Here is a 140,846-nt window from a genome sequence, read left to right on the forward strand (position 1 = left end):
CCCAAGGAACAAAGAGAATGCAGCTGCTGTATTGGTGCACCTTTGCAATGGAGATCAACAATACATAGCTCAGGCACAGGAGTTAGGTGTGATGGGTCCATTGTTGGAATTGGCTCAACATGGCACAGACAGAGGGAAAAGAAAGGCAGCACAATTGTTAGAGCGTATGAGCAGGTTCCTTGAGCAGCAACATGAGGATGAGGAATTTCAAACACAAACTGAACTATTGCCTTCTATTAATACTACTACTAACCTTGATAGCTGAGATATTTTATGTTAACTTTGGTTTCTTTCTGTTTTTTTTTCCCAATTGTTGAAAAGAAGCGACTGTTTGGAGGGAAAATGGTGGAAGATCACCTGGTCACTCCGTTAAGTTGTTCAATTTTTTTTGTGTGATATTATTTATACGAAAGGTGCAATGCAGAAGAAAGGAGAGGAATGGGGTTCTGACATGGAAAATGTATAATTGTAACATGATGTACTTTTGTAATCATCCTCAGATTTTAATGGAGAGATGTTCGTATTTTATATATTCCCATCAAAGCATGTGACTTGAAATTCCTCCATGTACTTGGTCTCAAATAGAATAGTGGAGACTACCAATAACATTATTAGCTGTTATGCAAGTGTAGGTACACACTTAAAACGCATCACGTTATCTTAGTACTCTATCTTTTAAGGATTCTCTCTCATTGAAAATGAAAAATCTACATCATTAATCAATGTATAAAGATGTGAATAAAGTTTCATCATGTTCATTTAAAACTTGGTATTCTTAGTTTCTTACCCGTATCTTTGGTAGTTGACACGTATTCTCATATTTTTGTGGAGTAAACAGAAGTAAAAAATCTCTTTGCCCTATGCTTTATCTTTTTTTTTTTCTTTTGTAAAGGTCCAATTTAATTTGGTTTGGTTAGAATTTAGTTACATGAAGTATATATATGTGTGTGTGGATTCCCTTATCATGCATCCCGCTTGGTGTGTAAAATGATGATGGATGGTGTGTGTATGTATGTATGTATGTGAAAAGATGCAAATGAAATTAAAGCAGTGTTCCTGGATTGCATGAATTTCTGAGCCTGGGCTCCTTCTTGTTTGAGAATAGAGACCCACCAGAGCACCGACATGTTTGCTACGTCCCAAGACTCTCTGCTCCTCTCCCTTCCTTTATTCCCCTCAGCATTGGTTCTTTCAAAAGTTATCTTCCTCCCCCTTGCTTTTCCTTTTTCTCTTTTTCTTACCCTCATCAATATTTACTTACTTTCATTAATAATAACTCTGCCACATTTCTGTATGTTTCATTAATATTGAGTAATCATACCTATAACATTAATTATTTTGACTAATGTTATAATTATATAACAAGCAGAAAAAGGTTACACTAATTAGTTTGCCAGGGAAGGAGGGATTTTTTGCATTAATTATGACATCGGAACAAGTTCTAGTTTGGTGAAGTATAAGAGATTGCATGATTTTGAGTGGGGATTTGGCGTCTTCTGAGAAAATGTCCCAAAATCCAACAAACATGCATGTACGTCCCATCTTATTGAATCAATCTAATTTGATAAAAAAGAATTGAATTGAATGACTTGGAATTAATATAAGGTTAGAGATAGAGGGTTGTGTCAGTTGTCAGGTCACATAGAACACTTTATATGACATTTCATTCGAAATCAAAATAATCTTGACTCTTGATCCTCACACAACACTCTCTTTCTGTTATGCCATTTCCATGGAGGAAGAAACTTAGTTTGTCGCCAAACAACATGCAATGCACTCATGTTAAACAAAACAAGACAAATTAAAATGAAAGGAAGCTAAGAAGCACAAGCAACAATAGATAAAGGAAAAAATGCACTCAAACCACAAACATTGCATGCAAGTCACAAGAGATGATGAGCAGCGGAAGAAGATGCAGCTGCAAGATCAGTCCATGAATAGTTCTCTGACAAACTATTACTTAATAGCCCTCCGTTTCCAGATTCCAATTTAACCCTAGATTCTCCAAACAGGAAAGGGAACGAAGAAGAAGTGGTAGTTGGATCAAAACCACTCAAGAAATTAGGAAACTGCTGCTGATGCTGATGCTGATGCAATCCTCCTCCATAGAGGGTCATGTTCTCAAGAGAAGCCATGAAACCTGGGTTAAAACCTGAAGGAAGTGATGATGTTGATGTTGACTGCTTTTCAGTGTTTCCTCCAGGGAGGCTACTGCTACTCCTCTTGGTCTTCTTGTTTCTCCGGAAACCACCACCAACGGGAACGTTCCTAAGAGCACCGCCTCTTGTCCAGTAACGCCTACACGTCTTGCAGAAGTGTCGCGGCTGAGACAGGCTGTAGTTGTTGAAGTAGCAGAACTTTGTGTTGCTTGATTCGCACCGAGGACACTTGAGTGCTCCCTCTGATCCCGATCTCGGAACCACCTGAGTTGAACTCTCATTGCCATTGCCATTTGCCTGCTGCTGCTGCTGCAGCAAGTTAAACAAAGAATAGGAATATTCAAGAAGATGATGCAATTAAGGCATATGAATAACTACTAATAAAAACCCTTACCTGGTGGTGCCAACTGGGAGGATCTAAATACACTGGGATTGAAGGGAAAACCATGGTGTATGTATGTTGATGAATTCCTTTTTCTTTTTCTTTTTCTTTTTATATAAAGTTTGATGGGTGAATGGAATATATATCACTAGTACTAGTATTATGTAGGGGAATGAATTGAATAGCAGCTGAGAGAAAAGGAAAAAGAGAGAGAGAGATGATGATGAAGCTCCCTTTCATCTCTTCTCTTTTTGTTTTATTGTATTTTTAGGGTTTTAATTGGAGCTACCCAGCCACTATATCTTAACTTATAACCTTCTTTTTAACTCCTCCTTCTCTAAATAATTCTTCATTAAACATTTATGCAGCCTTAACCATTAATACATATATATCATGATGCATGCCATCAAAAGCATATAAAAGTTATTTAACAAATCTAAAGTATGTCTAGTCATACATACAGCCTTTTTAAATTACACTGTCTTGCTATTAATCATGTGTATACATACTTCATACACAAATTGGCAAGTCTTTCAATTATTGAGACCTTGTTATTATCTTTAAAGCTTTGGACATACGAAGAGTGAAATCATTCATTCATTCATTCCCTTTTTTCTTAATTTGCTTCAATTATTTTTAAGGTTTGTGCACAGTGCACGAGTTTAAAAGAAAATCAAAGAAAGCATAAACATGGGAATATATATAATTGGTGCTGTTAGCTACATTTTCTGTCTCTTTATTTAAGAGTTAATGACTTTATTAGTTGCTAATGTAAGTATGTAAGCAGTGAATTAGTGGCTTAAAAGTTGTAGTCAGATCCTTTCTGGGCAGCACCAATACTTGTGACATCACTGCATAAAAATGTTAAGTTTATCCTGCTAGCTACTTTATCAATCACTATATCTTTTATGTAACTAGACAAAATCTTCCAGTACCCTCTAAACTTTAATACTTTATTAGTAATGAAAACTTCAATTTTATGAACACAAATTAATTAAAGTGTTTGTGTTGTCTATATATTATAATTTTGCTTCCTTTTTCGCTCTTGATTCCTTTTTGTCTATACATTATAATTTCCATCTATTTAACAATAATTTAAATATATATATATATATATATATATATATATATATATATATATATATATATATGTATGTATATCTGCGAATGGATTAACTACTTAAGTGGATTCTAGAGAGCATTAAAAAATAACCAATTTTTGATAATTAGGTTGCATGCATGTATGTATCTTTAAAGTAGAAACTCATGTGCATTCGTCTTCACGTGAAGTTGATAACTGAGAACTTGTTAGATGAAAATTTAGTCAAATTAGTCAAACCATCTAACGGCTTTCAACTATCAACTTCATGTGAAGTCGACTGCACTTGAGTTTCCACCATCTTTAAATTAACTGAAAAAAAGGATAGTTAGAAACTATAGGTTCAGCGTCATTATTTATGCTACTATATGACACTTGATTATTATTAATTAGTTTATGTATGTTCAAAAAAGTTTAGGGATGGAGAGGAAATAGTCCTAATAAGGAGTGAAGTTGAAGGATATATTATAGGTAGCTAGGTTAGGTTTAGCCCGGCCATTGTGCATGGGAATGGAGGGTGGTAGGGTCATGAAGGACTATGCATGATAGCATGAATGTTAATAAATATGATCCTCACACACACACACACATGCATCACCCAATCGACATTAATCATCAATCATTTTCTCATCAGATGCTCTCGGTCGGGAATTCAACACATACATATATATGTATATTCCTACTTAATATATTTACACACTATATACATATACATACTATACCAAGAATATAAATTGTCACGCTCAAAGCCTATTTTCTTACAATAAACTCATTTTCATTTGAAGGTGACGAAATAGGATTGACCTTATATAATTCGTATTAGTTTCATGGGAAAATAAAATCATATATATAATTCGCCACATTTCAAGTAAAATTATTTATTCGCTAAATATTTAATTCCATCGCTTATTATTAATTAGCTTAAACAGAATAATTTAAACGAAAATGCTTAATAACAAAAATTAGTCCAAAAAATTTTAATTTATATTATTTAACATTTATTAATTATTGCTATAATTAATAAATTGCTATGGACCGAATCCTCCATGTGCCTAGCTGGCTAGCTAGTTTAAATATGGCGTACGTATTATTTTGAATTTTAATGTTTGTACATACATATCATATATCCTATATATATATGTAAAGAATAAACGTTGGTTATGTTAAACGTGAAGTTGGTGGTGTTGATTGTAATAACTTTATTTATTTATAAGGGTTAAATTAAAGGAAGGCAGAGAATGAAGTTGGTGGTGTTGGAATCTAATTCCTTATCTGTTGTATACATGTTAGTGCTTTTTTGCTCATTTTCATGCGAAAAAGCTTACAAACACTTTCATTTTGCGAAACTATGGTTGGAAAGCCACCACCATTGCAGCCTTAACCACTGCCTTCACTTGTCCTCTCTGCCATTTCCACACAACACTATCTACTATACAATTCAATGAGGATTCAAGAGATTAGTGGTACAGGTAGCCATGCACGTGCATGAGAAATACATATCAAAAAAGAACATCATCACAAAATCGTGGGACCTAACTTTACCCATTGCCTTCTTACTCCTTAATTAATTAATTAATTAGCCTTTGTTTACTTCATTATTCTGTTAAGGGGCCGAGTTCGACTGTGGGAGCGTCAAACACCAAATAATGCTACTCTTCCAACAAAAAAAAAAGATATAGTAAAGTGATTTGTACACTTCTATTGAATAGTTTCAATTTTTCGAAGAAGAAATAATATATAATCATACTTAGTGTCGCTCAAAATTAATTATTTACAAATATGTATTTCGTATGGTAACATGTATTTTATATTAATAACTAATTTTAATGGTTAATTATAATATAAATAATATTTTTAAGAATTATAATATAATTCATATATACTTTAGTAATAATCAAGCCTTTACACTCCTACTTTTATCAACATGTATGTGCATTTATTTTATTAGCAAATAAAAAATATTGGTGATCACTCACATAAAATTCTTATAGTATAAAAACGAAAATTAAAAATTGTTAGATGATAATTTATTCATATAATAATTTTTAACTATTATTTTTATATAAAAAAAACTTCATATAAGTAATTACTTATAAAAACATTGCATCATATGATCAATGTTAACGAATATAATTAATTATATCGAAAGTAAAGTAGTCGGTTTTTTAAATTAAAAGTAAGTTTCTTTTAAAAGCAATCAATATTTTTTTCGTTTGAACTTTAATTTATTTGGTCCTTCCAAACATCGTAAGAAGGCAGTAGTAACTAGGTACGAGACCCATACCACAAATGTGTACCTAACTATATGACTAATAATATCATTATTTACAACGTAACACAGAGAATTGAAACGCGGCATATGTAATATATATGTATTATAGCATTTGGTTATTGGTTTGATTTGAAAACTCAACAGACAGAAGACACAATCCGAGACAGAGATTGGTTCTCTCTTATATAATTGCACATGCATCTGACCTTAATTAGATTCCGTTCCATCACTTTCTTTCTCATCATCAGATTCCTACAAATCCATAACACCATAACCCACTAACGCTCGCTCCATGTATCCTTCTCCTCCATTTTAATTCCTAACAATAATGTTAAAGCTGCTCATGATTTGCTCCAAGATTTTTGTTCTCGTACTTGTTTAGGGATATGTTAGAAAATTTTGAACTCTTATTCTTGTTTTTTTTTTTTTTTTTTTGTGATGATGAGCCAGTCGTGATTATTGCTTAAGAATATAAAAGTTTGTTTGAGTTGTGTAACCCTTTATCTTACCTTATACGATAAAGTAAAGGATAACAAAATGTCACAATAGTTTTAACAATAATATATATAGAAGGAAATAATAATACTAGAAGTTTGATAAAAAAATAAGAGCAATGCTAGGGGCCAGCAATATTTGTGATTGATAGCCATCAATTAGCCATCAATAGTGATTTGATGGTGTGAGATTGGTGTGAGATTTCATCCAATGGCTCACCTTTCTCCGCTGGTTACATGCTGGCCAAAATGCAATAAAATTGCTGGCCCCCTAGACTTTTCCAAAAAATAAAGCTCAAAGTCGTATAAAATGGAATTACAAAACGTGAAGCATTCATACACAATAACTAAATGTGTAGGCAAGATAAGAACAGAACATATAAACATATAATCTTGCATTAAAGTCCCAAAATACAAGGTAGTAGTTAATAAATAAACCAAGTGAAATATATATGATATACAAAAGAAACTAGACACAACCTGCGAAATTTAGATCGGCTAGTCAAAAAATACAACATAATTTTATAAAAGACTTACTTCGATCTCTCAAAATTTTAAACAAAAGCCGCTAAGGCAACAAAGTTATATTTATACAAAAGATGAGAGAATAACTACAACATAAATAAAACAGAAAATAAAATAATGTAAAGTCATTCTCTACTCTGTCACCAATCATGCAACTCACATAGGTGAGATTTGACCTACATCTGAAAAACAATAACAACCGGTTCTCAATATGGTAATCGGAGATTTTTAACATGGTAATAATGCCCAATATATAAGATATAAGGTTTCGGGATGCCAAAGGCAATACTTGATCTTCACATCGATACAGATATTCAAGTTTAACGAAATATAAAATGTAAGCCATAAATAGGGTATTCTAACTTAGAGGATTTTTAACTAACATAACACCATTGTTCCACAGCCTTCGCAAGCCTAACCTCCATGCAATCTCATCGCCACTGCCTACCGAGCCTCCTCAATTCCAGCAGCAAACACAGGTAATGCATACAAGTAAAGCACAAAATAGAAAGCAAGTAGAACAAATAGCAAGTAGGCATGTGATGTATTTAGGCACAACAAAAGTTGAGCAAAGCAAGCAAAGAGATAGAAGATGCACACGATAAATGCCTATCCTATTGGCTCGTGATATCACTTGTTGGTCCATAACTGCCAACTCTACACATCCTTTCGAATGTAGCCTTTCTGCCACATCAGGGATATAGTGCCCCGCACACTATCATCTAAAGATATAGTGCCTGACGCACTATCGCTCCGAGGATATAGTGCCTGGCGCACTTGCATGCTCATTCTAAGGATATAGTGCCTAGCGCACTCTTGCAGCAGAGAAGATTATGTGAGTGGGATACTACCCAGCCCTCACATCTCAACGTAAGCGGGATTAACCACGATTCTTATGCCGACGCCGCGACCTAAACAAGCGGGACTCACCACCGCCCTTGCTTGAGGCGCATAGCGACTCATCAATCTCAATACGTAAATATCATAAGATTCAGTCTCAGTGACTGCTGCTAATAGCACAAGTTCTTTGATACCCAGTTCATCAACCTCCAACAATCTTAAGCATTTATATCCAAGTTCCAAGTTCATCTCAACCATCGGCAATTTTCAAATTCTCAAGTTCGCATAACCAATATAGTACTCTACCAATTTATCCAACAAAACTAGTCCATCCACGGTACTTCAGAAACCTAAGTTTCTGTCATCTAAACCCTCTAGCAGAAAATCTAATCTTAAGTCTCCTAACTCTTTCTTATTAATCTCAAAGTCTAATTACTAGTTAGAAGTCTTAAACAGCGATTAAAGAAGTGTAGAAAGTTAGAGAACCGGTTGAAATTGAAAGAAAACTGGTTTTCAGCAAAATAGAGGTCTCGCGTACGCAAATTTTCTTTCCGCGTACGTAAGGGTGCAAAAATGGGTGGTCGCGTACGTGACACCTCCCCCGCGTACGTGAGAGTCCCAACTCAAAGAGAATCCCTGCGTCGCGTGATAAAATTTAGCATACGCATGCCTCAAAATACATGCTCGCGTACGCATGCTAGTGCCCGCGTACGCGAGAGCAATTGGCAGCAGCAAATGCTCGCGTCGCAAGCACAGGTCCACGTACGCATGCCTTATTAGACTTAGAAAATTTTTAAAGCTGCAGAATTTTAGATTTTTGCACCGAACTTCAAATGCGCATAACTTTTTTGTTTTAAAATATTTTCCATCTATTTTTTGAACATCTTAAAGCTCTTGGACCCAATTTTCATTTAAAACAAGTTTCATCCAAAATGAGGTTCGGACGCCAAGTTATACCTCGTCAAAGTTTACTAAAAATAAGGTTTTACAAAACTTTACAAGTTCTCTAGTTTGTCCAAAACTTCAAAACCACACCAACTTAAACATACTCAAAACAATCAAAAATCCATAATGAACACTTCTCAACCATTTTTCATTCATTTAGATACCAAAATCACTCAACCCTCATCATTTTCTTGGTTCTTATAAACAAAATTATCACAAAATACCGTCAATCATTAATTCAATCCATCCTAATACTCATTTCTCAATTCTATCATAATTAAAACTTACTTTCATCACCCAATACCCTCAACATTCAACAATCATATTCAATATCCATTATCACTATTACATTTATCATCAAACATTCATAATACCATCACAATTTCATCAACCATCATAATCATAAAAAAATCATCATGCATCATCAACAATTCAAACTTATCCTATGGTCCACTAACCTAAGGTTCACAAAACATTATATATTACGTAGAGAAAATTGAAACCATACCTTAGCCGATTTTCACACAACCCAAAATTTGAGTTCAAACAAGCTCCAAAAACCAACACCACTTCCAAAACTCACAAACTATCAAGTTATACACATATAATATACCAAAATGAATATATAGGATTCACAAGATACCAAACCACAAGGATTAAGAGCAAACTTTTCTTACCCACCACTATTGATTGGCACCTAAACAACCAAATCACAAAAATCTACTCAAAACCACAACCTATACTTTCAAAATTTACTTAGAACAGAGAAATGAAGTGGAAATTTTGAGTTATTATCTACAATGCCTAGCTAGAACTGACGGGCTCGACGAGAGTTTTGCGTGGCCATAAATAGCACGCAAATCAGAGCACCATAACTCAAATTACAAGTAAAAAAAGAAAATGATGAATAGTGTTCTTCTTCCCTCTTCTCTCAACTCACCTCAGCTGTGTGTTTGTGTTTAGGGCAAATGAATGAGCTGAAAGCTCACTAAAGAGGCTTATATATGTTAGCCTCGCGCTTAATTTAGGTTCGGTTCAACTCGTTTAGTATTTTTGGTCCGTTTGACTCACTTTGGGCCAAAACATTTAGAATTAGTACCCGGTTTTTAATTTTAAATATTTTTCTAAGTTTTTCTACTATTTTTGTTACTCTCATACAGTACTGGACAGACTTAAGCCAGTACTGTCGGCTAATTTATTGGTATGCGTTGTTACATAATTTTTTACAGAAAATTACATTTTACCACTCGAAAAAATTCACTGAATTCAAATTTCACTGTTAAATTTTTAAATTAAGACCTCTAGATTTTAAATCTATTACGAACGATTAATTTATCATTTTATATTATTTTAACAGTCGATTTTAAGCTACGATTTTTACAGGTTGTAGTTTAGTTTCTTTAAAAGATTTTGTGGAAAATAAGACATAGCAAAAAAGTTTATTATTTTTATTTTTTTATCATAAAATATTAAAATTAAAAAATATTGAAAATAAAACAAAAAAAAAGTAGAAAACATTTTCACAAATTCAATAGTGCAGTAATTTATTTTTTAATTTGGTGCCCATATAATATGATTATTATAGTTTTTTTTTTACTAAGGAAGGTTTTGTTTATTAATGTGTTTTATATGTTTAAACTTTAAACTAAATGTGGCTTGACGATTTTCTTTTCTATGGTAAACGGACATTGAACACAATAAGACAATGTTTTGTTAGACAATGTTAATAATTTCAAATTTTTGTTAGATATGAGAAATATATATATATTATCGATGGATTGTGATAATATTTTGATATTTAAAATTAAATATATATTTTTAAATGTTTTTAATTTTTTTATTTTATATAAAATATTTTAGATAATTTTTTGTATTGATAATTAATAATATATATTATTTTTAAATTTTTTTAAAATATGCCAACTATGAATAATGTTGAATATGTTGACTTATAAATATATTTTGGGAATTAATATTTAAAATGGTTCTTGAAAATTTGGGTACAGACTCAATTTGGTTCCTAAAATTTCAATTGACTCAATTACTAATAAGTGATTCACGTTAGTCCTTCTATTAATCTCTATTAACAGCACGCTTACCTGAAATGTTAAGTGACATGTGAACCCATTACATGGCCTGATAAAACTTTGCTGACATAGAAAAAAAATTTTTAGACTCAATTTAGTCTCTTATAATAAATATAAAATCCTAACAAGTGCCAAATTTTCAAATTGATATCGTTATTTGAGTGTTGGAGAAGATGACGAGGAGTACCAGCCAAGGTTCCGGAAGCTGCAACAGGTCTCATTCACATAGAAGTTTGAGAAGGAATCCAAATCGAGTTAGAGCTGAAAAAATTTCACACTGGTGTGGTTGTGGGATGCGTTCCGTTCTTCGTTGATCTAGAACAGAAGCAAATCCAGAGAGACTATTTTTTGGATGTCCAAACTACTATAATGTAAGTTCTTAAATTGCTTCTTTCTTGAATTTACATCTTCTTTTTCTAATACATGCATAATTTATTTTGTGGTTCTTGTTATGACAGACCTTTGAAAATAGATGGTGGGAACTTTTTGTGTGGACAAATGGCGAAGAAAAAGAAGACATGACTGGGAGACATGAAAATGAAAATAGCATTGAGAATTGGAAGATGAATGTGGGTTGGAGGATTAGTGCAATAGAAGCTGAAATTAGAATTTTAAAAGTATGGAATAGTATTTTGAGTTTTTCTCTTATTTTGTTTGTAGTTGTAATCATTGGCTATGACTTGGGTATAGGAAAGTGATGAATGAAATTGAATTTATATCACTACATAAATGTTTTTTTCAATACAAATCTGTTTTATAAATTGTAAGTTGTGACTAAACCTGCAAATTCAATGAGAATATTACAAATATGTACGATTCTGTAAATTGGAAGTTGTGACTAAACCTGTAAAAGTAAAATAGTAAGGATAAACAAGAGACTGATTAAGTATATTACAAATATGTAAATAACATTAATAAACAAACTTGTCATATATATACCAAATCTCTAAATCGCAAAATAAATTATAATAATAAACCTTGAATCTCATTTCATTGATCAACCATTGTCATGACAATGATTATTGTAACACATGATAAACCAAGAGTGATGTCTAGAGTATCATCATTACAGACACAAAACAAAAGGGCTATTTAAAAGGTTCCAAAACAAAGCCCTATATAAGACATGACAAAAGATATAAACAATCACTGACACAAACTTTAGCCACAAAACAACCTCAAAACACACAACTTCAAAAATTTATCAATTCATCTACAAAAGACAATATAATTTAATCTTTATTTCTTCTTTGGTGCTTTGAAGCTCGGAGTGGGGAGAAATTTCATAAATTCTGTCAACTTTGGTACTGTCCCAAAACTAGCTCCTTGCATTTGGTCCACAACTAGAGTTGCTCTTCTTTTATGCAGCAGTTTATCCAGCCTTGTGAGTGGAGGTGGAGGTAGAGGCACCTACATGTAATTGAAAGTATTTGATAGTTTAAGAATAAACACATGATATTTTCATAAATGTAATTAATTAATCTGTTATATAATGTTATCTGCTCTATAATTTCTAGCTGAAAATAGTGGGTTGAGTGATGTCAATCTTTGAAGCCTGTGGAGCATCCACAGTTTGTATACCAGCAGTTGCTGCAGCATCATTGGGTACATTTACGTTAACTCCATCTTGGAATTTGGATTTAGCTACAATAACTGCTGCTGCTGCAGCAAGAGCACATGCAATATCATCAGCTTTTCTATGAGCACAACTTCTTTTAGTGTGTCCTTTAACACCACAGTAGGTACAAGTGAATTCTTTATAGACCCTCTTTAACTTTGTTGCAGTTTTAGACTTCTTACTGCCTGAAAGTTCCTCATCATTATCCTTTCTCGTTTTCTTCTTAATGTTTTCTGGCCTTCGCCTAGTTTTAGGTGCTTGAGGCTTGTTGTATTCAGATTTTTTTCACAATTTCTCACCCGGTATTGGATTTAAAGAATGCATGTATGTAGCCTTATATGCTTCCATAGTCAACCAATGATAACAAAAGTCTTCAGAATTTCTTTTATCCTTGAAATTGCTACACATCCATCGACACACAACATGCCTATAGATTCAAATTTTGGTTTAATCAACTGTCATGTTAGTAGGCCAACCACGAATTTCAAACCTTTGGTAGCCATCGTCTCCACACTATATAGGTGTCCATTTATCTTCAGCAGCCGACTTTGTTGGATTGGAGGCAGCTTGCCAATATGGTAAGATCATTTCACTTTATTTTTGGCAATTGACCTCATTGCAAACATCTGAACCTGTTCTAGTAGTGTTATAATTGGATTTGCTCTGAACTCCTTGATTCTTGAGTTAAATACCTCACATATATTGTTACAAATGTTGTCCATCTTTGATCCATGACTGAAAAATGCTCTTGTCCATGACTCTTTAGGCTACTTGTCCAAGTATGCACATGCTTCTTCATTTCTCCTCTTTAGCCTAAGCATCTTCTGTTCAAATCTGTGGCGGGTAGTTTCCCTAGCACAGTCCCACAACATGCCTTTCAACTCCAACTCCTTCCATTATTTATTAAAATTTATCCATAAATACCATACACAAAATTTGTGGTGAGTCGTAGGCAGAAATTCCTTGACAGCTAGTATTAACCCTAAACCAAACAATAAGAACAATTTTACTTTCATGCTTCATATTAGCCATTGAAATCATTTTAATGAACTCAAACTGACCCTTGAAATAATTTTAGTGAACTATTTTTGAACTCCGCAAAAAAAAAATTCATGTTCTGTGTATTCCAAGTCTATAATAATGTGTGTAATTAGTAAAATGCCAACGGTAAAACTAAACATTCCAAATTCAAACAAGTTGAATTTGTACTCTTTAAATACTCTATCAGTGTATAATTATACTGGTAAGTGTCAGTACTCATAATTGATAATTAATTACTAGTCTGTTTATTTAAATATATCGGAAACAAATTATCTAATTAATTCAACTCTACTAAATGATTCAATATAAGTATGTTTGAACGATATATAAAAAATGTAAATGACATATATGCTTTCAAACAAGTATATAAAAAGTGGCAATATTGTATGTATAATAAAAAAAGAGTAGTACGAATTAGTGACAGATAAATATAACTCATTTATACAATAAAAATTGAAACAAGTTGAGTTTGTAAATAAATTGTATAATTTACTCCTTAAGTACTCTACTAGTGTATAATTGAAACAACTTAAATTTGTAAACAAGTTGTATAATTTACTCCTTAAGTACTTTACCAGTATATAATTGAAGAAATTATTATTAAAAGCTCAAGTCTAGAGTACTTTTTGCATGTCCGATATAAAGTTTCGTTTATCTTGTTCATAGTCACCAAGTTCTTCAAGAAGCAATTCTAAAAATCACATCCAGTTCTCCTTATTCTCGACATCTACAATCGCCCAAGCAATCGGATATATATGATTGTTGGCATCCTGCCCCACAGCTGAAAGTATTTGTCTCCCAAAATGCGTCTTTAAGAAAGCTCCATCTAAACCAATCAATGGTCGACATCCAACCTTGAACCCCTTTTTGCAACCATCCAGACAAATATACATTTTTTGAAATATTGGGTCGCCTTCAACCTGTGGAATCACTCCAATTTTGACGGTTGACCCTGGATTGCTCTTAAGTAATGTCCCACCATAGTCTCTAAGTCTCTACCATACTGTGCAGCTGCATCACCATACACCGCATTCCTTGCATCTGTTAAAGCTCTAGTCAATGAGGACTTGTTCAAATCTAGGTCACGTCTCCTCTTGAAATAAGTCGCTGCCTCACAATGCTTCAAGTTAGGGTATTTTCTCAACTTCTTGACTAAGTTCTGTTCAAACCACTTCCTATTTGCTGCTTTGTTTTTGTTCATCCTAGGACATACATGCTCATTATTAAACGTCTTTAACTTCCAGCATGTCTCTTCATGGTCCTTAGATCCATATGCAACCGATGGACATTTAACTTCTTCATTCTTTCACTTGCAAACTGTCCTCACCCTATAGCTTTTATTTCTTCTAAATTTTATTTGTCTCCCCTCTTGAATGGTGAAGTCCCTCACAACTTTCACAAATTCTTATTTTAGTGTTAAATTTCATTCTAACTTGGAGCATCAGCTGTCCAAACCAAGCACCTTGTAAGGATATTGGAAATATGTCATCACTTTCTTCGTCACTAAGTTCACCTTCAGAATCTGGGGGAGTTTTTAACTCATTCGATTGCCAAGAATCTTTTCCATCAGAGTCGTCATGCATTGGATCATAAGCATCATAATATGAACCATGGTTGTTCCCTAACACTTGTAACCAGTCCACCTCCTCATCAGAACTCTCTACTATAATTCCATCATCTTCCACTAATACTTTCTCTTTTCCCTTCTTCCAGGCAGACTCCAGTGCATTCTTGAACTTCAAATCCCTCTTTCTTGCTTCAGAAATTCCACCATCAATATCAGAGTCATTTGAGCTTTCAAATGGGTCAGGCCTATATAGGCTGTCTTTTACAGAATCATATGAGTCACTACTACTGCTGGTTTGGTCTCCATCATCCTGACTTTCTACTATTTTACTTGCTAATCTAACAGATGATTTGGTAATTGGTTTAGTCTTGACAAAATCAACTGAAGTAGGTTTGGGTTGGGGCTTGTTTGTAGGCTTAATGGTTGTGACTTTAGATGTTGAGGGTTTGTTCTTGAGTTTGGGTTTGGTTGCAGATTTAGATGATGTGTGATTTCTCTTGATAGTGTTGGATGTAGTGAGTTTGGGTTTGATGTTAGTGGTGGTGGATTTGGTTGAGGTGGGCTTGGGTTTAGATAAGTTGTGCTTGGCTGGTAGATTAGGTTGGGCCTGGGTTGGTGATTCGAGTTGGGCTTGGGCTGGTAGATCTCCTTGGACTTGGGCTTGGACTTTGGGTTTATCCTGGACTACTGGTTCTTCATTGGGCTTCGTAGCTGAGACATCATTTGGGCTTCCTATTGAATTTGGTGTGGTGATAGGTGCATCATTGTCTTCTTCATGAGCAATGGGGGTAAACTCTATTAACTCAGGTACTTCATCATCATGAAGTTGGGAAACTCCATGCTCAAAATATAAGTGGACTCTTCTTTTGTTCATTCTTGAAAGATAGCATATCTCTAACAATTCCTTGTCATGTGAAAGTTCTCTCAGTCCACTCTTTAAAAGTCTACCAGGAATAAGCCACCAACATTCAATAATGTCAGCATAACTCAGCTCCTTATAGTAATCCCTCAATGAAAATACATCCAATCTATCTTCATCTAGTCCAGTTAATTCATTCATATTGTCCCTTTCGTAAACTACACTGCCATCATTCTTTGTAACAAAGCTGCCTCCGTGATGATAGACACTGATTATTAAATCACCCATCTACAAATATAATTCAAACAATTAATAACTTAACTTCATCATCCAAGTCCCTTTATATCATGCATCGGTTGACTCTACATTAACATGTCAATCAAAATTTGTAATCAAAACAGAAAATAAAAATTCATATACAAAAGTGATCACTATAACAACAGCTATATATTTTTTTGCTATCTATATTTAATAGCTACGCATTATCACATTGACAAATATAATCTATTTACTCATTCATGAATTTTTTATTTTATATTTTCAAAAAAAAATATCATTACAGAAAACTTAACCAAGTTATGTGTTAAAAAAACATAGTTAACACTAATCACAGTAAAAGCTCAGCTATTGAAATTATCTATAAGGAGAAATTAGTACATAAAGAAGTGATAGATTTCACTAACTTGGATGTGCTTTTTTCTCTATAACATAATTAACATTAATCATAATCAGTCTTTTAAAAAAGAGAACCTTAAAAGAAGAGGATCAATAACTAAAACTATCTACTTTTACAATGCACCCAATCCATTTGAGCTTCAAATAGAACACAAATCAATGGCCTGTAAATCCCAACCAAGAGAAGACACAAAACATAACATTGAACCCAAACATAGAATGATTGTATTACTAACCTTTTTGGGAGAAACGGTGGTGCGCAGATTCTTCTCGTCTTAGCAAACGGAAACACGTGCGACGAGTTTTGCCGGTGACCTACACTAGTAGCGATATTGATCTTCCATAGTATGGTGCATGCGAGAGAATGGAGATTAAAAAGAAGAAGAGTTTTTCTGTTTGAGTGGTTTGATCATTGGTAATGAAGTGTTGTTTAATAAAGAGAGATTACGCGCCAATGAAGAAACAGCGTCGTTTAATAAGGCTAGGTGTCAGACCCACATGTCACTTAACGTTCCAAGTAAGCATTGTTGTCAAACTCGTGAGTTAACTCATAAACTCGTAAACGAGTTTAGGTAATGGAATCGAGTTAACTCGGACACAAACTCGTTTCTGAGTAGACTCGGATAGACTCAGGTAAACTCGCATAAACTCGGTCAAACTCGTGAGTTTACGGGCGAGTCAGCGTGTTTGCTTTGTTTGGCCTTTTTCGCCAAAACGGCGCCATTTTGGGCCCAAAAAATAAAAAATAAAAAAAAAGGAAGAAAGGGAGCAATGTATACACGTAACCCTAAACAGCTAAATCCCTTACTTTGCTTGCCGCACTCACTCAGTCACTCGCTTCTCCAAGCCCTCTTCGTGTTTTGTCCGTCCCTCGCTGTCGTCCATCCCTCGCCACTGTTCGTCGTTCCCCAAATAGCCCGTCACTGTCTCCCTCTCTACCGTTCTCTCACTCTCACTCTCACTCTCTCATTCTGCTCTCTATTGACCTGTTTTGCATCAAAGCTCGTGGACTCGTGGAGCTTCTGCTGTTGCCACGCTGCCGTCGTTCGTCGCGTCCTGCCGTCCTCTGCCGATTCGTCGCGTCCTCTGCCAAGTCATCGCGTACTCTGCCACCGTTCGTTCTTGTCTGCCTGCACAGCACATCAATGTTTGGTTCCTCAACTGAGCCTACTCCATTCAGTCATTCAAATTCACGTATGTTAAAAAAAAGTTACGGAATTGCTGCATGTTGTAGTTGTTACTTGTTAGTGTTAGTTTAGTCTATTCTTAATTGCTATTTTTTGTAATTTGTATTTGTTACTTGTTACTGAATCTGAATGTCTGAAACTCTGAAATCTCATATATGAATTTATCAACTTTGATAGTGGATAACTTTGCAACTGTTAGTAGATAATTATGTAATAACCAACTTTGCAACTGTTTAGTTTAGTGGATAACTTTGCAATCGAATATGAAACTCTGTAATTTAGTGGATAATTCTAAAATAATTTCTAAATATTTTCTAGAGATAGATAAATATAAGTGGATAACTTTGCTAAATCAATTATTTGGTTTGTTGATTTGTTTATTCAAGGACAAAAATACAAACATGTGAATGATGATGATTTTGTTGGCCATGTCGAACCTGAACTTGAAAGAAATGAGGTTTTTGATGAAGATGGTGAAGATGATGATGTTGATGCAATGGAAGATGAAGATATTGGAGAATTTCAGTTTTAGACTTTTAGTTTATTAGAACATTTAATTGTTGCTTTGTTGTTTTATTTTTTTTCGATTGTATTCTATGAGCTTTGATTGTGTGATTATGTGTTTTATGTTGAACTAGATACATATTTGTGAAGAATTTGAATGTGTGTTCTAGAGTACTTGTTATAATTGTAGTATTATGTTAATTTATTATGTGTTTTGATGTTGAAATTTTTAAGTTCGAATGCCTATATTTGACTATATATATTATACACGATATATATATTTTTTACAAAAAAAATTATAACAGGAACACTCATACGAATTTACGAGTCGAGTTTATGAGTCAAGTTTAGGTCAGCTCTACAAGTTTATCTAGACTCGCAAGTTTAACAACCTTGTAAGTAAGCATGTCGTTAATGAAAATTAACAGAAGGGCTAACATGAGTCACTTATTAAAAATTGGGAGTTCAAATTGAGTTCATTAGAATTTCAAAGGTCAAATTGAGTCTGCATCCAAATCTTAGGTACTAATTTGAGTATTAACGGTGGATTCTATGGTGTAGAAAGGAAATTATTTCTACATGTGTAGAAGGATAGGTGTCAATGTATTAGTAGTTTATGTTGATGGCTCTTGGATGGAGAAGAATTAATTAGAGTACACAATTGTTGATTCATTGGACCCACAAAAAAAAAGAGAGTGTGTGACATTATATATGTGTTATAGAGACAACTTATTAGGTTTTTTTATTTTAATAAATTAAATAAATATTTTATTTATTAAAATAAATAATTTAAAAAATTATTACCATGTAGACGAGATATATGTATTTATAAATATAAAAATATATTTTATAAAAATAATAAAAATATTAATAATTTAAATTAGACCAAACCCTTAAAAATAGAACATTTCAATTAATATGGAAGGTGGACGATCTTAACCGTACTACTTCCATCCACCGGCGTTTTTTATTAGAATTTACACTAAATCAATTCAAATAATAACAAGGCGGAATTCGAATCTCCAACACTTGCTTAAGCAAACTAGTGAGCTAACTACTAGACCAAGTTCATTAATTAGTTAGTTAAAACTGCCTATTTCTTCTATTATTTTGAAACTGCTTATCTTTCTTATTATTTGAAATTGCTTATCTTTCTTATTATTTGAAATATTCTATTTTTAAGAGTTTGATTTAATTTAAATTATTAATATTTTATTATTTTCAAAAATTATATTTATATTTACAAATACACATATCTCGTTTACAGTAAGGAGATATATGAAAATTAAAAAATACACATATCTCGATATGGATAAAATTATCTCGTTACAGTATAAATAAGATAAGAGATGCTGATGTATTTTCTAATAATTTTTAAAATTATTTATTTCAGAAAATAAAACATTTATTTAATTTATTAAAATAAAAATTTTCCACATATTATTTGATTTATTGTTAATAAATATGTGTATCACTAATCAAATTAGAATTAAGTCCATTAGATGAAAAAAAATTTGAAAAAAAAAATATTTTTGAATATTAACCAAAATATTTTTCATGGAATTTAAAAAAGAAAAGATCTGGAGACTACTTACTTTCACTCTTAAATTATTACTATTAAAAACGAAAGAATGTATAATTTAAGTAATAGGTAATTACTATTCATTTACCGTGGTTAACAAATTTAATTTGTTTTTATAATTATATGTCTTAAATATATTACTGATTATTTTTATATTTTAATATTTTACATGTTTTAATTTATAAATTGAATTGATAATTTACTATAATTAAAGATATCCCATTTTTTTAGAAGAAAATATTTAACTTTGAACAAAAGGCTAAATTAAAAAGATATAAAATGTTTTAGACAAAAATAAAATATTTTTTCAATTGTAATTGAATGAATCGAAAACATTAAGGACATTAAGGACATTAATGGAAGTAGTACGGTTAAGATTGTCCACCTTCCATATTAATTGAAATGTTCTATTTTTAAGAGTTTGGTCTAATTTAAATTATTAATATTTTATTATTTTTATAAAATATATTTTATATTTAAATACATATATCTCGTCTATATGATAATAATTTTTAAATTATTTATTTAATAAATAAAATATTTATTTAATTTATTAAAATAAAAAAACCTAATAAGTTGTCTCTATGACACAGATATAATGTCACACACACTCTTTTTTTTTGTGGGTCCAATGAATCAACAATTGTATACTCTAATTAATTCTTTCCTATCCAAGAACCATCAACATAAACTATTAATACATTGACATCTATTATTCTACACATGTAAAAACAATTTCCTTTCTACACCATAGAATCCACCTTAACTTATATTTTGGTGTGTATTAGTCTTTTCAAAAAACATGGATATGGGCCGGGGAACCTATTTAAGGAACTTGCAGCTAAAAGCCTAAAATTAACGTGGGTATGGGCCGGAATTTCTGTCCATTATATCCTCATGGGCCGTAGCCCAATGTATTTAATTATCTGTAGTCGCATTTCTCTAGTTACAATAAAACACTGTAAAGCCATTTGACCCATGACACACACACAAAAAAAAACACTTAAATAACCAGAAATTTTGTTATTAATTGTTATTTTATTTTTTTTACTTAGTACAAATGTATTATTCAACCCTTTCCAAAAGCAATCATATATAGCAGAGGATGAGAGATCTACAGTGACGTAATTGTCGAATTAGAAGACTAATAGTCTAGCTAATTAAGCAAACTTGGAAAGAAAAGAAAAAAGGAACAGAAAAGGATATCTCATCACTTCATTTTCCGAAAACAATAGGAGAGATCAGAGACAGCTGTTGGATTTTTGCCAAATGAATATGATACTATTTTTTATACTATATAGTTTGTTATTTTTCTACATTTAAATTCGTACGTGTATAATATAAGTACTATTAGTACACTTGTTACTATTGAAAACATGTCAGGTTTAACTTCATTTCCTACTCTATTTTGTTACATCCAAAAATAATAAATTCCATCAGATCAGATTAGGGTTCATGAAATTCATTTTTTTGGCCAGATATTGCAGGTTAATTTATTGTTTGAATGGAAAGTGGGAAACAGATACTGATACCACACCATAATCAAAGAACAGCATTTTTAATTGCAACCTTATAGCATGTTGGTCTATATGTTGCTCCTAATTCAAGCCATGATAATCAATAATCTCAACAATATAATAATTCTAAAATATAATAGCCTGAGGGGTAAGTAAGTAAATAAATTAAACGTGCTAAGCAACAAATAAATGTATCATCATCACCACAATAACATGTTAGTCAACATCATTTGTCAAACATCTTCAAGACCACAACTTCTTATGGAAAAAGAGAGGAGATATTATGGATAAATGTGATAATATAATTAGCAACTTATATATCAACATTATTTCTTTTAGTGGGGTAGATTATATTATATATGATTCAGGGAAGCCAAATTAGTGACTGATTAGAAACACGTAAGAATGCTAATAATTTAGTTAAAGTGGACCCGACAAATTGACTTGTAAATAGAAATGAGGACCACGAACTGAGTTTTATGGTGTGACTGATTTCACATGGATCGGAACAATAATAAATTGTGTTGAATATTCGATTTATTTATTTTTTCCAGCTGTTATTGAATGAACAATTCTTACTTCTGAATTGAGAGTGCCACATTGTTTCTTTCTAATTGAATTATTCAAATTGTGATCGTTAGGGTAGCACTTCACACTTTGCAAATAAAAAGAATTAAATTTCAAAGGTGGTGGAGCTGCTAACTTTAGGTCTAATCGCGTGACAACAACGACCTCACTTGTTGTTTAGGTAAAAGTTCATAGACACATTAATTTGTCACCTTGTGTTTGATTAAGACAACCTCATCTATTCAACAGAGTAAATCATATCTAAACATTATAATGTATATCCATCCATCCATTAATCAATATGAAATAATGTTGGTCTAATAGGTATTTATATGTTTTACTCTCTTAACTCATTTCATAAGAAAAAAAAAAGAAAAGAAAAAATGGCTCTACATTGTAGGTTAAAATAATAAGATATGAATCCCACCAAAATTTCATATAATAGCACAAAAAGCACCATAAACTGAATGTTGAAGCTTTCCACTGTTAAATTCAATGATATACTGTTCATTTAAGCTTTTCCACAATTTGCTCTCCAAAGTAGTGTAGTTTCACTGTCTTTAACTCTAAGGTGCGGTTTACAGAGGAAACAATCAGACATGCTCCGCTGACAAAAATAGTTAAAATTACAATGACAAATAATTTTTAAAATATTTTTAAATATAACAAAAATAACTAAATATTGTCAATATTTCTCAAAATATATTTTAAAAGATAGATATTGATGTAATTTTTTTTCAAGAATAATAATATAAAAATGACATTTTCATCTTTAAAATTTGCAAAGTGGATTTTGTTTTATAATTTTTTATAATTGGCAAAAAAAAAGTGATTTAGAGATTGAAATTTTGCTCTAATTTTTAGATCAAATACACAAGTAGTTTGTCAAATATAAAAAAGATTACCACTTATATAAAGAAAATTTTACACTAATTTTGCCACATTCTAAAAGTTTTTAGAACAATTTTGCCACATTTATATATATGTTTTACTTTCATTGTTGAAAATGATTGATAAAAAGGTAGAGAAGATAAAAATTGTTTTTCATACTATATAAAAAATATACACAAAAATAGTGCAAATGTAATTTTTCTTTATAGGTTACTTGTATGGAATTTTTCACTAAAGCAGCACTATCAACATTCCAATTCTTAATGCTGAGTTAGATAGTCAGATTCAACCTTACAAATTCCCATCACTTCATGTTAGATCTTCCTCAGACACATGTGACATGTTTGCACATTAACATTTAATTGATAGGTAATAACTATTAACTATGATGCCGATACATAAAACAAGAGGCACATACATACATACAGCTAGGCGCATATGAGCAGCATGATTATTATAGAAACAAATTAAAGCGATTACATTAGTACGGGACAAATTATTGGGGAAATTTCTAATAATAAAAAAAGAGAAAGAATCATTGAGATCCTTATATAAATTAAGAAGATTGTTGGTATAAGAAACAAGCATCATTCACATGAATGATTAAACTTGTTGAGGATACAGCAAAACATGAGCAATGGACAAAAACCACATTACCCCACATAAGTCCTTTGCTTCATAAGCAGCATCTTAACTACCGTTTTAAGAGCATGTCAGTTTGCATTCAATTTGTTGGCATTCCATGCCCTTCTTGCAGAATATATGCCCACCACACCAATCATTTCAAAGACCACACAATAAAATAGCTTAAATATATATATATATATATATATATATATATATATATATATATATATATATATATATATTTATGTTTAATCAATCTCATCTCAACGTGTAAGCTATACTTGACAAATTTGTCTCCCATTATTTTAATTATAAGAAAAGAAGTTATCCAATAAAAAACAAGAGATAAATTTATTTTAAAGATGTCAATGTAATAAAAATTTTTTGAAGGACGAAAATATGTTAGGGACCAATTTGGACATATAATGCATTTTATATTTTCTGGTTTCATATCTTTATTCATTCAAGGAATAGGTTGAGAAATTACTCAAAATAAAATAAAGGAAGCAAATGATTTATTTGTAAAGCATTAAAACTATTTAATTAACACAATAAGGAGGCAGGGTAATTAAAAAAATGTAACTAATGGAGCATGGATGATGGGGTTTGAAGGGGTATGAATGTTGAAGGAGAAGATGGCAATGGCAGAACCTGAGATGAACCTGTTACATGTTGAGAAGAAGAATCTTTGAGCCCAAAGAGTGTGTTTCTCCTACCTTCTTCAACGAGTCTTCTGTACAATTTCTCCTCTGCATCCCTCAGGAACTTGAACTTTGGAGGTGGCGAGGATCTAAACCTATTGAACTCTGATTCTTCTTCTGATGATGATGATTCAAAGAGAGGGTTGAATTCCAAAGAACACTTGAAGGGTGAAGAACAAGGTGTGTCAATAGCACACATAAGATCACTTAAGCTTCTTGATTTTCCATCTTCACATTCCAACTCCTCTTTGGTTTCCTCTTTGATTGTGAAGAGAAACCTTGGAGGACCTGCAAGATTGTGCAGCCTCATCAACTCTGATTCCACACTACCACCTTGGAATTCTTCTCCACCATTATTATTATTATTATTATTATCCAACTCTGGTTTCCCTGAAGTAGCATGCACGGTTCGTGGAACCTTCCAGCAAACCCAATAATGAAAGAGACCCTTTGACGGGTCACTATTATTATTACTCTTCTGACCCATCTCAATATCTGAGGAGGATGAAGATGGTGTTCTTGTATGGTTTCTCCACCACAAGAAATAGAAAAGCTGTGCAGCAAAAACAAGAAGGAGAAAAGCAAAGACAAGGCTCAAAACTGTACTTAACACACACAAAGACATGGCCCTTTTTCTAGCAAGGGAATTTCATCACATCACCTTCATCATAAGTACAAAGAAGCAAACTTTTCGGTGATGGTTGAAGGCTACGAGCTAGGAAGAAATTGGTACACAATAATCTATGCGGCTTTCCAAAGATATGATACTAATTTAGCTTAGTGCCACTCAATTCTTACCTTTGAAGCTCTCTATAGCTAGCTAAGCTAAGTTATCTCTAATAAAGCTACTAATTAATTAAGTAACAAGGAAGTAGTTGTGAGATATGAATGGAACTGACTCAACTGAGGGATTGAAGAAGACAGGGTGGTTTAGTTTAGTTTTGTTGTGTTGCTTGATTATTGTAAGGGTTAAGGAATATAGGTTTGGTTTATAAAAAAAAGGGGCCTTAGCTTCTATTGTTTTGTTTGGGTGAAAAATGTGGCTGATGAAACAGAACACCTCACATGCCATGGGCTGCTAAAACCGTGTGCCTTCGCTTGCCATTATCTCCCACTATTCCAAGGCAAGGGAATGAATTCTCTTATTTTTTTTTTTTATTTGTTTTGTAAAATATGATATTTTATTATACATTCTTTAAGCGTAATAAAAAAAATATAAAAAGATGTTGAACAATAAAAAATATTTTACAAAAAAATAAAAAAATTAAAAGAATCTATTTTTCCTAAAATAATCATACTTGTAGCATTACAATAATCATATTTCTAATACTTAATATTTCTAAGTTATTTGGATATAACAAATATAAGTACTTTTTATATAAAATTATAATTAAGGTCATGAATACAAAATAATTTTGCCCAACGAAGTTTTTTTTTTTAAATAAAAGGTAATTATTTTATTGTATATTTACTTATTGGTATAAAATAAAACAATTACATGATTTTAAAATGAAAACACTAGCTATTTTATCCTTTCAATAATAGTGGTTAGCGTTTTATAAACTTTTTAAATAGATATATTTATCCTTTAAAAAATATATAAATATAAATTTGTAATCTTAGGGTGTGTTGGATTAGTTTTGGAGTATTTAAAGCTCTTCTAGTTTTTTTTTGAAAGTTTCATTTTTTTTTGTTTGGTTTTTTTTTTCTTTAAACTAAACTTGATTAGTTTTTTTAGTTTTTTTAAAAGTTTCATTTTTTTGTTTGGCTATTTTTTTTTTTCTGAACTAAACTTAATTCTATTCTTCAACCACGTTTATCAAAAGCTACAATTTCTAGCTTTTGCATTCAACTTTTCACATTGTGCCCTTTATTATTTATCTAATGAATTTTGTTGTTTTTTTTATAAATACTCTTTCATGCATATTTTTTTATAAAACTCTTATTATTTTTATTTATATAAATTTTGTTACCGTTATTTTTAATTTTTTGTATGGAATATTTTTTTGTTTTGAATATGATTCTATTAATCCTATTAGAGTACTAAAGTTTAAAGAGTACTAAGAATACTAAAAAAATATTAAAATTTATTTAAATATCTAAAATAAAATTATAAAATAATATAAAATAATTATTTAAATTTATATCCTTTTCTGTAATTTTTTATTTTTCAAAGTAATTTTAAATAATGTAATCTAAACAATATTTAATTTATTTTAAATAAAAATTACCAAATATAAATCACATTATTATCAACTCATTTTTAATTAAAATTATTTTTGCAAAATTAATTTTATGCAAATATTTGTTTACAAACGGTCAAACTGCTTCTCAAAAAACGTTGTAGGTTTTTTATGCTTTTACACACTAGTTTTAAAAAATATAAGCAAACAACTAAAAAACACAAGATTTTTTTTTCTTGTAAAACAGTGCATTTTATCCTATAAGAATAGACAAACAAAACCATTAAAATGAGATAATCTATAATACAAGTATATATGCTAGAAAACTATTAATTAAGTATGATGGTGGTATCCAAAAAAGTAAGGTTTCTAATAATAAGTATGTGACAAAAACATATAGAAAAAGAATGACTTAACAAGAAGGGTTAGTTAGCAGAAGTAAAATGTGAAAGCATATATCCTAAGGTGTAAAAATTTAAAATTAAGATAAGTTTAATTCTGTGGCAAGGAAAAAGAACTTAATAAAGCTCATCCACAAGAGCATAACTTAATGGAATAAAATTCTGTTAGATAAAATAGGGTGAGGCGCTTTGGATCCACTCGTAACGATACGAAGCTTCTTAGATCGTATTCTTGCTGTTTGATTTCCGTGCGAAATATGACCAGGATAAATAAAAACAGAAAAATTCAATTGAAAAATATCATCATGAACAAGATTCAGTGCCAGAGAATCTTCTCATATATACTACATAACGTACATGCATGACCTGTTTATATTACATTTTCGCTTTCTGATATTTTACCTAAATAGTTGGCATGGCATAACATGAATAATAGATAAAAGAAAAAAAGCAATAACTAAGAAAGTCCAAGAGTTTCATAACGACCTATCCTATCCAATTTTGGAAGCAAAAAATCAGTTCCGAGAGTTAGAGCTTAGTATATAACAATGAGTCAAGGTTGGGCCCGGCCCGGAGAAGTGAAAAAGTCAATGAAGTTGTTATTTGCAAGTTCATGATTAGATTGCTGTCTTGCCCTGCCTGCTGCCAAAGTGCCAGTTGGGTGCTGCGGAAACAGATCCAATGTTCTTGGGCTGATGGGCCCAGGTGGGATCATCATTGGCACAACATCCTCAATCCTTGGGCTAATGGGCTGAGGTGGCATCATCATCACGGGCAATGCTTGATCAGTCCTTGGGCTTACCACCAAATTTGAGTGTTGATTTGGAAAGTGCCCAATTTCACTCTGTACCAACCCATATGCTGGGCTACGCACCACTGGAAGACTCGGTCAATGGAAGGTCAATAGTCAATAGCGAATATTAACATATATTTGATGAGTGCAGAAAGCATGCATATAATAATAGTAAGTGAAAATGAAAGAAGATGAGAGGAGAATGAAGGAACCAGTTGGAGAAAGCGGGGGAGAGATGGAATTGAGAAAGCGATTGAAATAAGGATGATGATGATGGTGTTGTTGAAGACGTAGTTGTTGTTGATGATGATCTTTTTGCCTCTGACGCTGCCTGGCTTTGTGATTCTGGAACCAGTAGAAGATGTTCTTCCCTTCAATGGGACCATAAACCTTGAGCCTCTCCATAATCTCCTTTATTTCTTTAGGGTTTGGAGTCCTCACTCCCTGGTTATAGATCTCCTCCAACATGCTTATCTGCTCTTTCGTTGGGTTCCATCGCGAACAACTTGACGACGACCCTGCGGCAACACTCTCCTCCATTAGTAGGCCGATCGAGTGCTTATTATGCTTTTTAAGAGAGTATTAATAGTTATTAGTAGTATGGGTTGGGTTTCATCAACTCTTGATCTTAATCATCCTTTATATTAATTAGTAGCATCTCATCTTAATTCAACTTCCAAAGCGACCCTGCCCCCTAACCTACTACTACTTTCATTACCCAACCGCATCTTTCCATGCTCTAACTCACCTTCAATTCATCTCTCTCTCTCTCTTTTTAATTTGTCATTCCCAACATTTTAAGCATGCTATTGCTGATCCTAATAATAATCGTTATCCACGACATACACCTTTTATATTATATATTTAATTAACACATACTCTGCTTATATATTAAGATTACTAATTACTAATTAATAAATAAGTGGCAAGTAATGAGAGATGTTTAGAAACCAAAAATAATTAAAGAAACAGCATAATCTTGCTCTCGTCTTGACTATTGATATCCTTTCTGATTCTCTCTCCACCGCCCGTTATTAGTCTTTCATAATCTCTCTCTCATTAATGATAAGCCGCCCGCACCATGCGAATAAGTGTCTCTCATACTCATCCATATGTTGCAATGTCTAGTTAGATTTATTTTCCTTTAATTTTATCAATTAATTAAGCTTCTTCAAAAACTTGCTCCAATCTCACGTTGAAGTGCTATTTTTTATTTTAAATTTATTATTATTATGCTCTTTTGAGTACGTTTAGAAGAATCCTAATTCTATTTGTATTAACCTAATAGTTAGGTTTTTTTACAATTTTATTCCTAATGAATAAAATTTTTTGTCTTTGAAAAAAAATTAAACATTCCATTTTATATTTTATAGAAGTGGATTCTCTTCCGTTAAAAAAAATTTAAATGCTGTTCAGTATATAATTTAATTCTTTATTTTTTTTATTTAATTTGGTCTCACTTAAAAAATTAAAAATAAAAAATCACATTTTATTTTTTCAAGTATTTTTTCTATTGAAGAATATTTATTTTCATATTTTACTTTATTTTAGCTGCATTATTGGGAATTTTTATATGATCTTAAAATGTTTTATTATTCATTTTTTTTAGAAGCATTATTATTATGATGATGATAAAGGCATGCGCAGTCTTGGTGGCTTAAAGAAGAGAGAGAAGAGCGCAGACATTGACAAATTGAGCAAAGGTCGATAAGCAGTGTGGCCGCCTCTAATTATCAGTGTCATCTCACCTCGTGAACAAGACACATAAAAATGGGTGGCAGATGGCACATTCCCCCTTGCCCTGTTTATTTCTTCCACGCAATTCGAGAACACAACGCAACATTAAGGATTTACTTTGCTACGTCATATTTCATATTTCCCCTCTTATTCTGCATTCTTCATTGTTTGGATCGCAAATTTGTTGAAATGTGTCAATCGCTACACGAATGCTACAAACATGCAGGATCTGGTTTTATGCGTTCTAGATTTGTTTATTGTTATTTGTAGAGATTTCATAACAAGTTAGCATATAAATAACCAGTAGTGTTAGCATATTTTGTAATTTATAATTATTAATAACTATTATTAATATTTTTAATAATATAAAATTATATTTAATAATATAAGATTACATATTTTTTAATAATTAAATAATGACTATAATTTAATAAAAATACTGATTTTTAAAATTTTTTTATAAATAAATTTTATTTTAGTCACATATAATTATTTTTTTCTAAAAATATACAAGAAGTTACAGTATAAAAAAATATTAAAATTATCAAAATTTATTATTCTTTATTGTTCTTCAGTAATCAATTAATTTTCTATGAGATTGGGACTTTACTTTCTCTTTTCTTCGCCCTATCATTTTCATTCTTAATTAATTTGAATTCAAAAATGGATTTGTATTAAATTTTGTTAAAATAAAAAAACAATACAGTAAAAAGAGTGACAATTTAATCACTTTTAAATCAAAATTATTATAAAGCTTACACCTATGTAAATTTAGTAATGATTAATTTTTTAATATATTTTTTGTAAATTCTCCTGATTCCATATATAACATTAAAATAATAGTTACAAACGAATAAATATATTGTCTAATGAGTTATAATTCAAATAATATGATTTTTTTTTTTACTCATCTGGAGATTCGAATCTCTTTATTAAAAAAAAGAATAAATATGTTAATATATGTATTTATAACATTAAAATAGCTAGGTAACAGGATGTGGTGGCATTGGATTGCCCTCCATGCATGGTTCTCAGCTTCAACTGAAACTATAAGAAGGTCACATGCAATTCAATTAGCTGAGGTGTTTTGATTGTGTTTACATATATACAACTTGGTTCATAGCTAGGTAAGAATAATCATAAATTAAAGAGACTTCAAATGTCACAAGCATGCATACCCGAATGAATAACCTGATGTATTTCAACAGTAGCGAAATGATTATTTAGAAAAGCTGCAAGTATGAGACATGTAAAGAGAATATAGAACGAGACTTCTTGTCTTCTCATTTTTGCTATGGTGAATTGTTGCAGTTTGTATGCAATTCATAGATTCTTATACATGGTAACACACACATACATAATCAATTAATGATTAAAAGGTTTGAAATTTTATATGAGAATGTTTGTTATACACTATATTATGCCTGTGGTATGCCTTTACATTATTATTATGATTTTGATAAGATGTTTATTCATCCTCATTAGGGATTGATTTCTAGTGTACCATCATTATTCTACTGTTATGATCGCTTCCATAATAACTTGAGCAAGTTATGGCTGTCAATTTTAAAGAACAAAATGTTTGTTATGCTTAATATTTTTAGTTTGATCTGTATTTATATTAACTTTGCTCTTTATTCAAATAGTTTTCTATTGGCAAAATTAATCGAAGTCTATGCTTTTTTGAATTCAATTATAGATATTATGCCAGTAATATCCTTATTCTTTTTTCTTTTAGCTTTTGTTTGGCAAGTTGTTATAAATTTTCGATGAAATAGTTAATTGGAATAAATATCCTAAAAAATTCGGAATTTATTAGTAACTATAAAAATTAGAACATTTCAAAAATTTAAAAATTTTTTGTCTAACTTTCTTTTGGTTATCAAACATTTTTCTTTACTAATATTGTTTTTATCTTTAGTGACATGTTGTTGGCATGCTTTAATTTATAATATGAAAAGATTTTAGCTAATGTGTGTCTTTATATTAAAAAGTCAAATGTGATAAGAATGAATATGAATACTTATTAATATTTGAGTGGCTTAGTTTCTCAAGAAAAAAAATACTTAAATTTTTAAATAAATTATATTAATAAAAATTAAAAATAAAAAATTTAATAAGACTATAAATAGCAAGTTAAGTCTCAGGATTCAGACTATACATATACAACAACAATATATATAAAAATATTCTTCTTTTTTATAAATTGTAATATATAATTAGTTAATATATATATATATATATATATATTGAATCATCTCTATTTTAGTAAGATAAATATTAATCGAACATTTTTTATTTATATTTTTTATTTATTTGTTTTACAACAAAATAGTTGATATAATTAATTAATTGATTTAGTTGTACATAATTGTAATTGAATCAAATCAATCACCCAAACACAAACGCAAATGTGATAATGATATGCCAAAGAAGATGTTACCTGGTATAGAGTAAAACTAACATAAGTTGTGGATATTGTCACTCCATAAAGTTTATACTTCTTAAAAATATTTTATTAAAGTAATTTTAATGATAATATTTAAAATTTATATTAGATATATTTACTCAATTAAAATTAAAATAACTTAATAAATATAATATATTAAAATTATTTTTGATAAAATTATTTTAACACTTTAAATGATTATATATATATATAAATATAATAAAAAATAAATATAGATATTCGTTAATGTATAAAATTATAGTATACAACCAAAAATGTATATTTTTTTTAAACATGTAAAAAATCCAGGAGATGGACCGATATAATATTTTTTATAGGCCCATAAATGGAGAATCCATTCAATCCACCAAAAGATAAATCGACACCGTCCATGGTCAAGATAGATCGAGGAGATGAACGGTTGAGAATGAATGAGGTGCGACCTGCGCCGCCGCAGTGGCTACCGGCTATTGAATTCTCATAGCTCAGATTCCAGATTCTGCTGCAGCCATGTTTTTGGCCTCGTAATCGCTTCCGATCAAATTTCAGGTTAACCTTTGAAGTTTGAAGCTTATCTCATCCTACTCCTCGCGTTGCTTATATATTCTTCTTATTATAGTTAATAGATTTCATACGAATTTAGCATCATTGTGGCTTTGGTTCCTGCATGAATCAAACCAAGTGTGTTTCTTCGTTGACTTGAGTCTACTGTGGTTGATTTTGTGAAATTCGTTATTTTCATCATCCTATTATACCTTTTGGTAGGTGCTATTCTTGTTTGAACATGTTTTCTAACTAATTGAAGTTGCAATGCTGCTTTACATATATGTCTCTTGGTTATCATTTTGATCTTCAAGTTCTTTATGTTTGGTTGCTTCCAGCAGCTGAAATAAGCTAATTTCTGTGCTTCTATAACAAGTTTATATTAGGCATTGGCAAGACATATTTCTAATTGTGAAGACAATTTTGTGATTAATGGAGTTGTATTTGAAAATATACTTTCAATTTCATGCTTGCCTACCAGAGAAGCTTGCTTAGCCATCAGATTCCATGGGAGACACGGTGGACTATTCTAATTCTAACATGACCAGGAACCCTAAACAAGGCAGTGTTGCAACTGGGGAAAAAACATATAGAAAATCACTGATTTTGTCTCGCCCTAAATCTGTTGTGCTGAGATATCATCAGCACCTTGTTTCACTGATTGATGGTGACTTTGGAACCAGTGCCGTCGGCCGCATCACAATTTTTGCGCTTAAAGTTGCTGCTTTAGAGATTGTAAGGAGGTTCTCCAAAAGCAAATGTCCATTTGTATGGAAAGGCCTTCAGGCACTCCAAATATTCTGTTATCCGCCTTTCCAATGGATTCAGAGATGGGCACCCTTTAAAGGTTTAGTGGAAAGTATGCAGGTTTGTTGTTCTAGATTTCTGAACTTTTTCATAAAAAAATGTATTTGATTACATTTTAATGGAGCAAACATATTATTCTCTATTCTGTCAGGTCCTATCAAGACCACTGCTAGCCCTTTCAATTGCAACAATTTTCTCTGACCAATCAGAATTAAGTGATGGAAAGTCAGATTGTGTTACTGATTCACATAGTGATTTAGTAAAATCCTCAGAATTATCTCCTGTGCAGGCTGATATGAATACAAGGTATATGAACGCTCTATATCTTCATTCACAGGTTTATCTATTTGTCTATTAACCCTTTGTGCTTTATTTTTTTGACGGGTACAAGTTTGTACTTAGGAAAAGAGAGAATGTATGGTTCTCTAATTTTATTTGCTAGGATAAGAATTTGAAGAACTTATCTCAAATAATCATTTATCTTCTCCTGTATGATGTATGTATATGTGAGGCATATTGAACCCAGAATTGTTGTGTTTTTATAACTACAGCTTCTTTGAATTAACATGTTGCTGTGTTCTTAGTCAAATGAAACTTGAACTTTATTTTACGGGTTTTTGTATCTTGATCATTTGGCTCTACTTGCAAGCTTTCTTACTTGTTCTTTTCATGCTTCTGCAGTCAGTGCTCGACAGATTCCAAAATTTTAGAATCTGAATATTGGTTGTCTCAACTCTTTCAAGAGCTTGAAAGTCAAGGGATTTGTTTGCCAGAAAGGTATTTTATGGTTATCTACATCTACAGAACAGAATCTTATTCACAACTATCATATTTCTTGGTGTCTCCGGTTGTTGCAGACCATGATTTTTGTAGTGTTTATGCAGAATCAATAATGATGAGCTCCGAAGATTTTATGCAGCTTCTAATAATGACTTTTCATGCTTCCTTACCTCAATCAAGAAGACCGTACGCTGGCGAGAGGCTTACAGAATTCTTACTGAAGAAGAGCTGGAAAAGTGGTCAAAAGTTGTGTTTTGGCATGGATATGATGTGATGCACAGACCTTGCCTCATTGTAAAGCTTGGGCTAGCTTGCAGTACACTGGCATCTGAAGATAGACCTCGATTTGCTCAGGCAGTGGGTATGTTTCTCATTCTGTACATGCTGTATTTTGAATAGTTGGGGCAGGATTCTCCCCTCCTTTCATTTCCATAACATGGGTAAACTCAGTTTTTTAGCTTATTAATTTTATGCCATTGTTTAATGGCATCCACTCTTTGTTATTTCAGTATCACATGTAGAACATGGAATCGTGCAGTTGGTTGATGCAGACAATCCCCAAATTACTGTCTTGGTGGACTGTGAAGGTTTATCTCCGTTGAAAATTCCCATGCAAATGATGAAATCTTGTTGTTCACTGCTGCAAGAGCACTTCCCAAATCGTCTTGGTTGTTTGTTTGTCATACGACTCCCAGAAGTTCTTAATTTTACTGCCCAGAGCTTTATCCAGGTAGGCTCTCCTGTCTCTTTCATCAGCCTAAATTGACTTAGAAAGTAGTAAGAGAAGCTGCATCAGGTTGATGGTCTTCAAATATATGGATCTTGAATGAATTGTTTAGATTAATTGCAATTTTACATTTTCATGTGAAACACCCATCTACATAATATCATATTTTCAGTTTCTTATCTGTTGAATTTAACACAGTATAGCATGTGAAACGGGGTGTTACTAATCAATTTTAATTTGTTCATTTCGTCAAAGAGTTTGGAGCCTACAACTCGGAAAAAGTTGAAAATGGAAGGGAAGATGTATCATAAGGTTCTTACTGATAATCTTCCAGCACTGCCATCATATCTCGGAGGCTGCTGCACTTGCTCAGAATGCTCTGAAATTGGCAATGGTAGAATGCTGCAACCTCATACAGCAGGGACCAGCAGGGGAGATAATGTGGGAGGTATTAGTGATAGTGACAATGAGGATTCAAGATTATTGCATTTGCATCGTTCCAATGAATCTGAAGATCATTCGTTTGGTAACTATGAGCAGTTGTTGAGAACCATTCTCATAGGTTTTCTCATATTTTGGGTTTTCATATCTCTTGGATTTGTTATGTATGATGCCGGTAGTCACCATTTGCTCTCATCATAATGCAAAGAGTGCTGGCCAAATCAGTTTCCTTTTGCTGGTTGTGTAAATCTTCTTAGTGTGTGGCATTGTCCAAACAGTTAACGATGTATAGTTATCGGTTGCAATATAGATATGGAATTACTTAGCAATTATCAAAGACTCATTAAGTCAGGAAAAAAAAATGCTTCTTCAGTTATTGTATTCTGTAGTCCTCTATATTTATGTTAGCAATAAGAAAACGATTTAGAAAAATCGGTTGAGATTTGGTGCATGTTGGGGGCTTAATGTTTTGTTCTACCGTTATGCTGAAGTTCTGTGGAGGAGCTGAGAGAAAGGATAACAGAAACTGAGAAAATGATAAAGTTGAGATTGTGAATTTGTGATATTGCTAATGAGATTTTCCTTATGCACGAGGTTAATGTTTCCTCATACATTTAGCAGAATTTAGCTTATATAACAAATTTCTTTTACTGAACTTTTGTATTTGCTTCATATTAGTTTTGTCCTCTAACAAGTCTTAGTCACATTGTGTAATGTCAGAGACACGTTTTTCTGATTTAAAACCGACTCTTATTTAATTGGTATAATCAACCAATATTTTGAAAGTAATACATTATAAGTAAATTTGCAATTGGGAGCATGGATGAGTCTGGTGACAGATTTAGTGGAATGTTCACTGGAATCTCAGGAAAGAATCATATGGACAATATTGATATTTTCCCATTATGCACCAGGAAATCACTAAAATTCTGCACTTCCTATTTTAAGAAATAAACTGTCCCAAATACAGAGCCTTATGTATGTGCATGTTACTATCAACACTCATTATCACCCTAATTTACATTGTCCCTCATCTCACTTGTTTATCTCAGAATCTCAGAAACTGGCAGCAGCATGACACAGCTATATTCATTGTCTGAATAGTGCAAATCCAGAAGAGACACTTACTATAAACCAATAAAAAATAAAAAGAATGTGGGTGAGAATGAATATTCAAGACTATAATACACCACTAAATTTGGAGAAAAACTATATAGTATTTGTATTTTATATTTTATAGCGTAAAATAAGACAAAGATGCCCTACTTTCTTACATAGGATTTCCACCTACATGAGACGTATTATGGTCATATGATAGGAGGGTTTGCTTCTAAGTTTCCAAGAAAACCTTTATAAGCGTAAATAGATTATTAAATTGTGTAGAGCGCTAGCGTCATCCACGATCCAATCCAAGAAAGTAGAAACAACGAGGGTGTGGGTGTGGTCCTCCTGTGTTCCCTCAAATAAAAAATACAAGCTCAAACTCAATTTTATTTCGTCAGCATAGAAAGTTAACATACAAAACCATGCATTACTAATAGTGTTGCCATATTATATTGTAATTTGATTTGTTGGAGATGACGACATATTATAGGTTTTATTTAACAATCTTTTTAAAATAAAAATACTAACAGAATTTATTATTTTTACCTAGTAATTAGCCAACAATATTTAAAGTGTAGACTAAAAATATATTATTAAATTACTAGATTAAAAAAATTAGTCTAATAACTAAAAATATTGGTCAAAAATAATAAATTCTATTAATCTTTAAATTTTTTCATTTATACAAAATTAAACCATATTATACATTAAAAATAAGTTAATCTATATTTTATAACCATATTTCATATTTTTTAACTAAATAACCAATTATTAAAATAATCAAATATGTCATAATAAAATAAATAAATTTATAATAAATAAATAATTAAACTTATTTATAATTGTATAATATTTTTTATGAAATACTAAATATATATTTTAAAAAGAATAATATTATATGACTAATAAAATTGATTAATATTTGATTAATTCTAAATTTTAGATTCTAAACATTAGATTTTAAATTTTGATAGTATAAAAATAAAAGTATTAATTTAAAATATTAGTTAATATTAATAAAAAATATTAGCTATCTAAATATTAGAAAATTAATATTTCTATTAATATTAGCGAATACTTTATTTCTTATATTATTAAAATTTAGAATTAAAAATAATAAATATTGTTTATTATATTCTATGGGTGAATATAAAATCTTAACGAATGAAACATTATTCATTGATGTGGTGATATTTGTTGCTTAATCATCAAAGGGGACATGCAATCTCATTGCTGAATTTAATTTGGTGGGCCATGTGACCCTTCATCGTTGCGAAGGGAAAGGTTCCAGTACAATTCTGGAACGGAAGTCAATCTGAGTGGATATCTATGAAAATCCCACTTCCATGGCCGATTCCTTTATTTGCCTGGAAACTTCTGCTTCTTAGTCTCAGCATTGTTGAACCCAATGCCACTAACTCTAACAAAGCGCATAACCACTCTTACTATATACAGTTTTAGATATTGTCTAATTTTTTATACTATTCTGAACATGACATAATTAGGTTCATCTTTGTCTTTTTTATAACTCACCAGTATGTATAAGCAAATAATTAAATTGGTTCCTACATCTATCGTAACCACATATACTACATAGGCTTTAAAATGTTGTCATTAATTAAAAAATATTTACGTTACAAGAAACATAACCACCCAATACTATCAGAAATCAAAATGGTATTTTCTATTAGAGTCCAAATATTTGGCAGAAATTGGCAGAAAATTAGCAAAATATTGGTAGCCAAATAATTGGTTTCTTATACTTATCCTTTCTAACCTTTGGCACGGTTTCAGTTGTTTCTTCGATCTACAATGCTTATTCTCATTTTATTTCAGACAAACGAAAATGGTTTCCTCATTGGTGCAAGTTTACTAGCAGGAGATTCCAAAAAGATAAAATATAAAGATAAGATTTACTATTTATATATATGAGGATAATATCGTATTCAAATTTTTATATATAATTTCCATTAGTTTTTCAGAAAAAAAAAATATAGACACAAGTTATGATTATTGTACACAAATGTTTTATGTATAAAGTGAAAGTTTAAGTGTATAACAAGGTTTTAGCCAACAATTTTATTTTCAATATTATTTTTTTTTAAAATGACTATTTACATAAAAATGTTATTGTATAAAAATAATAATTATAAATAAATATTAGATTAAACAGTTTAATTGCATATGTGAATTTTTTAAAACTTTTAATTAATATTTTTATATAAAGACATTTGATTTTTAAATATAAACAATGTTATATAACTAAAAAATATTATCATTTTTTGTTAGTATTTAACTAACAATAATTTATACTTATATTTACATAAATTTTATGTTAAAAAAATATATACCGTTTATATTTATATTTATTAGAATTTATACACATAAATTAATATAATTTATGTTCATATTTTTTATAAATTACACATATAAATTAATAAAATTTATTTATTAAAAATAATTTAATATTTATGCTGATAAAATAATTATCAAATATTTTAAAAATTGCTGAGCCCAAAAATTTCTCCTTAAACATTACTCCACTACCTAAAAAATGCCCCACGTACACATCCACTACTTCATGCATGGTGATGGATGAGAGAATAAATACATACATGTGCCTTGTGCCTCTAAACTCATTATATATAGTAAGTTTTGTAACACAATAATAATATTGAAGAATTAGAGACATGGCACGGTTCCAATTCCCAGCATTATGGCAAGCATGCCTAGCCTCAGCCTTCAGAACCGCCCTAGCATGCACCATAGTGGGCTCCGTTACTCTCTTGGGCCCATCCTCCATTCAAACCCTCATAACCTTCCCTGCATTCTCATACGTTTCTCTCGTTCTCATCATCATCAACGACGCCACCTTCGGAGACACCTTTCGAGCATGCTGGCTCGCCCTCTACGCCACCATCCAAGCCATCGGCCCCGCCATGCTCACCCTCTGGGTTGTGCACCCAGCCCGCTTGTCCAATGCCACCACCGCTGTGGCCGTGGCTGTGGCTGCCTTTGTGGTGGTTCTTCCTTCGGATCGGTCAACGCATTTGTTGGCAAAGAGAATATCGCTTGGTCAAATAGTGCTTGTTTATGTGACAGGTTATGCTAATGGAGTCCACACCGATCCTCTCATGCACCCTTTGCGCTTGGCTGCAAGTACTGCACTTGGCGTCATCGCTAGCCTTCTTGCTTTGCTTCTTCCCTATCCTCGTCTTGCGACTTCTGAGGTTATTGTTAGATATATAATCATTCATATTCTTTTTATTGGGATACAATTAGTCATAAAACATATAAGCTGTACGTGCAGGTAAAGAGAAATTACAAGGTATTAAGGAAGAGTATGTTGAAGAGATTGCAAGTGCTAATAAAGGTAATATGCGAGGATGACATCAATTTTGCATCTGCACATGCATTAGTCACTCATGCTAAGTCTTTCGTAACTACTCAAACCAAGCTCTTTCAAGCAATCGTTAGCCGTCAAGTAAGTTCAGCTATCAACTTCACATAAAAATAATTGCTGAATTTATTTAAAAATAAAATCTTATTATGTGTATTCCATTTTGAACAGGATAGCATACGGTGGGAGACACCTCTGCTTAAGGTTTTCAGGTTGCATTGCTGGGTCCCAATGAAGAGACTTCAACAGATAGATACCAACCTCAGAGGGATGGAATTAGCTTTGAAAAGTACCAACTTATTCCCAATCAACATTGTTATTCTCAATGAAGACCTTAAACATGGCCTTAGCACACTAGAGGAACATGTTACCTTAACCACAAAACATGGGGCTTCCCTAACTGTTTCTGAATCAAGCACAAAAGCCACAACAAATTTCCTCCAATCATTTCATACCATGCCAACAACCCACCAAGATTTACCCACTTATTTCTTCTTATTTTGTGCCAAACTTCTTCACAACACATCCTTCACTACTACTTCTTGTGTTATACAAAAAGACAAAGCTCAAATTTCCCCAAACAGTAAAGGAAACTGGGCTAACTGGGCCATGATAATGGGAAACACAAACCTTGTTCCAGCAATTAAATTTTCAATCTCATTGGGCCTTGCAGTGTTCATGGGATTAACCTACAGCAAAGAGAATGGGTTCTGGGCCGGGCTTCCTGTTGCAGTTAGCTATGTTTCAGGAAGGGAGCCCACATTCAGAGCAGCAAATGTAAAGGCCCAAGGAACAGTGTTAGGAACTGTGTATGGAGTTTTGGGCTGTTTTGTCTTTGAGAGATTTTTGCCCATTAGATTTCTTTCTCTCGTTCCATGGTTTATTTTTGCAAGCATCCTTCAAAGAAGCCGAATGTATGGCCCAGCAGGTGGCATATCTGCAGTTATTGGGGCTGTTCTAATCCTTGGTAGGAAAAATTTTGGCCCACCAAGCGAATTTGCCATTGCAAGAATCATTGAAACTTTTATTGGGCTTTTATGTTCTATTTTTGTGGACCTCATATTCATGCCTAAAAGGGCTTCTACTTTAGCCAAAGTTGGGCTCTCTCAATGTTTGGTCACAATTGGTGAGTCCATTGGATCATTGGGCCTAATTGGAGTTGCAGGCAAAACTGATTTGGAAGATACATTAAGAAAGTTTAGAATGCAAGTTAATGAGCTAAGGAAGTTTGTGGTGGAAGCAGAAATTGAGCCTAATTTCTGGTTCTTAAAATTTCATGAAGAGTGTTATAATAAGCTTTTGGGATCATTGTCAAATTTGGTGGATCTCTTGCACTTTGGAGATCAAGCATTGAAGTTTATCCAACAAGAATTTCATATGGAGGATGAGATATATGATGAGAAAGAGGATGTGAATATGCTACAAGATGAACTTGGACACATTAAGGAGTTGATTTGCTCTTCAATCCAACATTTGGAGGAAATATCTAGAATGAAATCTCTTAAGATTCTTGAGGAGGAGATTGAGAGAAAGAGAATCTCTAGTGATCTTGAACATGGAAAGTCAACCAAGTGTGATGCATGGATGCTTTTTATTTTGGGCAAGGAAGGAATAGAGAATAAGATAGACTCTTTTCTTCAAAGGTCAACAAGTGTTGTTGAGAGCTTGTATGATGGTGAAGATGAGAAAGAGTTGAAGAGCCAAATTGTGGTGAGTTTGAGTGCTTTAGGTTTTTGCTTGAAGACTATTATGCAAGAGGTGATGCAAATTGAAGAGTGCATGAAAGAACTTGTTCAGTGGAACAATCCCAATAGCGAGATTAATTTGTATGAGATATCATGTAAATTATATGCTTTGTACAAATGAAATTAAAGTCCAAGATGTGTATAATCATTTTTATGATATAGTCCGTTTATGTTAATGTTAACTTGATACTGATATGATTATTAAGGCGGAAAAGAAGATAAGATATTAGATAAGCTTAAAATTTAATTTAATTTAAATAAATCAATCGTTTTTAACAAAAGTTATCTAAATCTGAGCTTCATCTACTTAAATATTTGATTTTAAAATTTAAGAAAAGATACCAAGCCTAAACAAGAACAAAATCAGTAACGCATGCTATTGACTTGGTATTATTATTATTATTGTAACGGGACTATTAATTATATATTGAGAAAAATATTTTAAAAAATGTTTGAATCGAAATATCGTTGCGGATAATTGATAATATTGAAACAAAAATTCTTATCTTTTTTAATTAATAGAAGAGAGATTAAAATTTGAAGATAAGAACATGGGGTCCACGTAGGTCTAATAAGCGTCATCACAAATGACGTGGCAGGCCATTATATAGTAACGTTGTACTTCACAGTTCACATACGCATGCAGCAACAGAGCATATTCGCTTTCGTTCTTCACACTCCAACTAGTTTCATCCTTTCACTTTCACTTAGTCTCATCCGTGATCTCTCCCACCATCAACACCTCAATTTCTCATTAGTCAGGTAAATTCACACCCTTTATTTTATACAGATTAGTCAAAGACACAAATTTCAATGTGAGGCTTCTTTTGGTTGCGTTTTGTTTGTTTTTTTAATTTATTTTTTTCCCTTTTCTGAATGTTTACTTCAGAATATTAGTTTGGTGTGATTTCCATTACTGTGTCGTTGCCTGGGTGCTTTCATTATGTTTTCCTCCTACTTTCCGTGACTTTCAAGGCTTCCATTACTCATTGTTTTTCTTCCAAATTTCTATATTTTTCATATTCATAAATGTTTTTATTCCCTTTTAAATTCACCGTTTGGTGGGGGATCTTAATTTATTCCTCTCTATATATAAATGGGTGTATTAACATTCTATGCTTGTATCAGAAGATTGGTTAGGGTTTTGTGTTGTTAATTTTCTAGACCTATTATTCATCAGGTTCAGTTCCTGTTCTTTCCTGGAATTGACCCTTTAGTTAATGGATTTGAAAGCCAGATTATTTGGATTGTGAATGTTATTTATCCACTAGAATTTTTTATTTTACAGGATTTTGATTTTTAAAGGTCTCTGACAATGGCAAGCAATTCTTCTAATGGAGATCACCAAACATCAACAAAGCAGCCACCTCTGCCATCTCCCCTGCGTTTCTCCAAATTCTTTCAGGTGAGTCATTGCATCGTTTTAAATTCTTGTTCTTTTGTTGCAAATAAGTCACTGTGATCATCATGTTGATTGCATTATTTAATTATATAACTCATAATGCTAGAATTTTATTGATTGAAGATTTGGTTGATGTTATGTCTTTTTCTTCCCCATATGTTGAATATGATGTGACCATAATTAGTTAATGATACAATGAATCAATTGTTGTTTACAAGTCTGTTTCTAAGTGACACATTGATACTGTAAACAGATCAGTATAGACTGTATACTGTATACTAACTGTATTCAGTGATTTTTTTCCCTTTCTGTTTTTATATTCATTGTTGTATCTATGCTTCTGGATTATGTATATGAGAGGTGAATTATGCATCTTTGATCCAATTTGTATTAGGTGTTTGGCTATAAACTTTACTCGAATCACAGATGTTTCAGAGAAACATCTGAAACATCTTTTTACCTCGTCGTGTTTTACTTTGACCTATTATTGATTTATTATTCCTTCTTGATTACAGTCCAACATGAGAATATTGGTCACTGGAGGAGCTGGATTCATCGGGTCTCACCTGGTTGACAGATTGATGGAAAATGAAAAAAATGAGGTCAGCATGTTACATTTAAAGAATTTTTATTCATGTTTAAATAATTCTAAATAAATGAAACAACTTCCTATCTTCTTATATGAAATAAATTATGATAAAGCAAATAGGACAATGTGTGATTTAACAAAGTTCTGCCACAATAACCTTGTCTTTAACCAGGTCATTGTTGCTGATAACTACTTCACTGGATCCAAGGACAATCTCAAAAAATGGATTGGTCATCCAAGATTTGAGCTTATCCGTCATGGTATTATCTCATCTATTCTATTATCAACTATCCAAGACTTGCGCTTTTCCTTTAAATCTGTTAGTAAACCAGTGACACTGATGCACATTTTCACTTTGATCCCATACATAGATGTTACGGAGCCATTGTTGATTGAGGTTGATCAGATCTATCATCTTGCATGCCCGGCATCTCCTATTTTCTACAAATACAATCCTGTGAAGGTATCGTTTTGAGGTCTTCTTTTGTCTCTTTAACCATCCTGTAAAGGCTGAAGAATTTGCTTTCTAGTTCATCACCAAGCTCCTGTCATGCATCTTTAATTGAACATTTTCTCTATCGGTCATACCTTGAAAGACTTTCTAATTTGTAAGGGAATAATAACTTTACAGACAATAAAGACAAATGTGATTGGAACACTGAACATGCTTGGGCTTGCGAAGCGAGTTGGAGCAAGGTTCGGATTTCTTTTATATTTTCAACTTAACCTCAAATGCTGCTATAAGTTGTTCTTAATTGGTTCTAATTTTTTTGACAGGATTTTGCTTACATCAACTTCTGAGGTTTATGGTGATCCTCTTGTGCACCCCCAACCTGAAAGCTACTGGGGAAATGTTAACCCTATTGGTAATTTCCTTTTTCCCGGCTTTAACTTTTACCTTGGCTTCTTAAATGTTAATCCTATGTGTTAGTAATTTCCTCTTCAATTTGTGAACTCGCTTCTAGTTCCTTTGATGAGTTTTCCGGGAATTTTTCCTTTAATTGTTTTATATCCCCACCCTTCATTTGCTCCTTGATGAAGGCTCACCTTATTGAGGCAGATAATTTCTTTTATGCATATTCATGTAGACATAGACTGAGGACTTAATATATGTTAATAACAGGAGTTCGTAGCTGCTACGATGAGGGGAAGCGTGTGGCTGAGACTTTGATGTTTGATTATCATAGGCAGCATGGGCTAGGTAATTCCTTGTCTTCAATTATTGCTCTTTTATGACATATGTCTGGTATAAATTTACCAAAGAGACTTCACTCCTTGAGATGTTTTTCTTCTTCATGTTCAACCCTAGAAATACGCATTGCAAGAATCTTTAACACGTATGGACCGCGCATGAACATCGATGATGGACGTGTTGTTAGCAACTTCATTGCTCAGGCACTTCGGTATTGCCTAACTTAATTCTTCTTCATTTTTCTTCCCTCCATTCTGGTTCGTTTCTGCCTAATCAGTAATTGTTGTTGTTTTACAGTGGTGAACCCTTGACAGTCCAATCTCCAGGGACACAAACTCGCAGTTTTTGCTACGTCTCAGACATGGTATGTATCTGAATCTGTTTTAATTGTTGTATTAAAACCAGGAATCTGCTTATATTTATTTTGTGAAATGCCTTAGGTTGATGGCCTTATCCGTCTCATGGAAGGACCGAACACCGGACCAATCAACCTTGGAAACCCAGGTAAGAGTTATATTGAAAGGCCTATCTTTGAATACCACTCACTTTTACCTTTATTTAGCCTCAGTTACTTATTTGAGTATGCTTACATTTTCAGGTGAATTTACAATGGTTGAACTTGCTGAGACAGTGAAGGAGGTTAGTTTTTAAGATGTTTTACCCTTTTATATTAGTAGCCTTCATCTCTCCTAGTATGATTTACAAAATTGTTTTGATCTTAAGGACTTATATGAGCACAATACCAAATTAACACATTTCATCTATATTTTTATCTGCAAAGAGAATGCAAATATTTTTGTTAATGCTTTATGCATGCTTTGCAGCTTATTAATCCAAAAGTGGAGATCAAGATGGTGGAGAACACCCCGGATGATCCACGACAGAGGAAACCGGACATATCACAGGCAAAGGAATTGTTGGGATGGGAACCGAAAATCAAGTTGCGCGATGGTCTTCCTCGCATGGAGGAGGATTTCCGTCTGAGGCTTGGAGTTGACAAGAGCAATTAACTCCCTCACTCTGTCCATACATGTTAAGAGGGATGAATCTGCAGTTTTAAAATTTTTCATATTCATAGTTATTATACTCAGGAGGTTTGGATGGCTTTCTAATTTGGTTTCTGAATTGTCACATAGTTAAAGTCTTAAAGAGTTGTTATCTTTAAATGTTTATTATTTGCCAGAAGACTACAGCTTGTCACTTCAAATTTTGGAATGTTTATTGAATTGAAATTTCTGCTTATGATTTTTTTTTCTTTTAATTTTAATATTCTTCTGAATTTCGTTATACACATTTTCTGGGTTTTCAGTTTCTTCCAAGTAAACACATCCCTTGGAAAATAGATAAATGTTATTAGAGTATGGAGATGTGTCTTTTACTCTGATACAAGGTCCACATAAGTCAAATGACTTGTTACTTTTTGTGGACTAATTTTCACTTGGTGGAAAATAAACGGCAAATAAAAAATCATATTGTTTTCTAAAAGTTGCATATTTTCAATCATCATTCCCTCTCCAGTGCTGAAGTTGCATGAACTAAAGATCCTATTTTTCATAAATTCTCTTAACTCATCTTACCTAATGACTCTTCTAGCAAGTGACAAATCTTGTAAAACCAATAGAACTGGTTGAGTGTTGCCTCCTTTCCTTGGCTTCTAGTTATTTGAAATTCTTGTTTTTCTTATATGAAAAAGTATAAGTAGACAATGAAAATATTAAATAATGTGAATAATAGATATATCGGATGTTCATTTCATTAGGTGTATAGATGGTTATTTTAATATTAAAATTTATCTTCTTATATTTGTACTCCTTTGCTGAAAACTTCCATAACACTATTTTCAAAAAAATCATTGAAATACATTAGAAGTTTAATTTTTAGCTTTCCAATCTTTTACTAAAGTGTTTTCTACTCTCTTAGTTTTTCTTTTCTATTTTAATTTATTTTAAATATAAAATTATATTTATTTTAATTCACTAATTACATACAAAATATAAAAATTTATTTCTATCTAACTTGATTGTAATTAACTGACAAACAAAAGACCTGAAGAGTTCTTAGGATTATTTAATAACATTTGTATTGCATCCAGAGTCTTAATCCTACGTTTGTCACAACTCACAATAGGAACATGCTTTGTTGGTATTCAGCTAAATAAATATATAGAAATTAGGGCGCGATCATATATATAGAAAAAGTGTCAATAACTAATTAAATGTTGGCGGTTTGGGAAACTTTTGACCAAGATTTCACAGAAAAATCAAGTGAAAGAATATCAGATAAAAAAATATTACATCTAATTCAAAAATTTTAAAATAATAAGTTAATAGATTTTTCATTTTATAAACTTCTCACACTTTTTTATTTTTTTTTAATGTCAGACAAATTTCATACATTCTTTACACTTGCAACACTAATAATAAATGAATCTAAAAATTACTAAAAAACAAATTAATTAATTAATATCGTTCCTCTTAATTATAACAATTAACAAATTTTCTAATCATTCAATACAATTCAAAATTAAAAAATTTAAAATAAATATAAAAAAATAAAACATTTTAAAATAGATATAAAACAACTGAAATCTCAAATTAAAGTGAAAGAAAAACTAATTTAAATTAGTAAAATAATAAATTTACTTATCTATTTAAATAAATATAAAATTTCAAATTACGCCTTGTATATATAATAACACGTTGATTACTACAAACTCTTAAATAAAACTTAGATTTACAAATTAATCCAAAAAAAAAACACAAGAAAAATAAGCAGCAAGCCAGCAACATTGGCGACGTTTCACTACTGTGGCTTCTGGATTGCTGACGTGGACATGTCGAATCAGAGTCAGGTTAACGAGGAATTAGATGGGGAAAATCTAATCTTAACTCTCACCAGTCACCACACTGTTCTCAAGCTTCTCCTCCCTTCAATTACTCTTTTTTGTTAAGCAACGTAACAAACTCAAACTCAAACCCAAACCTTTCTTAACCTAAAACTATAAAACCAAAACCATCTCACCGATTCACTTCCTTTGACCTGGGACGCGTCTCAGACCTGTAACCATCATCATCATGAGAGTTCTCGGCGGCGCCGGCGGCGACGATGACGTTGTTCAGATAAAGGAAGCCAGCAAGTCTGGTGAGCCTTTTGTCATAACTGTAAACTGCCCCGACAAAACCGGTCTCGCTTGCGATGTCTTCAGAATCATCCTCGATTTTGGTCTCTCCATTGCCAAAGGAGGTTGTCATCCTTAAACTCTTTCACCGCTTAAATTTTTTTGGTAGACTGGGTATTTTGTTTCACTTCTATGACATTCTTCAGTTGCAAAATTTGTTATTTATTTAATTTCCTCTTTGCTAAAGTAGTTGTTTAATTTTGGTGGCTTCATAGTTTAAAGAATTTTTTAACTCTGATAACTTTCATGATAATAGCACAGATTTCATTAATTTCGAAATACTAAAAATAGATATCTTACTTCGCTGAATTATTTGTGCTGCATCTTGATTACTGGTATTTTTTTTTCAAATAGATTTTAGACTCTTGAGTAAATGCTTCCTTGTGGCTTTGGCTTTTATTATATGACTCGTGAGATTTTTTATAGTGTGAGTGGTTTTCTTGGCTTAAATGCTATGGCTAGTGGAGGCTGATCGGTTTATTTCACTCCTCTGAATATTGTCAGACATCTCAACTGATGGCATTTGGTGCTACATTGTATTGTGGGTAATTCCTCATTCCACATTGCTCGCTACGAGTTGTTCTTTCCTTAAAGATCGCCTTCAATCAGTTTGCCCACCGTGTTCAGCCTCGTTTTATCTCGTCCAGCAACCTCCAAGATCATCTCCTGAATATTTACTCAAGTTTTGTTGCCTTGATCGAAAGGGATTATTACACGGTAGCAGAAATTCTTTCTTTGAGTTGATCTTTCATGTTGTGTGTGTGTCAGCTGCAATTGTGTTGCTTATGCTATAGTTGATACTTTTCTAGATGTTACAAAAGTCCTGTCGGAGCTTGAACTTTCTATACAAAAGGTGAAAGTGACGACGACACCTGATGGCAGAGTCTTGGACCTCTTTTTCGTAACAGATAACATGTGAGTGGCCTATCTGATTGTGAAAATTTTCAGCTGAATGCCATGGTGGGATTAGTTGATAATGTTGATTGCAAGGAATATGTTTCTTTTCTAGATGTGGCTTCGCCTTAGGAGATGCTACTTGAAATTTTTGGCTTATGAACATTATAAGGAATCTATTGGTTCTGTCAAATATTGATGCCTTTGATTCAAGTGAGTAATGCTGGCTGTTGGTAACTGTCACTTATTTTTTGTTATAGGGAACTTTTACACACAAGAAAGCGACAAGATGAGACGTGCGCAAGATTGAACAATGTTCTCCAAGACTCCTGTGTCAGCTGTGAACTTCAATTGGCCGGTCCGGAGTATGAATGTAATCAAGGCATCACTTCTCTGTCACCTGTTTTAGCCGAGGAGCTATTTCAATGCGAGTTATCAGATAATGAGCGGCGTTCTCAAGCTCTTAGCCCAGATATGACGAAGTTGAAAAGGACCAATGTGATAATAGACAATTCGCTAAGTCCAGCTCACACACTTATTCAAATACATTGTGCGGATCACAAGGGTCTTCTTTATGACATTATGAGAACTTTGAAAGACATGAATATAAAGGTATAGGTTTTCTTTCTTTATGGAATTACTTTTGCAACATAAGTATGCTTGATAGGTTCTCATTTCTTTCAAGTTCAAATATCCTTCAAATATATTCGATATTCATTTCTTCAATTTTTGGTAGAATGCTGACTTCAAAAGTCCTTGGACTTATATTTATGGTTATTTTATCAGTTTTGTCGACCTATGATCCTTTTGTTACTATTAGAAATTGTAGTTTTGCCGAAGTTATTGGGTAGTAATTGTCCTCTAAATTTACCATTAGTCTTCTTTTAAGACTAACTTTCTATTCACCCTGGCAAAACTATAGCATTGCTGCAGTTTGCTGACACTTGAATTCTTCTTCTCAGATTTCTTATGGCCGCTTTTCACCAAACACAAAAGGGTATCGTGATTTAGACATATTTATTCAGCAGAAAGATGGGAAAAAGATTTTGGATTCCGGGAAGCAGAGTGCGCTTTGCTCACGTCTAAAGCAGGAAATGCTTCATCCGTTGCGAGTTATGATTGCCAGCCGAGGGCCCGATACTGAACTATTGGTTGCTAATCCAGTTGAGCTATCTGGAAAGGGAAGACCTCGGGTGTTCTATGATGTCACATATGCTCTCAAAACACTTGGAATCTGTGTTTTCTCGGTAAGCAAATTCAGCAATGTGATAGAAAATCTCTACTATCTCCAATTGTTATCGATAATCAAGATCTTACAATGTTTATGTTATTCCTTTTTTGTTTTAGGCTGAAGTAGGACGTTATTCAGCATCAGCACGTGAATGGGAGGTGTACAGATTCCTTTTGGATGAGAACTGTGAATTTCACTTAACAAGTGTTGCTGCTAGAAATCAGATTGTAGATAGAGTTAGAAGAACGTTGATGGGTTGGTAGATATTGAATAGTGCTTTTTCTTTTTCCTTTTTTTAGCATAATATGCCTCATCTGGTGTTTCCAATAGTAGTTGTGTCTTCTGATTATTATTTCTTATGCTGATGATCAATTGTTGGCGTTGTAATTTCGTTAGTGAGTATATGATGTTTGTTTCATCCTAACACGTTGTTTATAAAGGTTTTATTAATGAAATAAAGTTCAGTCAGGAGATGCAAGAGTTTCTGTTGTTCGGTTATCACTTGTTAAAAGTGAAACAGAAAGCCATTGAGAATGAATCCAAGAGTTCATTTTGTCAGTGTCATTGTTTGGAGTATTTTTATCTTTCCGATCTTCATTATAGATGAGAACTCGCTAACTTGTCGCAGCAAGACCACACCGGGGAAAATTATGCAAGATATTCCCATACTTTAGTTATTTGTGTATCTTGTGACTATGATAACTAAATTTATCCCTTTCAGTTCTTCCTTTTTTATAGTGTTTTCTCTTTCTTTTTTTTTTTTTTTCCTTTTTATTAGAATAGCGGCTTTCTCTTTAAGTGAGATATCACAATCCTGTTCAATATAACCATTATACTTAAGAGAGTAAACTCATAATTAGATTTTTGAGAATTTTAACTATGGACTAGTTAGTTTTTAATGGAAAAAAAAGTATCAATTAAGTCCTCCACGATAATAAATAATTGAAATGGTTTTTTCGGTAATGGGTAGTGTGAAATGAAAATAATGATGTAGTTTTGGACAGTAAAATATTTATTATTTTTTGAGTTTTCATATAATCTTTATGAGCTGCTCTATTTATCATGAATCCTAATAAAACATGTGAAGTTTTGTTTCAAAAGTTGTTATCTATATAACAATTTTTCATTAATAAACACGTCACAATAGTTAACAAAACATATAGACAGTACCGTTAAATTTTACATGATAAATTAATAGAATGACTTTACGTGTCTACCATTTGCTATCTGAAGAACTAAATTGATACTTTTTTTTTTAGAGACTAATCTGAAGTCAAAATTTTTAGGTATCTAATTGTCACTTTACTCTACTTAATATTTATTGGCTCAGAAACATTTTCACGGATTAGTTTTGTAGCATTAAGTTGAATGATTAAAGGTTCCATAGATCTTAATTCTCTCTTTTATAGGCTTATTTTGTATAATAACTTTTTTGGACCTTTCAATGTTGTTTTCTTGTGAACTTGACTTAGTTCCGAACAAATACTATGATGAGTTTGAGGTTCTGCAATGCTGATTAGATTGAGAAAAGTTCTGTGGTCGGCACATAATATATGCATTTAAACAATGTGATTTTATGACCGCCATCCATTAGAGAATAAAAAAATTAAACTGAGTTTCATGAGAGTAAAAAAAACAGCTCCCAAGATGACAGTGAAAACTGCATCTCTTAGAAAAAAGATTTAAAATCGTATACCATTTATCTACTATTATGAGGTGTAGATATTAGATAATAATATAAGAGAAGTTTATATCTCTACAAAAAAATAATGATAACTATGTTTACATAACATGTGTACTAAAAGAAAAATCAAAGTAAACTGATTTCCTCATGAATTAAATTATAGTGATCCAACCTATGAAGTTGACAACGTTATACTATTTTAGCGAACACGCGGTAGCTAGGACAACACAGCACCCACCAAATTAAACCGCAATGATGCACAAACGCCTTTAATTTTGTGTCTCATATTCCAATACCAGCCTTTAATTTTGACAACACTTTGATCCTGACACTTCCATGGTGCCACCGTGGCTAAACACCTCACACTAATCACATTTCCTTCTACGTCTCTCTTAACATAAAATGACATAACATTAGATTAGATTAAATTTAAATAAATAAATAATATAGTTGCACCAAAATGAAAAGCACAAAAACCACATACATATATGTCAAAAGAAAGAAACGGCTATGGACAACTGTTAATTAAGACCAAACACTAGGATCCAACTCCAAACATGCATCAACTTTGATTTGTACTACTGTACGGTCGGTGATGCTGTCGGAAGATATTATACACACACATATCATGTGGAAATTGAAATCTGTGTTTTCATAAATAAAAGACTATAAAACACTGCTGCTCCATTTGAATTCAGATATCAGATTATTCCTTCCTGAAACCAAAATGACTAGTAGTTGTCTCAATGCTCTTTCTCAAGCCATCCACAAGAAGCTCCACCGGGTCCCTTTTCTTCCAATTTCAACTTTTTTTTTCTTTTATTTATCTTAATGTTTGCTTTGTGTTGATGTAAATATGTGTGTGTGTTGCAGGCAGTAGCTAATCCGTCGCAGAGGCGCAACTTGTTGCAGGAGCTATTTGCAGATGTAGCTTTAGAAGTGGATGATCGCGCCAAAGGTGAGTTAGTTATGGAAATTTGAAACTGTACGCGTATTATAGTTGATGATTTTGAGTCTCCTGGGTATAACAGATGTAATAGTGAAAAAGGAAGAAGATGTTATATCTCCTGCAGAGGATTTGATTGAAGGTCCATTATGTTTCTATGATGTTCTTGCTGAGTATTTTGCCAGAGTTCCAGAGACTGGAAAACGTATTCTTGAAATGATTGTTCAAATGTGGACCCAATCATTTGCATCCAACATATTTGCCCTCCTCTTCCACAAATGGGTATGTCTTGTCTTTCATTTCATTTGTAGATTGTTGAGCAAAATATATATATATAACTGGTTCCAACAATTTTGCAGTTATTTGAAGTTCAACTTGACAATCCAGAAGTGCTGCTTCGCTACTCAGCTGCTCTTGTTCAAGGTGCAACTAATGTTTTCTGGTATGTGTGATGAATCTTTTGTAGATGAAGTGATGAACAAGTTAGTTATGCTTATTCCCTTGTAACTTGGAAAATATTTATTGTTTGTTTATGAAAAGGATTGACATTCAAACACACACAAGGCGTTTCCAGTCTCTGTTCTGTGTAAGAGTCCTACAGCCAAATCTTGTTTAATGTTTCTGAAAAGGTTTTGGCCAATGATTATTAATCTTCCTCTTCCTCTTCAAGATCAGTACCTTCTGCAAGATGTTACATTGGTCCCCAATCGATTGAATAAAATTCCAGTTCAGGTCTGATGAGATCTCCTCAGAGTTATTTATCAGTAGAACTATGCTCACCTGATATGGATTTAGCGGCACTTAAAATTTTCGTTGAATTCCAGGCACAACGAGATATGTATCTTTTGCTTTCAAGGTTCATGCTCTTTTACAATGCAGGTAGATATTATGTAGACCGGATTAGCCTATGAATAATTGTATTAGTATTCTAAAAAGGTGGTTGGTTTTCTTTTCAGCTAACCAAATAGATAGCTTTCTGAAACATTGTCCAACTTTTCCAAATGCCTTCTTGAATGGTGGCCCGGCAGATATATTTGTTACAGAACTTACTGATCAGGTACAACTATGTGTGTTTGGAGTTGTTCTCCGTACCTATGTAGAAATGATGATGTTAGCAACCCTACTGATCTGTGGTTCTGAAATTATTTTCAGCTTCAAAAGTTGAAGGTGGAACCAGTACTACTGCATTACCTTTCAGAAATTAAGGTCCTTCAGGGTACTATAGACTATAGTTACCATGAAATACTATACTCAAAAAATTCTTATCTCGAACTAACCCGTTTTTATTTTATTTTATCAATATTGTACAGGCATGGAACTTAGAATGACTACAAGTACAAGACTAAAAACTTGTTTGTATAGTTTCACTTCTCCTGGCGGTCTGATGTATCCCACTAGAGCCGTTTGTCATACGGCCTGGGAAGCATTGGATTTGCTCTTTCCGGTAAGTGGCAAATACTGTTATTCTCAACCTAGGTTGTATTTTGACAGTTAACTAAAATAGTAGGAGCTAGATGTTTGCAGCCTAGAAACATTTGACTTAGATATTATAAAATGGCACTCAGGTTGGACGATACCCTCGGCATCTTATAAGTTTGTTCTTTAGATTGCTATATCCCTGGTATTGGCCTTCCACTTGCTGGAACTTGTTGGATTTTTGCATTAAGGCAATCCTTCACTCCTTGTTGAAGGTGTTATTGTCCTTCTGGGCAAAGATTGCCAAGCCAAAGTCATCTTAGACCATCCCCATGCACATGAAGTTTTTACAGATGAACTTCCAACTTTGAATGCATGCCAACAGGGAAACGCAAGGGGGAAAAGGGTCTCTGAACACTTCCCGCACGCACTATTATCATTAATAATAATGATAACTCGTGTACAAGATTACTCTATCAGCAATAAATCTAGAATTCAATCCAACTTCACAAAGCGGTGATGTAAAAGCAGGGATTTTTATAAATGGCACGGAACTGCAATTCGTTCCATCAAATTTACGAACAAGTTGTCGGTTACTCTCTATATGACTACGAACAACAGGTTATAATTACATTGAACAAGATAACAAAAAGGCGCAAAGCTTTGTAACAGTTATATGCCTCAAGTCCTAACTGCCGCAAAGTAGGAGCTTCAAAAATCAAGAGGATACTTCTTGATCCCAAGTTAAAATCAACTTAGCAACCCCATATTTAACAACAAAACACTTGTATTGGAGTTTGATTATTAACTAGAACTGGCCGTTGATGATCATATCTTTTGCTAATATATCGGCTTGTACAAAACCCAACATCGGAGAAATATGCACCAGGTTATAATCCCTGCACTGCAAGTCTTTCCCACACCCAACTTACATGCCTTGAAAACAGAATTATTCAACGACCACTCCAACCATCACTAAGAGCAAGCACTCCCCTCTTCCCTATGTAACATTCAGTTCGAATACTGATAATTGCATATGAAATAATTCGGAACAAAATGTAAACAGAACACCATTTAGACAGCTTAACCTTGAATGCAGCAGGATCTACATAAATGCTAACTCCTGCAGCAAACCTATCACGGAAGGCTCTATCTATCTTTCATCTGTTGAACTATCTTGACCAGTGCACCCAACCAGAGAACAGATGATAGATTCCATCCCACTAGATAGTATGTCAGAATTACCAAACAGTCAAGAGAAAAACAACTTCCCTAAAAGATACAGCCAATACAGGTAAGAAAAACTCAACATGGTATACCATCATATAAAAAAATTAATAGCACAGGAAAAATGATACTACCAAGAGAGATTCAAGGAGCTTTGTCATTCTGGGGGGAGGAGGCAACGACAGGGAAAGCTACCTTCTTTGATGATTCCACAGTTACAGTCTAATCAAAGCACAAAGCAGCAGACAGCAGTGAGAGAAATCTGCAGCCTTCCACATTTTGAAGCCAAAGCTTTCTTTATGCATGGATAGACGAGATCACAGATTCCACATCCATACTTGCTGAATAAAAATTGATTAAAGCCAATGAAAGCAAGCCCGACTGCATATTACATCCTGACTTTGTTTCTTTACCCACATTTCAGTCGTAGTCAAGAAAAATAAATATTTGACTACAAAAATCCCAAACTACATATATCAACTGAAAAAGTTCACTCTAGAAGTTGTCCTTCCCCCTTTTCCCCTAAAAGCATGGGATAAAGTTACATAAGTAGGCAGTGTTCCATCACCAAGCCCCAATAACCACAACGGTAATACCAAGAAAATATAACACGGGTAATTTCTTCAGTTTAATTGCATTGCCTCTGAATGGTACTTCTCCAAATCAGCATCAAGATCTTCCGCAGATACCTTCTCACCGCCACGACCTCTTCCACGCCCTCGACCTCTTCGAGGAGGGCCACGTCCTCTACCTCCACCACCACGTGGTCGTACTAATGGCCCTCCACTTCTCCCTTGTCCACTGTTTAAAAGCCAAAATACGTGTAATAAGCTTTAAATAGATCAAAAGCATTGCCAAATCAATGATATAGACCTTCAAATTGGATGATAAAAACAATGTCTACAAGATATTTCATGATAAAAAGCATCACAAAAGATTTAGGTATCATTACCAGAACTAAAATTGAGTATTCACCGATCAAACTCATATACACAACAAGATGCATGCTCTAAGGTTTTTGTTAGAAGATCCAAATATCAAATATGAAATGGCAATCTTTAGTGCGAAGTTAATATAATCAATGCAATCCTTCAAGGTAATGCCAAATTCGGAACAATGAACTACATTTACAAAAAAGGAAATAATTTAATCAACACAAAACAGGACATAGTGAAGCTTTGCAACATGGTAAAAGTGAAACCTTGAAATACAAAAAATCAGTGCATGCACATCCCATAACAACAGTCAGTCCGAGCACAATAGAATCATGAATGCCTAACTTCCAAAAGTTAGATTAAGGACAACCCAAACACCAATGTACAGATTCATTAATCAATTACATACCTTCTGGGAACTCCACCCAAATTTCCAAAACCTCCATTTGCAGCAGGAGCAACAGCTTGTGTTGTGATGTTCGTTCCAACAATCTCTACCTTCATTGGTTTCCCATCAAGTTGCACGTTGTTGTACCTCTTCACTGCAGCTACAGCATCAGCTCTCCGCGAGAAGACTACTTCCGCTGTACCCTATGGAAAAAGAGTATTTTTTTTTCTAAACTATGGCAGGACAGAAACAATTGATCAGAAGGACCAAAATATTCCAGCTGGACTAGATACCTTCGATCTCCCACTCCTGTCGTAATGAACAGTGTGCCGTTTCAAGTCACCAACTTCAGAAAATAATTCCTACAATTATTTGAAAAAAAAAACAATAAATACAGAGCGGAAAAACTTCAACAGGAGATAGAATGAAATATAGCATAAAACAAAACACATATGCAGGCATGATTAGAACAACAATGAAAGTAAGTCCCTGGTGTTGTATGCATCGTCAGTGATAAACTTGGAAACATCATTATTTGTAGCTTTTTAAAGGATTGCAAATACACGTTGTTGTAATTCTTTCCCATTCATTATGTTGCACCAGACGTTGACCTCAATGTAATTAATCGGAAAGGAAAAGATATGGTAAGAAATAATGACTCCTTAAAATAGTAGTCCAAATCTGTGTTTAGTGTTTTTATATTGAGAAAGCATAGCAATTAAGCTCGCTATCAGACGTCCCAAGCTGATAGAAATATTCAATATTATCACTAACCAATAATCATGCATACATGAGTTTGTAGCGGTTACAATTAGAATATGTGCTTCACGTGCTTTTATCTCTATAAATGCATAAAAAGAGTAGAATAACAGAGCCAATTCAAAATCAAATTTCACATATACAAGCAAAGGCATGGCTAGGAAGTGTTCTTCTACATCCCTTAATGTAATGAGAGAGAGAGAGAGTAGCAAAACAAGCAACATCAAAGGCTTCAAATTCAAAAGTCAGAACACCAAAGCTCTCTGCTTAGGAAACAAAGATAGATTCGAATATCAATAAGAGATGGCTCACCTTGATATCATCGTTAGAAACACCATAATCCAAATTCGAGATGTATAGCTTGGTCCCCGTTTCAATCGACGACGCTCGACCACCCTGCGCAGGGAAAGCTCCCACAGCCTGATCTGCATACAGGTCGTGCTGCCACGCTGTCTCCGGCGCCTGAAAACATACAAAAACGAACCCAACAAAAGGTTACACCAAATCACCTTCGCGATCTGAATCCACATAAACAAAAAGATTCGAAAATATTCAAATCGAACAAAAATCAATAAAAAAGTAAAAACCTTAGCGGTGGCGTAAGGCGTAAGACGGTTGGCGGCGCGGTTTGGGAAGCGGCGAGTAGGTCCGGGTCCGGATCCGGATTGGCGACCACGGCCGCGGGATCCGGCTGATCCGGACTTCTTGTTGTTCTTAATGATGTCGTCAAGGGTCATATCGAGTGCCGCAGACATGGTTGCAGCAAAGATTATATTAGATCTGAAGAGGGAAAAGGAATGAAGGAGGAAGAGGGATTAGGGTTTCGTCGAAGGAGAGAGAGAAAGAGAGGATAAAATGTAAGGAGGTGCCAGCTGGGGGCTACAAAAGCGGAAGGAAGCAGAGACTAAGAAGGAAACAAAGTCAAAATAGTGAAAGAGAAATATACGCGGTATAATTTGCAGCCGTAAAATCTAAGTCGGTCTTGCCATCATCACTTCTTCCGCCCTTTATTGGATTAAACAAATAATTATCCCTTCAAATAAATAATAGTCCCCTATATTAGCAAAATCTCTGCTCTATTTATATTTCTATGGATTATGATTCTAATTGATGAAAATATCTAGAATAAAATTACTTCAAAATATTAAAATAGATATCAATTATTGTTAAAATAGATATCAATTAATTTTTGGTGACTAAATAGATATCAATTAATTTGATTTTCAAAATATTTTTTAATTTAATATCTAAGAGATAATAATATAAGTTAAATTGATTCTTATCATTATTAGAAGTCTTTTGTAATATTAAGAACGTTGTTATATTATAAATTTTACTTCATACATCAGTAATTTTCAATAATATATAAATGAAAAATACAGAATAACCAATTTGATCATTCTCTTTCAAGAGATTCCATGTTAAACAAATTAATTTGCTACCGTTTATACAACTTCATATATAAATAACCAAAAAAATTAGTGAACAATTTTTTTTAATAGATTTTGATAATGAATTTAATCGTCTAACAATAAAATTCAATAAATTGCTCTTTTTCTCTTAATTTTTTTTAGTTTAATAATTTAATAATATATTTTTAATTCATATTTTTTAATATTAATAATTAACTACTGTCTAAAAATAATAAAATTATATTAACCTTCTAGCATTTTTCTAAAATTATTTTCTAAAAGTAACAAATAAATAAATAACACAAGAAAGAAAGACCAAAAAAATCAAAAGTTATAAATAACTAATGTATAAACCCGTGCTCAACACAAAAAAATTTATAAAAGTAAGAAAAAAATTATATGCTTCGATATTTAAAACAAAAATACAAAATAATTATTATTTTAAAAAATTTATAAAATTATTATCAAAATCAAAGTTTAACTTAAAAAAGGGAGTAATAATTATTTTATATTTTTTAAAATAAAATAATTATACACTGATACAGAATTTAAAATAAAATTAAAATATTTACATTAGAATACTATTTTTTCAAAGACTTCTCTATAAATAACATTGATGATTGAATTTGTAGACATTCATACGTGATTCATAAGTAAAACTTTTAAACCTCTCTTACTCTTAACTCTTGAAAGTGCCACATATAGTTGGCCATGTGTAAAAACTGGTCTGGGCAAGTACAATCCAACATGAGATAAAGTTTGTCCCTCAAACTTATTATTGTCATGGCAAATGATACTATTATGGGAAACTGTCTTCGTTGGAATCTAACTGGGACGGTTTCATTTGTTGGTACCATATTCATTCTTAGAATCAAAGCAATATGACCAACATTATTACCCATTAAGACTTCACATTCTATGACATGATTTCTAAGCTTCCTAACTTGTAGTCTTGTACCGTTACAAAGACCACTAGATTGGTCAATATTCCTCAGTAACATCACCGGAACACCAACCTTGAGTATTAGTTTATGTGGAGGCAAACCAGAACAATTTATGTTATTCAGTAATTTAGGACTATAGAGATCTAGTTGACTTTCCATATTCCCTTCATCCATACAAATGGAATCCGAACTAAGATATAATTTTTCCCTTACAGGAATGATAGCCATCAGATGGTTGTTGACCTCTTCAACAATGTCTAGTGTGGGAGCCAGTATAGTTCTTGTTTTGAAAAAATCTTTTGGGAACATGTTTTACAAAATATTTGGATAAGAAAAATGAACCAACTCATCAAATGCCTGGTCCGAAGAAGGAATAACAATATCTCCTAGAAGACATATCTCAGATTCACCATCCATATTGTCACCTATTAGACCATTGATGATTGGATTTTTGACGGTTTAGAATTTCATAAATGAATTCTCGTTGTAAGTATAGTTTCCAAACCAATCAAAAATCCTTTCATACAAAAGATTGTTTGTCACTAGTACAAACCCCTAAAATTTATAAACCGAAGTATTCAAACCTCGGGTCGTTCTCCCTAGGAATTACAATAAAGTGTCTTGTTATTGGTTATGAGTTATTTTGGGGTTTTGGATAAGAAGCATGAAAAGTAAATGGCAATGAAAATAAACTAACAACTAACAAAGCTATTGGCAAGATGTGAGAACTAGAAATCCTATCCTAGTTACCTTTCTCAATTGTGATGAGAATTGTTCATTGTTACCACTTAGTTAACCTCGAACTATGGGGGAAAGTCAAGTGGATGAATCAATTTGATTCCTCAAGCCCTAATCATCTCCTAAAGGAATGACTAGCTTTAGAGGTATTCAAGTTAATTAGCAACTTCTAATTATCAATCAACATAGGAATTAGATAACTCAAGAGTCACTAATTACTCTACCTAGGCCAAGAGGAACAAAACCTACACTATATCTAGAAGAGACATTTCATCAAACACATAGAGTGCAATACAGGTAAACATTATTAAATGCAAGAATTAAAGGAATCTACAACTACAAAAACAAGAGATCAACAATAGAAAAGCAATGAAAAACAATTATTATGAATTACCTCTTATTGAATCGAAAGAAAATGGAAGTAGCAATAGTAGATCTACAACAAAGTATAAGAATAATATAAAGGAAATTACAACAAAAGAGTAGAAGAATGATGAATGTAACAACAATGAATTGAGAGATAGAAGTAGAAGAAAGCTAAGATTAAAAACCTAGATCTAAGAACTAAACCTAATCCTAATTCTAGAGAGAAGTGAGAGCTTCTCTCTCTAAAACTCTAAACTAATCCTAAGTATCTTCTATATGCCTCCCTAATTGATTCCTAATTGATAATTGATGCCTTCCCCTTAATCCTTCATCCTTTTATTCCTTTCCTTTAGCGATTGGCGCCAAAAATGGGTTCAGAAACCCTCTCAAATCGCCAGGCACATGTTGCATTAGTGAGGTCATGTGCCGTCATCGACGCGTGCGCGTCCCTGGCTTGTTTCGCAATGTGCGCGCGAGCGCCTTGTGCGCGTGCGCGTGCATGACCTAGATCAATTCTTTGGCTTTTCGTGCTTCTCTCCCCTTACATGCTTTCTTCCTTGCTCCCTTGATCCATGCCTAACCTATTTCATCCTGAGATTACTAGCAAACACATCAAGGCATCTTATGGAATCAAAGAAGAACTAGAATTCATCAAAATAAGGCTTAAAAAAGCATGTTTTTACACTTAGGCACAAATACGGGAGAGATTACAAAACCATGCCAATTCATAGGTTAAATGCGAGAAAAGGTTATCAAAATATCCTAAATTCAATACAAGATAAACCCTAAAAATGGGGTTTATCAACCTCCCCACACTTAAACCTTAGCATGTCCTCATGCTAAAATAAGAAGGAACTAAGGGTTATGACATTTATTAAATGCAACTAAACTATATGAATCCTATCTAAATGCAATTATCTAAGCAAATGGAAATGCTTAGTTCAAACAAATCAATTCCCAAGAGACATGCATAAGCATAGTAACTAAGGCAACAGGAATAAAGTCCAAGCCACAATTGTATTGAATTATTAAAAAGAGTTCAAACTTGAAAGAATATAGATAATATGGGTGAATACATGTAATTGAACTTTTGAACCCTCACCGGATGTGTATCCGCTCTACTCACTCAAGTGTTTAAGGGTTAATTCACTCAATTCTCTTCTATTCAAGCTTTCCAAGATTTGATTTTCTTCTAACAATCAACACTTATTCAATGCATGCATACATTCATCATGAGGTCTTTCATTTAGGTTGTAATGGGGTTAGGGTCAAGGTAGGATGCATATTTGGTTAAGTGAGCTTAAAATTTGAATCTTTGATAAGCTTAAACTTCCCACCTAACCTATGACATCCTATACAATTAAGTTCTAACCTAACTACCCATTCCTCACTTTTTCACATACTCATGCATTCTTATTTGATTAACACCTATGCATTGATTCCTTTTTATTGACTTCACTTTGGGGCATTTCGTCCCCTCTTTATTATTTTATTTTCTTTTTCTATATACAATTTTTTTTCTTTTCTTTTCTCTTTTTTTTCCTTTTTTTCACTTTTATTTCCTTTTCTTTTCATTTTTTTTCTTTTTCTTTCAAACTATATACAAGAACATCAATGCATAAGGTCTATACATTTAATCAATACATGAATATGCACCCAATTCCTAAACATGAAAGTGTACTACCCCGTTTATCCCATCCAATGTTCCCAAGCCTTACCAACTTTGAATAATAAACACTCTCACTAGCCTGGGCTAATCAAAGATCCAAACAAGGACTTTCATTGGTTTTCCGCCTTGGGCTTGTAATGTGCTAAATTGAGAATAAGTTGGTTAAGCATAGGCTCAAATTGGCTAACAAGGGAGAGTAAAAGGTTGGCTATTTGGGTAAGTGGACTAATGAAATAATGGCCTCAATCATACAAATGCACAAATACAATAGATAAATGGATATATAGAATCAAGCAAATCAAGGATCGCAATCATAGAAAGAGAGCAATTTCACACAAGAATGGAAAATAAGTGGTTATAAAATGTACCCACATCAATAGGCTCAAGTCTCACAAGCTTGTGTTCTCAATTCAATACATGCTTCACAAAGTATGAAATTCAAGCAAGTTTAACCAAAAATTTTCTTTCAATCAATTGGGTTAATGCCTTATGTTTAAACTTCTTGAAAAATCTCAATGTTTGACTAAGCATTGTTGTGATTGAAAAATCCAAAAATTTCCTTAGTTTACCCTTTCCTTTTACTTAAAACCAATTTCTTATGCAAAAATGGTGACACTAAGTTTGCAATTCAAAGTATGATTTCTAATCACAACCACAACTAAAAGGAAAGATAAGCAAAAATGCATAAAGAAAAATCCAACTAAAAGTGTGAAATCTAAAAATATCCAAAAGTATCAAAAACATCAAAATATCTAAAATCCAAAATAAGCAGTAAATGTGTCCAAAACAAACTCAAAATGCATCAAAATATATACAATAGACATGCAAAATAGGATAACTAGGAAAGTAGCCGAGAAGTTCACCGGTCCCCAAATAATGCTACCGGTGCCTTCCCCACACTTAAGAACAAGCATCGTCCTTGATGCTAAACCGGAGGATCAGTGGGAGGAACAACGGTAGGCTCTGGCTCTGGCTCTGGCTGTGGGACCGGCTCTGCATGAGTCTGCGCTGTCTCTGTGGTGTCCGGGGCAACTGGAGGGACATCCTGCTGAATCGGTGCCTCCGCATCTTCCTCCTGATGATCCTGCTCATCGGAGGCCGGAGAGTCGAGAAGCGGAGGTAACTCAGCACCCAGAGAAATGAGCGTCTGGTCCATCCGGTCCAGGCGGCGTCTGACATGGTGTCTCTCGCGCTCTAGAAACCGAAATAGACGCTGGACCAGTAGGTAGGTAGGCTCAGGTGCTGCAGGAGGAAATGTAGATGAAGATGGAGCTGCTGCCGTGGAAGAGGATGGGGCTGCTGTAGGGGCTGATGGTGAAGGTGTCTCCACTACTGCTCTGGCCCTAGAACGGCGTCTAGCAGGGGGCTTCTCGTGCACCCAACCACCCCAAGGAATAGTAACCTCCCTGTCATCTGTATCGGGGGGTGGTGGTATCACATCATCGTCTAGCCATGGGACCTCAGCTAGGGCCGCCATACTCGTGACCAAGGTAGGAAATGGAAGTAGGCCACGAATATGCGCCCGCCACATGCACTGTCGGATAAGTCGAGGAAAAGAGACATCCTTCCCCTCCATAACACACCCAATTAGCAGAAGCATCTCCATGGGGATCTCAGAAAAGTGAGTGGTGGGCAAGACATAGTGGGCAAAGATCATCTGCCAAGTCTTGGCCTCTCTAGTCAAGTGAGCAAACAGCATCCCCTTAGGCTTGGTGTTGGTCGCATCCATGACCCAAGTAGCATCTGGTAACCCAATCACGCGCCTAAGCGCCTCATAGTCAAAGGTCATGGTATGGATAGCCATCTCTGCCTGCTGATGGGCACACAAGTCATCAGGAATATGTCGACACTGTAATGCCTCCTCTATCGCAGTCTCAGTAATCATGATCTCTCTACCCCGCACCTGAACCGAATCCAAAGTCGGACGGAAGAAGTTGCAGTAAAATTCCTTTACCTAAGAAATGTTGACCTCTCCCAAATCTCTATCAACAAAATCCAAACCCAACTCGAGGATGCGACTAGTAATTGACCGTCTCACATCATTGGGTAGGAGCAATTTCTTCTCAGTATTCAGCTTTGTAGTTCGATATTTGGAAAATCGAAGCTCACAGTAAAGATTGGGAAATTTAGTTGGATCGGTAGAAGGTAACTGCTGATTTTCTTTTTCTTTGTCATTCAGTGGATTCTTAGCATAATGCTTGTAGATGGAGGGACTAGAAGGGGTAGAGTGTTTTCTCTTCTTGGAAGAGGTGGCAGTGGCTATAGCCTTTCCTTTATCCGACATCCTGAAAAATATGATAGCATATAAGCAATGAAACACTTAGCATGTAACAAAGAAGGCCTGTTCAGGATATAATTGGCTAATAACAATCATGATGTTGAAATGAACTTAAAAAGAATTGGTGAACAAGTAAGCATAAGTGAACAAGTAACCCAAGAATGCAATCTTCATTAAAGTCAACAACTCCTATTCATTGAGCATAAAATCATCATACTTTAGAAAGAATGGTTAAAGATGGTTAAAAGTGAGTAGAAGTTAAATGGTTAAAGAAATTAGTGAGTTAGAAAAGTGGATTAGTGGTATGACGATATGTAGGCTCAATTAAAAGAGAGGTTGTGGTTCATGTTCACCATGATTGGTGCAAATCCGAGAAGTTGAAAGGAAACGGAAATTAGCCCAAATTACAATAGAGATTAAGATGAAAACAACTTTCTTGAAAATTGGGCAGCATTCCGGCTTAAAATTGGACGTTCCCGGATAGCAAAATAGCACAAATAGCATAAAGGCAACATCAAATAAACATAGCAGCAGTGAAATAGTATGCAGGCAACACAAATTGCACAAAATAGTACCCCCAAAAAAAAAGCAGCATACACACCCAAGGAAACAGACAGCAAATAGGCACATACGGAACACTTATCAGGCCTAGAATCCTCTATCCAGCCCTAGCTACCTAACAGCAGATATTTCTATCTAATCCTAACATACAGAAACTACATTCTACTTAACTAACAGAGAACTAACAGAAGCTAACAGTATGAAAAATTTATACAGAACAGAGTTGGAACCGGGGAGCAGAGAAGAAAGAGAGGTGGAGGCGGATAGTAGGGCAGGGGAGATCGCCGCCGCAGAGGGTGGCGAGCACGGCGGAGCAGCGGCGGGCGGCAACGGGAGAGACTGAGGGACGGGAAGCTAGCAGTGGTGATAGAAAGAAAGTGATAGGAGAGTGTGAAATGGAGGAAGAGAGCGTCGCCGGTGGTGATGATGGAATGGCGGCGGAGCAGAGGCGGGCTGCGACGCTGCTGCCGCGGCTATTATGGGGGAAGAAGAGCGGAGAGTGGTTGATGGTGAGAGAAGGGGCAGCCGGGTGGTGGTAGTGGCCGGCGGGGGTTGCTGAACGGAGGCGGAGGGAGGTTGAAAATGATGGGGGAAAAGACGAAGAGAAGTGCGCGACTGCGCAGCACTCGTCGCGTGCTAGGGTTATCTCATTTTTGAATCGACGCGAGCGTGCACCACGCGCGTCCGCGTACTTTGATGGAAATTTGGGACCCACGCGCTTAAGCGCGGATGATCAAAATAGGCAAGGATGCGTGCGCGTACCATGCGCGCACGCGTGCTTGGAGTTGGGCTAGGGGCTTCGAGTTGGCCCAAGTCAGGCCTAACTCTCTGGAAAATGGCCTGGAAGTTGCGCTACTAGACCTGCGCGCACGCGGCATGTACGCGTCCGCGTATATTTGGCAGTTTACCATAGGGCGCGCAAGCGCGATGCGTGCGCTCGCGTCCTTTTCTTCTCTTGGCGTATGGACGCGCATGCGGAATGTACGCGTCCGCGTGAGTTGAGTTGGGCCAGGGGCTTAAGGATGGCCCAGAGCTGGCTCAACTCTCTGGGGCTTGGCTCCAAATCTTGCAGCAGCAAATCGACGCGGACGCGGCAGGTGCGCATCCGCGTGGGTCATGTTGGGCTCAAGGCACAATGTTTGCCCATGAGAGGCCCAACTCTCGGGTACGTGGGTGATGTTGTATCAGCTCAGGGACGCGTGCGCGTACATGGTGCGCGCGCGTCCACCCCCCCTTTTTTTCAGAAAAAATTTGCTGAGTGCTCCCCATACTGTTCACAACTCTTTATTCAATCAACCATCATACAATTCACAAAAAAAAATGCAATTTTGATATTATTCATCTACTACTAAACACAACATACATATGACTAAGCTAACAATTAAGTTGTACAAACAAATTTGTATGAAACATCTACCTACAATGGCAACTCAAATCACTTATTAAGCAAATGTAAAAGAGAGTGGAAAGAGTTTACCATGGTGGGGTGTTTCTCACCTAGCACTTTTAGTTTAAGTCCTTAAGTTGGACATTTTGGGGGGCTTATTGTCATGGTGGCTTATGTTTGTACTCATCCTTGAATCTCCAAGGATCTTTGCCTCTCAATTGGTTGACAGAATTTCCAACCATTTTCATCAAGCTTGGGCAAAGTTCTACCCAAGATATGAGTCCCCATAGTTGGTCTTCACATAGCAAACCGGGATCCCATATCTTATCTTCACACCCGTCCGTTAGTTGAGTTTCATGATATTTCCGTACGGGTGGTTGACATAAGGGTGATTGACACATAGAATTCTCTTTATTCCACCAATGCTTCCTTCTAGACCCATATATGGTGATTTTCGTACCATCCTCATTCCTATACCTTAGAGTCTTGGCCTTTATGATTTTTATACCGAATTTCCAACCGCTACACAACCCTTTCCTATTCTTAAGTCCACAAAGAGCTCTAAGTTGACCATCATTTTCAATTAAACCATATTCAAGTGAGACAGTAAAGCTTAGGGATGAGAGTTTTACCCACTTGAAAGTTGATTTCGGGAGGGGGACCTCCCTACACTTAGACAATGCAAGGTCTACTTCTTTAGGCTCTTCTTTGGTTGTTTCCACCTCTTCACAAACTGCTTTGATTTCAACCTTATCCCCTTTTTCGCTTGGCTTGGTGGTGTCTTCACGAACTTCATCTTGGCCAATGGAAGGTGATTCAATTTGGGATAGGAATTCATGGATGAATGAATCCATCTCTTGATCAACCTCTTCATATTCGTCAATTTCAATATACACCATGCCATTTCCGTCTTCCTTGGGAGGTTGTGCCCACTCTTCTATAATTTTAACTTCATGTCCAATGGGAGAGGATTTCATTGTAGAGAGAAACTCATCCATGATTGAATCCATCTCTTGATAAGCTTCTTCCAATTCCCCAACGATGGTATGCCTTGGAGGTTGCGCACCCTCCTCAACATCAATTTCAAACTTCTTGGAAGAGTGCTCCATGATGCTACATTCCCATGGACTTTCAACATCTCCTAAATCTTCAACCACTTCTTCCTTTTCTTCAATGATCATAGGTTCCTCCAATTGTTCCAACATAAAATTCGACTCCTCTTTCTCCACCGGATTTTCCACTTTCTCCTTCATGCTTTGTTCTTCTTTTGACCTTTCACATGTGGTTACGGAATTGCCTTGAGTCTTCAAACATTGGTGGGCTAGAGTATGCACCACCTTGGTCAAATTGGTCACAAACTCAAGTGTATCCCGCTTCATGGCTTCTTGTCCTTGAAGTAACAAAGTGAGAGGATCGTCTATTGGGGCTTGTGGTGGATAAGAAGGCTCATCATTTTGGATAGAGGGTTCATAATAGGAAGGTGGTTCTTCTTGGTAAGGTTATAGAGATTGTGTGTATTGAGGTGGTTTTTGGTAGTAGTAATCTTGGAATTGTGGTGGTTCTAAGGGTTCTTGCTCATAATGGTCATAAAAATATGGTATGGATGATTGGTCATATGATGGATATGGATCATAGGAAGGTGTTTGGTATGGAAAGGCTTGTGAGAATGGTTGAGGTTCATGTTGAAGATGAGATTCATAGGCATATGGTGGTGGTTCTTGAAAGTCACAAGGAGATTCACCATAGCCATTGGATTGATGTGCATCATAGAATGGCTCTTCTTCATAGCGCATGGTTGGAGGTTGTTGCCATGAAGATTGATCATATGCATATGACTCCTTCCACCTTTGATTGTCCCTTCCTTGATACACATCCTCATTGTAGCTCTCATTTCCTACAACATAGTTGGAACCAAACTCATAGCCAAAGTGAGAATTCATGGGGGAAAAGCAAAAATAAAACTAACAAAAACTAGAAAACAAGCAAAAGAAAAACTATTTACACTATTCACATATGTACAATAACCAATAACATAACACCATTGCAAATCCCCGGCAACGGCGCCATTTTGATGATTAGATTTTTTACGGTTTAAAATTTCATAAATGAATTCTCGTTGCAAGTATAGTTTCCAAACCAATCAAAAATCCTTTCATACAAAAGATTGTTTGTCACTAGTACAAACCCCTAAAATTTATAAACCGAAGTATTCAAACCTCGGGTCGTTCTCCCTAGGAATTACAATAAAGTGTCTTGTTATTGGTTATGAGTTATTTTGGGGTTTTGGATAAGAAGCATGAAAAGTAAATGGCAATGAAAATAAACTAACAGCTAACAAAGCTCTTGGCAAGATGTGAGAACTAGAAATCCTATCATAGTTACCTTTCTCAATTGTGATGATAATTGTTCATTGCTACCACTTAGTTAACCTCGAACTATGGGAGAAAGTCAAGTGGATGAATCAATTTGATTCCTCAAGCCCTAATCATCTCCTAAAGGAATGACTAGCTTTAGAGGTATTCAAATTAATTAGAAACTTCTAATTATCAATCAACATAGGAATTAGATAACTCAAAAGTCACTAATTACTCTACCTAGGCCAAGAGGAACAAAACCTACACTATATCTAGAAGAGACATTTCATCAAACACATAGAGTGCAATACAAGTAAACATTATTAAATGCAAGAATTAAAGGAATCTACAACTACAAAAATAAGAGATCAACAATAGAAAAGCAATGAAGAACAATTATTATGAATTACCTCTTATTGAATTGAAAGAAAATGGAAGTAGCAATAGTAGATCTACAACAAAGTATAAGAACAATATAAAGGAAATTACAACAAAAGAGTAGAAGAATGATGAATGTAACAACAATGAATTGAGAGATAGAAGTAGAAGAAAGCTAAGATTAAAAACCTAGATCTAAGAACTAAACCTAATCCTAATTCTAGAGAGAAGTGAGAGCTTCTCTCTCTAAAACTCTAAACTAATCCTAAGTATCTTCTATATGCCTCCCTAATTGATTCCTAATTGATAATTGATGCCTTCCCCTTAATCCTTCATCCTTTTATTCCTTTCCCTTAGCGATTGGCGCCAAAAATGGGTTCAGAAACCCTCTCAAATCGCCAGGCACGTGTTGCATTAGTGAGGTCATGTGCCGTCATCAACGCGTGCGCGCACGGTATGCATGCGCGTCCCTGGCTTGTTTCGCAATGTGCGCGCGAGCGCCTTGTGCGCGTGCGCGTGCATGGCCTAGATCAATTCTTTGGCTTTTCGTGCTTCTCTCCACTTGCATGCTTTCTTCCTTGCTCCCTTGATCCATGCCTAACCTATTTCATCTTGAGATTACTAGCAAACACATCAAGACATCTTATGGAATCAAAGAAGAACTAGAATTCATCAAAATAAGGCTTAAAAAAGCATGTTTTTACACTTAGGCACAAATACGGGAGAGATTACAAAACCAAGCCAATTCATAGGTTAAATGCGAGAAAAGGTTATCAAAATACCCTAAATTCAATACAAGATAAACCCTAAAAATGGGGTTTATCAACCATCACCAACTTTCAATAACCACTCACCAAATTGCTCTGTCTCATCTTGATCTTAAGCAGTCGTCCCTACAGAGAGTCTCATGTTTTTTGTTAGTTTGGGCACCTGACAAAACTTCCAAAGGTAAGACAAATTCACGGTTGAATGAACGATATCTTGTCTCGATCCTTGTGGAATGACAGGAAGAATTTGTCTAAAGTCTCCACCTAGTACAACCACTTTTTCTCCAAAGGGCAAATCTTTTTTATATGTTAGAGAAGACCTCATGATATCACCCAAGCATTTATCAAGTGCTTCATAGCAGTACCTACTAACCATTAGAGCCTCATCCCAAATTATAAGTTTGGCTTTCAACAGCAACATTGTTTGAGGAAAACCAGGGTTGATGTTACATATAGAATCCTCGGTTATATTCAGCGGTATTTTGAACCTTGAGTGTGCTGTTCTTCCATTGGGAAGAAGTAAAGATGCAATACCACTCGAAGCAACGTTTAACACTATTTCACCCATTGAACGAATCTCAGCAGACATAAGGTTCCAGATAAATATTTTTCTAGTACCCCAATGACCATACACAAAGAAAAAACCCCCTTCATCACAATACACAACTGTAACAATTTTATCAAATGCATATCTCTGCTCATGTGTTGCGATGGCTAACATGCCTGAGGCATTTTTCTTTAAATCATTCATGTTAAAGTTTAGCTCTTCCCTAATAACCCTTTCGGTTAACAAAGAACTATCAACTTCAGTTGCTAAAGGCATAGGAGGATAGTCTTTCAAGGTTTTACCATAGGAATATAAGATTTTGTCTATATCCATTAAGCACAACTGCTTAATCTCATCATCTGACATTGTTAACTCTGCATATTATACGATACTGTAAAAATTCAATCAAACTAAAATTGATCAATAAGGAAGAACTTTTATCATTGTAATTAATAAAAACTTACCCCTCATGTTCATAACGGCTCGCTATCGATACAAAATATCATCTGACAGTTCATGCCAACATCTATCCCAGACATGTTCTGGTCTTGAGATATTGTTGGATATTAATAGAATGACAAATAACCTCCTAACATATGATCCTGAGGCCCATGAGCTTGCTTCCTTAATTGCATCAATGAATTCTTTGTCATCCTGCAAGAGTCCAAGGGCAAAGCATGCATCTCTATACGTAGCATAAATTGTTCCTCCTACTGTTCTTATATCTCAAAAACTCATACATCCTCTTTGAGTATTCAAGAGAAGTCGTTGATCATATTCTTCAGTATTTGCTGCAAAAAATTTGGTTAAAATTTGACTTTTAAGTTGTTAAATGGATTAAGCTATGCTGTTTTAATTATTATGTAGCTACATATCCGCATAAGAATATTTTTTTCGAAAAAATATAGAAAATTAAAAAATTGTTTAATCTACAGATTATAACTGTTGAAAGTTATTTGAACATTTATTTTCTAGTGTAGATAAATCGAATAAAATGGACGTGGGGTACATGCTATTAAGATTTTAAATTTAAATCATTAAATAAGTAAGATAAAAAATGAATATAAACTCGTCATTACCTGCAGGTACATGAGTCAACCTTCCAATTGCGAAGCCTTTCTTTCGAGGAAACCACTTTGAAGAATCGTCCTTCCAAACAAATTTGGTTGGAAACTCAGCATAAGTCAGACTTCGAGCATAGGGATATGACTTGTTCGCCGCCATCCATCCCAAAAACATGGACTTATGAGATATTGCTCTTTTGACGATATCATTCACAGTAGAAGTTTCACCATAAACTACAGCTGCTCATCCTCCAAATGGAATGGAAGTCTAATCACAAATGGTTCTTTCTCTTGGATTTCATTTCCAAATAGACACTAGACTGCCTCACATACCGAAATATACCTACAATCGTAGTAATTCCTAATTTCGTCAACAACTTGTGTGGCTTCTGACGGATCACCAGCATTGTATAGGGTAGCTGTTACGCGGTCATTATCCTTGTGTACATACTTAAACAGATACTTAATAGAACTTGTTTGGCATGTGTATTCCACATTTATGTGGCACCCGAACTTGAGCAACAATTCTGGATTATACGGAACAATGAACTTATTGTCTAGTACACATTCCCTTTTCTTCACTGTTCGACTGTTATCAATACGCCTATATTTGGAAAATCTAGCCTCGTCAATGAGTGTTTGTTGTCTAAACTCTTTAGGATAGAACTTTGAACAGGATTCATTCTTCATGCAAGGTGAATTCTTGTTGTACGGACCACATAGACCATGTACCATGTAATTTTGAACAGCTCCATGTAGATTTGGCCTTTCATTTTCATCAGGAATCTTAGCTGTTATATGTTTGTCTATGTCATCTGGTATTTGTGGCTTGAACTTGTTACTCATGAATAAAAGGATATGTGCATGCGGAAGCCCTCTCTTTTGAAACTCTACAGTGCAAACATCTGAAAATTGAAAAAGACAAATGAGCAAAGCATTACAACATAAGATTTTAATAAAGCGTTGCATAAACACAGACTTACATCCCAAAATTTTGCCAAAGATTTTTCCCTCTTTTAGGTTATCAATCAAACAATCAAGCTTGATCTTGAAAACTCGACACAATATATCAGGACAGTCTTTTGCCTTCAATCCAATGGGAGTCACTTCTCTTCTTATCTCATCCCATTCAGGGTTATAGGTCATGGTAATAAAATAGATAGGATATTCTGCATATCTGCAAATTGCAAATGCATCTTTACAATTATTCATCATATACCTAGGTCCACCGGTAAAAGTACTGGGAAGAATGATTCTTTTGCCAAGCCTTGCAGCATATACATCCCCGTTTATAAGACTTTCATGCAGACATTTGTATTTATCAACCCTCAACGGTGGTTGTTTACACCTAAAAAATTTTAACCTCTCTAATTCTACCATTGTGTAGGCATCTACCAGAAACTATTGGAATAATCTCGTTGATCTCAAAATTAACGGAGATTCACCCGTCCTTTTCTGTAACCGAAAAGCAAAGAACTGTCGTAAAGTGATTGTTTTGTTTTTCTTTGTAGGTCTAGCAGAGATAGAATCTGATGTTGCAATACCCAAACAAAATTCATCCTCCCAAAAAGAAAATAACAATGGATATTGCAAGGCTAAATAAGATGGATGAAAAACATCAATCCGCTGGAGCTTTCTAGATTGACTCTCTATAATAATATCTCTATCTTTGCTAAGTTGATCGACATCGCCAACAATCAATGCAGCCATTTCAGATGCAGATGGCAAGTTGTATGTCCTGCCATCTGTAGTCCTTTGACTAATCAACTTAAGCTTTATGTTTGTGCAATTTTTCTGTTGGTACCTATCTCTTACATAGCGAAAATTCTTTGCCAAACTATTATATTTGTCTAGCATGTTTCTTAATATTGCCACAATTTCTCTATCCCGCTCATTTATAGCTTCATTGGAACTGCAAAAAAAAAATAAAATTTATCTTATTTTCTCTCACAAACAAGAAATAACTAAAAAATTTGACTGGTTGCATGAAAATTACCGAAGTGTGCCTATTCGATTATCAATCTTATTTTTTGTGTCATAGATATATAGCTGAGCAAATGTTGGTCGCAAACTATCAGGAGGAAGTAAGCTACCAATGCTATGGTAGTTTTGATCTCCAAGCTTAAAAATTGGAGGAGCAGTCCCATTGTTCACCCCACGGTCAATTTTTTCAGCCATTGATGTAAAACAAAACATTGAATTAAATGTCTTTATATTTTTTAGAAAACGAATACTTCTTTGATCTCCTCCAGTATGAAACTGAATGAGCTCATCAGGAGGCACAGAAAGTAGAGGAAGCTCGATCTTTCCCTCCATACAACATAATAAAAACTTTGGTTGGGGCGACTGTTTGGATTTAGCAAGCCTTTCTCCATACCACATCCATACTTTACAGTGTTGACATTGATAAATAGGATTTCCTATATCCCAGATATCTACCGAATGAACTCTCTTTAGCTACTCAGTTGTCATACCGATACAATTTAGTCCATGATGTATACAAAGATGCAAATAAACATACAGATAAAAATTTTACATACCGTCTAAGATTTCTGAGGATGGTATAAAATTATCTTCCATATTCACATCCAACATTGAATCATCATAACCATTCAAAACTACAATAAAAAAAATTATAAAAAATACAAACATAATCATTTTGATGTATTACTAATAATTCATATCTCTTGCAAACTATAAATTTAAATTCTTGATATAATGAGAAATTACCTTCATCATCAACAAAAGGGTCAATATGTTGGCCACTGTGTGTGTCAGCGCTTGGTGGGTGCGTCTTAACAGTTGATAAATTTACATCTTCATAAAGTTATGCCAAATTAATAGCCACCGAAGCAACAACAGAGGAAGATTGTCATTTTTGCGCCCCAATTATAGTAGAACTTCTTTACAAAAAAGTTTAATTGTATTCAATTAAACCATAGAAACCACAGGACAAAAAAAGAATATAATAATGATGATTATCTTTTCTAAATTACCTTTCTGTTAGGCACGATCTGTGGAAACCAGAGTGTGATGTAAGCTGATTTTGCGGAACGACTTCAGTTAGATTATTGGCGGGTCCTTGTACACTGGAGTATGCTAGAATTGTAATAAATCTATGTTATATAAATGATTTCCGATGAAGTATACTTTTTGTTAAATATTGGTGTATGAATTATTTGGCAATCATTAATGACGTACTATTTGTTAACACGAACAATGGAGTTCTTGTCAATAAGGGATCCGTCTGTAGAGTTAAAGATTAAGATCTTATCTCTGATGTAGAAGGTCTTACATAATTAGGAGGAGTATTTTCCTATCCAAAAATTCCATGCGAGGCACAGTATACACCATGCATAGATAGTTGCTTCCCTATGAATGAGTAATGAGAAATATATAGAAAATTTTTGTCATTAAACCGATATAAATTAAATTTAGATAAATATGAGTTAATTACAGTGAGAAAAATGTCACCTTTATCCTCACTAGATTGTAAACTAAGAATATTAGCTGAGGTACCAGTTTCTCGACACACTTTTCTTTGACTTGTAGTAATATGATGTACATTTTTATGTACGTCAAAATTTGTATTATTGTTATTCTTCGACACTGTTAAGTCAAGAAAAATAAATGAAACACAAATAATAATTATTTAATTAACTAATCTCGTATTTGATTTCATATAATTTTAGTAGTATACTTTCGTAGTTAAAGATTTTTTTGTATTGGTTTAGTTTTATAGAATTTTTTTAAAATTATTAAACTAAATCAATGAGTATTTATATCATATTATTTAAATATAACCAGTCATGACTTAAAAATAAATACAATTAAATTTAAATAACAAATAAAACTCTAAATTTAAATATAATTTTAAAATTTTAATTTATTTAAATTGAGTTAAATAGATCTACACAAAAACATCAAATTTTATATTTTTCCAATTAGTTAGAGTTTTATGCATTAATTTAGATTAAATAGTATATTATTTTAAATTATGATAGAGTATATTTTAAATAATATTAAATATTTAATTAACCTAAATAGTACATGAAGATTTGAAGATTGTATAGTTTTATGTAATTCATAGCTTATTAAATATGAGTTTAAAAAATAAAATTATAAAGATGAATAGTTATTTACAGTTTTCAAATCACTAAACTAAAATATTTAAAAAATTATGTATAGTACAAACTATTTTGCTAATATTCTCAATAATGATGATAGTTTAAACTGTATTTTCCATTAAAAATAGAAATAAAAAAAGTTTTAGAAGAACACTTACTAGAAGCACAAAAGAAAGCAGACTCATTATCATCAAGTCTTTTTCGTTTTCTTGTCAAAATTATCTTTCGTCTTAACCTTGCAACCTTCGATTTTGTGATTGGAGTGGGATATATTATCGTTATTAAGTCATTTATCTACAATGTACTTCTCCTGCAACAATGAGCTACGAATACAAATTTTCAAATTTTAATACTTATTTTGAAGTTAAATTTTAAATATCCATTAACTTACAATAATGATTATTTATTGATAAATTTATGAGGTATTAATTTTTACTTAAAAAGCAAAAAATTTAATTTTTAAATATGTAAAAATATATTAACAGTAACTTTTAATTCACAAATTAATAATATAATTAAAATGGGTATATATATATAAGCCAAACCAATTTAAATATAGCTATCTTAAGCAAACTAATTTTTATATTATATATATTATCAAATAATTAATTGACACTGCATGACAATTTTTAAATTTGAATTTATAAATAATAAATAAATCACATTTTTTTAATCAACGTATAACAAAAAAAATTAGTTAAAGACAAAATATTCAACACAGAATAATTTTAGTCACTTAAAATTTAAATATTAAAAATTAGATTACGTATTAAAAATTAAATACAACTTTGTGGTATGCTTCAATAATAATAATAATAATAATAATAATAATAATAATAATAATAATAATAATAATAATATACGTTTAAAAGGTGGTACTGCATATTCTCCGTGACATGTAATTTTTAAATTTATTTTATAAATAATAAAATAATTTTTTTAGATAATTACATTAAGTGAATAATAAAAATTAGTATCCAAATTAATAAATTTTAACCTATCTGATAAAAGAAAATGAAACTTACATAAAACATAGTGTATTGTATAGTAACAGTATTTTTAGAGAGTGTACAATAGTCTTATTTTTTTCATGTATTTAACAATTATATAAATATTATTTATTTTCAATTACTAAGCTAATAACTTTATAACATGTGAAGAGTAAAAAAAATAAAATTGTAAAGAAGTTGAACAAAATAAAATAAAAACACTAATCAATAGAAGACTAATCAACACTTAAAAAATTTATTTGAAATGAAAAAAATAAATAAAACTTACATAAAAATGTGGTGCAATGTGCAACAGTAACACCTTCAAAAAATATCTAATAATCAAATATTGAATATAATAGATTATATGTAATTGTAGAGTTCTTATATAGAGCTATTGTATTTTGGGTGGGCTAAAATATTAATGTGTATATGTTATAATTTGTTGGAAAGAATCAAAGATATTATTTTATTTTAAATTAATAGTTTTTTTTAACGAAATAAAAAGCTTCTATTTACGGAGTCATAAATATAATATAACCTACTTTAATGAGTCACAGCAGCATACAACACCAACACCCTAACAATCACTCTCATTCAGTAATTACTCTTATTTAATAATATTTTTTATTTGATAATTTAACGTTCAATGATTAATTAATAATAAATTAAAAGCACTTTTTATTATTGTTATTATTTTATTTCAAAAAAATCCATATACTAATTTTTATTTGCGAATTTTGAGTTTCAGGTTGAAGAATTTAGAATATAAATAATATATATCTATCCCATGTCATAATTGCTTAAAACTTGTGCCATCTTTTTCATGAATCACTCCTATTTCTGAATATTTTTCTAATCTCTAAACATCTTCATGAATAAAATTTGTTTTCTAAATCTTAATCTTAAAGGGGGAGGAGGGAGAGTAGAGGGTCACTGCTGTCAAAGTAGAGACAACGGCAGCAACCTTCCCACAGCAGCTAACTGTGTGTTACCAAAAAAAAGAGGAGAGTTTTTATCAACAAAGAGAAAAAAAAAATTTTAAGTAATAATATAATTGAAATAATTCCACAAAATTATATAATTTATTTAATTAATTTTATTAAAAATTAAGAGAATCAAACATAAATCACCTAATATAAAATTAGTAGTTCAATATTAGAATCTTAAAATAATGCTACATGAGAATATAATCGAATATTAAAATTTTATTATTCTTAAAATTGATAATGAAACCTTTTTATTTCATTATTTTATTTTTTATAAAAAATTTTTCATTAAGAATAAGTTGAAAATAGCATATAATAAATAAGTGACTCTATTAATTAGAAGTTGGTAAAATCGCTCTCCTTTGAATTAATACTAAATTATAAAATTGGAAGAAAAAAGAGTTAAGTGTACTAGTATTTTGGAATCCATGATGAACATTTAAAAAAAAAAACAACACCAAGGGCAAGAAGCTTACATTGTATCTTCTTTAAAGGAAAAAGAAAATGATAAAGATTGCTTAAAATACGATGATTAATCCCCACCCAAATAATAATAACTTGAGGATTAAGGTCGTTGAATGCCACTAACACTTATTTGATATACAGGTCAATTAGACAATTATTTTATTGTTCTTTTAGTCAATTATAGAAACAGTAGACATAAATATTGATTCATATTCCATTAGTCAAAAAATTTCTATTCTAAAGTATTCCATCAATTTTAATAAAAAATAAATAACGTCTAAAATAATATATACACATATATATATATACACGCGCTAATAATACCCATAATTATTAACTTATATATTAGAGTCATGTTCGACTTGTATCAAAATAAAAAGAAAGTACTTCCAATATCATTAGCATATCCAAAAAACATAGATAATTAAATAAAATAAAATAACAATTGTTCAATTTAAAATATTTTAAAATTTGAATAGTATCTGTTCTCTTAATAAACAATAGCTATAAACATTTCTTCTCTTTTTTTCTACACTAAATATTTTACATTTTTATCGTTCTAAATAAACAAACATCTCTTATTGACAATCATAACATGTTCAACGAAATTGGTTTCACGTACATTCAACTCTTTCACCATCTCAGTACAGGTTCGTTCGAATAGAGCTGTGACCTCCTTATCGAACACAACAAAGTTCGTTGTACCAGTATCATCAAAAATCAACAAATTCAACTTATACCTGTTTTTTTTTTTATTCAAAAACATCAATTAACACCTGACCTATCACCTTTAGTTACAATAAAATCATAAAAATTATATTCAACATAATTTAGATGCTCAAACACAATTTTTTTAGATTTATCAATTTTCTATATTTTAGCCTAGTAAAGGAGACTTTGGTATAAAAGTGTGTAGGTATATGAATTTTTTCTGTGCACTCTATCTTTGTTTGTCATTTTTTTTTTTGTGGCTAACCTATCACATCTACAAAATAAAGGCACCAATCTACAAAATAAGCTGACCTATCACATCTACAAAATAAAGGCACCAATCTTTCCATTAACAAAATTCTATATGCTCAAATTTTTCTCTTTGGAATCAACACATTTTATTCATGTTGAAATAAGATCCTTTTAATTCTCTTAAAAATAAAAATATAAAAGACTGTTAATAAATAGTTAGAGCCTAGAAATCGAAGTTCGTGAAGAAACAAAAAATAAATAAGTTAGTACTTGTTACCAACGATAACTTTAAGGGTACTAATTCTTTAGTTGCTATATATATGAAAGTTGTTTTTAGATGTGTTATAATAAAATGCATAATAATAGAAAACAACGCCAATAACAAATTGAAGAAAAATTTTAATAAATAATTCAATTTTTTTATTACTATACCTATAACAAAAAATGATGCATCAGCCAATTCAAATAACATACATTAAATATAGATATATTAATTTTTAAAGTATTATTTAATTGTTATAGGACATTATAAGGATAATACACAAAATCATAGAAATTTTTTATTAATCAAAATTTAAATTAAACAATATTTAATTGAATTAGAAATTATATTATTTTTTAATATAAAATTATAGCAAGGGAATAATTGTTACAGGAAGGGAATAATAAAAAAATTCTTCCTTAATACAATTTTTTAATGAAACAAATTTTAAAAATAAGACATACTCCGTCACAATATATTATATTATATTATGTAAAAATTTTCAATTAATTCAAAGGATACAAAGTTAACATTCACAGTAAAAACTCAAAATAAAGCCTAACTCTTTTCAATGAGTAATAACTAATTTCTCATGGGTTAGACTCTATAAGTTCTTGGGTGTATATTTGGTTATAAGATAAAAAAGAGAACTAAATTTTACTTAAATAAATTGCACGAAAATTATATGAATCTATAATACTTGAGACTTGAGAGGAATAGCAACAACCATTAATTGAATCCATATCTGTCCACTATATGCCCACAATAAAAAAGACAGCAAATGATGCAAACAATATATAAAATTAAAAAATTAGATCTCAAAGAATTAAACAACACATGCAGTATAGATTAATCTAACAAAGTACTTACCAACTAAATAACCATCTTCTTTAGACTCGGCATGAATTGTTTTGAACGGAACAAAATTGAATCCATTCAATGGAACTGAAGAATCTTGTACTGGACGCACAATTGTATCCCTCTTGAAGTGGATTCTAAATTCGTGTCTAGTAGGCTTGAACTTGATGGTATTCAAGGCAACTCCAAAATTAGTGACCACATAGACGTTGTCTTCAGCGAGTAAGCCCTCGAAGATAGGGATAAATATGTATTTTACAGTGCATTGAATTGTATCCCCCTGAATACATTAATTTTATATAGTCATGAATAAATGAGGTTTATTGACCAGTCATTACCAAAATAAATCTCAATTGCAAAGAGAAAATTTTACCTCCTCATCAAGGACAACCAACTCAATAGGTGCTTTCATCCCAGATTTTGCAAAGTGAGAAACGGTCCAAAGTCTAATGACACGTACTTTGAGCTTCCACACTTTATGCGCTGGACCAACATTGATACATTTGATGAGATCATACCTAAAAATTAAGGACCTCATATTTAGTAAAAGATAACAAAAAAATTATTGTGAAACAATCCACATGGCACATGAACTCACCTAGCTGCCATTGCTACCTGCCACTACAAAATTACTCATATATTATGAATTTCAGTATAGACAAAGAGTAAGTGTGGTTATCACCTATGCTATACTTATAGAGAGTCACAATACTATTCAGCCACAATATTGGAAAAGATTGCAAGAATCTTTACGTTTCTATCAAAATCCAACTAAAAAAAGGAAAGTTTTTTTGACTATTCAAGATCAAAGAATCTGAATAATATCAATAAAATAATTATCAAAATTAGGATAGAAAAATTAACGGCCAACATTTATTGTGTTCCATTTACATACATCGCAAACTAGAGTTTAATTTTGAAAAATCAAAATAAGAAACAACATATGCTGAAGAGGAAATCACCATATATTTACATACACTAATTAGGTACTCTAAATTATAAGAAGTTTCGAAAAGGCATAAAATTATTTTATTTTTGTATGTTGTGAAATCACTCTATATCATAGATACTGACATTTTAAGAGGTACAGAATAAAAGGGGTATGAGAATTAAATTTGATATATAGCACCAATTTTTTGTTTCTTAATCTGATATAATTTCCAAAAAATTTGTTAACAGTACCTTCAACATGACCAAAGATTGTGTTGATCGCAGCAAGCCATTTATCTCTTTCACCCTGCATCCATGACTATAAGCATTCTTCTTTTATGATCCTCAATCAATTGCTTCATGCACTTGACTTTCAGTCTTTGCTATAGCTTTAACTATAATAGTAGATAATTGTATCTTAGCACGCTTTCTTTCAGTCTACGTTGCAGTGGCTACGGGCTCATGATTTGGAGAGTTAGGGTTCTTCCATCAATATCAAAATTTCATGTCAGTTCCAAAGAGGAGAAGCGAGGAGTAGCGAGGAGTGTGGGAGTGGGATGGGTTACGGGTTATGGGCTTAAGCCGTTGGGCTTTCATTTTTTTAGGTCAAAAAAACACAATTAGTTGGATTATAAATTAATATATTATAAATTAATATTAATTCACATGTAGTATATAAACAAATTTATTTAGAATAAATAACAAATTAATGTATTATAAATTAATGTATTATTTTATTTTAGACTTATAAATGAAAAGACTAATTCACTAATTTAACGAATTATAATTAATGTAGTATAATTAGTTAAACAATATAAATTATAATAAATAATATGAATTATATTAATTATAATAAAGTATATTAATTATATAATCAAATCAATTAGTTGATATAATTAAGTCAATGCAAAAAATTGTATTGAATGAGTTAAAACAATTAAATCGGGAAACATTCTCCGAAGCATGCCACGTCAGCTTCATCATTAAGTGCAGACATCCGATTTTTATATAATAGAATAGATCTATAACATCGAAAGCATTCCAAGGTTGAAGGCATTCTGTGTATGATTGTTTATTCTTCGTAGCCACTTAACAATGAGCTATATCAATTGCTAATCATTGAATTAGTGGAATGTTAGTGTCCAGTTGTGGTGAAGAGCTTCTTTAATATTCAAAAGAAGATCATTGTCTTCTGTCGACATTGTATTGATCTCTTGTTGGATCAATAAGAAGGCCTCTAAACTATTAGTTTCACAAATTCTTTCTCTATTCTCACACTTTCACGTAGTACAAGTCTTTTTCAGATTACAAAGAATACTTGACACTGTCCACTAGAATGTTACCTGAGAAACCTATTAGCCATTGCCCATGTTATTATGAATTAAGCAACCAAATCCTACAACTTGATGGCCCTCCAATAAGCTGGCATCACAAGTCACTTTAGTTGCACTTGGAGGAGGAGGTTTCCAGGTATTGATTAAAGAGGGCATGATATGACTCTATTGAGAAGAATTTGATTGGAATAAATTACGAACGGCATGCTTAATGAGCATAATAACCTTCTCTTTGCACCAAGAATCATGTTGATTAAAAATATTATTATTTTTATTTCTCTACACCCACTATATTCCAGTTGAAAAAATAAATTCAATCTGCTTAAGGTTTTTGCACATCAAATTTAGGAAATGCAAGTTTGAGTTGCTCGTCTTTAGACTCACTCCTAAACTCTTCTAAATTTGTTGAGACTTTGGACAAAATCTAAGACAAATGATTCACAGTTTCAATTGGGATTATTCCATCACCCCAACAAAGTCATATGAGATAATTTTTTCTAGAACACTTGAGCGTTACAGCCAAAGCCAAATTTCATTTGTAGGTCATTCATGCTTCTTCTTTAACGATCATTTATAACCATCTCTAGCTGTGTGCATCTTTGCAGAATTAGCACTCCATAATTAGTCAGATTCAACCCCTGCTTGATTGTTAAGATCATAGTTCATAAGCTTTTGTTTAAGCTCTTTTAGTATAACAATGTACACGTAGAAGGGTGTTGCAGTAGAAAATTTTATTGGTAAAAAAATATTTATTCAATTATGTAGGAAAAAGTAATAGCAAATTCAATAAAACAGTAAATTGACAAGTACTAAATAATATGATAACAATAAATGAAGTCATAAAAAAATTAAGGAATATAAGTTCAACACTTCAACTATATCTCACCCACAGCAAGCATCCATCAAGGAATCTAAAAAGGGAGGAAGATGCTTAACAATTAGAAAAGGGAGTAGCAAGGAGAATAATAGAAGGTTCAGATAATTTGTCATCAGGTACAGGGAAAAAGAATTTACCACAACACGCCTAAAGAGTATATCCTTGCAACCTCCTGTTAATAACCTTCTCTCTCGCACTACGCCTTAGTCCACGCTCATCTTGATCAATTGTCACATGTCCCGTATTTATAACTAACTTAGTATTGCAATTTGTGACACTCTCTTCATGTACTTCTCCTTTTCATTAACAACCATAACATTACCCTCCTCTTCAACCACAACCTTGTTCTCAAGGTTGAAAGTGGGGTAAACACCTCGGAATTTGTCAACTTCTTAAGTAACCTCAGCACCCGTGCCTTGTCCCCACTGAACCTGAACTTGTTGCACTTCTTTCCCATCCTTTAAGACTGTTCTAGTAGCCAGTAGTTGGTGAGGTTCAATGATGGGACCAATTTCAGTGGAGTGAAGTGACATTGGCAAATAATGATCACGTTGCTCACCACGAAATTGCTTTTACGGAGGAGATGTAAAAAATATCATGAATTATAGCTTCTGCAAGTAGTGCCAAACGATATCCTACTGGGCTAAGCTTGTGACTGATTCGAAAGGGGCCAAAGTAACTCATACCAAGTTTCTGGTTCTTCCACAAAGTGACTGAATGTTGTCTATAAGGTTGGAGTTTTACCAGGATTAAGTTCTCCACTTCCAGGAATGGATCCAGTAACAACAATAGGGGGCACTTGCCCCCACTGTGTTTTCAATTTTTTTTTAAAAAATTATATTTATATATAATATATTTTGTGCCTCACTTCAAATTTTAAATGATTCTACTACAAATAAACTAAATTCAATTGGCTAAAGTCTCAAATTTATTTTTTTTATTTTTCTATCATTTTGACTATTAGGTAACCTAATCAAATTTAGTTCTTGCGCCGTCATTCTTTTATTCCCTTAAACCCTCTTCTTAGTTTCATATTTTCAATCTTTCCTTTCTATTCCTTATCTAGTGGTTATATTCTCTTCATCAAAAAATAAAATTCAAATTCTTCATGTTTTTTTTTATATAACTCTCTCTGTATCTTTCAATTTTATTGTTACTCTTTTTGATATTTTTAATTACAAATTTTAATTCAAACCATTATAGTTTAGGTATTAATCTAGTTTTTCATTCTCTTCATGACTTTATATATTTTATTTTATTCTCAATTTATTCATCTGTACTACTTATTTTTTTATCTTTTATTCTATTATATGTATTTGCATATAAATTTTTTAAATAAATTGATCAATTTATAAATTTAGAATATATTTTTCTATTTTTAGAAATATTAATAAAAAATATTTTAATTACAATACATAGTTAAATAAATGCATAAAATCTTTCATCTAACATTATATCAAAATTAAATTAAAAAATATATAACAAATTTAATTATTTTAAAAATAAAAAAATTATAAATTAAGTTTTTATTATTTTATATAAACACACTTTTCATATACAAATTTAATTTTTCTGGTATTTATATATAATTTTAGTTTTAAATTATAAATAATAGTATATCATTAGACGTTAACGTGTCAATTAATTTAGTCTTTATTATTAAATGTGTATAAAAAATAAAAAAAATTAGTTACGATAACAAGTTATCTATAATTTAATTAAAATATTTTAAGTCCAAATTTTAGAAATAATTTTTTATATAAATTATATATAATGAATAGTATTTTAAGAATGAAAATATTCACTAACTCTTTTTAATTTTTATATCTCGATATAATTAATAATATTCAACAAAATTTATTTTAGTATACATATTTTTGCCCCCACTTTTAAAATTTTATGGGTCCGACACTGCCCACTTCCAACTCCAAGTGCTTTTGATGCTTATCAGCAAAGTGCTTCATAAACTACTATGAGCGAGAGAGATTAAGCTTGAGCTGATCAAGGAGTTGATCTCTAACTTGTAGCATATCCTACAAAGATTGCTCATCATCTTGGCAGAATTCATACTGCACCAAGTTGGGAGGGTCCCGACCATAGAAGGCTTTAAAAGGCGACATTTTAGTACTACTATAAACGTTGGTGTTGTACCAGAATTGGGCCCATGAAAACATCTCAAACTATCTTCATCAGTTGTCACAACAGAAGCAACGTAAGTACATCTCCAATGTCTTATTCACAACTTCACTTTGCCCATCCGTATGAGGATGATAGGAAGAACTCATCGCCAGACTTGTGCCTTGTATCTTGAAAAGTTGCTGCCAAAATCGATTGACAAAGACCTTATCTCTATCTGAAACAATGAAATGGGAAAATTCATGCAGTTTAACTACATTTTTTATGAAAGTCTCAACAATTGTTTTGCTACTAAAATCATTCTTGAGTGAAATAAAGTAAGCAATTCGGTTAAACGGTCCACAACCACCATAATCACCGAAAAATCAACAGAGGAAAGTAAAGTAACAATAAAATCCATACAAATATCCTCCCAAACTCTTATAAGTATGGAAAGAGGCTGCAATAACCCCGTATGAAGCTTCATCTCAGCCTTCACCTGCTGATAAGTAGTACACGATAACACGTAGCTACGTATCTGGCGTTGCATGTGAGACCAATAATAGGTCGCACAGATTCAGTCTATTGTTTTTGCCACACTAGAGTGCCCTCCCATTGCACTGTCATGATATTCCTGTAGAATTGAATTGATTAAGCTGTTGGTTTGGGGAATCACCACCTGATTTCACCACAAGAGAATCCCATTTCTCAAAGCATAGTTCACATCATTCAAGGAACCCTCTATGCATTGCTGTACAATGGCATTGAGGCTAACATTCTGATCAATTTCAGTTTTTAGCTAGTGCAGCCAATCAGATTTTGGTGATGACCAAGCGATAAAACATTATCTAAAAAGGGCTTTGGCAGGAACATTATATACTCTAAGCTTGTAGTGGATCTTGAAATCATATCTTAGCAGCTTGTGCAGCCACTTATGTTGCTCAGAAGTGTGCAAATTCTGCTCGAGTAGCGCCTTAAGACTCTGCTGATATGGGTTGATGAATTACTTCCCCAATAGATAATGGCAGAATTTTGCAATGGCCTCGGTGATGGCATAAAATTCCTGCGTGTAAGCTGACTGGTTACGCATTGTGGCAGATAATTTCTTAGAAAAGAAAACAATGGGGTGCTTGTTCTGTGTCAACACCGCACCCACACCGGACCCGGAAGCATGAGTCCCAACTTCAAAAGGCAACTCAAAATTTGGCAAAGTCAATACTGGTTTGGAAGAGATAGCTCTCTTGAGATTTTCAAAAGCCAAATCAGCTTGAGCACTCCAATTAAAAGCATCCTTTTTGAGAAGATCAGTCAACAGAGCTACAAAAGTAGCATACCCTTCAATGAAGTGGTGGTAATACCCGGTAAGACCTAAGAACCCTCGCAGTTGCTTAAGGTCTTGTGGCTGCTTCCAGCTGAGGACTGCATGGACTTTATCAGTCTTCATGTGAACCTCACCCCCCGAAATTGTATGACCCAAATAATCAACTTCATGAGTACCAAAGAAATATTTAGATAACTTTGTGCACAATTTCTCTTGCTGTAACACTTGAAGAATAGTTTCCAAGTGCTGAATGTGTAGCTCCCAAGATGCGCTATAGACTAAAATGTCATAAAAAAATACCAACACAAATTTCCTAGATACGGGCGAAACATGTCATTCACGAAGCTTTGAAACGTGGCTGGCACATTTGTTAAACCGAATGGCATCACAAGCCACTCATAAAGGCCTTGATGAGTCCAAAAAGCAGTTTTGAAACGGTCTTCAGGTCTAACCAAGATTTGGTTATAGCCAGAGCAAAGATCCAACTTAGAAAAAGACATGAGCACCAAGCAGCTCATTTAACAATTCATCCACGGTTGGAATTGGAAAACTGTCCTTGATTGTAATATTGTTCAAAGCACGATAGTCAGTACAAAATCTCCATGTTCCATCTTTTTTTCGCACCAGCAAGATTGGAGATAAAAAAGGACTCTTGATAGGCTGAATAATCCCCTCGTCAAGCATTTCTAGTACCATCAATTCAATTTGGATTTTCTAACTATAAGGATACTGATATGGTCTCGCCTTTATAGGTTCTGCATCCTTAACCAAGGGAATGTAGTGGTCATGAGCCCACTGTGGTGGTAGACCCAAAGGTTTAGCAAAGACATCAACGTACTTAGTCAATAACTGCATCAACTTAGAGTCCATAGAAGCTGGCAGTTGTAAGAGTGATTGGTTTTCCTCTATTAATTTTGTCAATTCCAAAGTAAAAATTTCAGCTATAGCATCAATGTTGATCAACCGTTTAATGTGATGGAATTGAGTACAACCTGCAGTCTGGTGTTTAATTCCCTGCACAGTGGTGAGTTGTCCATTGTGCATAAATCGCAAAAAAGTTGCATCATAATCTACTATATGGGCTCTCAAGGACTTAAGCCATGTAGTGCCAATGACCAAGTTGCCTCCCGCCACATACAGAACAAAATCATCAGGGATTGTAACAATGCAACCGGCTAGATCAACCTCTAAAGTCCCAATGCGACCTTCCACTGGTAGAACATCGAAATCACCAACCACCATCTTGAACCCTGGTGCAAGCTGCATCGGTAAGTTTAAAAACTTGGCAATGCGGGGCTGAATAAAACTATCGAAACTACCCCCATCAAGTAAGGTCTGGACCTCTAAGCCATTGATAAAGGCTTTAATTCGAATCATGGCTGGGCCTTCGGTACCATGCATCGGATTATAGGATATGCTCATTGATATGTTGATCCAACACCTACAAGTTTGTGGTTTCATCCATAAACGTATCTGTTGGCCCCCGAACACCGTCTCATCCCCCAATTCAAGCTGTATTGACATGAAGTGCCGATTGGTACAGCGATGGCTCGCTGAGAACTTCTCATCACACCAGTAACATAACCCTTTCTCCGTTTTACTTTAGACTTTAGCCAAAGTAAGTTTTCGAACGGAATTGTGTCGCTCGCTGTGATAATTGAAACCATGGAATGGCCGATCCCGACATTTGAAGCGCCGCTAAACCCACATGCTCTTCATTGGGAACTCAGAAGAAATCGAATACTGATCCATGGAGAAAATCCAACCCAAGGCATCACTCCCATCAAATTTCGGCATATTGACGTTCACCCTTCGGGGTTGCAATCCCGTGCAAAACGGCTGGTCCCCAGTTGAGCTCGCACCATGTGATAACTCATGAGAAGGAGAGCTGGAGCGGTGTGGATTGTGGAGCAGTTGCGTAATAGAGGATTGAAGCGCAACAAATTTGAGATTCATAGTCTCAGAGGCTCTGGCCTTCTCTGCTCTATATTCCTCCGCTGCCGATTCAATCATTTGGTAAAGTTTCTTAATATCTGCCTTCATGCCTTTCATTCTCGTATTGTCCGCGACATATATGGTCAATGAAAGCACAAATGGAAGGGTGTTGCAGTAGAAAATTTTACTGATAAAAAAATATTTATTCAATTATGTAGGAAGAAGTAATAGCAAGTTCAATAGAATAGTAAATCAACAAGTACTAAATAATGTGATAACAACAAATGAAGTCATAAAGGAATTAAGGAATATAAGTTTAGCTGCATCTCAGCCACAACGACCATCCATCAAGGAACTTGGGAAGGGAGGAAGACGTTTAACAATCAGGAAAGAAAAGGGAGTAGCAAGGAAAAGAATAGAAGAGAATTTACCACGACACACCTAAAAAACATATCTTTGCAACCTCCTGTTAATAACCTTCTCTTTGGAACTACGCCTTGATCAATTGCTACATGTCTTGTATTTATAACTAACACAGTATTGCAATTTGTGACGCTCCCTTCATACACCTCCTCCTTTTCATTAATAATCATAACAACACGTCATCCAAATGTGATTGTCTACAGTGCCAAACATCTCCCAAGATAAGATTAGAGTCTGAAAATATGGTCAAAGAAAATTGCATGAGCTAAATATCCATTTCGGCCAAGATTTAAACCTGATTAATTAATAGAGTTCTCATGCACCAAACAAAACCATCTCTAAATTTATCCATGGTCTTTATAATATTGTGCTGAATTTCTAATCCATTGCTCAAAATTTTTGGAGACGTTTGGTATGTGTTTTTATTTTTTTTTGTTTTTTGTGTTTAAATTTTTTTGAAAAAAAAAGACAAAAAAGTATAAAATTGAATTTTAATATTTTTTTATTATTTTCTCTTTTTTTTTTCAATAAATTTTAACCGCATAAAACATTAAAGATAAAAAAAACAAACAAACTAAACGCACCCTTAGCTTTCGTGCTCATTTTCCTTTCTCTTCCCCAGCAAATATTTCGCTAGCATGATGCACACCCAAAATAAAAATAGATGTATGTTATTAATGGATGATATTATGGATAAATAAAATAACAACTTAAAAAAATAACCTCTTGCTACCTAACATTTATTTTTCATCACTGCATATAAGCAAACATGATATATTACAAATAAGGGTGACAATAAAATAGGTAAGAACGGATTTTCAACCTATTCAATTTCATCCGGTCCATTTTAGACAAAAAAAATTGTTCCAACACTATTCGTGAGCTGTTGTAACTTAATCTATCCTTGCAACCTTGTGGGTCCCACCTTATAACCTTTAATATTTAATATATAAAATTAAATTTTAAAATTTATAAAATAATAATTAAAAAAATTAAGTTTCAAACAACATATTAAAAAAATAATTTCTTTTTGAGTATTATGTTAATTTGTTCATAAATAAAGTACCAATCTGACCTATGTCTATTTGTTCGAATAACAAGACTCTTGATTAAAAAAAAAAATTTCATTTCGGCTCCTGACTCATATACTCGCTCTGCCAACACAAATCTTCTGTCATTTTTGCCGTCAAGGAGTAATGAAACTTGTTGATGTGTCTCGTTAAGCTGTTGAGATGGAGGGTTAAGATGGTGAGGTAGATGTTAGGTGTTCACGTGATTTGTTAGTAAAGGTAGGAGTCTATCTGTTCTGTTTCATGTGAGCACAAATAACATCATTTTGTTGTCCCCGAAAAATGTTATTAGATGATTCTAGTTGTCTCTTTCTTTGTTTCATGTTTGGAACCCCACAGAGAGTGTGGGAGTGAGGATGAACTTGAAAAATCTTGATGCAGTCTCATAAGTTGTTCTCTACCTTATCTACTTGGTTTAGGCACTACATATTCACTAGGAGTATTAGATATAATATTGGTGGAAAGTTATGTGTTGGATGGAGTAGAATGCCTTAAATAAGGTCCAATGGTAAGAGGATTCTAATGCACCACAGAAATTGGAACAAATGTGAATGTAGACAGTGACTTAATAATTGAGTGCTTCATCCTTTATGATGTTGTATTGGTCAGTGGGGGTGGAAGGTTTAAGTTGATGGTCAATAAACTTAGTTTAGATATCATAAACTTAGTTAGATGTTACAATAAAATAGTATGATTTAATTGTGATTCAGATTATAATCTTTGTTTGGGGAGCAGTAAAAGTAGAATGAACACAACTTTGACAGATATAATCATAAATGTATTCACCACTGGATTCATAGTAGTTACTGCAAAATTGGTACTCTGATTATTTTTCTCTACTTCTTGAACCCGTATAAATCATTGTTCATATATAATTAATTAAAAATCTGAGCACTTTATTTACAGATAATTAAATCATTAACCAAAACATAATGTGACACTTAAATCCTAAACCTTTTCATTTATAGGACAAAATTCTAAAGTGATTATACTTGTGTGGTGTTGATAGAATCCACTCGTGCAATATTCTTCTTACTAATTTTTCTTTTCTTCTTGGTCATAGGCTTTCAATTAGGATCTTTAGGGGGATCGGAGTAAATTTTGTAGTAGTAGTTCTTTTAGCCACACTTATTACAGGTGATTTCAAATGTCTTTTTAGCCTTGCTGAAATGCATCTCTCTCTTAAAACAGGATCAATTATTATCTTCATCTTCGAACGATGAGCAAGTTTTTTAATTGGGAGAAGTAATAACTTAGGTGAATTAATTGGTATTCATTATGTTTTCCTGTTGATTAGTTTGATGTTTTGTAAATAGGCTGATCTGATAGTATCTATCGTGAGTCATCTATGAACAAAGTTCTCTAACCTTATCCCTATCTTAGTCATGGATACAACAGGATAAAATAAAGGGATAGACGACTATAATCATTTAATAACGTCTTTTCGTTTGTGCACACATGGAACATGACAGATAGACCCGTGTCATTTCTAACAACCCACATGAACATCTAACATCCACCTCACCACCTTAATCCTCCACCTCAGTAGCTTAACGAGATTACGAGACACATCAGCAAATTTCGTTACTCCTTGACGGCAAAAGTGATAGAAGGACAATGTGGTAGACGGAGCAAAGAGTCAGGGGCCGAAATTGATCATTTTTTTTATCAAGAGTCGCATTGTCATTTGGGCAAATGAATATGGATCGGGTTGGTACTTTACTCTTTCTCTAGTAATTATATATATTTTTTACCAGAGTGGATAGGGACGGGTTCGCAATAAATTTGTCCTGCCCCACAAGAAAATCTATTTCCTAATAAGATAGGATATTAAAAATAAGATACAATAAATAAAGATACAAAAATTAGTATTATTCTATTTTGTTTAGTGATAAATTAATTGTAAGAAAGAATAAATTATAAAAATCGAATTTATTTTTATTTGTTTTTATATACAAATTTTTAAAAAATATAATAATAAAAAATATAATTAAAATAATAAATTATATCTTTTGTTAGTATTTTTATGTCAAAAAAAACACAAAATATACTAGTTGGCTAAGATAAAGGCTTCTTTAGAAAACCCATCGCATAAGAGCACCCACAAAGGTAGAAAAAATTGAGTTATTGTTGTGACACAATTGAAATTGGGACTTATTTTATGTATTGGGAGTAACAATATTTGGAGTCCCTACTCATTTCACTAGGTAAGAGAGTCATTTTAAATAGGGACTAAAAATAATATACAAATTTATAAGTGTTATTGTACTTTAAAAAAATATTTAAATAAATTGAAAGCAGTAGTAGATAATTTTAATAATGGTAATTTTTATTATTTTCTATAAATACTTATTTTTACACTATTTTCGAGTTCAACAGGTCAAAAAATAATTCGTCGCGTTTTTTAACTTTATTTAAAGATTTATCGTTGGCCAATAAATTGCTACATGATACATGCACAAAACGAGATTCAAATCCCAACACTTGATTAAGCGAACAAGCGAGCGAACCAGTAGACCAACCTAAGTTAGTTTTTCTCTATAAATACTAGTTATACTCTTGTCAATTTTTACGACTTTCTTTTATTTTCTCTAATATTGATTCTGAGATAATAAAATTCGAACCAACTCGATTAGTTTAATATTAATTTTAAAATAAATAAAATATAATAATATATACATTTTTATTACTTAATCCAAAAATCTTTTAAATTATGATAATTATTTAAATTTAATTTAATGATATAGTGTCTTTTTATTATTATTATTTTTATTATTACATATTTATAGTATTTAGAGAATTTTTTAATTTCTTTCAAATATTTTATGAATTTTAGTTTTAATCAGATACCCAATTATTCAAACAATCTAACTCAAATTTAATTGGTTTAGGTTCACTCATAAATAATCTCAAATCAGAACTAATTTATACTAGTTAAAATTTAAATGGTTCGATTTTCATTCTACCCCAAATCTAAATCAATTCAAACCGTGAATATCTCTCCTGCCAAATGCATGAATTGATGAAAATGTGTTACTAATTTTAGTTTAAAATTTAAAATCTACAATTTTTAGGTTTCCCACTTTTGAAATTTTTTGACGCGGTCAAGTACAGAAATTTGAAAAAGGAGAGAAAGAGCCCAAATCCAAAAGAAAAAATTTCGAGGGGGATTCGCACAGTGTCGAGGTCCCATTGGTTGATTTGAAAGCGCACGGATCGCCATAGAAATAATCTTGAACCGTAGATAATATCGAATCGAACGGTCACTTTCCACCGATTGCCACATCCTCAAATTCGTCAGTGTCAACGAGGCTCAATAAAACCCGCCTATCACCAATCCTTCACCGCTCAAAACACTCAAACACACAACTCTCGTTCTCATTTTCTCACAATCTCTCTCTCTTTCTCCGCAAAGAATCTGCAATGGACGCTGCATCGAAAGTGAAGAAGGGTGCCGGTGGCAGGAAAGGAGGCGGCCCAAAGAAGAAGCCAGTTTCACGCTCCGTCAAAGCCGGTCTCCAATTCCCCGTTGGAAGAATCGGACGTTACTTGAAGAAAGGAAGGTACTCCCAACGTGTTGGAACCGGTGCCCCTGTCTACCTTGCTGCCGTATTGGAGTATCTAGCAGCTGAGGTAAAATAAAACCCTAACTCTTATTTTTCTTTCGCTATTTTAAAGTTTTAATTTTTAATATTGAAATGTGCTTGTTTCTTCATTTTTAGGTGTTGGAATTGGCTGGAAATGCTGCGAGGGACAACAAGAAGAATAGGATTATTCCAAGGCATGTTCTTTTGGCAGTGAGGAACGATGAAGAATTGGGGAAATTGCTTGCTGGTGTTACCATTGCACATGGTGGTGTTCTTCCCAACATTAACCCTGTTTTGTTGCCTAAGAAGACTGCTGAGAAAGCTCCCAAGGAAAAAAAGTCACCCTCCAAGGCCACCAAGTCTCCGAAGAAAGCTTGATTTGGGTGTTTAGTGTCAATATGTGCGTGTTAGCTCCTTAATATATAACTTGTAACGGGAAAGATCGTGATGGGTTTGGATTTTGGGACAACATTTATGTAATTGTTATGTTTGTGTCTTATGTTTTAGCATTTTTAGCCAATCAATAGAAACATCCAAGTTTATTAGTTTGCCATATTTCTTTTTCTTTTCAATTGCCTAATGTTAATATTTTCGCGTCTTGTTCCCTTTTAGCTTAAAGGGCTGAAAATGCTTCGTGGTTTTATGTTTCCGCCAAAGCAAATTTTGAATATTTAGCTCCACTTTGTGTATTATGGTATTTGAATTAGAAAATTCACATATTCTTGAGAAACAAGTCGAGTCTAAAAGCTATCTGATGCAAAAGGATTATCTGGGTAATGTATAACAAAATGTAAAACAAGCCTCTAACATGCAGGATCATCTAGTGTCTTTAGCAGGTTCAACGAAAATAAGCCTTCCTGCAATTATCTGCACCATGAACAAATTTGAAACGAAGTAGTTGAATTAATTAAGATCATATATATAGAAAAATAGTTTAACAAAATTAAAGTAAAAATAGAACTACTTTGGAGTTAAACCTAAATGGTGTAATGATGTCTAATGTACATTCAGTGCGGCATTTAAGCAAACAGTGTGGGTGCAAAGTGATATACACAAGAAGATGAATTCGTTAAGATTTGTAGAGGCTATGAAATACCCGGCCATTCATGGCTTTGATAGCCTTGAGTGCGTCGTTTTCAGATTGGTAGGAAACAAAACCGAATCCTTTGGTCCTTCCAGTTTTGGAATCCATCACCAGATTCACTGCAACATCACATTACTATGTAAGATGAGATTGGTAGAGAAAAATGGCGAGCAAGAGAGTAGACACACACCTTCGGTAACTTGTCCGAAAGGAGAAAACAAGTTCTTCAACTGGTCTTTGGTTGTGTAAAACGATAATCCTGCGAAATCAAATATGTTCAAAGCTTTGTTTATTAAGATTATCATAGGAAATTGGGTGAAAGAGAGAAGAAACCAAACTGCTCACGAACAACTTCGTCCCTATTCTTTGAGCCATCTCTACTTTTCAGTTTCCAGTGCTTCCAAGTTTGCCACAAAAATGAATACTTTTTTTTCGGGTTTCCACGGTATTTTTGGCTCGACGAGTTAAGAATAGATTTTATATGAGAAAGTCATAAATGCGCAAGTGTTAGTATTACGGATTAACTAGTACGTGCTCTTAGGATGATGACACATAATAAATTCAAAGGTTAGATTAGGTAATTAATAATTTTCTTGAACAATATGAACGTCAGATCTTAAATTTGATTATTATTAGATATTAATTACTCATGCCATTAGTTAAATTTGGGATTTTTATTTTTTTTATTCTATTATTTATATTATTCAGTAATATTATTGTTTACATATATTCTTTCTAAATTTAAAGATAGTAAATTTTTTTAATTTTTTAATAAATATAAAATAAGTATATATTTAAATTTTTTATATTTCTAATAAAATTTTTTTAATTCATAATCTTAATATGTGCAGAAGACAAATAAATCCAAAAAAATAATAGCAAGTATAATTTGTGTGTTCTAAAAAGAGGTAGTTATTTATTTTTGTCCAATTCTTTGTATGCTTCAAGTGAAAGAAAAGTAATTGGTCTCAAACTAGACTAGGTCCTTGTCTGGCCAAAGAATGTTTCCTACGTTTGACCTCACTCATCTACTCATTTTTGTATCCATTTCTCTCGGTTATGTGGTTTAGATTCAAGGTTGTTGTGAATGAATAAAAATCAGAAAATAAAAACCCAGTCTCATAAATCGATAAACATATTCCTTTTAATCAATGTTTAATCACAGAATTAATCTAAACTGTAAATGGTCAATGGTGGCTACAACTGCCACACTATCCAATCCGGCTATACCTGTATTATTATTAGTTGTATTATCTGCTCCATTTTTAAAGTGAAAGAATTTGCTGATATATCTTTCAACTCAAATAATCATTGAATTCATTATCAATTTATCATCATGTGATTTAATATGGTTCTCCATAACAATTATTTAGGAATTATTAGTAAATAAAAAATTCAACAACAATAAATTACTAAAGTAATGAAAGGCATTGACAGTTAATTAACGGTTCTAGCCTCTATGACTAAGAAATATGCAAAGCTAGCTGGCAATGTCAAGGCACAGAAAAAACTCCCAGTCATCAAACGCCACATGTACCCAACAACTTTATGGTTGAATTCTTTTTTCTTTTTTATCCTTTTTTAATAATTTGACTATTTCCGAGCTAAACGGAGTATATAGACAGCCTTTGATGTTTGTTGGAATTATTTCAATTTGGTAAGTGGTAACCTTGGCTGCTATATTATTTCTTTTTGGCTTTGCTGTATTGAATGTGCTTGCCGTTACCAAATAATAATAGTAACAATAATTGATTTTTGGTATGGTATGCTAGCATGCGCACCTAATAAGGCATATATACAACAACTGCGCACTTTAGCCAACCACCATAGTCGGGGTAGCTTCCAACTTGAAGGTTGTAAATAATAAACTCCAGGGTGTTACTTCGCTTCTGGTCAATCACAATTTTTCTTAGATTTTATTTTATTTTATTATCGTGTAAAATATTTTCATTTTCATTTTTAAAAACATCAAAATAACTAAGCAGTGTCCCTTTTTAATTTTTATCTCTAAATCTGGGCGCTGCGGTCCTTCAGAGTTTTGAACTTTGGAGATCCCCTTTTCTATCCTGATTTCTTCTTCTTTTCACTTCGGATCTGGTATCTTCCTCTCTTGCATTTCGTTTTATTGTTCTTTGAGTTGAGGAATTTACATGAAAACTAATTCATATGCAGAAAGGGATTCCAGACATAATTTGGTGGATTGATTGAAAGAGTTGATGGCTGCTCCACCGGCAAGGGCTCGTGCCGATTACGATTACCTCATAAAGCTTCTCTTGATCGGCGACAGTGGTATGTGCATCCTCTTCCGCCTCTTTCATCTCTCGGTTTTTCTCGGAAATGCCTTTGAAATGTTCGTTTTAATTTTTCCTAGACAATTACACAACATAACGTTATGATCCCGTTTTAGCTAAAATGTCGCTAATTTCTTTCTGTAATTATTAGACTAGGCTTTATTTTTGGATTTTGTGGTAAAAATGTATGTACTTTTCAGTTTTCAATTTGGTTTAATCTTTCCATGATCTAGTGTTCGAGCTTTTGAATCATTGGTTATGTTAGTATGATGCAGATTCCTTCTGACTTATCCTGATAATGTTGTGCGATTTCTTCTTGCTATATTAGTATTAGAGTAAAAGCACTCTTAAATAATAAAGAATATCTGCAATATCAAGTTAGTTCTCCAAAGGTTTTTGATATCAAATTCATCCCTCAATGTTTGAAATATATAGATTGCAATTTGCTGTTAAAAGGGATGATTAATTAATAGGGAGGACCAAGGGCCAAATTCATGTAAGGGGTTTTTTAGAGGACTGGTTTTTTCTGTCCAATTCAAGTATTCACTCTTATAAATTATAAATTAAGCTTCTCAAACATTGGGGTTTTAAATTTAAACACACCACTTGTCAAATTAGGTCTCAAGTGATATGGATGCTTTTGGTAGACGCGTTTTCTTGCATAATCTCTGAATAAATGGCCTTTCTCTGTGCTTTTGATATAACCCAAGATAGATGTTATAGTTCCTTTAATGATAACCCTATGTTATTAAGTTGTTAACGTTCTCTATAGGAGGAATAGAGTATTGCAGTAGACTTAAAACAGAAGAATTATTGTGAAACTGCGGGAGGGTAAATGCGCACTTTGACATATGGATTCCTTATTTTGCCACAAACTTTTCATTTATTCTTATTTGTAGGTGTTGGAAAGAGTTGCATTCTTCTGCGTTTCTCAGATGGTTCTTTCACAACTAGTTTCATCACAACCATAGGGTTAGTTCTCATTATTTAGGAATTGAACTACAGAATTTTATTTTCCAACTTCCATGAGTTTTACCAACATCACATGACCCATCCTCGTGATGCAGCATTGATTTTAAGATAAGAACCATTGAGCTGGATGGCAAGCGGATCAAGCTCCAAATTTGGGATACTGCTGGTCAGGAACGGTTCCGAACAATTACAACTGGTAAAGTTTATAATCGTTATGTAGACACTATTATTGCCTTTTGTTACTTGTATGGGAGACACAAATGGCGATGCTAGAATGAGGTTCTTCCTTTCAGGGAACTTCTTGATGTAGGATTGAAAGATAGAGGACATATGGTCTGAGAAAAATAGAGATTAATGTATATGTAGGGAAGAGGAATTAAGTACTGATATATATATTTAGTGTTTATCAGTTGCATTGTACTTTCCCACTGATAGTCTAAGAATAAAATCTTTCTTTATTCATGGCTTTGTAAATTCCATTGGCAGTGAAATTGTTTCCTTTTTTCTTTTTTGCCATTCATCTTTACCCTTTTTTACCTTCCCTGTATCAGCTTACTATCGTGGTGCGATGGGCATATTGCTAGTCTATGATGTTACAGATGAATCATCATTTAACAGTAAAGTTCCCATCTGTTGACTCAGCTTTGATATATGTGCTTTTCTCTTGAAAGCCTTATCATCTGGTATTCACCCACTTGATGCTAATTTCAGATATCAGGAATTGGATTCGAAATATTGAGCAACATGCTTCAGACAATGTTAACAAAATACTGGTGGGGAACAAAGCTGACATGGATGAAAGCAAAAGGGTATGCAAATTTACCTTGGAGTTTTCTCTTTTATGGGGGGTAAAAAGAAAAGAAAGAACGTATATAGGACCTAACAAATTTGGTGCAGATGTAATTCTAAACAAGATTATGAAATTAGCTGTTATTGTCATCAAATGCAACTTTTATAATTATGCAAGTTCTACTCTTGGTTGCACATTGCACCTGCACCATGCGCACTGCAAAGTGCTTTCTTAACCACTTTCAGTTGAAGCTAGTTTTTTTTATTCTTTAACTCAATATCCATTGAGAAGCCATGTTGAGGAGATTCTTGTGAATGAAACAGTTTGTTTTTGGGTTTTTTGGTCAAGATGTGTCCAGGGATGAGTTCCTTTGATGTGAATAATGGAATACGTAACGTATAGGATCCTCTATTTCTCTCTTTCATACATATGTACACCAGATTTGAGAATTTTGTTATTATGATCATACTTTTGCCATTTGTTTTTTAGGCTGTGCCTACTGCAAAGGGCCAAGCACTAGCTGATGAGTATGGAATCAAATTCTTTGAGACTGTAAGTGAAACTGATGTATACTTGAGAATGTTGATACTTCCTGAAATTTTTTTTCAAAATTTTTTCCTATTATTATTATTATTTTTATTGTTATTGATGTTGTTGTTGTTATTGCAGAGTGCAAAGACAAATCTAAACGTGGAGGAAGTTTTCTTCTCAATCGCAAGAGATATAAAACAAAGGCTTGCTGACACTGACTCTAAGGCTGAGGTATTTGAACAGTTGAACTTCCCTTCCCTTGAATACAAGGATAGGTTTGTGTTTGAATAATTCTCTCAAGAAAGCTGAATATCTAACGATGTATTTTTGTTACAGCCTTCTGGAATCAAAATCAACCAACAAGATCAGGCAGCAGGGGCAGGGCAGGCGGCACCAAAGTCGGCGTGCTGTGGTTGAACAGAGAACTCTATCATCCTAGAACAAGAAGAGTGAAAATATTTGTATGATGATGATTCATGTCTTGCGCCTCCTATGGTCATTCTTTCATAGTTTCCAACTTGTTAAGAAGTTATATTAATCCAAAGTTAGATATGTGTTTGTGTAATTGCTCCTTAAGTTGTTTGGCTGGGACATGATAATTGATCATTATTTTTTATTTTTATTTTTTTCTTGAGTGGTTAATTGCACTGACATTCTTTAAGATTTGAGACTATGTTGACCTAATTTAGTTTGAAAAAATTACACTAATTTCTTGTTCTAGTTCAGATGAAGTGGATGTTTTCTTGTCGTCTTCCTTTTTATTTATTTAACTTTTTCTTCAGACACATATATCTACTCTGCCGAATTTTTGTTATGGTGAAAATCATGCATAAACTATTACTTAAAACTAAGGGGGACTACTCTTTAAATTCAAAAGCTATTTCAGGAAAATAACATTGTAAGAGATTGTATAACTTCTAAAATTTCATTCGACAACCCGAAGAGATTCGACATGGAAGATAGTTCACGATCTCCCCAAAAATCTATTAACTAAATTGTGTCAATTTAACTATTCACAATGCTTATACACTATTATCGTGAATTCGTGATATGTATCCTTTTCTGAAGTTTTATGTTTAATTGCTATTATTATTGTATTTACATCGTAAACATAATAATTACTTATCTTATTCGTTTCCTGAATTTTATTGGGTTAGTGTTTAGTGATAAATCTTGGGAACTAAATTGCTCCTTTTATAACTGGAGAAACTAACTTTAGCCTACTAATTTGAGCTGGCTTATTGATCTGTAAGTTCATTCATGTAGTCGCCTGGACAATGAAGTTACAGATTGAATGTCCTCTAATTGCTATGCAGGCTGGCTTAGTTATAGAGAATCGATTAAATCAAATATTATTAAGCCCGTGATGTATACGTTGAGAAAAGTTGCAGGCAGCAGAATTTGTTTTTTCCGGTCTCCACTTTTAAGTATTGTTAATTAATTACTGGCTAAACAATAAATTTTACTTGTCTTTTAGCATTTTTGTACGCTTATTGCTTTTATAGCTCGCAATATTAAGCTTGGCATGTGTGTATATTTTATATAAATGTACTCGCAATATAAAATATAGAAAATAATTGTTTTTACTTATGTATTGTTCCCTAATTTAATGCACGTATGAATATGCTTTAACAATAGTATATCAAAATTTTATATATATGCAATAAAGATAAAATCAACTTTTGGATAGTTAAAATGAATTATCAGATCAAAAATTACAAAATAGATATGTTAAATGGTATATGAATAACCACCAACAATATATGCAATAAATAAAAGAAAACGAAAATATTTGGTATTTTAAAAAAAAAAAAAAGTTCAACACAATAAGATAGAGCATATAAAATAATAAAAAATAACATGATAATTCTAGTCATGACAACTCCTAGTTATCTTCGGCATTGTCATCAACAACCATAGGGTTCACCACCACTCTACTCATCGGAGAGCAAGAAGGATCTACTAATAATATCCATCACACGTGAACTTTGATTCCTGAAGATTCTATCATTCCATTCTAGTCAAACTGTCTAGATAACGGCAAAGAAGCCAATCATCCACCTCCTCCTTTTACCTCTTCTTGCTGCAGCATTCGTCCAATTTTCAAAGTGTTGTTTGAGTATACCAGGCATGGTCCATTTCCTTCCAAGAGTGAATAGCCAAGCACACCACACCTGCCAGAAAATCTCACAACCAGCAAACAAATGAAAAGCAGACTCCACAGACTTACCACATATGACACACGTACGATCATTTGGGTTAATTACAGCTAGTCTACATAGTCTGTCCTTAGTATTCACCCTCCCCACCAACACAAACCAAGAGAATAACTCGATCCTTAGTGGAACGAAACCCTTCCAAATTGCACTTGTGAAGCTATAGCTTGTTATTTCTTCTGGGAGAACCGCTTCCTGCAACACCTGCACAAATGAGTTAGTCGAATAAATACCAGATCTATCAAATTTTCAGACCACTCTGTCCTCTCTCTCAGATGTTAGCTGAACAGACTGTAAAATCTGATGGAGTTGGTTTACTAGTGCCAACTCCCACTGAAAAAACTCTCTCCTCCATTGAAAATTTCATATCCACTCTAACCTATCTCAAAACCCGCAATCCCCAATAATAGAACCTTTGAGGTTTGAGACCGATAAAAGCCTTGTAAACAACTCTTTAAGAACACCGTGAGGTAACCAGATATCCTCCTAGAACCGTACTGTTCTGCCATTCCCTACATTCATATACAAATCCCTGATCATTTTTTCTCTCACATGTGGCTTACTGATTTGTAACTGGCAAATATCCTTCTAAGACCCCCCTTTGTAGGTACAGGCTGACCACACAGCATCTCATTTGGATTCAAGTTATTACAGGAGCAGATGACTTTCTTCTACAGAGAACAATTCTCTTTCGAAAACCTCCACCACCACTTAAAGAGCAAAGCTGTATTTCGAATTACTGCGTTTCTATGTAGACAACTGACTTTAAGATATAACTCATTTCACTTATAGTTTGGACTTACTTTTTCTTAGACGGGATGAAATATATGTCAATTTTTTAAAAACAGCGGCTACGGTAGATATCTACAAATGCACTTCAACACTCAAATCAGAATAAATATGAGATGATGGAGATAATATTCAAAGTGAATAATTCATTATAAGTAATTGTTGATATTTGCAGAACCGTTTGAGATTTGTTTTCCTCATTTAGTGGTAACTGCTCTTGATCTTAGATTGATCCATTAGGACAGAGAATCAAGTCCTTTTGGTATAACACATACTTATTTTATATCTTCTAAATTCTAAGTTATAAGTGTGACTGATCTGAGTTTTAAATTACAGACCGAATATTAAAAAAAAAAACACTTATTTAACATTTATTAATTGTTATAATAATTAATTAATATTAAATAAAATAAGTCCTAACCTTTTTTTTCCTCCCAAGTTAGCATTGCCCAAAAGAAAAATATATGTATACTTGCAACCATCATCAGTCAGGGAAAACATGATAAGAACCAAGAATAAGTTTCAAAAAAAAAAAATGACCGTATCATATATATGTAAGTGGGACACACGCATAGTTAATTAATTACACAAAAATAGACAATGTAAGGACAAAAATATATCGTCTTCTAGCAAATATAATAGTGTTATAAAATTGTCAATGAAATGAAAGAAGAGAAATCCTCCTCATGAGGCCGAGCTTAATAAGATCATTCTCCAATGGCGTCAAGTTCAAATCCAAGCACAGATTTAACCTCTTATTATGATGATCATTACCATCACCCTCATCATCTTTGGCGGTGGCAACCCTATGCTTTCTCATGTGTCCTCCAAGGGCTTGTCCAATTGAAAACTCAACCCCACAAATCGGGCATGGGTGCATCCTGGGCTTAGTGTTGGGTCGGTGATCATGGCATGATAGGTCCAAAACCATGAGCTTGGGCTTCTTGTGGCTCGCTCTATGGCCTCCAAGTGCTTGAAAAGAAGTGAAGCTTCTTTTGCACGTCTTGCACTTAAAAGCACCATCATCATCTTTCATCAACTCTTTACCCTTCACTGAACTAATCTTATCGCTTTCTCCAACTTTGCTTAGTAGCGTCAAACAATTATCCACCTCTATCTGCTCTCTTCCTCTCTTCATGCTTTTACTTTTATCAGAATTTGTATGCAGAAGTACTATGATTGATATATATAAGGAAGAAGCTTGCTAGGTGCATGTAACTACTATGTAGTATACATACAACTTACAAGGCTTTGTAAACTACGCAGATAAAGTGACGGAATTGCCCTTGCATTTAATTTTCCTTTGTGACTAAGTAATGAACGGCGGTGGCAGTTGGTGTAAATATAAACCAAGTTGAGAGGTGAAAGGAAATTTCCCAGTGGCTATATATGTATATATAAATGTATCGAGTTGAGTTTTCGTGACCGCGTATTGATTGGGGTGTTCATATGTTGACAAATTAAGAATGAAGCTGAAGTTACAAAGTAAAGTCATGTAACTTGATGCAATCCAAGTGGTCCCACATTATTCTTTTCTAGAACTTGACAAGAATTCTTAACGCTGAGTGTGCATATATATCTGACTCATTTCTTGTTCTACTCTTTTCATTTATGATTTATCCTTTTGTGCAAGTATTGTATTATAAAAAATCTAGAAATCAGTATTTTTATTAAAATTTAATAAATATTTAATCAATAAAAAAATGAATAATTTTATATTATTAAATAAAATTTTATATTATTAAAAATAATAATAATAATTAATTAATAGTTATAAATCATAAAATTTATTGAATCCTAACATTCTTTTTATATTATATTGAAGATGTATATTATTATCTTCACTTTTGTCTTGTATATTAAAAATAGAGTATGAGAATCATGCATGTTCTTTCTTGTTTGAAAACACAGGAAATCTAGATGTGCGATCCAAGAGGGAGCTAGATTTTGTTTATTCCTGAATCCTAATCCTATGTGAAATTAATGAAAAAAATGTCTGAAAAGTAGATGAGTGATATGGCAGTGGGAGCGGATAGATAATTAACCAGCAAGTATATAATACATACATACTACATACGCTAGCTGTGTAATTACTAATTATAGAAGCTTCCTTGCAAGACTAAAGACTAGACAATAATGTATAAACACCAACATTATATGCATACATATTCTTCTACATTCCGATGTTATGTGCGTACACATCACATCACATACTTTTCTTACCAGGGAGGGTATCATGGTAATTAATGAAATAGTGGATGCAGTTAAAAAACGCGGTCTATCCACGGTGCGCGTATGTGTGTAAATTTATTTCTCATTTCCACATATAAGTCTTGCATCCAATCCAATGCATAAAAAGTAATAACAAATAATTCTATTATTATGCCTCACTGTACCAATCTAGAAACTAGAATGAATCGCACCTCTCGATCTTTCAGAGTTTCTGTGTCTTGCTTATAATGAATTTGTATTATTTCATGGTTTATATATTTCTACTGTTAATTTCTATTATCTTCACCTTTTGATTTTTCTAGAATAATAAAATCATTCACATTTAATGTATATATAGTTTAAGAAAAGCTTATGATAAATCAGGATAATGCTCTTTTTATTTTTTATTTTTCAATTAGAAGAGACCAGTACCAGAAAATGAGAGAGAGAGTGGGTGGAAAACATAGATCAGAGAAGAGTAGATCTAGGAACCATGACAATGATCCTAGGGTTTGGAACAGAGAAGAGTATAGGCGATTATAATATGAGCCTTACTCCATTTTTGTAAAACACCTTCCTGAAGACATATTGAAGCGCGAGTTATTCCATTTGTTCAATTGAACAGGGTGTATCAACGATATATATCTATCCCGGAAATAAAAGAGTGATAAGATATACCTTTTTGCTTTCATTCGATATACAACGAAAGGAGGGGCATTAAAAGTTATAGCAGAAATGGATCGAATGAGACTGAGAGGTAAGGTCGTTTTTTGTTGGAGAGGTTAGATATAGAAGAACATCGGAAACAATGAACAGACCTCGGGGACAAAGAGGAGATGATATGCAACACCACGCAAAGCCGAAGCCACGTAGAGAAGTCAGGCCGAATGATGGTTTGTCGGATGGACATGCTCTATGAATGGAGAAGGTTGATAAGGACCCCCATGGAAATCGTGGGACGAAGACGGTAGAGGTTGGAGTGGCAAAGGAAAATCTAGAATGGCTGCAGCGAAGTCTTGTAGGGGGCACGGCGAAGCTTATTAATTTTGGATCTCTGAAGGAAGTGGTCGCAAAGAACTTTCCCAATGTCGTCCAGATTCGGAAAATGGGATCGTACAAAGTTCTGTTGACCTTTGATAGTGCTATGCATGCCGAAGAAATGTACACCTTGAACATGAACCACCTCCTACATTTTTTCCAAAGTGTACGAAAGTGGGAGGAGTCAGAACATAGTGAAACTCGTAGGACGTGGCTTGAATATTTTGGGGTCCCGTTACACGCATGGTCTGTCGACACATTCAACATGATGGAAGGCCAGTGGGGGGAAGTAGTTGGGTGTGCTAGAGAGACAGAATTGTGCAATTCCTTTACTGTAGGTCGTGTACAGATTGATACATGTATAATGGACGTCATTCAAGAATGGATTCATATAACAGCGATTCTGTGGCCTTTGATGTCTTTGTGAAGGAAGTTAGACATGAGGCGTGTAACTCACAGTGCACCAGAATACCTGGTAATGAAGCAATTATAATCGATGGGCAATGGAACCCTGGTAACCCAAGTACAAGTCTGGGAGTCCGTATATGGTAGAGGCCGTCGCATGGGATGGCTCAAGAAGAAGACGTGACAATGCAGATAACACAGGAGGAGGAAGAAGACAAGGATAGAATTGTAATTCCAGCTATAAGTTTAAATGAATGGGTTAATGACAATAATTACCACAAATTCTTGAATTTCGAAACGTATCAATCAGTTAGGGGTGAAAATCAAGGCGGGGCTAATTTGGGGGGAGGGACGGTTATGAGTGAGGAGGGAAAGTATGAGATGACAATTTATGTTGCTATTGATGGGCTAGAAAGGAGACCCAATAAAGGAAAACAAAAAGCTCAGTGCCAAAGCTTGGATTGGGCCTGATGCAACAGAAATATGGAGAAGGGGAATCAATTTATGCTGAGCCCAACATCAAGTGAAGACCGTAGCAAATCTTCTGGGCCGGTGCTGGGGAATCCGGGTCGGGCGCTATGCTCTTCATCCATCAGAACAGATGAGCAGGAGGGACGCCAACACAACAACGAAGGTCTTGAGGATGACGGTGACTCCCTTGTTGGGGTTGGCAAGGGGGGACGTCGGTGGTCACTGGCCGAACGGAGCATCCTGGGCTGTGGTGGGGTTGCACGCACAAGGACTGACAACCGTGAGCGTAGTGAGACAGCTAAAGAAAGTTGTGACTTGGCGATTGATGACGGGGCTGTGGGACTGGTACCAATAACACATTGGGGGGGATATAGGTGAGATGGAACCACTTCAGAGGGGGATGGCTGGCCTGGCGCCTTGAACAACGTAGCTGTGGGTAGAGAAGAGAAGAAGGCGAATTGTCGGGTTCACGTGGGGAACGCAGGGCTAGAATTTGGTGAAGCACCCAGTGACTACCCTGATCTGAACGTAGGTGGAGGTCCGGTCATTGATCAATATAGTATCCGAAGAAACTCTAGCCATGATGAGGGACGCGGTGAAGGGAATGAGATTGGATATGAGGAAGGTAAGAATGTTGTGGACGAGGACAGTGACACGCAAGGTTTGAAGCTAGTTGAGCAAATGCTTGAGAATCGAAGAACTTGGGAGTTGGCAAAGGAGTCTGGTGCAACATTGGTCAATGGGGAAGACGACATCATGGCAATACTCCAGTCTTAGAACGAAGAAATAGAACGCAAAAGAAAATTGGCAAAACAGAAGGAAAAACTGAGACGGTGCAGACCCAAATATAAAAACAGGTGTGTCAAAAGAATTTTAAATGATTTTTAGCTTTTGGAATGTTAGGGAATTACGGGGTGATGGAAAGATAAGAATGGTGAAGGAATTAAAGAAAAAACATATATTAGATATGTTAGGTTTGATTGAGACTAAAAAGGAGATAGTGACTAGATTTGATGTTTCAAGAATTTGGGGACAAGATGGTGCGGGGTGGGATTTTGTAGGCTCTGATGGTGCAGCAGGTGGACTCTTGTTAATATGGGATGAATTAGTGTTTAAATTGCTATAAGGGAGAGAGGTGGTTGTGTGTTGAAGGGATCCTAGTGAAGAGTAAATTCAATTGTGCTTTTTTCTTGGTCTATGGTGCACATAATAGGGATGGAAAGATTCAGGTATGGGAGGAGTAGAGTTACATGACTGGGTTATGTCAAGTTCCTAGCTGCTACATGGGAGACTTTAATGAAATAGTGCATGTGGACGAAAGGCAAGGTACTGATGTTCTACCTAGGTCGGCGGAAGATTTCAAGAGTTGGATACAAGATATGCATCTAGTCAATTTGCCGCTCATAGATTGCAAGTTCACATGGTTTCGGGGACAGTCTTGCAGTCGTATAGATAAAGCTCTGGTTAGTTTGGAGTGGTTAGAGGAGTTTTCTGAGATTCGGATACGCGGTGGCCCAAGGAGTTTGTCAGACCACTATCCTGTAATTCTAGAAGTCATGAAGCAGAGGGCAGGTCCAAGTGCGTTCCGAAGTTTAAATTCTTGGTTTACACATGAAGGCTTTCTTAGGATGGTTAAGGAGGAGTGGAGAGGTTTGGGGGAGATACAGTTCACAGACAAGTTGAAGGTTTTGACAATTCCGTTAGGAAAATGGCATAAGGTTTATTTTGGGGATATGGACAAGAAGATTACGAAGTTTGAGGAAGAAATCAAGAAGGTTGATGATTTGGTAAGTAATGAGATGTACGATGGAACGATGGAGGCTATGAGGAGGGCGCTGGTTACCTGCTGTGAGAGGTGGTATGTCAGAAAAGAAGTTCATTAGAAACAGATGTCTCGGTCTCGGCAAGCAAAGGAGATGGACAAAAATACACGATACTTCCATAACATAGCTTCAGCAAGAAGGAGGAATAATAGGATTGATATGCTGCTAATTAACGGAAGACTAGTCAGGAATCAAGCTAGACTAAAAATTGCTATTAGAGAGTTCTACAGAGATTTATATCACCAAGAGAGGTCTCCGATGGTGGGTTTAGAGACGGTCTGGTGAGTAGGATAGAGCAGGAAGGCTCTGTAAATCTGGAGGCGCTGCCAACAGTTGAGAAAATCAGAGAGGCTGTGTGGGACTGTGAGTCTTCTAAGACACGAGGTAGTGACTGGTACAACATGAATTTTATAAAAAGGTGTTGGGGTGAGATTGGGTTTGAATTTATGGCTGCAGTGATAGGGTTCTTTCAGACATCAAGGTTGCCGGCGGACTCCAACATCACTTGGGTGGCGTTGGCACCTAAGTTCATTGGGGCAAAGGAGATTAAAGATTTGCAACCTATCAGCATGGTTGGGTGCGTGTACAAGGTTATCTCCAAGGTCTTGGTCAAGAGAATGAGATCAGTGATGCTAGCGTTAGTAGGAAAAACTCAGAGTGCATTTGTAAAAGGAAGAAAAATTCATGATGGAGCACTTATCGCTTGTGAAACTGTAAACTGGATAAAACTGAGAAAGAAGGAGGCAGCAATAATCAAGCTTGACTTCCAAAAAGCATATGATAGAGTCAAGTGGAGCTTTTGTGGACATTGTATTGCAAAAGATGGGGTTTGGCAATAGATAGAGATCGTAGGTTATGGAGTGTGTGATCACAACATCTATGTCGGTTCTGATAAATGAGTCGCCATCCAAGCCGTTCAAAATGAAAAGAGATCTGAGACAAGGTGACCCGCTTTCTCCTTTCTTATTTGTACTGTTTGTGGATGTACTACATCGAATGGTGGGAGAGACAGTCAGAAATTGTTGTATATCACCATTGTTGATTGTGAGAGATAGTATAGCGCTATCACATCTTCATTTTGCTAATGACACAATTTTGTTCTGCCCGTTAGAGGAGGAAACTATTAGGAATTACAAGCGACTATTGAGATGCTTTGAGTTGATGTCAGGCTTAGTATTAATTTTGACAAGTCGAGCTTGATTCTGATAAATTGCGACGATCAATGGATCTAGAGTATGTTCCAATTGTTGGGTTGTAAGGTTGATTCGCTTCTAGTCAAATACCTGGATATTCCCTTAGGTGCAAATCCGAGATTGGTGAAGACATGGAAGCCTATAATAGACAAAGTGGAGGAGAAGCTCAGTTTGTGAAAAGCCAAAGTACTAAATAAAGCTGAAAAGTTGGTGCTGATTAAATCCGTTCTAAATAGTTAGTCAGTGTACTATTTGAGTTTGTTCAAGATGTCGAGAGCTGTTGCTAAGAAATTGATTTCACTACAAAGAAGGTTCTTGTGGAGCAAGGAGGATGGTAGCAATGGAATGGCATTTGTTATAATCTGAATCCTAATGAGTTACTGTCAACTCAAGCTCTACCTTCTAGAGGAGGTCCGTGGAAGGATATCTGACAGTTACAAATAACGAATAACCGTATCAGGGAGAAGATGGTTACAGGCTTATCCATAGAGATTAGTGATGGGCGACGTACTCGGTTCTAGGAGGATATATGGTTGCTTAGTGGGTCTCTAAAAGATTGGTTCCCCAGGCTTTTCTCTATTTCAAACCAATGTGGATCTGTTATAGGGGATTGTGGGTTCTGGGACGGGTTAGAGTGGATTTGGAACTTCCAATGGAAGAGAGAGCTCTTTCAATGGGAGTTGGAACTACTGGGTCAATTACATGAGGCATTGAGACCTGTGAAACTAGTAATTAACAGAGAGGATAGGGTGGCTTGGAAATAGGATAAACTAGGAGTTTATTCAACTAACTCATTTGTTCATGTTTTGCAGGAGGCGATACTCCCAGAGGAGATTACAAGTTATAGCTACACAAAGACCATTTGGAAGGGGTTAGTCCCATCAAGAGTAGAGCTGTTTGCTTGGTTTGTCCTGATAGGTAGGGTGAATACAAAGAAACGGTTAAGCCGGCTTGGGATCATTAACCAGCTAGATAACGCCTGTGTTTTATGTAATAGAGATGTGGAACATGTGCAACACTTGTTTCTATGCTGTGAGTTTACTTGGCAGGTGTGGAGTGCTTGGATATCAATGTTTGGCCAACAATGGTCTATTTCAGGTACAATGAAAGAACATTTTTTGTGTTGGACAGAGGAGCCGAAAAGTAAATAGGGTAGAGAGCAACGATTGAGATGCTTCTATGCGATCCTTCGGAATATCTGATTAGAAAGGAATAGAAGGATATTTTAGAATAAAAACAAAGGTGTTGAAGAAATTACTCACATAACTGTCATGAACCATAACGAGTGGAGAGGTGTCGATCTTTCTAACTGTTAATGGCTATGCCGGAGATGACAGAAGAATTTTTTAATGACTATTGTGTTACTTTTAAATTATTATTTTGTTTCTTGTTTGATTATTCTACCTTATTATGTTGAGCTCTTTGTTTTAAAAAAAAAAAATTAGAAGAGACCAGTGATGATGTGAAGGGTAGTAATGGGAAAATATGGAATGGCGTGTAGTTTGGTCATTGGCGTAACGAATGAGTTGGACACGCCGCAAGTTGACAGCAAGGATGATGAAGGGGGATTATTTCTCTTGTTAATGTTTTTTTTTAGTTGGGCTAATCGGTTTTTGGACTGGAGTTGGGCTGATTAGTTTGGGTCGTAGAAAAAGATGAGATTGGGCCCATTTGGTGTGAGGCAGCTAAGAAGAGAAGAGCACGAAATGCGTGAGTGAGAGAGTTACCGCCACGGCAGAGCACAACAGCATGGCGATGGCGACCCGTAAGTCCTTGCGGAAAAGGCGGAACGTACTCGCAGAAGAAGAAGAAGAAGAAGATGAAGAGAAGAGGGAAATGGAAATGCAGATAGTGTGCTTCTCACCACGGCAATATCAACATCCATTCACTCTTCCTCAAGGTTGGATTATCGAGCGAAAGCCCCGTCTCGGTAACCCTACAATAGTTGACAAGGTACCTTCCCTTCTTCTCTTCTTCTTCTTCTTCCATTCATATCCCTTTCTCAGATTTGATTTGATTTCTTCTTGATCAGTATTACCATGAGCCTGGCACCGGAAAGAAATTCCGTTCCCTCGTCGCTGTCCAGAGATACCTACTCGAACCACAAACAACCGAATTTCACGTCATATCTCATCATCAAAACACGGTTACTCCTTCTCCTTCTTCTCTATTCTTCAATTACATTTCTGCCATTTCAAATTCTCATGTTTCGAAAACTTGTTTATGCAGTCTGGGACTGGCACTGAAAAGCAACGATTCCGTTCCTTGAGAAACGTAGAAAGATGTTTATCAGGTCAAACTGCATCTGCATGTACAGATACGCTCAAGGGGCCACCAACACCAACTAAACTTGCTCATGTAACTTCCTCACTTATTATTATGCACATGCAGTGCCATAAAAAATTCAGTACCTAACAATCTATGCTTTCTTTTCAGTCACTGATGAAATCCGCCACTGCAAATCAAAGTGATTGTGGTTTCACTACTTACCGCAGGGTTATGCAACATAAAGCCACTCCAGAACCATTGAGATGTTCTTTTCCATCCACAGTGAGTTTCAAAACCGAATGAGAAATGGCTACTGATTCACTGCTCTAACTGAATTTCATTTTTGTTTTTTTATTTTTTCTACCAAGCATGCTGACAAATCTGATTCTCGAAACAAATTTGGTTCGGGGAAGGACAACAGATCTTATATTCATAACTTACCACCACCACCAGAGAAAGTAACCTGGGTTCTTTCTGGCCCTGGCGGCTTCTGGAGCCCTTCAGTGGATGATTCTGTTGTGGCTGAATCTGAGAAGCTGAAATGGTCGGAAGCATTTGTATTATCAATCCATAATAAGAGATAGTATCTATTAATGGACTTAATGACAATGGTAAGGTTGGATATTATCAGCTTCTACTTATGAGTTTACTTTTCATGAACTGACATTGTAAAATCCAGTTACATTCTCAGTGTAAAAGAGTTTTATATTGACTGTGCATAGAAAGTAAATTCTTTCGGTTAAGTCCAAGCATTCTTTCAAAGGAACTGAGAGTGATTTGTTTCTTCCATTCAGCATTGCAGGATTTATTTGGGAGAGTGCGAGGGTAAATGAAGCAGAGTTAGGGGACACGAAGCACTACAAGGACATATTGGTGAGCCTATGCTGCAGAGAATGTTACTCTATTTCACTGATTATAGAGATTTACAGATGTATTTTCTGTCTACATGACTTATCCTTTTTGAGGTTAATTGGAGGTGCAACTTGGAAGCACTTGGATAAGGATCGGAGTGGTGAAACTTGATAAACAATAGATCTGCTTAAGGATTAGGGACTGTGTTGATGGAGCTATTTAAGTTCGTTGCTAATGATAACTTTTGCTGATAGCAACCTGTGTTGTATATGAACGTGTCTTCTATTTTTCTTGGTGTTACTATGATTATTCTAACAAACTAAAACGTAAAGAATATGGAAACTAATGTGATGTCTATATTTTTTGAAATTTGATAAGCTTGAATGGTGAAGATAATTTAACATAATTCAATGGTGAACAAGAATTATTAACTCTTGTAGTTTGTGGATATCTACTCATAGTCTGAGGATAACCATCTTCAGATGATAGCTTCAACTTCTTTCTGTTCAATCTCTCACCTTCATCGCAGCGTTTGTAATATGATTCCTCAAACTCTAACCAATCTTGTATTATAGCTGCCAGCCAGTGGATATCTCCATAAACCTCATGTCAACGTCCACTATTGCCTGCAAATTAAAACCATGCTATGTTTATTGTTCTGATGAAGCCACCTATGAGTGTTTCTCCTAAGCGCAGATAAAAACGGGATAATGTGAGTTGCATCGATTGCACAGCAGCAATTAGGGAGGCCTTGCATTCTCCCAAACTTTTGGATTTTATTGTGTACATCTCGGCTTCGGATGAGGACCAAGGGGAAGGCGGCGGCTCGCCCTTTTCTCCATTGACTCCAAAAATTGCCAAGTGATTTGCTTAAAAGTTGACTAGTTTACCCCAAGCATCTCGGCGATTGTGAGTGCCATACCTGCTAGATGATAGTGTCATTGGCATCATACTGTGTTATTCACAAATCGTGCAGCGGTTGTCAATCAATCATCCTTAACAAGTTTGCATATGCAGTCCAAACTCCTTGGAGGAGATCGTTGACCTGCCAAGCAACATGGCAAATATAAGTAGTAAACTTTATGTTAATAAACAATAAATAATGCAGACCTATATAGTGTAATATATAAAAAAAAAACTGATTATTTGTTTTTTGGTGATGCATTCTTCTCTTCCAATGTGGGATATGCAACTTGCTACCAATTAATTTAGCCTTCAACTTTTTTATAATATTATTCATTACCGGCCACTGTATCTGTACCTGTAGAAAAAAAAAAAAAACCTTACTTAGCTTTGTCCTTATACTATTAATATATAATCCAAGTAGTACTTAAATATATTAGGGTTAAAGTATACTTTTAGTCTTTGAAATTTGACAAAAATTTTAAAAATACCTACAAGTTTTATTTTGTTTTAATTTTGTTTCAAAAGTTTTCGATTTACATTAAATATATTCCTGACGGTTAATTTTTCAAAAAATTTAAGACCGATTCAACAATAATTCCATAAGAACATCCCTTAACACAAGCAAATTAAGCATAATTTTTATACATTATTGTTAGATTGGTTTTAATTTTTTTGAAAATTTAGCCATCAAGAGTATATTTAATGCAAATTGAAAACTTCTGAGACAAAATTAAAACAAAATAAAGTTTAGAGATATTTTTTAAATTTTTACCGAATTTTAAGAACAAAAAATATAGGGCATATACTTTACTTTAGATATTAATATTTAATAGTATAAGGACAAAGCTTAGTACTTAACATAAGAACAAAAAAAAGTAGTACTTAATATGCTTAAATTTAGTACTGAAATAAAATAGAAGGGCTCAATGGTCATTATGCACTTAAGTTTTAGACTGTGTCATCCAATCATACGATTTTTTTTGGGTGACTAATCATACGATTGTTATGACCAATTATTTAATGTTTTTTTAATTGAATAAAATCTATCATTAAATTTTCCATCACACACATTTTTGGAGGCATTAGTAATTGAAGAAATAGTGGCACTTGGCCTTAAATTTATTTGCATTATTCCGTAAGTTTGACATCATGAGCAGATAATGCTAATTAAACTATTAAATTGATCACACATATATACTTTTTTTTTGGAGGGCCAGAGAGAAGTTAACTTATCATGTTGAATTACTTGGTCCAAATGCAACCTGAAAAATATTTATATGTTCCAAAGAAAGGGACTGGGGAAAAGCCGAAAAGGGGAAGCAAGCTTAGAGTCCGATCCAGACCATTAGTGATCAATAAAGTATATATCTATGGCCTTGTGGGAGTGGTATCTTATCATCATCATATTTATATGGTGGACTCACGAAGAATAATGATATCATCCATGACATTAAAATAACTACAAGCGGTTCTAATCTCCTTTGCCTTTGTGCTCACCAAAGTGCAACTGCTTTTTTTTCTTTTTTTCTTTTAACCATAAAATTTTATTGCAAGTGCTTCGTCATTACAATAGTCCCTAGTAGTCCCCACATAATTACCATAGTTTCTTTCTGTAGCTACCTATGATGTACCGCCACAGACACAAGATACTTCGAGACATAAATTTTAAAATTTTACAAGACATAATAACATATATATATATTGTTCATACCCTGGCCCAATGCTAAGGGCCCAGGTCCAACCAAAAGGCCTGATCCAATAGGTTAAGCCTAGCGAAGCACCGACTTCCACTTAAGAAGTCGGTGCCAACCACGACTTAGTATGAAGAAGTCGGTTATGAGATTAGCTGGCAGATAAACACTCATTCAAATGAGTAACCGCCCCGAAAATCTCTCTAACCACTTCATAAAGCCATATCTTAACCTCCCCAAGATAATGGGACGGTTAACACCCTAAAGATACGGCACTACACCAACGGTGGTTATTGGCTCACCACTATAAGTACACTGACACCAATCAGGTATTTCTAAGCCCAATACTCTCTAGACCTGCTCACACCCTTGCTAACTTAAGCATCAGAGTGTCTTTGCAGGTACCACCCCCCATTCCTGCACGCGAGCAAGTCGGACGGAGCCACCCGAGTTGCAGACACACCCGGAGTTCTCCTCCTTCTTACACTTGGGCCATCAAACGTCATCCATCTTATTAATCTCCGGTTACCCACCGTAACATTGGCGCCGTTGCCGGGGACCCGAGAGATCATCCATCGATGGCGGATAGATCCCACGAGGAAGTCCGTGCGGAAACGGATTCCGAAGAAGAGAATCCGAACGCGGGTAACGACAATGTGGATTTAACCTTCCACCAGGAAGTTAATGATCAACATGGAGAAGGCACCTCCGGGGTAAAAAACCCGAAGGCAAACCCCTCAGATGAACGAGAATCGGGAAAAGGTGGACCATCCCACGTAACTGAACTAATGGGTTTAGTCCACAGTCGCTTAGAACAATTGGAGCAAGAGCGGGAGAAGCAGAAAGAAACTGAAAGGTACCTTAAAGAGGAGATGGAACGGCGAAAAGAGTTAGAGAGAAAACTCTTACAGCTAGAGTCCTCCCTCAAGGGTCACAACTCTCGCGACGACCAAGAAGATCAATTCCCGGGTGGAGAGGACCCTTTCAGCGAGGACATAATGAGGGCAAAAGTTCCTAGAAACTTTAAAAGCCCCGATATGGACCTCTATGATGGGACCACAGATCCAAAGCATCATCTAAGCAACTTCAAAAGTCGGATGTATCTAGCTGATGCCTCCGACGCTACGAGATGCAAAGCTTTCCCGACCACTTTATCAAAAGCGGCAATGAAGTGGTTCGATAGCCTCCCACCAAGATCAATTACCAGCTTTGAAGACCTCTCAAGGAAGTTTTTGATGAGGTTTTCAATTCAGAAAGATAAGGTAAAACATGCACCAAGCCTCCTGGGAGTAAAACAGGAGGTCGGAGAACCTTTGCGAGCCTATATGGAAAGGTTCAATAAGGCATGTTTGGAGATCCAAGACCTGCCCACAGAGGCAGTCATAATGGGGCTAGTCAATGGGCTCAGAGAAGGTCCCTTCTCACAGTCCATATCTAAAAGGCACCCCGTTTCTTTAAGTGATGTACAAGAAAGGGCCGAGAAGTACATCAATATGGAAGAAAATGCGAAATTAAGAGACCTGAGTTGGCGACCCGGACCCCCTCCCTCATCCAAGGAGAGGGAAAGGGAAGTCAAGAAGAAGGAAGAACTCGGTCTCGAGAGGCCCAGAAAATATCACTCTTATACTCCTCTCAAAACTTCTATAGTGGATGTATACAGAGAGATTTGCCACACTGAAAGGCTGCCACCCCCTAGACCTATTAAAAACAAAAGAGGGGGAAGCCGCAGCGATTACTGCGAGTACCATAAAATATATGGTCACTCCACCAACGACTGTTACGACCTTAAAAATGTGATAGAAAAGCTGGCCAGAGAAGGTCGGCTCGATAGATATCTCATGGAAAGGTCGGACACCCATGGAAAGAGGAAGCGAGATGACATGGATAGAAGAGACCCACCACCACAGACTCCAGAGAGACATATCCATATGATCTCAGGAGGATTTGCGGGAGGGGGCCTCACTAAATCCTCTCGCAAAAGACATCTAAAAAGGGTCTACCAAGTCGAGGAAGAGACACCCGACTTCCCCACCATCTCATTCACAAAAGAAGATGGGCAAGGGATAATCCCCGGGCATGATGATCCCGTGGTGATAACTATGATCCTAGCCAACGCCCATCTCCACAGAACCCTAGTAGACCAAGGAAGCTCGGCGGACATCCTTTTTAAGCCCGCCTTCGACAAGCTAGGGTTAGATGAAAAAGAGTTGAGAGCCTACCCCGACACCTTATACGGATTGGGGGATACGCCAATAAAACCACTGGGATTCTTACCCCTTCACACCACTTTTGGAAAAGGAGAAAAATCAAGGACTCTGAGCATAGACTTCATAGTCATAGATGAAGGGTCAGCCTACAATGCCTTAATCGGCAGGACTACCCTTAATCGCCTCGGAGCAGTGGTATCTACTCCCCACCTTTGCATGAAATTCCCAACCCCGGGAGGAATAGCAACGGTGAGGGGAGATCAAAAATTGGCAAGAAAGTGCTACAACGAAAGCCTAAATCTGAGAGGAAAAGGCAAAGAAGTCCACACCATTGAGTTAGGCGGCACAAGAACCAGAGAGGAGCTGCGACCCCAACCGGGAGGAAAAACCGAGGAGATACAAGTCGGTGAGGAGGAAGGAAAAAATACTTACATAGGAGCCAACCTAGGGGAAACCCTAAAACAAAGGTTGGGAGAACTCCTAAGAGCTAATTCCGACCTCTTCGCATGGAAGGCTTCCGACATGCCCGGGATTGATCCCGAGCTCATGTCCCACAAGCTCTCGGTTTTCCCAGGGTCCCGACCTGTACAGCAAAGAAGACGTAAGCTCGGCCCAGAACGAGCCTCAATAGTAGAAGAACAAGTACAGGCGCTCTTGGAAGCCGGCTTTATTAGAGAGGTCAAATACCCAACGTGGCTAGCCAATGTAGTGCTAGTCAAGAAACAGAATGGCAAATGGAGAATGTGCGTCGACTATACCGACTTGAATAAGGCATGTCCTAAGGACCCCTATCCTCTACCGAGTATTGATACCCTGGTGGACTCCAGCTCGGGGTACCAATACCTGTCATTCATGGATGCCTACTCGGGATATAACCAAATCCCGATGCATGAACCCGACCAGGAGAAAACATCGTTCATCACACCAAAAGCCAACTATTGCTACGTGGTCATGCCATTCGGACTAAAGAATGCAGGAGCCACGTATCAAAGGCTGATGAACAAAGTGTTTTCCCCCCATCTAGGGAGCCTAATGGAGGTATACGTCGACGACATGTTAGTAAAAACCAAGCAAGAAAACGACCTCTTAACCGATCTCTCACAAGTCTTCAACACTATAAGGTTGCATGGGATGAGACTAAATCCCGCAAAATGCGCCTTCGCAGTCGAGGCAGGGAAATTTCTAGGATTCATGCTAACACAGAGGGGGATTGAGGCCAATCCCGATAAATGCAGAGCTATCCTAGAAATGAAAAGCCCGACTTGCTTGAGAGAGGTTCAACAGCTCAATGGCCGACTTGCAGCCCTCGCCAGATTTTTGGCTGGATCGGCACTGAAATCCCTTCCTCTATTTTCTTTATTGAGGAAGGGATGCCAATTTGAATGGACTTCGGAATGCGAGGAGGCATTCCAAGAGTTCAAAAGGTTCCTAAGTCAACCTCCTATCTTAACACGACCAGTACCGGAAAAAGACCTTGTCCTATACCTATCCGTGGCAAACAGGGCTGTCTCATCAGCTCTGATCAGAGAAGACGAGGTCGGACAACACCCGGTCTATTTCATCAGTAAGGTACTACAAGGCCCCGAACTAAGGTATCGCAAACTTGAGAAGTTTGCCTACTCCTTAGTGATAGCCTCGCGAAGGTTGCGACCTTACTTCCAGGCTCACACAATAAGAGTCCGCACAAACCAACCCATGAAGCAAATCCTCCAAAAGACGGATGTTGCAGGGAGAATGGTTCAATGGGCAATAGAGCTCTCCGAGTTCGATCTGAGATATGAAACTCGGACAGCAATTAAAGCCCAATGCCTCGCCGACTTCGTTGCAGAATATGCAGGTGAACAAGAGGAAAAGCCGACTACATGGGAACTCTATGTAGACGGATCCTCCAACAAGACAGGGAGCGGCGCAGGCATAATATTGGTAGATGAAAAAGGAACCCAAATAGAGGTCTCCTTAAAATTTGAATTCCCGGCCTCGAACAATCAGGCAGAATATGAGGCCTTGATTGCCGGGTTAAAACTAGCAGAGGAAGTTGGTGCCACAAAAGTAGCAATCTACAGCGACTCACAGGTGGTGACCTCCCAAATAAGCGGAGAGTATCAGGCAAAGGACCCCAATATGAAAAGGTACTTGGAAAAAACCTTGGAGCACCTCGGGCGCTTCGCAGAAACCGAGGTCAAACACATAACTCGGGATCTAAATAGTAGAGCGGACGCCCTCTCCAAATTAGCAAGTACCAAACCAGGAGGAAACAACAGAAGCCTAATTCAAGAAACCCTTCAAGAACCCTCGGTAGCAAAAACAGAAGATAAACAAGAGACACTTGAGGTAGTCGGTTTAAACCTCGGATGGATGAATCCCTTAGTCGAATACCTGAAATTCGACATCCTCCCTAAAGAGGAAAAAGAGGCTAAAAAGATCCGAAGGGAAGCACAACATTATACTTTGGTGAGAAATGTCCTTTACAGAAGAGGGATATCAACACCATTACTAAAGTGCGTACCGACCTCAAGAACTACCGAGGTGTTGGAGGAGGTACATAGTGGGATCTGCGGGAACCATCTAGGAGCAAGGTCACTCACCAGGAAAGTAATCCGAGCAGGATTCTACTGGCCGACCTTGCAGAAAGATGCCACAGACTTTGTGAAAAAATGCCAACCATGCCAGATGCATGCAAATTTCCACGTAGCTCCACCATGAAGAGCTCCCTCAGGTGCTATGGGCTTATAGGACAACTCCCCAATCCGCCACGGGAGAAACACCCTTCCGACTAGTCTACGGCGTGGAAGCCATGATTCCAATAGAAATCAATGAGCAAAGCCCAAGGGTAATTCTCCATGACAAAGAGGAGCTCGACTTGCTCCCCGAAGTCCGAGAAGGGGCCCAAATAAAAGAAGCGGCATTAAAACAAAGGATGACTGCCAGGTACAACAAGAAAGTCATTCGAAGAACATTTGCCCTAGACGACTTGGTCCTAATCAGGAACGACATCGGAGTCAACAAATCAGGAGAAGGAAAGCTCGCCGCAAATTGGAAGGGGCCATACAAGATCAAGGAAGTGTTAGGGAAAGGTTATTATAAAATAACCGACTTAAATGGCACTGAGCTACCAAGGTCGTGGCATGCTTGTAATTTAAAAAGGTACTATAGTTAAAAGCGAACTCTACTCCCTGATGTACTTTTTTCCCAACTTCTTGATTTTTTTCCCAAAAGGGTTTTTTCTGGAGAAGGGTTTTTAACGAGGCATCATAGTAGAGACTAAGGGAACAGACTATCAAAACCCTTAGTAGCGAAAGAAGGTACCTCCCCAATCAATAAAGATCTTTTTCATTTATAATATCTCTTACAAATATCCTCCTTTATTTTTCTAAGTCTTTCTACGAAACGCGCCGACTTAAGCTCGACAAAACGTGAAAATCCCATAAATCGACCTAGATGGTCGTCAGGATAAAACGACGAGGTACAGGTCGGTGTAAAGAGGTTATATGAGTTGATCGTAAAAACTCGGGAAACAATCCGACTCATAAGTCGGAACGAGATCCTGAGTATGAAAACTTGGAAATACTTCGATCCATAGATCGAAGTGTAAAACCGAGTAGAGGAAAAACGCATCGCAAAAATAACCTAAGTCATGAGAACTCGCTAAAACAAAAGCTGAGCATGAGGAATAACAAAAAGAGATAGGAAAACCTAAGGAGAAGTTTCAAGGACGCCTAAAAAGTCCTCAACGAAAAACAAAATGTTTTCAAAGAAAAAGCTAAGGGGAATTCAGGAAAAGCATACACGAAAAAGGTAACTTAAAACCCTTATCCAAAAAAGGGGCATTCACCTTTGTTTGAAAGAGCCCTTATCCAAAAAAGGGCACCGAACAGAACATTTTGTTTACGGCCTTAAAAGGCCAAAAATTGTTCACACAAACCAACAACAATAAATGAGTTTAAAAAAGAGGGGACCCACAGGCCGGGCCCCCATATAGCCATAGAAATAAAAAATCACTTCTTCAAAGGAGTAGAGGAACCACCACCACCAGGACCAGGAGGAGGAACTGAAGAGGAAGTCGGAGGAACGGAGGACGAACTCGGAGGATCTCGAGGAGGAGACTCAATAATCCTCTGCCCCCGAGTCTTCAAATCTGACTCAGAGACAACCTCGGGGACAGGAGGATACACGATGGCGCCATCAATAACTACCTTGTCAGGATGTAGAGGAGAAAGATCCAAGTCAGGAGCGATAACTCTGACTTGTTCCAAGAAAATTCTCCAAGACTCCTCGGCACCATCGGCAATAGAGTCCTCCAACTCGGCGTATGCGTTCCGAGAATTCAGTAAGTCCTTCCTCACGGCCACAATATCTTGAAATAAACTATGATAGCTGTCTTGTGCCGTCTTCCTCAAATTCGCCTCCAAAGTGCATTGAGCCCGCAGCTTACCCTCCTCCTCCTTAAGGTGATCCCTCTCCTTCTTCAACTTATCTCTCTCATCCTTCAACTCCTTCTCATGTTTTTCGTAAAGAAGAATCCTCCCCTCCAACTCCTCAACCTTCGAGGATGCCCCCAAAGAGTTGAGGGGAGTCTTCTCGAAAATGTCCAAAAGTTTGCCACAAACACCCGCTGTCCTAAAACTCTCCTCGGCCATGGTGGTGAGGTGGTTTCGAACAGAAACATCATCCATATTTATAAAAGGATAGATGTTCTTTCGGACGAATGCCAAAGCATCCGCCTTAACCCCACCATCAAAAGAAGAAGGGCCAGACTCTGAAGTCTTGCGTTTCTTCTTCTTTGGCTCGGAGAGAATTTGGGCAGAAGGGGGTGGTCGAGACAAACTTGAGGAAGAAATAACAATAGGTTGAGAGGGAGTCCCAGTATTTGTAGGAGGAGGAGGAAGAGGAGGAGGAGAGGTGATCGCCCTGGCACCTCCCGATCTAGCCCGGGACTTCGCCTTAGCCTCCTGGACCCTTTGGTAAGCCTCTTGAGTATTCTTCTTTGCCATATCTACAAGAAAAACGACCAACAGTCATAAGTCGGTAATGTTCAAGTCGGTAATGTTCAAAGTCGGTAGAAACAACTCGGAAATCAAGAATGCATGCACTACCTAATTGAGTTTGAACAAAGGTCGGCGTTCCTTGAAGGATTTTTCTGGTATCCAAGTATGGGGACCTCCCCCACGCTTCTCGGAAAAACCCCACAATAGCCGCCTCCACCTCGTCCAGGTCATCTGGACCATACTTTTCACAAGGGGAGGCCGGCAACCAATAAAGGGGAAAGCGAGGGGAGGAATGCTAATCCAGGAAAAAGGGATGGTGACCCTCTACGGCTTGAACTTTGAAAAAATAGTTTTTGAAGTCATGAAAAGATTCGTCAAAAAGGGTGAAAATCCTCCGACCTTGTATGGCTTGGAAGGATACCCACTGCTGTTTGTTGTTTAGCCCACTAAAGGGCTTGGTCATATGGAAAAGAAAGAAGAAAATCCTCAAAGAGGTCGGAAAGTCCAGTGCATGGCTAATAAACTGGTAAATCTTCAAAAAAACCCCAAGAATTGGGGTGAAGTTGAGTAGGGGCAACTTTACAGTGGTGCAAAACGGATATCTCAAAATCCGAGAAAGGAAGGAAAACACCCAAGCGGGTGATCATACATTCATACATGAAGAAAAAATGAGGAACTGCCTCATTAACCCTCCCAAAACAGACCCGGTCTTCAGGACCCGGGGTGATCAATTCATATTTTGGCTCGTCCTCCTCCGAAGTACAGAGCCGGTGATGAGTACGAAGATGAGTGATAAACTCAGCATCGACCAGGGGTTCCTCCCCAAGAACAGTGTCATCAACCCACAAAGAAAGAACATCTACGGAAGCCATTTTTTATACAAAGAAAAATGGCAGAAACCTACAAAAAGAAAAAGAAAAAGAAAAATCAAAAAACACGGCCCCTAAAGAGGAGAGATGCGAAGCCAGAATCTACAGGTCGACCTATCTACTCACAAAACAAAACATGCAAATGCGAAGCATGACATAGAAGAAACAAAACTAACCTTTATCCGAAGAAATGAAGGTTGGAAAGAACGGAAATCTTCGAACACAAGAATGCAGCACGAGCAGGGAAAAAGAAAAGTTTGAAAGATTGCAGAAACGGAAAAACGAAAGAGAGGGAAAGTATTTATAAATAGGCTGAGGGGCATAATGGTAAAAACGAGGCAGTCATTAATGAGACTGCACCGTTACCAAAGCCCTCAATCCCTAAATGATCCCTCAACGGACACGACGCTTGAATTGACGTAACTGTCAGAAACAAAAGGTCGCGAAAATCACGTCGGTTTCAAAACCCGTGAAAGTCGGCTGCGAACCCGAGTTGAATACTTGCACCCAAGCCTTAAAAGGATCTTGGGCTCAAGTAGGGGCACTGTTCATACCCTGGCCCAATGCTAAGGGCCCAGGTCCAACCAAAAGGCCTGATCCAATAGGTTAAGCCTAGCGAAGCACCGACTTCCACTTAAGAAGTCGGTGCCAACCACGACTTAGTATGAAGAAGTCGGTTATGAGATTAGCTGGCAGATAAACACTCATTCAAATGAGTAACCGCCCCGAAAATCTCTCTAACCACTTCATAAAGCCATATCTTAACCTCCCCAAGATAATGGGACGGTTAACACCCTAAAGATACGGCACTACACCAACGGTGGTTATTGGCTCACCACTATAAGTACACTGACACCAATCAGGTATTTCTAAGCCCAATACTCTCTAGACCTGCTCACACCCTTGCTAACTTAAGCATCGGAGTGTCTTTGCAGGTACCACCCCCCATTCCTGCACGCGAGCAAGTCGGACGGAGCCACCCGAGTTGCAGACACACCCGGAGTTCTCCTCCTTCTTACACTTGGGCCATCAAACGTCATCCATCTTATTAATCTCCGGTTATCCACCGTAACATATATATATATATATATATATATATATATATATATAATATAAAAATTTTTTAGATAAATTATAATAATATTTTAATATTTTATTGATATTAAAATATAAATTAATTTTTATTATTTTTAATATTTTATTTAATTATATAAAATATTTAAAATATTTTTTATTTTAATAAATAATAATATATATTATTTTTAAATTTATTTTAAGAATATATGTTAAAAATAAAGTTAGATACGTCGACATGCAATGATATTTAAGGGTATATGTTTAAAGATGATCAAATTTTGTTTTTATTTTTTTATTAAGACACGATTCAACACAATAAAAACTCTTGTTGAATGAGTGTCGATAAATGTTATATCCAAAATGTGTCCAATACATAGATACGACAAATCAGTAAAGTATCCGTAAATTATTACATATAAACACCATGATTGACTACTTTTACATACACATATTTATCCATTTTATCTCATTTTTTATATTTCATTTCATCTGCTACTTCAACTTTTACTATATGTCATGCTCCTCTCCTGGCCTCCACAAGAATTGATATGGTAGTCACATAAAATGAAGAATGATGATCATTAGTAGTTTGTACGGGTGGGGCCGGTTTGAAAATAGGGTGAATATATATATCATTTTATGTGAATTATTTTTATATGATAGAACTATATGTGTATTATATCATTTTATTTATATTTAATGAACATAAACATATGACTATATATCATGCAATTTTTTTACATGCGAGAAGCTATGATATAATGATATGTCCCATTTGCCTTGTAAGCCCAAATGGAAGCTTTATTCAGAATCACATACTTCAATAATGCATATAATTGCTATAATAATTAATAATAAACTCATTCTAAGTACTTTTCTTAGTCACTTGATGATTTCTGTCTTAAAGGAAAACAAGCTTCAAGCTAATCATGCTTTGTTGTCAACGAAACTTTTGCTAGATTCCATTAATCTAGATTTGTGGTAAGGGTTCATCTGTACTAATAAAAAAATAAATTAAATATTCTTCACTATATATATATATATATATATATATATATATAGCAGGATTTGAATTTCCGAGTGCATGCATATGCAGCTTTATTTCTCCTTTTTTATTCTCCAAAGAATACTCCCAAAAGTTTTTAACTCATTGATATGTTTACCAAAATAGAATTAAACTCTGACATATATGCTTCTATAAGCATATACTCATTGATGAACACATCAAAAACAAATTAAAAATGTCACAGATTCGATCATGATGACACGTGTGAAATTGTGGGTATGCATTTATATTAGGATGGTTAAGGCCACAGGGGTAACATTCTAATTGATGGATTCTACTATATAAGACAATAACCTTTGTTATTTTTATGAATACAATTGTACGATGCTAATTTTTATTACATATTTCTTAGATTGGATCTGCTTTGATTATTAACTTATGATCCTTCCTAAAATGATGCCCATGATAAGTTGCGTGTGCTATCCACTAATCAAAGCTAAGCGAGCAACACAATATGCTTATGCGCTCATGCTTTCCACTAAATATAAATATGTCGAACTCTTTGCTTTTTGTATTGTTCATATTAATTCATAATTTTATTAGAAGATTATATTTAATCCAATAAGTATATAAATTTATGAATTATTTTTAAATTTGAGTGTATATATGTGTATATTTGTGTGTGTGTGTAATTTACAATATTATCTTCTAACCACAAAGAAGATGATGACATAATAAAACTCATAAGAGAGTTATATATGTATATCCCATTTTATCGCGTGTGTAATTCTTACGTATAATATGAAATTAAAAACAATTATTCTAATATTTTTTAAAAATTAAAGGATAAATTGTCTTATTTTTTATTTAAACCTTAATTTCAGAAAGAAATCGGAACAATTGTTTAATAAAAGAGTAACTTTTTTATAAATTAAATTATAGTTAAATATAATAAAATAAATAAATTATTATCAATGATTGTCGTGAAAACTCATGTTCTGAGTGCAAGAAGGTGAATGAAAAGAGTTGAGAGAGAGTACTTAGAAGTTAGAACATGCAGAATAAAAAATGAGAGAATGGAATTAGTGATAAATCACATTTAATTCAATTGTACAATGTTATTTATATATATAACTAAAAATGTAACTAACTTTTAATTATAACTAACAAATTTAGATTAACATCTAACTCTAGTTAAGTTATTTAGTACTTAAATAACAGTTGCAACATAACTGCCTCTGTATATATATATCAGTAAGTTATGTAATGCATTACTTTATCTCTTTTATTATTAGTAAATGAGCTCTATTATCCATAATTATGGAATAAAAGTTTTGTATTATATGAAAAATAACAGAATCTCTTTTTGATGGAATGAATGGAGGAGGAGCGGAAGAGGCCCATTGTGTTTGATTATGTGGTGTGTCAGCGTTGGAATGCCAATAGCAAATTCAAATTGAAGTGCGAAGCATTAAACATATAAAGTTTTACGTGTGGCAAATCAAGTTGGGTTGATTTAGTAGATAGTTCATTTATTCGAAAGAAATGGATTCTTTCCAGTTTTTTCAACACTTAAGAAAATATAGTGTGATTTCTCACCATTAACTTTATAAGTAGGGCCAAAATTAAATATGAGAGAAAAAGTAATAAAAGGTGAAAGATCACAATTGACACCATCCAATTTTTTCTTTACTGGAGATGATCCACTCCCCTTATTCGAATGAAGGTTCATTTATTAATAATTAGTTCACTTATACATACAGTAATTTATTGGTTAATAATAAATCTTTAAATAAAATATTGAATCATCACGAATTAGTTATTGTATTGTTGGATTGAGAGATACTATGTGAAAAAAAAAATTGTATGTAGCAGTGATCACATTAGTTGATCCCCCTAAGAGTTTGAAATCGGAACAGGGAAGAGGCAGGTTTTAGAAAGTGAGTGTCTTACTATGCTCATCATCACACACAAGACCACACAACTTGTGGAATTAATTATAGCCTCTACGCTTAGATAACACTAATAAGAGCTTATATTCTTTACTTTCATCAAAGAAGATTAACATACATATTGCTAATTAAAAAGAAAAATATTGGATCGAAGAATGTTAAAAGGCCAAAAATAGAAAAAAGAAAGAACTTGAAAAAAAAATAAATCTGATTATCATACTCATCGTATAAACTTTTTCTGTGACCCAAATTGGCCAAAAAAGAAGGAAAAAAGTGTGAGGGCACCCAGACAAAACACGAAAGTAGTAGGATTAAGTGCCATGCAAATAAATTAAAATAAAATAAATACCATCTTAATCCGGGAAGGACCATTAACTATGATCTGAATTTCATCAACTAAAAAATATTTTCAATTGAAATCATATAATTACCTGTATTATCATCTATAAACCATTTAATATAGACAAGTTTGCTTATTTTACAAATGAGATTTTTGTGGTGATTGAAACAAATTACAAGAGGACACATGGGACCACTTTCCATTATGTTCTAATAAGTAATAATAAACACTTAAGATAAAGAAACTCCGAGAAGATAAAATTAAGTGCTCTGCCCACAAAAATGGTGGCATACACGTCACTAGCTAACAGATTTTTGGCTACCCTGACTCAACTCACAATTCTTAATTCCATTTGCATCCTTTCCATTGGTTCAAGTATTCCAATGGAGTTTAATTAAATCAAACCTAGAATTGAAATGAAAGCTTTGATTATATATAAATGCGTGCTAATAATACATATATATATATATTTTTAAATGTGTCGACTGTAGTTAGTTCTATTTTTATAATATAATCTTATCTTTATCTTTGAAAAACGATAGCATTGTTAATAAGCACCACAAATATAGTGTGAGTGGTGTTAGTATAAACGCAGACAAATGATGCAATATTCCACTCTGCATATCTACTTATCATCTTAAGTTGTGGCTCACAACCATTACACTGTACATATAATTTCCAATATGTAGCACTCTCGAATCATAGGCAAGCAGGCATGAATTCTTTATCCAATTACAATTCACTGAATAATTCTTTGTTTCTTAGTAATTTTTCTTTTCTCCCTCCACTCAGAGTATGTGAATGTGACCTATTTTGGATCCTTGTAAATAGTTGTCTATGTTGGTAAATAGTGTATGGGGACTAGTCATAACAAAATTGACAAAATATATATCGGGAATATGATGATGTAAGGAATGAATGATTGATTTGTATCAATGGTCAAATGCCCAAATCATGGTTTTGGTTTCGGAATTTCAAGTAAATATACCTGACACTATGTAATGATATTGACAAGAGTATAATTAAGCTTTTGGTGAAAAATAACTTCAAATTATTTTTTACTCTTTTTATTATGTTTTTTAAGTAAAAAATTTTCAAAATTAAAGATATGATTTCTTGAATTTTATATTGTGATTTTTAATATTGTAAAGCCTTGTTCATTTTTTATATTTTAATTTCATATATGTATTTTTAATTTTAATTAAAGAAATAGCATTGTAAAATATCAAGAATGTTCTATTCTAATTTATTTAAAAAATAATTGCATGATTTTCGAATGTTTCCTATGACGAAATTTTAGATGTTTTAATAGTTTACGTTTCTGATGTTTATTTTCTAAAAGTATAAATTAGATGTGTTTAGTTCTATCATTTACCTCCAATCTGATGATTTATGGATTAAGTATTTTAATTTAATTTACAGTATAATTTTATCAAATGTTTGACTAAAAATTAAATTTTGTTTTTCATTTAATATTTAACTAGCTAAATATATAAAGAAAAATAACCTAATTAGTCGTAGAAATTAAATCACAATAATAATATTTCTTCTCATATAATTAAGTGGCAGTATTTTTGTAAATTTTATCTACCTTAAAATAATCTTTGGATTTTTTTAAGTTGAATGAATTATATTTCAGTTGAAAAAGAACACGGAATATAAGTATTGTTCGTTACCTAAAAGATTCTGTGTGCTCGACGGGTCGGGTAATGCAGAGAGAATGAACGGGTGAGACCTTGAACGGACTTGGAGTGGAAGTAGAGGTGTGAGCTAGAAGATGGTGACGTCGGAGACGGCGTGGACGCGTGCGTGGGGGGGGGGGGAAGGGGGGAGGAGAGGTTGACCACCTGCAAGGACACTCCGACAATCAAGTTAATGTCCGTACGAGGTGATGGCCTAATTAAGTAAGGTGTCACATACCTTGGGGGGAGAGATGGTCTCTTTCCTTATATACTGTGCTGGATGGACTCATATGTGACCTAGTCCACTTGCCAGAAAACTTCTATGAGTTATCCTAATCCACGTGGGGAAGAGCAGGTCGTTCCAGTTTTCGGATTGGAGTTTCGGGTGCTGTCTCGAGAATACCGGTCGCTGGGTGTGGTGACTTGAGCCGCCTAATGGCAAGTCACGCGTGCTTCGGATCGGGTGTAAGAGACCGACCCATCAGATTTTTTCTGTTGTGAAGGTTGGTTCAGAGCTTGGGTCGGAGGCGGTGTTCCGACTTATCGGATAAACGGGTTGGATTATGACAATCCGTAACAAGTATCTAAACAAAAAATATTTCAACACTCTCGAATAAATAATTAAAGTAATATTGTATAAGTCACCAAAAAAAGGAATATTATATAAGACTTTATGTTAGATTTCAAAACACACCTCGTTTTTCTATTTCTACTTCTTTATAGGTATAAGAAAAATGTAGTTATTGAAAGTTACTAATAATTCATTAAAAATAAGGAATCATAATCGAAATATAACGTCTAAAATCCGATTATAGAGTTACAACCTAATTATAACAATTGGATCAATATATCTTAAAGAAGGTTTTGTCTATAGTGAAAAAAGTAGCAACAAGATCTTAAAGGACCAAATAAAAATATTCCATTCTAGTGACTCAGATTGGGACCGTATAAAGGGGGTATGAATTTAAAAATTTGGCCCTCAACTTGTGCCAATAGCAAAATACACCAATTGGATTAAGCAAAGTGTTGATCATTTTTTTGTAAACTACATCACAACAAACAAGTTCTTCAACTTAAAGACTGTACACAGTTATATTACTTAATTAATTAATTATAACATGAAGCATAGTTATTAAAATTGGACCGAATTTTATACCGGTCTGATTCAATATTTGAATCATATAAAATAAAAAATTGGTGTGAATCGATTAAATTCGAAATGAACTAATAAAAACCGATCAAATTCAATAAAGATCGATCCGTCCGAACCGTTTAAAATTTAAAATTTTTTCAAATTACTTAAGGTGGGATTCAAACTCCTCTCCTCAATAAGAAAAATGTCACTCATAACCACCAGTCATGCTCCTTATTAATATATTTACAAATTATAATACATATAGATATCTTTAATCAAATAGTTTACTTCTATTTAATTTATTTTAATTTTAGTTATAAATTCACTTATTTTTAAATTAATTATATTTTTATTTAACACTAATTATAAATTCACTTATTTTTTCTTTTCATAATTATATAATATATATTAATATTATTTTTTAATAAATACTTGTAATATATAATAGTATAATAGATATAAGTTAATTAATTAATAAATTATTAAAATTTGAAAATAATAGTTATTTTAATATAAAAACAAAATAAAATATGATAGAGTAAAATTAACAAAATATTTATTGTTCCTATTCCATATTATTTTAGAACAGCTAGAAATTTTTAAAATATTAGAAAAAATATGTATTTTAAATTTTAATTTTAAATTTTTGACTTTTTTTTATTTTTTATTTATATAGAATCGGTTCAACCAATGACTCACCGGTTGACTCAGTGATCCAGTAACTTGATCGATTTGATCACCGGTTCAATTTTTGACAACTATGACATGAAGTAACTACAAACAAGAGAAAAAAAACTATTGCTCGGAGACTCATAAGGAGACAGACAATTCACTGATGAAAATGGAGTTAAGAGTCTATAGCAGCGGTGGAGAATTGGATCGGAATTATTGTTGTACAGTCCTTTGAAGAACTCTCTGAGGTGTTGTCTTTTTCTTTGTTGAAATTAAGAGAAGTCGACGGAGAAATCTTCTCTATCTCCATTGTCGTCGAGAAGTTCAACGGTGGAGAAAGGGTTTCCGATGGTTCGGTTCTCGGCGAAAACATATCGAGTTGGAGCCATTACGACAGCGCCACAACAAGCGGCAACAACGAAGAAGATAAAAGTCCTTGTGGCAGGGATAGCGCCAGCGCCGGAGGAGCTAAGCCAAGGCACCGGCATAGTAACTCCGTGGCCGGTTTAAAGGAGATGTTCGAAAAGATCATGGAGGCTAAGAAAGCAATGCCTCTCGAAAAGCTTGCTGAGTAATGGACCATTAATCTCAAATACACCAATTTATTTATGAACATGATGCTCACTTCAATTTTTATTTTTATTTTTCTATTTTATTTTTGTTGTAAAATAAATAAATAAAAAAGATAAAATAAGAAATAGAAGACTTTAGTATTAATATTAGCCAATATAATTAACTCAATATAATAAAGATAATTTATATATATATCTACTAATATATATAGCAACTTATTTGTAAGAGAGAAAGAAGTGAACAATATACGAAAAGAGATAATGATTTTTTATTGTTTCTATTGTGTGTCAAAAGTCTCAGCCTATGGCCCTATTTATACATGTGCAATGCTTCACTTTTTCAAACTATATTAAATACAGTCATCCTTGAAAAACTGTATCTTATGGAAAATAGGCATCCACATAAGGTGTGATAAGGTATTCTTATCACAACACTCCCATTGGATGACCATTTAGAATTATTGCCTCGTTAAAATCTTACAAAAAAAAACCCAGTAGGAAAAAACCTTAGTGAAGGAAAAAGAGTACAATATCCTTTAGTGATGGGGACTGCCTCATTAAAAATCTTGTCAAGAAAAATCCAATGAAAAAAAAACCTGACCAGGGAAAAAAACTTGACCAAGGGAAAAAGAGTACAGTCTCCCCCTCTTGTCAACATCAATTGATGTCTCGAAATCGGTGCATCCTAATATCATGTATCAATCTTTCAAAGAAGGGTTTTGGGAGTGACTTTGTAAATAAATCTGCCAGATTGTCACTCGAGCGGATCTGTTGGACATCAATTGTCCCTTGATTTTGAAGATCATGAGTGAAGAAGAATTTTGGAGAAATATGCTTTGTTCTATCACCTTTGATGTATCCACCTTTAAGTTGAGCAATGCATGCTGTATTATCTTCAAACAGGACATTTGGAGCTATCTTATGATCAATCAGTCCACATGATGATAGAATATAGTGGATCAAACTCCTAAGCCAAAAAAACTCACGACTTGCTTTATGAATCGCTAGTATTTCGGCATGATTAGAGGATGTTGCAGCAATCGTCTGTTTCGTGGATCTCTATGATATAGCTGTTCCGCCATATGTAAACAGGTATCCTATTTGAGATCTCCCTTTATGTGGATCAGACAAGTAGCCAGCATCTGCATAGCCAACTAGTTATGACTTGGATCCATAAGGATAAAACAATCCCATATCAATCGTTCCATGAAGATATCGAAAGATTTACTTGATTCCACTCTAATGTCTTCTGGTTGGAGAAGAACTATACATTGCTAGTAAATTCACAACAAATGATATATCGGGTCGTGTATTATTAGCAATATACATTAGCACTCCAATGGCACTAAGATATGGTACTTCAAGACCAAGGATATCTTCATTCTCTTCTTTAGGACGGCATTGATCCTTCTCCACATCCAAAAATCTTATGATCAATGAGGTACTCAAGGGATGTGATTTGTCTAGATAAAATGTTTTCAAGATTTTTTCTGTGTATGTCGCTTGATGAATAAAGATCCCATTTTTTTGTATGTTCGATTTGCATGCCGAAACAAAATTTAGTCTTTCCAAGATCTTTCATCTCAAACTCTTCTTTTAGAGTTTTTATAATTATTGGAATCTCTTCAGAAGTTCCAATGATATTTAAATCATCAACGTACACAGCAATTATAATGAACCCAGATGTAAATTTCTTTATAAAAGCACATGGGCAGATATCATCATTTTTTAATCCATTTTTGCCCATATACTCAGTAAAATGATTATACCACGTTCGTTCAGATTGCTTTAGACCGTATAAAGATCTTTGCAATATGACTGAGTATAACCCTTGCGAATATTCATGGGATGGTTTAGATATCTTTAGTCCTTTAGGGACTTTCATATAGATATCACGATCTAATGAGTCGTATAAGTAGGCTGTTACCACATCCATTAAATGCATATGCAGTTTATGATATGCAGATAAACTGACCAAATAACGCAACGTTATCGCATCCACTACAGGAGAATACGTTTCTTCATAATCTATACCAGGCCTTTGTGAAAAACCTTGTGCCACAAGTCAGACTTTGTAGCGCACAACTTCATTTTTCTCATTTCGTTTTTTCAAAAATACCTATCGGTATCCAACAGGTTTTACATCTTCAGGTGTACGGACTACAGGTCCAAAGACTTCACGTTTTGTAACTGGGTCTAATTCAGCCTTCATGGCTTCTTCTCATTTTGGCAAATCATTTCTTTGTCGACATTCTTCGATTGATCTTGGCTCAAGATCCTTATTTTCATGCATGATATTTAACGCCACATTATATGCAAATATTTCATTGACAACTGTCTTATTCTGGTCTCATTTCTCTCCTGTAAAGACATAATTTATCGAGATCTCATCATTTTCACAATTTTTAGGTACCTGAACATCTTCTGACGTTAAAACTATATCAGAATTTTGGACAACTGTAGGTGTCTTTATTATGTCTTTTTCAATAGAAATAGTATTTACCTCTTTTCTCTTTCGAGGATTTTTGTCTTTGGAACCGACAGGCCTACCACGCTTCTGGCGTGAATTTGCTTCAGTGGCTACTTGTCCTACTGGGATATCAATTCGAATTGGGGCATTTTTCACTGGTATATAAGATTTGATTATCTTCTTTGTATCGAAAAATGCATCAGACAATTTGGTGTGCGAAATTGTGATCACTACTTTTCACAACTCAAATAATCCCTAGTAATGGCCCCAAAAACTTGGTGCTCATTACCATGGCATAAACACAACTTTGCACAACTAACCAGCAAGTGCACTGGGTCGTCCAAGTAATAAACCTTACGCGAGTAAGGGTCGATCCCACGGAGATTGTTGGTATGAAGCAAGCTATGGTCACCTTGTAAATCTTAGTCAGGCAGACTCAAATGGGTATAGATGATGAATGAATAAAACATAAAGATAAAGATAGAGATACTTATGTATATCATTGGTGAGAGCTTCAGATAAGCGTATGAAGATGCTTGGTCCCTTCCGTCTCTCTGCTTTCCTACTGTCTTCATCCAATCCTTCTTACTCCTTTCCATGGCAAGCTTATGCAAGGGTTTCACCGTTGTCAGTGGCTACCTCCCATCCTCTCAGTGGAAATGTTCAACGCACCCTGTCACGGCACGGCTATCCATCTGTCGGTTCTCGATCAGGCCGGAATAGAATCCAGTGATTCTTTTGCGTCTGTCACTAACGCCCCGCCCTCAGGAGTTTGAAGCACGTCACAGTCATTCAATCATTGAATCCTACTCAGAATACCACAGACAAGGTTAGACCTTCCGGATTCTCTTGAATGCCGCCATCAGTTCTTGCCTATACCACGAAGACTCTGATCTCACGGAATGGCTGGCTCGTTTGTCAGGCAAGCACTCGGTTGTCAGGCGATCAACCATGCATCGTGTATCAGGAATCCAAGAGATATTCACCCAATCTAAGGTAGAACGGAGGTGGTTGTCAGTCACACGTTCATAGGTGAGAATGATGATGAGTGTCACGGATCATCACATTCATCAAGTTGAAGAACAAGTGATATCTTGGACAAAGAACAAGCGGAATTGAATAGAAGAACAATAGTAATTGCATTAATACTCGAGGTACAGCAGAGCTCCACACCTTAATCTATGGTGTGTAGAAACTCCACCGTTGAAAATACATAAGAACAAGGTCTAGGCATGGCCGAATGGCCAGCCTCCCAAAGTGATCAAAAGATCTAAAGATCAAAAGATTCCAAAGATCAGAAGATGAAAATACAATAGTAAAAGGTCCTATATATAGAGAACTAGTAGCCTAGGGTGTACAGAGATGAGTAAATGACATAAAAATCCACTTCCGGGCCCACTTGGTGTGTGCTTGGGCTGAGCAATGAAGCATTTTTCGTGTAGAGACTCTTCTTGGAGTTAAACGCCAGCTTTTATGCCAGTTTGGGCGTTTAACTCCCATTTTGGTGCCAGTTCCGGCGTTTAACGCTGGGAATTCTGAGGGTGAATTTGAACGCCGGTTTGGGCCATCAAATCTTGGGCAAAGTATGGACTATCATATATTGCTGGAAAGCCCAGGATGTCTACTTTCTAACGCCGTTGAGAGCGCGCCAATTGGGTATTTGTAGCTCCAAAAAATCCACTTCGAGTGCAGGGAGGTCAGAATCCAACAGCATCTGCAGTCCTTTTCAGTCTCTGAATCAGATTTTTGCTCAGGTCCCTCAATTTCAGCCAAAAAATACCTGAAATCACAGAAAAACATAAAAACTCATAGTAAAGTCCAGAAAAGTGAATTTTAATTAAAAACTAATAAAAATATACTAAAAACTCAACTAAAACTACTAAAAACATACTAAAAATAATGTCAAAAAGCGTACAAATCATCCGCTCATCACAACACCAAACTTAAATTGTTGCTTGTCCTCAAGCAACTGAAAATCAAATAAGATAAAAAGAAGAGAATATGCAATGAACTCCAAAAACATCTATGAAGATCAGTATTAATTAGATGAGCGGGGCTTTTAGCTTTTTGCCTCTGAATAGTTTTGGCATCTCACTTTATCCTTTGAAATTCAGAATGATTGGCTTCTTTAGGAACTTAGAATCCAGATAGTGTTATTGATTCTCCTAGTTAAGTATGATGATTCTTGAACACAGCTACTTTATGAGTCTTGGCCGTGGCCCAAAGCACTCTGTCTTCCAGTATTACCACCGGATACATACATGCCACAGACACATAATTGGGTGAACCTTTTCAGATTGTGACTCAGCTTTGCTAGAGTCCCCAATTAGAGGTGTCCAGGGTTCTTAAGCACACTCTTTTTGCCTTGGATCACACTTTATTTCTTTCTTTTTCTTTCTTTTTCTTTTTCTTTTTTTTTTTCCTTTTTTTTCGTTTTTCTCTTTTTTTTTTGTATTCACTGCTTTTTCTTGCTTCAAAAATCATTTTTATGATTTTTCAGATCCTCAGTAACATGTCTCCTTTTTCATCATTCTTTCAAGAGCCAACATTCATGAACCACAAATTCAAAAGACATATGCACTGTTCAAGCATACATTCAGAAAACAAAAGTGTTGCCACCACATCAAAATAATTAAACTGTTATAAAATTCAAAATTCATGCAATTCTTATCTTTTTCAATTAAGAACATTTTTCATTTAAGAGAGGTGATGGATTCATAGGACATTCATAACTTTTAGGCACAGACACTAATGATCACAAGACACAAACATAGATAAACACAAGCACTAAAATTCGAAAAAACAGGAAAATAAAGAACAAGGAGATTAAAGAACGGGTCCACCTTAGTGATGGCGGCTTGTTCTTCCTCTTGAAGGTCTTATGGAGTGCTTGAGCTCCTCAATATCTCTTCCTTGTCTTTGTTGCTACTCTCTCATGATTCTTTGATCTTCTCTAATTTCATGGAGGAGAATGGAGTGTTCTTGGTGCTCCACCCTTAGTTGTCCCATGTTGGAACTCAATTCTCCTAGGGAGGTGTTCAGTTGCTCCCAATAATCTTGTGGAGGAAAGTGCATCCCTTGAGGCATCTCAGGGATCTCATGATGAGAAGGGTCTCTTGTTTGCTCCATCCTCTTCTTAGTAATGGGCTTGTCCTCATCAATGGGGATGTCTCCCTCTATGTCAACTCCAACTGAATAACAGAGGTGACAAATGAGGTGAGGAAAGGCTAACCTTGCCAAGGTAGAGGACTTGTCCGCCACCTTATAGAGTTCTTGAGCTATAACCTCATGAACTTCCACTTCTTCTCCAATCATGATGCTATGAATCATGATGGCCCGATCTAGAGTAACTTCGGACCGGTTGCTAGTGGGAATGATTGAGCGTTGAATAAACTCCAACCATCCTCTAGCCACGGGTTTGAGGTCATGCCTTCTTAATTGAACCGGCTTCCCTCTTGAATCTCTCTTCCATTGGGCGCCCTCTTCACAAATGTCAATGAGGACTTGGTCCAACCTTTGATCAAAGTTGACCCTTCTAGTGTAAGGATGCTCATCTCCTTGCATCATGGGCAAGTTGAATGCCAACCTTACATTTTCCAGACTAAAATCCAAGTATTTCCCCCGAACCATAGTAAGCCAATTCTTTGGATTTGGGTTCACACTTTGATCATGGCTCTTGGTGATCCATGCATTGGCATAGAACTCTTGAACCATTAAGATTCCGACTTGTTGAATGGGGTTGGTGAGAACTTCCCAACCTCTTCTTCTAATCTCATGTCGGATCTCCGGATATTCACTCTTTTTGAGTGAAAAAGGGACCTCAGGGATCACCTTTTTCAAGGCCACAACTTCATAGAAGTGGTCTTGATGCACCCTTGAGATGAATCTCTCCATCTCCCATGACTCGGAGGTGGAAGCTTTTGCCTTCCCTTTCCTCTTTCTAGAGGTTTCTCCGGCCTTGGATGCCATAAATGGTTATGGAAAAAACAAAAAGCAATGCTTTTACCACACCAAACTTAAAAGGTTTGCTCGTCCTCGAGCAAAAGAAGAAAGAAGAGAGTAGAAGAAGAAGAAATGAGGAAGAAGGGAATGGCTTTGTGTTCGGCCAAAGAGGGGGAGAAGTGGTGTTTAGGTTGTGTGAAAATGAAGGAGTGAAGAAGGGTTTATATAGGAGAGGGGGGCTCATGGTTCGGTCATGTATGGGTGGATTTGGGAGGGAGGGAAAGTGGTTTGAATTTGAAAGGTGAGGTAGGTGGGGTTTTATGAAGGATGGATGTGAGTGGTGAAGAGAAAGATGGGATTTGATAGGTGAAGGGTTTTTGGGGAAGAGGTGTTGAGGTGATTGGTGAATGGGTGAAGAAGAAAGAGGGTGGTGGGGTTGGTGGGGATCCTGTGGTGTCCACAGATCCTAAGGTGTCAAGGAAAAGTCATCCCTGCACCAAGTGGCAAGAAAATTTGCGTTTTGTGCCAAATCTGGCGTTAAACGCCGGGCTGGTGCCCATTTCTGGCGTTTAACGCCAGGTTCTTGCCCTTTTCTGGCGTTTAACGCCAATCTGGTGCCTCTTTCTGGCGTTAAACGCCCAGAATGGTGCCAGACTGGGCGTTAAACGCCCACCTGCTAGCCTTACTGGCGTTTAAACGCCAGTAGGTTCTTCCTCCAGGGTGTGCTGTTTTTCTTCTTGTTTTTCATTCTCTTTTTGCTTTTTCAATTGATTTTGTGACTTCTCATGATCATCAACCTATAAAAAACATAAAATAACAAAAGAAAATAGATAAAATATAACATTGGGTTGCCTCCCAACAAGCGCTTCTTTAATGTCAGTAGCTTGACAGAGGGCTCTCATGGAGCCTCACAGATACTCAGAGCAATGTTGGAATCCTCCCAACACCAAACTTAGAGTTTGAATGTGGGGGTTCAACACCAAACTTAGAGTTTGGTTGTGGCCTCCCAACACCAAACTTAGAGTTTGACTGTGGGGGCTCTGCTTGACTCTGATTTGAGAGAAGCTCTTCATGCTTCCTCTCCATGGTGACAGAGGGGTATCCTTGAGCCTTAAGTACAAAGGATTCTTCATTCACTTGAATGATCAGTTCACCTCCATCAACATCAATCACAGCCTTTGCTGTGGCTAGGAAGGGTCTGCCAAGGATGATAGATTCATCCATGCATTTCCCAGTCTCTAGGACTATGAAATCAGCAGGGATGTAGTGGTCTTCAATCTTCACCAAAACATCCTCTACAAGTCCATAAGCTTGTTTTCTTGAATTGTCTGCCATCTCTAGTGAGATTCTTGCAGCTTGTACCTCAAAGATCCCTAGCTTCTCCATTACAGAGAGAGGCATGAGGTTTACACTTGACCCTAAGTCACACAGAGCCTTCTTGAAGGTCATGGTGCCTATGGTACAAGGTATGGAAAACTTCCCAGGATCTTGTCTCTTTTGAGGTAATTTCTGCCTAGACAAGTCATCCAGTTCTTTGGTGAGCAAAGGAGGTTCATCCTCCCAAGTCTCATTTCCAAATAACTTGTCATTTAGCTTCATGATTGCTCCAAGGTATTTAGCAACTTGCTCTTCAGTGACATACTCATCCTCTTCAGAGGAAGAATACTCATCAGAGCTCATGAAAGGCAGAAGTAAGTCCAATGGAATCTCTATGGTCTCATTTTGAGCCTCAGATTCCCATGGTTCCTCATTAGGGAACTCATTGGAGGTCAGTGCACGCCCATTGAGGTCTCCCTCAGTGGCGTTCACTTCCTCTCCCTCCTCTCCAAATTCGGCCATGTTGATGGCCTTGCACTCTCCTTTTGGATTTTCTTCTGTATTGCTTGGAAGAGTACTGGGAGGGAGTTCAGTAACTTTCTTGCTCAGTTGTCCCACTTGTGCCTCCAAATTCCTAATGGAGGACCTTGTTTCAGTCATGAAACTTTGAGTGGTTTTGATTAGATCAGAGACCATGGTTGCTAAGTCAGAGGTGTTCTGCTTAGAACTCTCTGTCTGTTGCTGAGAAGATGATGGAAAAGACTTGCCATTGCTAAACCTGTTTCTTCCACCATTATTGTTATTGAAACCTTGTTGAGGTCTCTCTTGATCCTTCCATGAGAAATTTGGGTGATTTCTCCATGAAGAATTATAGGTGTTTCCATAGGGTTTTCCCATGTAATTCACCTCTTCCATTGAAGGGTTCTCAGGATCATAAGCTTCTTCTTCAGATGAAGCATCCTTAGTACTGCCAGGTGCATTTTGCATTCCAGACAGACTTTGAGAAATCAAATTGACTTGCTGAGTCAATCTTTTATTCTGAGCCAATATGGCATTCAGAGTATCAATCTCAAGAACTCCTTTCTTCTGATTTGTCCCATTGTTCACAGGATTCCTTTCAGAAGTGTACATGAATTGGTTATTTGCAACCATTTCAATTAGCTCTTGAGCTTCTGTAGGCGTCTTCTTCAGATGAAGAGATCCTCCAGCCGAGCTATCCAATGACATCTTGGACAGTTCAGAGAGACCATCATAGAAAATACCTATGATGCTCCATTCAGAAAGCATGT

At 34.6% G+C, this 140,846-nt stretch overlaps 18 protein-coding genes and 1 non-coding gene across 28 annotated transcripts in view; 11 read left to right on the forward strand and 8 right to left on the reverse strand.

The window, feature by feature from the left end:
• LOC130944743 (U-box domain-containing protein 13-like) overlaps positions 1-532 on the forward strand; it is a 3,718-nt gene extending 3,186 nt beyond the window's left edge. The window contains exon 4 of the mRNA XM_057873240.1: positions 1-532. This exon is cut by the window's left edge and continues 875 nt beyond it. Coding sequence (XP_057729223.1) covers positions 1-265 — 265 coding nt within the window. The 3' untranslated portion in view covers positions 266-532.
• Positions 533-1,630: 1,098 nt separating this feature from the next.
• LOC130946622 (dof zinc finger protein DOF2.2-like) lies at positions 1,631-2,793 on the reverse strand. Of its 2 annotated transcripts, none has more exons than XM_057875424.1 (2): positions 2,554-2,793; positions 1,631-2,468 (listed from the first exon to the last, which is right to left on the reverse strand). In XM_057875424.1, exons 1-2 carry the CDS (start codon positions 2,605-2,607, stop codon positions 1,884-1,886), a joined length of 639 nt encoding a protein of 212 aa, XP_057731407.1. In that variant the 5' UTR covers positions 2,608-2,793; the 3' UTR covers positions 1,631-1,883. The 2 variants fall into 2 exon arrangements, with proteins under 2 accessions (XP_057731407.1, XP_057731408.1); XM_057875425.1 differs by having other exon boundaries at positions 1,631-2,465; positions 2,554-2,772.
• Positions 2,794-23,933: 21,140 nt separating this feature from the next.
• Positions 23,934-25,215, reverse strand: LOC130943746 (uncharacterized). The gene has a single exon (XM_057871750.1). It carries the CDS (start codon positions 24,762-24,764, stop codon positions 24,021-24,023), a length of 744 nt encoding a protein of 247 aa, XP_057727733.1. The 5' UTR covers positions 24,765-25,215; the 3' UTR covers positions 23,934-24,020.
• Positions 25,216-27,276: 2,061 nt separating this feature from the next.
• Positions 27,277-28,056, reverse strand: LOC130945680 (WUSCHEL-related homeobox 2-like). The gene is made up of 2 exons (XM_057874382.1): positions 27,729-28,056; positions 27,277-27,599 (listed from the first exon to the last, which is right to left on the reverse strand). The coding sequence occupies exons 1-2, from the start codon at positions 28,054-28,056 to the stop codon at positions 27,277-27,279; spliced, it is 651 nt and encodes a 216-aa protein (XP_057730365.1).
• Positions 28,057-32,075: 4,019 nt separating this feature from the next.
• On the forward strand, positions 32,076-35,588 carry LOC130943597 (uncharacterized). 2 transcript variants are annotated; one of them, XM_057871538.1, is made up of 7 exons: positions 32,076-32,251; positions 32,727-33,112; positions 33,204-33,358; positions 33,734-33,829; positions 33,937-34,193; positions 34,342-34,562; positions 34,815-35,587. In XM_057871538.1, exons 2-7 carry the CDS (start codon positions 32,753-32,755, stop codon positions 35,199-35,201), a joined length of 1,476 nt encoding a protein of 491 aa, XP_057727521.1. In that variant the 5' UTR covers positions 32,076-32,251; positions 32,727-32,752; the 3' UTR covers positions 35,202-35,587. The 2 variants fall into 2 exon arrangements, with proteins under 2 accessions (XP_057727521.1, XP_057727520.1); XM_057871537.1 differs by lacking the exon at positions 32,076-32,251 and adding an exon at positions 32,298-32,463 and having other exon boundaries at positions 34,815-35,588.
• A 3,174-nt stretch (positions 35,589-38,762) lies between these two features.
• Positions 38,763-41,431, forward strand: LOC130943779 (uncharacterized). Its single transcript, XM_057871796.1, has 3 exons — positions 38,763-39,334; positions 39,415-39,588; positions 39,676-41,431. Exons 1-3 carry the CDS (start codon positions 38,795-38,797, stop codon positions 41,368-41,370), a joined length of 2,409 nt encoding a protein of 802 aa, XP_057727779.1. The 5' UTR covers positions 38,763-38,794; the 3' UTR covers positions 41,371-41,431.
• Positions 41,432-41,891: 460 nt separating this feature from the next.
• LOC130944989 (UDP-glucuronic acid decarboxylase 6) lies at positions 41,892-45,686 on the forward strand. 3 transcript variants are annotated; one of them, XM_057873620.1, is made up of 13 exons: positions 41,892-42,011; positions 42,538-42,654; positions 43,167-43,253; positions 43,413-43,500; positions 43,612-43,703; positions 43,872-43,936; positions 44,018-44,106; positions 44,364-44,441; positions 44,550-44,643; positions 44,730-44,796; positions 44,873-44,936; positions 45,031-45,071; positions 45,257-45,686. In XM_057873620.1, the coding sequence occupies exons 2-13, from the start codon at positions 42,565-42,567 to the stop codon at positions 45,440-45,442; spliced, it is 1,041 nt and encodes a 346-aa protein (XP_057729603.1). In that variant the 5' UTR covers positions 41,892-42,011; positions 42,538-42,564; the 3' UTR covers positions 45,443-45,686. The 3 variants fall into 3 exon arrangements, with proteins under 3 accessions (XP_057729603.1, XP_057729604.1, XP_057729602.1); XM_057873621.1 differs by lacking the exon at positions 41,892-42,011 and adding an exon at positions 42,044-42,064; XM_057873619.1 differs by lacking the exon at positions 41,892-42,011 and adding an exon at positions 42,092-42,429.
• A 1,625-nt stretch (positions 45,687-47,311) lies between these two features.
• LOC130943815 (ACT domain-containing protein ACR9-like) lies at positions 47,312-50,233 on the forward strand. The gene is made up of 6 exons (XM_057871843.1): positions 47,312-47,675; positions 48,115-48,327; positions 48,420-48,525; positions 48,765-49,116; positions 49,467-49,751; positions 49,852-50,233. The coding sequence occupies exons 1-6, from the start codon at positions 47,507-47,509 to the stop codon at positions 49,996-49,998; spliced, it is 1,272 nt and encodes a 423-aa protein (XP_057727826.1). The 5' UTR covers positions 47,312-47,506; the 3' UTR covers positions 49,999-50,233.
• A 1,874-nt stretch (positions 50,234-52,107) lies between these two features.
• LOC130946398 (uncharacterized) lies at positions 52,108-54,999 on the forward strand. Of its 2 annotated transcripts, none has more exons than XM_057875133.1 (11): positions 52,108-52,203; positions 52,293-52,377; positions 52,451-52,647; positions 52,725-52,807; positions 52,906-52,951; positions 53,041-53,097; positions 53,190-53,244; positions 53,322-53,422; positions 53,518-53,581; positions 53,676-53,809; positions 53,931-54,999. In XM_057875133.1, the coding sequence occupies exons 1-11, from the start codon at positions 52,147-52,149 to the stop codon at positions 54,102-54,104; spliced, it is 1,053 nt and encodes a 350-aa protein (XP_057731116.1). In that variant the 5' UTR covers positions 52,108-52,146; the 3' UTR covers positions 54,105-54,999. The 2 variants fall into 2 exon arrangements, with proteins under 2 accessions (XP_057731116.1, XP_057731117.1); XM_057875134.1 differs by having other exon boundaries at positions 52,136-52,203; positions 52,420-52,647.
• A 347-nt stretch (positions 55,000-55,346) lies between these two features.
• LOC130946399 (THO complex subunit 4A) lies at positions 55,347-57,983 on the reverse strand. The gene is made up of 5 exons (XM_057875135.1): positions 57,678-57,983; positions 57,403-57,552; positions 56,625-56,693; positions 56,353-56,534; positions 55,347-55,809 (listed from the first exon to the last, which is right to left on the reverse strand). The coding sequence occupies exons 1-5, from the start codon at positions 57,843-57,845 to the stop codon at positions 55,632-55,634; spliced, it is 747 nt and encodes a 248-aa protein (XP_057731118.1). The 5' UTR covers positions 57,846-57,983; the 3' UTR covers positions 55,347-55,631.
• Positions 57,984-59,164: 1,181 nt separating this feature from the next.
• On the reverse strand, positions 59,165-59,755 carry LOC130945681 (uncharacterized). Its single transcript, XM_057874383.1, has one exon. It carries the CDS (start codon positions 59,753-59,755, stop codon positions 59,165-59,167), a length of 591 nt encoding a protein of 196 aa, XP_057730366.1.
• A 10,301-nt stretch (positions 59,756-70,056) lies between these two features.
• On the reverse strand, positions 70,057-73,733 carry LOC130945682 (uncharacterized). The gene is made up of 7 exons (XM_057874384.1): positions 73,552-73,733; positions 73,018-73,467; positions 72,775-72,903; positions 72,539-72,732; positions 71,903-72,460; positions 71,571-71,795; positions 70,057-70,865 (listed from the first exon to the last, which is right to left on the reverse strand). The coding sequence occupies exons 1-7, from the start codon at positions 73,731-73,733 to the stop codon at positions 70,057-70,059; spliced, it is 2,547 nt and encodes an 848-aa protein (XP_057730367.1).
• Positions 73,734-93,553: 19,820 nt separating this feature from the next.
• Positions 93,554-94,353, forward strand: LOC130943411 (histone H2A). Its single transcript, XM_057871283.1, has 2 exons — positions 93,554-93,846; positions 93,936-94,353. The coding sequence occupies exons 1-2, from the start codon at positions 93,637-93,639 to the stop codon at positions 94,176-94,178; spliced, it is 453 nt and encodes a 150-aa protein (XP_057727266.1). The 5' UTR covers positions 93,554-93,636; the 3' UTR covers positions 94,179-94,353.
• Positions 94,354-94,456: 103 nt separating this feature from the next.
• On the reverse strand, positions 94,457-95,391 carry LOC130943412 (organelle RRM domain-containing protein 6, chloroplastic-like). The gene is made up of 4 exons (XM_057871284.1): positions 95,223-95,391; positions 95,075-95,143; positions 94,897-95,003; positions 94,457-94,667 (listed from the first exon to the last, which is right to left on the reverse strand). The coding sequence occupies exons 1-4, from the start codon at positions 95,257-95,259 to the stop codon at positions 94,617-94,619; spliced, it is 264 nt and encodes an 87-aa protein (XP_057727267.1). The 5' UTR covers positions 95,260-95,391; the 3' UTR covers positions 94,457-94,616.
• Positions 95,392-96,545: 1,154 nt separating this feature from the next.
• On the forward strand, positions 96,546-100,193 carry LOC130944958 (ras-related protein RABE1c). Of its 2 annotated transcripts, none has more exons than XM_057873574.1 (9): positions 96,546-96,737; positions 97,057-97,173; positions 98,075-98,147; positions 98,243-98,343; positions 98,699-98,764; positions 98,859-98,956; positions 99,427-99,489; positions 99,607-99,699; positions 99,805-100,193. In XM_057873574.1, exons 2-9 carry the CDS (start codon positions 97,101-97,103, stop codon positions 99,883-99,885), a joined length of 648 nt encoding a protein of 215 aa, XP_057729557.1. In that variant the 5' UTR covers positions 96,546-96,737; positions 97,057-97,100; the 3' UTR covers positions 99,886-100,193. The 2 variants fall into 2 exon arrangements, with proteins under 2 accessions (XP_057729557.1, XP_057729556.1); XM_057873573.1 differs by lacking the exon at positions 96,546-96,737 and adding an exon at positions 96,749-96,981.
• A 2,725-nt stretch (positions 100,194-102,918) lies between these two features.
• LOC130946460 (zinc finger protein ZAT18-like) lies at positions 102,919-103,782 on the reverse strand. Its single transcript, XM_057875217.1, has one exon. It carries the CDS (start codon positions 103,609-103,611, stop codon positions 103,129-103,131), a length of 483 nt encoding a protein of 160 aa, XP_057731200.1. The 5' UTR covers positions 103,612-103,782; the 3' UTR covers positions 102,919-103,128.
• A 4,066-nt stretch (positions 103,783-107,848) lies between these two features.
• Positions 107,849-110,721, forward strand: LOC130945683 (uncharacterized). Its single transcript, XM_057874386.1, has 6 exons — positions 107,849-108,456; positions 108,711-109,248; positions 109,681-109,783; positions 110,221-110,342; positions 110,427-110,518; positions 110,664-110,721. The coding sequence occupies exons 1-6, from the start codon at positions 107,849-107,851 to the stop codon at positions 110,719-110,721; spliced, it is 1,521 nt and encodes a 506-aa protein (XP_057730369.1).
• Positions 110,722-111,345: 624 nt separating this feature from the next.
• LOC130945094 (methyl-CpG-binding domain-containing protein 7-like) lies at positions 111,346-113,103 on the forward strand. Of its 4 annotated transcripts, none has more exons than XM_057873762.1 (6): positions 111,346-111,567; positions 111,647-111,760; positions 111,844-111,972; positions 112,051-112,164; positions 112,251-112,493; positions 112,677-113,103. In XM_057873762.1, the coding sequence occupies exons 1-5, from the start codon at positions 111,364-111,366 to the stop codon at positions 112,464-112,466; spliced, it is 777 nt and encodes a 258-aa protein (XP_057729745.1). In that variant the 5' UTR covers positions 111,346-111,363; the 3' UTR covers positions 112,467-112,493; positions 112,677-113,103. The 4 variants fall into 4 exon arrangements, with proteins under 4 accessions (XP_057729745.1, XP_057729746.1, XP_057729747.1 ...); XM_057873763.1 differs by having other exon boundaries at positions 111,349-111,567; positions 112,685-113,103; XM_057873764.1 differs by having other exon boundaries at positions 111,349-111,567; positions 112,254-112,493.
• Positions 113,104-140,838: 27,735 nt separating this feature from the next.
• Positions 140,839-140,846, forward strand: part of LOC130946991 (small nucleolar RNA R71) — a 108-nt gene continuing 100 nt past the window's right edge. Inside the window, exon 1 of the small nucleolar RNA XR_009072406.1 lies at positions 140,839-140,846. This exon is cut by the window's right edge and continues 100 nt beyond it. This is a non-coding gene — a small nucleolar RNA (small nucleolar RNA R71).

The sequence above is a fragment of the Arachis stenosperma genome, chromosome 8 (genome assembly GCF_014773155.1).
Source record: "Arachis stenosperma cultivar V10309 chromosome 8, arast.V10309.gnm1.PFL2, whole genome shotgun sequence".
NCBI classification, from domain to species: domain Eukaryota; kingdom Viridiplantae; phylum Streptophyta; class Magnoliopsida; order Fabales; family Fabaceae; genus Arachis; species Arachis stenosperma.

Coding starts and splice junctions, on each gene's coding strand:
- LOC130943746 (XM_057871750.1), bottom strand. CDS start 24,764: ATGTCTTTGTGTGTGTTAAGTACAGTTTTGAGCCTTGTCTTTGCTTTT.
- LOC130945680 (XM_057874382.1), bottom strand. CDS start 28,056: ATGGAGGAGAGTGTTGCCGCAGGGTCGTCGTCAAGTTGTTCGCGATGG. Junction 27,600..27,728: donor TCCCCCGCTTTCTCCAACTG/GTTCCTTCATTC, acceptor CGAGTCTTCCAG/TGGTGCGTAGCCCAGCATAT.
- LOC130943815 (XM_057871843.1), top strand. CDS start 47,507: ATGAGAGTTCTCGGCGGCGCCGGCGGCGACGATGACGTTGTTCAGATA. Junction 47,676..48,114: donor TCTCTCCATTGCCAAAGGAG/GTTGTCATCCTT, acceptor GAATATTGTCAG/ACATCTCAACTGATGGCATT. Junction 49,117..49,466: donor TGAAAGACATGAATATAAAG/GTATAGGTTTTC, acceptor TCTTCTTCTCAG/ATTTCTTATGGCCGCTTTTC.
- LOC130943779 (XM_057871796.1), top strand. CDS start 38,795: ATGGCACGGTTCCAATTCCCAGCATTATGGCAAGCATGCCTAGCCTCA. Junction 39,335..39,414: donor CTCGTCTTGCGACTTCTGAG/GTTATTGTTAGA, acceptor CTGTACGTGCAG/GTAAAGAGAAATTACAAGGT. Junction 39,589..39,675: donor AAGCAATCGTTAGCCGTCAA/GTAAGTTCAGCT, acceptor CATTTTGAACAG/GATAGCATACGGTGGGAGAC.
- LOC130943412 (XM_057871284.1), bottom strand. CDS start 95,259: ATGGCTCAAAGAATAGGGACGAAGTTGTTCGTGAGCA. Junction 95,004..95,074: donor TTTCGGACAAGTTACCGAAG/GTGTGTGTCTAC, acceptor GTGATGTTGCAG/TGAATCTGGTGATGGATTCC. Junction 94,668..94,896: donor TCAAAGCCATGAATGGCCGG/GTATTTCATAGC, acceptor TTCATGGTGCAG/ATAATTGCAGGAAGGCTTAT.
- LOC130946460 (XM_057875217.1), bottom strand. CDS start 103,611: ATGAAGAGAGGAAGAGAGCAGATAGAGGTGGATAATTGTTTGACGCTA.
- LOC130944958 (XM_057873574.1), top strand. CDS start 97,101: ATGGCTGCTCCACCGGCAAGGGCTCGTGCCGATTACGATTACCTCATA. Junction 97,174..98,074: donor TCTCTTGATCGGCGACAGTG/GTATGTGCATCC, acceptor TCTTATTTGTAG/GTGTTGGAAAGAGTTGCATT. Junction 99,700..99,804: donor ACACTGACTCTAAGGCTGAG/GTATTTGAACAG, acceptor TTTTTGTTACAG/CCTTCTGGAATCAAAATCAA.
- LOC130945681 (XM_057874383.1), bottom strand. CDS start 59,755: ATGTTCCCAAAAGATTTTTTCAAAACAAGAACTATACTGGCTCCCACA.
- LOC130946399 (XM_057875135.1), bottom strand. CDS start 57,845: ATGTCTGCGGCACTCGATATGACCCTTGACGACATCATTAAGAACAAC. Junction 57,553..57,677: donor CGCCTTACGCCACCGCTAAG/GTTTTTACTTTT, acceptor GTATGTTTTCAG/GCGCCGGAGACAGCGTGGCA. Junction 55,810..56,352: donor TTGGGTGGAGTTCCCAGAAG/GTATGTAATTGA, acceptor GCTTTTAAACAG/TGGACAAGGGAGAAGTGGAG.
- LOC130946398 (XM_057875133.1), top strand. CDS start 52,147: ATGACTAGTAGTTGTCTCAATGCTCTTTCTCAAGCCATCCACAAGAAG. Junction 53,582..53,675: donor AGAAATTAAGGTCCTTCAGG/GTACTATAGACT, acceptor AATATTGTACAG/GCATGGAACTTAGAATGACT. Junction 53,810..53,930: donor CATTGGATTTGCTCTTTCCG/GTAAGTGGCAAA, acceptor AATGGCACTCAG/GTTGGACGATACCCTCGGCA.
- LOC130945682 (XM_057874384.1), bottom strand. CDS start 73,733: ATGGCTGAAAAAATTGACCGTGGGGTGAACAATGGGACTGCTCCTCCA. Junction 72,733..72,774: donor ACTTTTACCGGTGGACCTAG/GTATATGATGAA, acceptor TGCAATTTGCAG/ATATGCAGAATATCCTATCT. Junction 71,796..71,902: donor AATTAGGAATTACTACGATT/GTAGGTATATTT, acceptor GAGGATGAGCAG/CTGTAGTTTATGGTGAAACT.
- LOC130944989 (XM_057873620.1), top strand. CDS start 42,565: ATGGCAAGCAATTCTTCTAATGGAGATCACCAAACATCAACAAAGCAG. Junction 44,644..44,729: donor TTCATTGCTCAGGCACTTCG/GTATTGCCTAAC, acceptor GTTGTTTTACAG/TGGTGAACCCTTGACAGTCC. Junction 45,072..45,256: donor TTGCTGAGACAGTGAAGGAG/GTTAGTTTTTAA, acceptor CATGCTTTGCAG/CTTATTAATCCAAAAGTGGA.
- LOC130945683 (XM_057874386.1), top strand. CDS start 107,849: ATGACTGGGTTATGTCAAGTTCCTAGCTGCTACATGGGAGACTTTAAT. Junction 109,249..109,680: donor ATTGTATTGCAAAAGATGGG/GTTTGGCAATAG, acceptor TTGGGTTGTAAG/GTTGATTCGCTTCTAGTCAA. Junction 110,343..110,426: donor CATTGAGACCTGTGAAACTA/GTAATTAACAGA, acceptor CATGTTTTGCAG/GAGGCGATACTCCCAGAGGA.
- LOC130945094 (XM_057873762.1), top strand. CDS start 111,364: ATGGCGATGGCGACCCGTAAGTCCTTGCGGAAAAGGCGGAACGTACTC. Junction 111,761..111,843: donor TATCTCATCATCAAAACACG/GTTACTCCTTCT, acceptor TTGTTTATGCAG/TCTGGGACTGGCACTGAAAA. Junction 112,165..112,250: donor GATGTTCTTTTCCATCCACA/GTGAGTTTCAAA, acceptor TTTTCTACCAAG/CATGCTGACAAATCTGATTC.
- LOC130943411 (XM_057871283.1), top strand. CDS start 93,637: ATGGACGCTGCATCGAAAGTGAAGAAGGGTGCCGGTGGCAGGAAAGGA. Junction 93,847..93,935: donor TGGAGTATCTAGCAGCTGAG/GTAAAATAAAAC, acceptor CTTCATTTTTAG/GTGTTGGAATTGGCTGGAAA.
- LOC130943597 (XM_057871538.1), top strand. CDS start 32,753: ATGGGAGACACGGTGGACTATTCTAATTCTAACATGACCAGGAACCCT. Junction 34,194..34,341: donor TCGATTTGCTCAGGCAGTGG/GTATGTTTCTCA, acceptor TTGTTATTTCAG/TATCACATGTAGAACATGGA. Junction 34,563..34,814: donor CTGCCCAGAGCTTTATCCAG/GTAGGCTCTCCT, acceptor ATTTCGTCAAAG/AGTTTGGAGCCTACAACTCG.
- LOC130946622 (XM_057875424.1), bottom strand. CDS start 2,607: ATGGTTTTCCCTTCAATCCCAGTGTATTTAGATCCTCCCAGTTGGCAC. Junction 2,469..2,553: donor CTCCCAGTTGGCACCACCAG/GTAAGGGTTTTT, acceptor AACTTGCTGCAG/CAGCAGCAGCAGGCAAATGG.